The sequence below is a fragment of the Argopecten irradians genome, chromosome 14 (assembly GCF_041381155.1).
Source record: "Argopecten irradians isolate NY chromosome 14, Ai_NY, whole genome shotgun sequence".
NCBI classification, from domain to species: Eukaryota; Metazoa; Mollusca; class Bivalvia; order Pectinida; family Pectinidae; genus Argopecten; species Argopecten irradians.
The window spans coordinates 4,321,618-4,465,796 of NC_091147.1; the positions used below are offsets into that span (position 1 = coordinate 4,321,618).

The window sequence follows — 144,179 nt, forward strand, 5'->3', positions numbered from 1 at the left end:
TCGTACTTGTATAAGAATATATAACTAATAATTTCAAGCGATATACACTGTACAACTACATTTCATTTCGTTCGGGTGTTAGGAGAATATTTAATGTTTTTACCGGCGTATGCAAAACAAAATGTTTGAAAATTGTGATTCTTATTTTTTTCCATAAGTCGATTGAAATATGAAATATTGATGTCAATGTTGATAATTATCTCTTTAGAGAATTCTTGAATTTTATCAAGGGACTATTTTTCGTAATCAATACGCAATGCATGTCTCTATTACGGCACCACGATAACGTCGATTGTGCTGCATTCTCGGAGTTTGTTTATAAAAACAGAATCAGTCAACCAGAACTTCAGATTACGTACGAAAACATGGAATATTTACCAGTGTCAATAATGCCGCATTGTGATAAATAACGGAATAATACAACTGCTAAGAAGCTGAATAGTATGTTTATTATCTTTGTGAGATGGACATACATGTATGATATTTATCTCGAAATGCGAACATATACAGGTTTGTTATCAACAGGTTTATATATAAAATATAATGTAATTAATAAAATCATAAGAATGAAAATGCAGTTATCTTTCCTATACAAATGAAGAGAATGAATTATGACATAGGATATTGCACAATTATCAACGCAAGTATATATTCAATTATCAAACTACTCAATATAAGAGTCCATGAAAAAATCTAACATAATTGAAAATAAGACGAAGAATACATGATTGAAATCATAAACCGATATATAGTGGAAATTAATTAACATGTAACTATATCGATCTTTATAAATGACGAATCCTGATGGGTACTGAACTATTAACGTGATGTAATGCATATATACATAGATGAGCCCAGAGCAACAACCCCAGTATAACCTAAGAACTATTTAATATAAACTCCGTGCTCGTTAGATAGTTTTACTTGTGCCACAGAAAGACTCTGCGTATCTGTTGACACAGTACGGTGGACCGTTCATTGCGAAATAGCCATGTTGACATTCCCGTAAATGTTTGTCGCCATGACTACATAGATAGTACTTCTTACAGTCCACTTTGTCCGGTATAGCCACACCAGGAGCCTTACCCGCACACGAGTACAACTCAGCGTCTGTAAAGAACAAAACATAGTAAGAAATAGAAAAGTCACACAAGTACAATTCGGCGTCTTACAGGAACTTTTTACGGTTATAAATGGATAACTAAAGAATACAGCTCAGCGTCTGAAATGAACAACGCATGGTTAGAAATAGAGAACTAAAATTCAACAAAATACAATTCTGCGTCTTAAAGGAACCTTTTACGGCTAGAAATGGATAATTAAAGAGTACAACTCAGCGTCTGTAACGAAAAATACTTAGTAAGAAATAGAGACTAAAGTCACATAAGTACAATTTGGGGTCTTTAGGAACAATACATAGCGAAAAATGGATAACTAAAGTCACATAAGTACAAATTGGCGTCTTTAGGAACAACACATAGCGAAAAATGGATAATTAAAGTCACATAAGTACAATTCGGCATCTTTAGGAACAACACATAGCGAAAAATGGATAATTAAATGTCGCATAAGTACAATTTGGCGTCTTAAGGAACAATACATAGCGAAAAATGGATAATTAAAGTCTCATAAGTACAATTCGGCATCTTTAGGAACAATACATAGCGAAAAATGGATAATTAAGTCATATAAGTACAATATGGCGTCTTTACGAACAAACATAGCGAAAAATGGACAATTAAATGTTGCATAAGTACAATTGGGCGTCTTTACGAACAATACATAGCGCAAAATGGATAATTAAATGTCGCATTAGTACAATTTGGCGTCTTTACGAACAAACATAGCGGCGTCTTTAGGAACCAGCATAGCGAAAAATGGATAACTAAAGTCACATAAGTACAAATTGGCGTCTTTAGGAACAATACATAGCGAAAAATGGATAATTAAAGTCACATAAGTACAATTTAGCGTCTTTAGGAACAATACATAGCGAAAAATGGATAATTAAAGTCACATAAGTACAATTCGGCATCTTTAGGAACAACACATAGCGAAAATGGATAATTAAATGTCGCTTAAGTACAATTTGGCGTCTTAAGGAACAATACATAGCGAAAAATGGATAACTAAAGTCACATAAGTACAATTTGGCGTCTTTAGGAACAATACATAGCGAAAAATGGATAATTAAAGTCACATAAGTACAATTCGGCATCTTTAGGAACAACACATAGCGAAAAATGGATAATTAAATGTCGCATAAGTACAATTTGGCGTCTTAAGGAACAATACATAGCGAAAAATGGATAATTAAAGTCTCATAAGTACAATTCGGCATCTTTAGGAAAAATACATAGCGAAAAATGGATAATTAAGTCATATAAGTACAATATGGCGTCTTTACGAACAAACATAGCGAAAAATGGATAATTAAATGTTGCATAAGTACAATTTGGCGTCTTTACGAACAATACATAGCGCAAAATGGATAATTAAATGTCGCATTAGTACAATTTGGCGTCTTTACGAACAAACATCGCGGCGTCTTTAGGAACCAGCATAGCGAAAAATGGATAATTAAGTCACATAAGTACAATTTGGCGTCTTTAGGAACAATAAAAAGTCAGAAATGGAGCACACAGATGCACATAAGTATACATATATACTGTGACGAACTGTCCATTTCTATTAATGTTGCTAGGTGTGCAATTTATCTGCAGTAAAAATAGTATAAAGGTCACTGAAATCAGATTGTTTGACAAGGGGCGACGTATTGGTAAATTTCAAACATAAAATTTAGCGTTATTTGAAATAGGGATACCGCCAACATGTTAATAATATATCTTACACATTATTATACCTCACTTTGATTTAGAATATTCTGATTGGATTAAACTTGAAAACATGACCTTGAATAAGTTAGATATCTCCCCGGATTTGGAAGGCGAGGGAAATAACCCCAGGGAAATAACTTCCCAGGGAAATAACCTGGAAGCTCTGCACGTGACCGGAAGTGGACGTCGTCTGCAACGTCCACCAACAATGGCAACGCTGTCGCTTTTTTTTTTGGAGTCCGACGAATTTAGTAATGTTATTATAAAACATGATTATGTGTTCTTTAACCAGATAACAAGTTTATGAATTAATTTTCATTCTGTTCGGTATAATAAGATAATTGTGTCCCAATGTGTCGGAAGACATCTAGAATTGTCTGCCTGGAAAGAGTTATTTACACTCGGGCTTCGCCCTCGAGAAAATAGCTCTTTCCAGGGAGACACATCTAGATGTATCCCTCCACAGAGGGCCATAATTGTATATTATTCACCTTATGTCTACTTTATAACAACATATTAACACTGACCTGCTGATTGGTTCTCCAACACACATTCACTCCTTGTCTCGTCGAAATAGAGGCCATCGGGACAGTTATCGCTCATGATTCGCTCCTCTAGACAGTATATATACTTCTTACGTGTGTACGGGTGTTTGATTCTTGTATTCAACTCGGCATGATCACATATGTTCTCTACAATATCAAATCGTTTCATTAATGGTCTTAAAGATATGGTACAGGTGCCGTATATATACCTATAAATAAAAATATGTCAGCAAAGTGACAATTACATTATACTAATATTAGTATATTTAGTACTTGTCGGCTTCTAACATATCTTTATTACTCATATATACTTCGGTTCTGTATAATTAATTATAGCTTTTTAAAATTTTAGTATATGTTGCTTTTAATCTTGCTTTTTTATTGTTGCCTTTGTTGCTTTATACATTTATATAACGAATATTGTATAATCCTACGGAGATAAGCAGATATTTATCTAAGTATGTAGTTGACTTCACCCATAACTACACTTAACTCAAATATTTAAATTATTTCAGATTTTTACAAAAAACTGTATTTTAGATATTACTGACAGTGTATTTTAGATATTACTGACAGCTTTTCGATATGGTTGTCTTGTCGAGTACGAACTGATATCTACCTGGTAAAGCTTACTTACCTGAAATAAGCCAAATGTCGACCTCGGCATACTTTTTGTCTGCATGACAGCGGAGTTTGGCGCCATTCCACTTCATAGTGAAGAGAAACGTAGTGTTAACCACCTCCTGACGGACACAGTTATTGTCTGTTACCACGCTCCTGCTACTGTGGAACACGAAATCTTTGAAATTATTCTCATCCTTGAATTTAACTTTCCATCCCAGTTTTCCATAGGGATATCCTGGATTTCCAGAACATGTAAATACAGTTCGTCTTTCTCCGAAAATTTCACCATCTAACGAAAGTTTAGGTACTCCTTTGGCGGGTGCTGTGAACATACAACAAAAGACATTTCATTTAGCAATTAATATGTAATATATAATGGTAATTGATTCTGTTTTATATTATTTAGGATAAATACAGAATGTTAAACCGACAATAGGACCTCAATCTCACCTAAAATGTATTGTGATTATTAAACTGGAGAATTGTATGTCAAGACGTCAACATTACATCATGTTAATATATTGATAATACATTATATAAGTGTTAACCTACTTTTAGCCACTATTTCCGCTGTCTGCGCATATTCCCCATCCACCGCGCATGTGTATGTTCCTTCATCTTTACACTGCAGTCGGCCAAACCGGAAGAAGATGCCGGCTTTATTTCCTCTCATCATTGGCTTGGCCTTGACAAACCTATCGAAATTGGACTGCAGTTTGCCTGTGGCTGCCGTGAGCGTAATGAGGTTGGAGTTGTTCCTGGAAATGACCAGTGATTCCCAGTCTGTGAAATTTTCTATGTAGCACTTAGACGTCACTCGCCGATCTCCCAACACACCCTCATCTCCGCTGAAGAATAATGCTGTTAAACAGAGAACAACGGTCGTTATTTTGATCCAATCAAATTGTAGAAATAATTATTGTATAGTATAGTTCATGGAATGTTGAAATATGAGAAATAAAATAAATATCATGTTACGATAAATGTTTCCCTGTCATATATTTGCATTCACTTGTCACTATTACAGTGTAAGTAACCAAACAAAAGTGAAGACTAATATATGGATAACAGTGTGTGACAATGTTGGCGTCAATTATGTTGCCATGGAAATGTCCAGTTCCTTCAAAATGTCTGTTCCATATTGTGGAATGTATCGTCGTTGATAAACAGTGTTCTTGTTCTAATCTAATTAACCTCAAAGATGAGACCCCAAAATGAGTGAAGAATGTTAAGCCTTGAATTATTGTTTTACGCAATTTATGGTCTTTATAGATGTCAGTAAATCATATTTGAAGATAGTTAATCTTCAAAACAATAGTTAATGCTTAGTTATGTTATAAAATACTCCTTTGATATCGCGATGTTCATGAAATGACCGAAATCATACCTTTAGGAATAGGTGGTGGTGTGGTAGTTGTTGGACCTGTAGCATAAAAATAAGAACACTGTTAAAGGCATATGATGAATACCAGTTGTAATAAACATCAAATAAACAATATAAATGAGCAATTCGTTAAGCTGTTTTCTTATTCAAACGCTGACAACTTATATGATATTGATGCATTAAAGATAAAATTAAGGTTTATAGAAAACCTACAAATAATAGTACAATTATTTGTAGTAACGAAGTTTTAAATGCAGACCTAAAAGTCGCGTGTCAATGTTTCACTCATACTTTTCCATAGTTAAACTAATAGTAATTTACAGGTTCAATTATATATGGGTCAAACTTACGGATTTGACAGGAGTTGGTCGTGTTATCCCAGAACAGTAAAATCTCGTCCACACAAAGACACGAGAATTTGCTGGGTTCTCCCGTCTCCCGACATTTCAGATGATCACTGTACATACAGCTATCTGGGTAACCGGACTGGCAGTCGGAGCCATATGTAGGTCCTTCAAAAAGAATATCCGTAAATACTACATTTTTGAAGTACAATAAAATTCAAAAATGTGTGCGGATCGTTAAATAGGTCTATACACATATTGAGAATGAATAGAGGTCATTCCTTACATTGTTTTGCTACGCACGTTTAGTATGTAGCTAATGAGAAGTATCTATCATTGCAGAACACAAAACGAGCAAGATATGGCATAAAGCTAAGCGAAATGTGCAAGAATGTCAAAATCTTATTTTTTGCGCGTCTTGAACATTACTTTAACAGCATGTCCCTAAAGGAAAGTGATGATATGTTCTACCATCAGACTTTAATACGTACTGATTTTACATCTTGATTCTCTATGATCCCAGAACTGTGTGTCAGTGTCCTTACAGCGACACACATCACCCGACCCATCACTGACAGGAAGGCACTGCAGCTCGTTGTTATGGTTACAGCTATTGGGAAATTCTGCCTGACATGTCTCTCCAAATTCCGGTCCTGCAGCACAATTTATCAACATTTAGCAACATTCGTATTTGGATAATTTATCCTTTTTCAAACTCATGTCTCCGATTAAGATAATGCATAATGAATGAAAAAGATCTACATATTAGCTGCACCAATACTAGTTTACAGCATATCGATATCTAAATTCAGGTTCTACTATAGAATTTACAATATTTAAGGTGAGTTTTTATTGGACGTTTCCTAGACTTTAGACTCCAAAATATGTTTTAATAACACTAAACGGAATATACGAGGTTCATCATAACACCATGCGTGAAATAATTGTTTTATAAAATAAGCTTGCCTAAACAGATATATTATATGAAATATTACTTACTGATTTTACATGTGGTGGCCGCCGAGTCCCAGAAAGTGCTGTTTTCATTCTTACAGTGACACGTGTTCTCCCCTCCCGGTGTCACGGGGGAACACTCCAGCTCACTATTATGGACACAGCTGTTTTTGAATCCAGGTTGACATTTTTTACCGTATCCTGGTCCTGAAGGAAAATATTGGATACACAAAAATGAATATTGAAACAAATGAAAAACTATTACATCAATGTATTCTGTAAAGAGCACTATGGCGAAATAACAATTCAACTCCAATCAGGAGAATATATTCAACAAGATGATCCAAAAACCTTCTGTGATTAAATTAAAATCATTTTTATGTTAAACAAAATTTCATCTCTTGAACATTGCACCACTCAAGATGGAGACACGATGCGAATGGACTATCATCCTATACATTCCGTATGTTCGTATATAGTATTCCTGGATACTGGCTTACTGAGCCGCTATAAAGTATGTACCATTATAATGAGCTGTTTACTTACGCGGTTTACACTTGGACATATCCTGGTCCCAGAACAGACTTGTCTCGTCCTTACACTGACACGTAAACTGTTTACTTGTGGGCGATTTTAAACAATGTAAGTCGGAGTTATGTTGACAACTCTCGAGGAATTTAGACTCACATTTATCACCGTATGCGGGGCCTGAAAAAGACGGGCAATAAGTTCAGAATCCCTTTATTTATAGAATATGTTGTATTAATAATAAGGTAAGACGTATTGAGATATGTTGTAATGATATGCTACCAATCTCTAACTGCAATTTACTTATTCGTTTCGTAGGGTTAGTATGTACTATTAGCAGAACTCGAATTGTTAAGGTTTTTTTTACTTCATTACTTTTCCATTTATTTGGCATTACTGACACATTATTTACAAATGTGATATAGCGGTGCGTTAACGTTCATTTTTAGATGTTCCATTACTTTTTCATTATACAGGTCTTGTTGTATTTTTATGTTAATTCTGTATTCTATTACACAATCTATGTAAACATTAACATTATAGTACATTTTAATTATGTTCTAATATTATTACATACGTTTTGTGCATTTCTTGGTGTCCGTCTGCCAGAATGTCGTTGTCTCGTCCTTACACTGACACTTGTAGTCCCCGGTCGGAGTTGCTGAACATACGAGTTCGGACTTGTGTACACAACTATCAGGGAAATTCGGCTTACACGCTTCCTCATAATCTGGACCTGTGATGTACAGTTAAAAATTTAACCAACTGGTTCTGATTTCGTTACAAACCATCATTTTTGAAATTAAATTTTAACTTTTCGCGGTGTGGCTGTAGAGTAGATATGGCCCAAATATTTCTCAATGGATCAAATGTTCACATATACTTTTTCTGCAAATCGGGAATTATAATCACCGTCAATATCATCGGTTACTGGTAAAGAAACTTAGTATCACGTTCAACGTTTCAAATTATTGTCATTTGTTCTATTATGTTTGTAGGTATTTAGGCGCAATCATGAATAAAACGGATCTTAGAAAAATACTTCTGATGATATGACACTTACGTGTTTTACAGGTCTCTGTTGAACTCTCCCAGAATGTAGATGTTTCGTCACTACACTGACACTGGTAGAGCCCTGTGGTCTTAGACTGGAGACATTTCAGCTGGGAATTATGACGACAACTGTCAACTTTATTAGAGTCGCATTCGTCTCCATAAACTGGTCCTGAAACGATTACAATGTTGTTATGATTTACCTAAATAAATACAATAAAACATGGAATGTGATTGCGTCTTAGGAAACCAACCTCAATTACGTGCATCCAGGACATATTTCAGTTTCAAAACGAGTATGAAACGAATTTGATGATTGAATATTAAAAGGCAGAATAATTATTATTACTCAGTAAATCTAGTGATCAGTTCCATGATAAAAAGTTATCGAGGATCTTTTGAATACACTGTCACAGAAGGACAAGCAAAAGAACATATCTGAACATCTGTAAATTCTATGAAAACTTTGTAAAAATGTAATATTACTCAAATTGTCTTCTAACTGAACAATGTCACTTACTTGGTTTACATGTATTTGTTTGTACATCCCAGTAGGTATCGACCTCGTTTTGACACTGACACGTGGGCTGAGTAGATCCCGGGGGTACCATACATTTGAGCTGGGAGTTGTGTAGACAACTGTCCGGGAGGGCCGATGTACATGTGGCGCCATAGCCAGGTCCTGTATAAAGGAAACCTTACCGATAAATAAGAGTCCACTATTTTACATTAATCGTAGAAATATGTCAATGACTTAAATAAGTTCAATTCATCAGCTGTATATATATTTATCAAATCTATGGCTAGAAGAGGGCTAATATAAGCGTAGTCTGTTGCTCAATTCTACTGATTATTATCAATAAAATTGGTTGAATAATAATGGCAGATAATATTTTATAATGCATTAGAAGACGGAATGAATATGACCATTTAAGTTTTATGGCAATCAGACGGTCAATCTGATTAAAATACAGATCCTTATTATCACTACGTTTGATATGAGGATCTGACAACATCCCATTAGGGGTCACGTCAGGATGACCTTTGGAAATGACCAATCAAATTGGCACTGCCAGAATCTTGACTGGGGACGAACTAGTTTGAAAAAAACTGTCCGAATTATTTTCGTGTATGTAGTCATCTCGCCCAAAGTGCATAACAATGCTAAATGTATAAGCTTACTGGGACCAAATAGCTTTATCAATTGAAGTAGAAATGTGTAGAAAATGTATTTGATCTGGAGTACACGTGGTAAAAGGTCATCCGAACGTGACCCCATATGGAATATTGTCAGATCCTATATTGAACGGAGTGGTTATAAGGATATGTATTTTAATTAGATTGTCAGACGGTTTGATAAGTCATGTGACATATTGATAATATAATTGTTTTATTGGTTGGTTCAACTATTATCGGAAAATGGCAATTAAAATTGAATCTGTTTTAATATAAGATAATTGATAAATTAACTATAAAACTTTTAATGCCACCAGACTTTTGGATCACTATTTAATGTATCGGGGTTAATGTAGAATTTATTTCCCTGTTTATATGCACATATTAAGTACATGCAAAATTACATTTATTCATAAATCACTTTTGGTGTTTGATCAAATTAATCAGAGATCAACAAGAAAGTCCACATACGTTTATCACAGGAATTTTGACCAGGATTCCAGAACGTGGCAGTCTCATTTCCACACTGACAGATGAATTCACCGGTTTCGGCGGAAGGGAGACAAACCAAGTCTGATTTAAACATACAGCTGTCCTGGTAATTCTTGTCACAGGGACCTCCATATTCCGGACCTAAACGGAAAAAGATCATGCTATGTAGATTCGTGACAATTGTAATTCCCTTATTACACATAAAATGTAGGTAAATGTTTCTGATATTGTCAAAAGATGTTAATATCACTCTGTTTAAAATAAATTACAAAAACACGTATGTTAAACACAAAGAGACAAACATATCGAAGGGAAGACAAGTACACGTATACTGTTTATAGACTCGCATAAATAAATTTGGGATATACGACAATTTAAGCAAGGATGGTTAAGTTTTGTTAAATTTGACAAGGGTGGGTTAAATCAATTTCCTTTTTTTCAAATGGAATGTTTGCAAGTCATCGAAAATCTTGAACTTTAAACAAGCTAACTTATCAGGCTCCGTTACAAATCAATGCTTGAGAAAATCAATGTGCAATTTGCGCAAGCTATACAATTGTATGGAAGAAAGTTAGAACGGAGTACATTTGTTTAATTAATGTCCATTCTAACTGACAAAATCCATTTTGATTTTTTAAACACACATTTGTATAATACCTGTAATGCACGATTTACCCATACCCTACTTACGTGATTTACATGTGGTATCAACAGGATCCCAGAATGTGTTCACTTCATCTGCACATTGACAGGTGTATTGGTTTGATGATATATTCACTGTACATCTCAGCTGGTCATTATATTCACAATTTCCAGGGACGTCCTGATCACAACCAGATCCATACGTAGGTCCTGTTATAAAACAGAGAAGTGAACTAATTGTAAGCAAATTATAATAACATTTGATCCAGTTATTGGTGTAATCTTTAAATTCAATTGAGGAAACGAAAAGTTCGAGTAGATAAAAACTTGTTCCACGAATGCAAAATTTCATTAAGAAATAAAACTCAAATTCATATAAAATTTTACAGATTTTTGTTTGATTTTGTTTAATCGATTTTATTATTTTTCACAAATAATCTGTACTGGTACGGACTACCGCAGTATAAGGTAAGTAAAAGGTTTGTTTATTAATGTAATCGTTTGATATTGTAAAATTATGCCGTTTCACATACATGATAATTTACGTTCTCTTTAACATTGTATATCCTTGGTGATATCTCAATATAATTATTTCACGTACTCTAAATAGAAATACGTATTAATATACTCAACGTTTTAGTGTTATATAAATACCCTACGTACTTAATTTGTACTGCAGCGACTGGCTATTTTATTAGTATAACATACTCAAAGTTTTGGTGTTATATAAGTACCCTACGTACTTGTTTTACACTGCAGAGCCTGGCTGTCCCAGTACGTGGACGTTTCGTTGTTACACCGACAGGTCGGCACACCAGTGGCGCCTGTGTCGGTACATACCAGATCACTGTTATACAGACAACTGTCAGGGAAGGAGTTGTCACACGGGCTTCCATAGCCTGGTCCTGGGAAACGACGTTAGCAAACGTTATTAACGAAAAAACGTAGTCATTAAATCTTTAGCTCAATAAGAATATCATACAAAATCACAATTTTAATAACAAGCCTATCGCTGCCACCTAAATGATAACTTGTATAAAATGAAAATCTATACTTGTGAATAAATTCGCTAAATAAGATATATAATATTTATATAAGTTTATAGTAAAACCAGAAACGATTAGCTCCGACTTACTCATTTTACAGGTATTATCGGAAGGTTCCCAAAACGTAGTGTTTTCATCCACACACTGACATACATGTGTTCCAAATTCAAGCGAAAATGAACAGGTCAGCTGTGTGTTTGATAGACAGCTATCCCTGTATGATGCGGAACAATTGTCCCCGTATGCTGGTCCTGTGCGAACATACAACACAGTGTAAACATTACTATACATTATTGCATATTTGTACATTTATGGCTTATTAAATCAAAATTAGAAAATATTTCGTTAACTAATATTTGATGGAAATCAAAAGGAACCAGGAATATTTAAAATTCAAAATAACATATGTTACGTACTTGGTTTACATTTGGTGTTCGCAGACTCCCAGAATGTCGAGGTTTCATTTCGACACTGACAAGTACTTTTTGTTCCGTCAGGAGACAACATACATTCAAGCTCCGACGAAAAGGCGCAACTATTGATTTCCCCAGGCGAACAATCCTGGTTGTATTCAACCCCTGAAATTACCATAATCATCGTCATATAAATCATCGCTATCATCTTCCAAAGCATGTAATTTGCATTCACATCATACGTTGTGTTCCTATAACTTAAATCTCATAAAACATAAAGCAATGCCTATATTGTACCAACGTTAGTTCACGATGGATGTCTATTATTGGACTTGTCCGTAGTATAGATACCAATTGTATTGTGTGGTTGCTATGGAGGCAATAAGCTGACCACAATCATATCTAGGAAAAACTTGAAAACTGTAAACCATATCAGAAATTCAAAGCAGTCGAAAGCATAGATATACGGTACATTTGTAATAAATTCCAAAGCTAGTAGCATTATTATAAATTATATTCCAATTAGATATCTCATCCGTGTTCCCGACTTTACGTACGTGTGTCACATGTTTTGGTGTTGTTGTTCCAGTAGTCAGCAGCCTCGTTCTCACACTGACACCTACCGACGCCATCTTTATCACCAACACATACCAACTGTGAGTTGTAGGAACAGCTGTCTGTTAGGTTTGTATCACATTGTTGTCCATACGAAGGTCCTAGAAGAAACCAAGAAAATTATACGTTAATATAATAAGCAATTATTTAATACATATACCGTTTTTTATCAATTTAATTTATATTTATATAATAATCCACACTAGTTATATTAAAGTTAGAAGCGGTGTCATTATTTGTTTAATTTCATTTGGATAGGAGGAAAATAGGTGGTATTTTTGTCAAATTCAATACGAAACCATTTCAGAAATCAAAGGCTTAATGTTATACCGTATCAAATTGAAGGTATAAGGACAAGACGGAAAGTAAGTAAAAGTAACATAAGTTAAAAAATACACTTACGTTTTTCACACGCGGCATCGTCTGGACTCCAGTAAGTTGAGGTTTCGTTCATACACTGACATACTGAGTTCCCTTTGTCGTTCGGTAGACACACTAGCTGGTCGTTGTGGATGCAACTCTCAGAAAACTCGGGAAGACACTGGTCCCCATAAGATGGCCCTGTTGTTGTAGACAATATTTAAATCTGGCATGTAACGTTTTTATTAAGAATACAAAGAAACAAAATAACGCTTCCGTTGGTAATGACACGCCTGATTGATTTGAAACACACAAAGGGCGATAACTTCTTGGTTTATGATGATAATATACTTAAATTGTTGTATTAATATCTCCATAACATAAAAAAATCTACATTCAAGTAAATCCATAAACAGGATTGTTGAAACTGATTCGAAAGAGTATAAACACTGAAAACTGACTGCAAGTGTAGACAGTTTCCATTTTGTATGATAACGGGTTTTGTACACGTTAACTTAATTATGTGTTAGAGAATCTCTGTTATAAATTCGGTTTATGTTTTAAAGGGTTATCCCCGCGAATATCGGGGTAGGAATAACATGTCACACGTGACATCATCAATACACGGGGTCAACATTGTTGACGACGTCACGATATCCCTTTTTAGATTACTTACGTGTACTACAGGTTGACGTGACATTGTGCCAGAACGTTTCAGTCTCGTTTGTACACTGACACACAAATTTTCCAGATAGTTTGTCCTCATTACATGTTAACTGTTTATTGTGCTCACAACTGTCTGGGTAGGTAGGATCACATATTTCGCCGTAGGACGGTCCTATAACAAATGATTATGTAAGGGTATTTGAAATATTAAAAAACCTAGACATTCAAATTCAAATAAAAAGATTCTAGATGTGTAATTTATTTGTATTAAAAGTATTAAAACCGTACACACAAAACCTTTCTTTCCTAAATAAAAAAGAACCACATATCTGTGTTCCTAACTCGATCATATAAGAATCATGTGACGTCATGGTTCCAATGGCGAGATATAACGTATGGTACATAAAACTCAGGGGCATAGGAAGCGGGGGGGGGGGGGGGGGGGGGGGGGGGGCAGCGGGGGGGCAGGGGGGGCAACTGCCCCCCCCCCGTTCCCCAGGCGGGGGGGGGGGGGGCAAACATGTCTTTTTGCCCCCCCATTTTCGCCGACTGAAATTTTCTAAAAATGCTTATTTGAAAGAAAAAAGGGTCCTCCTGCATATTTTTCGTACTTCATTCTAGAAAATTTTCCGCTGCGCGGCGCATTTCAAGCACATAATGTCAAACCTTAAATATTAAAAATTCAATACACACAAACTAAACTAAAAATGTCCATCAAGGGATTCTATGTACTATTTAAAAAAAATGTCTCTTAAAAGATCAATTTGTTTATATGTCTTAGCGAGACAATTAATTCATTTTTTTATGTTACACAACAATGTGCCGATGGTGTGAAGCCGGTATATTCAGATCGAGTAGGGTTGCATAATGTTATGACGACACAATTATCATTTCTAAATGCAGGTAGCTTTAAATCGAAAAATTACCATGTTAAGAACGCTTTATAATCATTAAAATTTATCGTAAAACTCATCTCAGCCATTCTAAATCGTAATTTTTTTCCCGGGGGAGACCCCCGGACCCCCCTAACACCAAATTCTCGCGCCTTTGGGCGCTCGCAAATACATCAAAATGCATCGTAAAACTCATCTAAGCCATTCTAAATCGTAATTTTTTCCCAGGGGAGACCCCCGGACCCCCAAAACACCAAAATCTCGCGCTTTCGGGCGATCGCAAAATTATCAAAATACATAAAACTCATCCCGGGGGTCACCCTCAGACCCCTAATAAAACACCAAAATCTCGCACCTTCGACGCTCACACGCTAATTTGGCCAATTTGCGTATTCGTTAATTTCCTTTTAGCGACTCCATTGTCTATAAATGTGTACAAGGATTAAATTTAGTGATATATGAAAAATGTATATAAAGCATACATGGTTGGGAGTTGAATTAATCTCCTCCTGTAGGTGCGGCGGGGGGGGGGGGGGGTTACAAAATATTGAGGATCTTTGCCCCCCCATGACGTTTCATCTTCCTACGAACTATCATATCCAGTTTAACTACCAAACTGCCCTTACTGGATATGATAGTTCTTATATAATGAAGACAATTATTGTGCCCTTACGTGGTTTACAGGTAAGACTAGAATCCTCCCAGAAGTCTGCTGTGACATTTCTGCACTGGCAGGTATTGTTATCGCCGTCCTCCATAGGCAGGCACTGTAACTGACTGCTGGGCTGACAGCTATCAGGGAACGACTTGTCACAGTGGCCGTCATGTGCTGGTCCTGATCATACATCAAAGTAAGGATTTAAAGTTTACACACCATTAACATAATTATAAATCAAGATATTTACAAAAGGTTAAAGTGCATGTTATTCATCTTGAGTGGTGTCAAATAAAGTTGTATTGCTAGTTTTTGTTATTTCCGACAACATAATTTACATTTTTAAATTTAAAAAAAATTATTTCAGTTTGTTTACATCTGAGGATGAGTCAGGTTATTACGATTTTAAAAAGATCGAGAATATGAATTCAATATGTATTATAAGAACTTGGTTTTGCGGTTGTTATTCATTGCATAGTTTCTAAATATCATGTTTTGTTATATGGAATATCTACATACGTGGAGAACACTTATTCAGTTCTGTATTCCAGAAGGTTATAGACTCGTTCTGACATTGACAGATGCTACTTCCGTTTTCTGTCGTAGCACACACTAACTCGTCCTGGTACTGACAACTCGTGGTTAGCTCCTTCATGCAGTTAGACCCGTACTCTGGTCCTGTTGGTGTCAAATATTGGGGTTAGAGGTACAATTCATGCGAAAAAAAAGTCAAACTGATGTTTATTTAATAAATGGTTGCAGTTGCTAGATATAGTTCAATTATTTAATATAAAATTGAATTATTATTAGTCTGTTGCGTTTCATGACTATATACAACGTATAAGATTTTATCATTGTTATTACGAATGGATGTCTTCTAGCTTTCAGGGGTTACTAAATATGACATACAACATTTACTAAGTTTTCATTAAACCAACAAAATATATTCAAAATCAAAGTTAAAATATATGTAAATATAACAGTCTGAAGAGCTCCCTTGAATCGGGCGAAAGCGCTCACTAGTGAGTCGTTATTGTTTTTATTATATATATATTCAAATATTCATACTTTGTTGACATCTTGCTTCCGTTGGATTCCAGAAGGATGCGGTTTCGTTGTGACACTGACAGTTATATACACCCGTCTCGTCCGAGTAGCGACAACTCAGCTCAGTGTTATAGAGACAGCTATCCACTAAGTTACTGAGACATTGGTCACCATACTCTGGTCCTAGAAAAAGAGAACATAATAGGTGATCTCAGGAAAAGAGGATTTCATCAGAGGGTTGACGCAGTCAAATCGGTACGGTTGTTTGCCTTAACGGCCTATAGTTATGATCATTTCAGGACGGCGTCCCATGTATGCAATGCGTTTAAACTGAAAAAAAATTGAATTTTGATCTAAACGTTATTGCAATGTTTAAATTAACATGAACCGGAACACTGGAAATTTTTCTAACGTTCCTTGATAAATTTAATACTTACTTTGTTTACAAATCTCAGAGGACGGATGCCAGAAATTGGATGTTTCGTTACGGCACTGACAGGTATAGTTCTCTGCACTCTCTGATGGTAGACATTCCAGTTGAGACTGAGGTTGGCAACTCTCCGGGTAATCCATGTCACAGGAAGAACCGTACTGTGATCCTGTGATATATGCATTTATACCTATAGTCATATCAACCGCTGTGACCTAAGTCTAATGGAACGATCACTCAAATAAAACTTAAAACCTTTTTGAGATTCATACAGACAATATATGGAAATTTAGCGGTAAATGTTTATTTTTTTTGGTTTATTTTACGTGCTATTTATGGACATGTCAGGTCTGCATGTGGAGAAAAACCGACCAGTGGTCAGTACCTAGCAACTGCCCCACATTGGATTCGAACTCGTGACTTACAGGTAGAGGTTTTGTAGTGATGTGCCTTAAATATGTGAAACTCCACTAGAAAAAAAATAAATGATACATGTAAAAAGCGGTTAAATTAAACCATAACTTACGTGATTCACATGTAGCAGATGTTGGATCCCAAAACGTGGTTGTCTCGTCTGCACACTGACATACGTATGTGTTAGAGTGGTTGGAATAAAGACATTGGAGTTCTGACTTGTGTTCACAACTGTTGGGGTATTCTGATGAACACTCACTTCCGTACGAGGGTCCTAAAACATAGGATATGTGAAATATTTGTTTACATGTTGTCTCCGAAACAATAGAAATATCGTTTGCTTGTGTCTATTACAGATAAAACTGATACAATTTAAATAATATATAATATATATTAATAAAACAACTTACGCTTGTCACAATGCCGCTTTGAGGGGTCCCAGAATGTAGAGGATTCGTTTATACACTGACACACACGGGTACCATGCTCGTCTGATAGTAAACAATTAAGTTCCTCCTGAGGGGCACAACTTTCTGGGAATTCCGGGTCACATGCTGATCCGTATTCTGGCCCTGTACACATATTGATATAATTTTTATATTACTGTTCGAATAGAAATTCATTGTTAAAGCATAAATGCTTTTGAGTAGAACACGTGTTATTAAATGATCTCAATCAAAACAGTTTTAAAATACAAAAGAATTGGGAAGCAAAACATGCTTTCAACCATGCAGAAATTGTATGAAAGCAAAGCATTGCGATATTTAAACACGAAAGCAATATGCGGAGACATACCACTATGCGAATATCGGTTATGGTTCAAAAGGTAAAATTAAGAAAAGAAACTTAGTCGTTCATTATTGTTCTTACTTGTTTTACATTCAGATTTTGTAGATTCCCAGAATGTCGCCGATTCGTTTATACATTTACATGTGGCTTTCCCTGTAGTTTCGGACACCGTGCAGGTTAGGAAATCTTTGTGTCGACAGCTATCTCTATAGCCAGGGAGGCATTCATCTCCGTATTCAGGTCCTAAAGTCACAGATGTAATGACATATGTATACAGTAAATCACATGTGTCAAACATTTAATATCAACGGTACGGTCCGGATAACAAGGAATCCTTACAATCTAATTTCTTGGGTTTATCTTATTCAATGTTATTTTCATTTGTCTTTTTGTACATTTTTGTTCATTCTATAGTATATGGCTGTGTTTGTGTTACGTGAGTCTTGATAAACATGCGGACTGCCTTCAATTGGACAGTATATCTCATACCATTTTATTATCACTGCGCAATATGTCAATAGTTTGAAACGTTAAATTTATGTACGCAGATTGGGACGCGTATACAGATTAGAATCATTTTACACCTATAAAAAATGTTGTCAGTCACGGTATGTAATATTATAATATAATCATGGTCTGTGCTGACTTATAATTTATAATCCAAAAACATAATTGATATCATACTTACGAGTTTCACATTGACTGCTTTCTTCACGCCAGTAGGTAGAATCCTCATTGGCACACTGACAAATGTATTCTCTGCTTTCGTTTGAATATAAACACTTTTGTTCGTTATTAAACTGGCAGCTATCAGGGAAAGCTCCATCACAACCTTGTCTGTTACCTGGTCCTAAGAAGAGTTAAATGTAAAATGTAACAACATATTATGATCACAATGATCAAGGCTAAAAAGATTAAAATATCGATATGTAAACTTTGTACACGAGTAAAACATGTGAAAATAAAGTGAAAAAATGAACAAAAATAATAATCCAAATAATATCTGACTGTAATTTGCATTCATCTATAACACAAATGACAAAACACTAGTTTTGCTAGTTTATAGTTATCACATAACTGACTCGTTCTGCTAGGTCAGATGGTCATGTCATATCGTAATACACACGTGTAATAAAATCGTCGTAACCAAAATATGATGCCCCGGGTTGACTGGGTAGTCGGAAGCGTCAAATTAAAGCCTGGTTTCGCCATTCTTACATAGCAACGGAATTGAAAGTTTTGTCTATATTTCCATAGATACTAAGGTCATGTGATAATACAATAAAAATATATTATATAGTTTTTCATTAAATTTTATTATACATTTCGTATTACATATCCACTACTTTTAAGATCCTCTATTTATATAACACAAATCAAAACATGTTAATTAATTGTAAAACAGCATTTTGTTATCCTTTATCAACTTACTAGAAGCACACTCTGCAGCAGTCGACTCCCAGAAGGTTGACGTCTCGTTGACACATTGGCAGCTGTAGTTGCCCGATACCACGTCCAGAAGACATTGTAGATGTGTATTGTGTATACAGCTGTGCGGTAAGACATTGTAGATGTGTATTGTGTATACAGCTGTGCGGTAAGTCAGGGTTACACTGGTCACCATACTTAGGTCCTGGGGAATAAAATAATCGACAAGTGATAAAAATCGAATTCGCCATGAAGCTGATTTGTATCAGTAAAGTCGTATGACGTCATTAGGATCTAGCTATTTCAGTTGTATTATCTTCTACCCACAAAATATGAATATTAAGATACGCTATTTTAGTTGTATTCTCATCCACCCACAAAATATGAATACAATGTATTTAGATACGCTATTTTAGTTATATTCTCATCCACCCACAAAATATGAATACAATGTATTTAGATACGCTATTTTAGTTATATTCTCATCCACCCACAAAATATGAATACAATGTATTTAGATACGCTATTTTAGTTGTATTCTCATCCACCCACAAAATATGAATACAATGTATTTAGATACGCTATTTTAGTCCACCCACAAAATATGAATTGTATTCCCATCCACCCACAAAATATGAATATCAAGATACGTAACGTATATATAAGATATATTGAGTAGAGATTAAGCATACGATTAATGTAAGACAATACTCACGTGTTAGACACGAGGTCGTCTGTTTATTCCAGAATGTGTCGTTCTCGTTTTTACATTGGCAGGTGAAATCTCCAGAGTAAGAATTTGGTAGGCAGCTTAACTCTGAGTTGTGTATACAACTATCGGAATGATCGGAATCACACTTGTCTCCATACTTAGGTCCTATAATTGATACAAATATGTTTCAGTCGTGTTTCATATGTTTCAGTCTTGTGTCATACGTGTAAGGCTAAACTTTAGCAAAAGCCAATATCATAACTTCGTAGAACATCATGGTCACTAGTAAAGCAGGAAGAGGTTTAGTATAACTTAACAATGTTATTTTTGTTTCAATTTTACTAACAGATGTTCGACATCTGAAATTAATCATAACTACAATATATTGGATAACTGATTTCGATTAAACACAACCACGAACAGACTTCCAAAATACTCAAGCAAATAACGCACATGATAAAGCCAATTGACGTCGGATACTTAATGGATATTGTTTAAAGTTTACAACCGATTAAATGTCGTTGAAATGTTATATACATCCTGACTGTATGACCTACTAGTGGAACAGTGTAAGGAATCGTCGTCCCAGAAGGTAATGGCCTCGTCCGCACACTGGCACGTGAACCGGTTTGTGTTGCCCAATGACAGGCATTTCAGGTCAGACTTATGTTCACAGCTGTTCAGTAGATTGGGGTTACAGCCGGAACCGTAGTGAAGGCCTGTTCAGAACAAATCAGCACACGAGATAAGATTGATATTTAACAGTCTATTCGAAATGCAAACCAAGCACCCAAAATAAAAAAAGAAAGCCTGATAAGGTATTCAAGACCATTAACCTTCAACGGAATGGATTCTATCCGAGATTTATGATGAGTTAACATTCACATTAGGGTTTGAAAAGTTTCAATGTCAGAAAAGACGATAAGAATATTTAATGCTTTAATAGACCTTTGTAACACTTCGGCAAATTTTCATTCAATTCATCTACTACACGGAATATGTGCAGATTTTGAACTCAATAATTTTAGATACTTACGTGGTTTACATTCCGTATCAGTATGGTCCCAGTAAAACGCGGTCTCATTTTCACATCGACATGTCGACCTGTTTTCATTTTCAAGGGGCAAACACGCTAGTTGTTCATTGAAGAGACAGCTTTCAGGATGTTCTGCGTCACAACTAGATCCGTAATAAGGCCCTGGTAAATACATGAAGAAAAAGTAATCACAATATCACAAATCCAATCATGATTATGAGTTCATACCTGCACATTTAATACAAGCTTCTTTTAACAAGTCAAGACAAAATCCTTGTTAATGAATCTAAAATGAGCCATGATTACAAATTGTATAGATATGGAGCTTAGAACCGGAACGTATAGAATGCGACAAGGTGTAAGTTTATATCAAAATATGAAAGTCATGTGGAATGATTAGTTATAGGCAACATAATGAACCATTTGACTTGATTACAAATTTTATGCATTCGGGCTTTTTTTTAAAAAACATAGAAAAGATATATCTTGAATTAGACAGTCACGTGGAATACACATTTAATATTGGTTTTACTTTGTTTACACTGGTTGGTCTGTGGATCCCAGAATGTAACGTTTTCGTCTGCACACATACATATATGATTTCCGTCGTCTGATAGAGAACATTGAAGATCGACATTGAACGCACAACTGTCGATAAAGTTAGCATCACATGGCTCCCCGTACTGCGGTCCTGTAATGCAACACAGATTCAAAATATAAATCATATATAACCTTTCACTATGGGTTAACAGAATTCAACTTCTGAACAAAATGCTTATCAAAAAAGACTTTGATCGTAAATAGGCCTTTGTGAGCAATGCGATAATTTAAATACATTTTGCAATTGATTATCTAATCAGAACATTGAGACAAAACCTAAAACAACGCAATTATAGCTTCTACGTTACATTGAAAATCCAAAAATAGAGTTTCCTCCCATGCTTACTTGGAGTACAAGTTTGATTAGTAAAGTCCCAGTAGGTGGCGTCTTCGTCTTTACACTGACAGCTATGGTTGCCTGATTGGGTCTGGATGCAGGCTAGTTCACTATTGTACATACAGCTCTCCAACATACCGAGCTGACACTGAGCACCATACGATGGTCCTGTAATAAATCCAAGAAAAGTGCAATATTCTTCGTAAATGGACACAGGAAATAGATATATAGTGTCACGGTAAAAAATGTTTGAACAACAATGTGTCATTACGTACGTAGTATTTATGAAGTAAAAAAATGAATCTTGTAATAACATTTTTGTAACTTTTTATTTGATTTCAGATTATGATTTCATCAATCAGTAAGCTTCATTTTGAATAAAATATTTATAACAGTTTTTGGTTGTAAAGTTTTGTGTTCTATTGCTTCTTTAGAACGTTTTGCCAAACGTATGGATTACTACAACCGAAATGATTGTGACAACGATAAACAACACAACAAAAACGTAACGACACTCACGTGATTTACATTCCGATTCTCCCTCGTCCCAATAATACCGGCTCTCGTCCTTACACAGACACGAGTAGCTTCCCTTGTCACTAGATGGTATACAGACCAGGTGTGTGTTGTGTTTACAACTCTCGGCATACGTAGAGACACACTCATATCCGTATTCTGGCCCTATATAAACGTAATTGATCGTTAAATGTATTACCCACACCATTTAAGACACTCGGCAGTATCAATTTAGTACTATTCAAAATGACATCAAGATATCACATCACTTATGGCTGTACAATCAACTAGCATATCTTATGATTATTTGAAATTGTAATTATTATCAACGGCTTTAATAAAGCTACAATAAAACGTAAACCTAGCTAAGTTAATATTTATAAATGCTTCATTAATATCTAAATAATGCAATAGATCCGGATGTTTCTTGTTTGGGTATGTTTTGTCTTAATTATCCACATGAATTTGTATTCACATTGTCACTCACGTGTTTTACATTGAAGCACCGCTGGATCCCAATATGTTGTCCTTTCATCAGCACATTCACATCTATATCCAGATCCAGTACTACCGGTTACACAAAGGAGTTCGGACTTTGGCTGGCAACTTCCGGGAAAACCAGAATCACAGCCCGCTCCATACTCTGGCCCTACAATATAGGAATAACAATAGCTACTTAGTAATTACGTTTATTAAGCCAATTGGCGTACAAGACATATTTAGTGACTCATTGGTTTTAAAGCATAAACCAATACTACTTAAAACGATCAACAGATCAAAGCCGAATTTCCAAAGAATTAGAACAAATATATCACATTTGTATCAGATAAAATTGTGTTACTTCTAAAAATCAACGATTCAAATTGATAACACACTAGTATAATACAGTCACTGTGTCATTATCACTATGTATATCAATGTTCCCTTACGTTCTTTGCAGATCGCATCATACGAGTCCCAGAAGAGTACATTTTCGTCCTCACAGCGACATGAGTATTCCGCCGTAGCCCCCACCTGTAAACACTTGAGTAGCGCCTGCCTCTTACAGCTGTTGGGTAGGTCTGGGTTACATGACTGCTCGTATCCAGATCCTGGTTTCCAATCAAACAATACGTTAACAAGTCGTGTATAAGAAGTGAAACGCTCCACCAAACTAAATATAGCCTGTTAATGACGTCAATAAACAAAATTGAAAGGTCGAAAAAGTTTTAATAGATAAAAGTTGGCTACACATAATCGTAACTGTGTCAATTATTGTTCGATTCGCTTCTTTTTTGTATAATTACGATGCCTGTTATTGTATCTTATGTAATTGAAAAAAATGTTGTCAGCATTATTAAGGCGGAAACATAATTATCATACACATTTATATTTAATAAACGTGTGTATTGATAATGTTTTCCTTTACGTTATATTAACCTACTTGGTCTGCACTGGAATGTGGAGCTGTCCCAGTAGAGCTGACTCTCGTTCTGACACCGACACACAGCGTTTTTACCATCTCCGTTGTCTATACATTTCAGGTGTTTATTGTGTTTACAACTGTCGGGTAACTCTGACTGGCACTCCCCTTCGTGGTCTGGCCCTACAAATAAGAGAACCATTACCATTACACGTTACTACATCAACTGTTGGAAAGGGAACTCAATTTTACCACAGAAAACGGAATGTAACATAGTGACGTTATAGTATGTCCGATGTGGAGTAAGCATACAACCCTATTATAATGGCACGGTGAAAATGCTCCCCAACAGCTGAAATTCCATCGTTGTCTTATACGTAGGAAAGAAACAAATCAAACATCAGTCTCGTCTCGTTCTTTGTTACATACAAGTCATTTTAGAGCTTCTCGACTGACTGCTGTATAACCTTAATCTAACTCGGGAATGAAAAAAAATCGAGCCAGATACGGCTGGGAATCCATTTATTTTCATAGAAAGGCGTAGTGGTAAAGAATGCGATTATGCTGTTTGTCTTTAAAACATTTAAATCTAAATCCTCTGAATCGATGACCGCGAATGCGTTAAGGAGATTTTTTTTCAAGATTTTCTGTTTAATCGACCATCCAATGGGGTTATTTTTTATCTTGGTTTTGAGAAACGTTTCTGATGTACTTACTTGGTTTACACTGACGTTCAGCTCCGTCCCAAAACAAGTTTTCTGGTTCTGTACACCTACATATAGGCTCTCCAGTGGAACTGTCTAACAGACACTTCAACTGGGTATTACTGAGACAGCTGTCGGGGAAGTCGGACTGACACCGCGATCCAAACTCAGGTCCTACATTAGAAGACAGACCTTATAATTTGTATTCATGTTAAAATAGACGACTATTCAATAATAACGCGAGTGAAAAATCAAATAAATGCAGCTGGTCTAAATGACGTACCTGTCGGTATACCAAGAATATTCCATTTGCATGTATTGTAATGAAAAGATTTTATATGTTAAATTCCATTGGGAAGGTTAGATGAGGAAATAATGATTTAATTATATCCAATATAATAATTACATACCAGAATATTATCTTCATTTCATTTGAATAATAAAAAAATAAATTCGACTGAGAGCAAAGGGCCATCGTCATAGTACCTATATTTGATTTTTGTATTGTACATACTTGTTTTACACTCCATGGTGCTGGAATCCCAGAACAAAGCATGCTCATCCTCACACATACACGAGTAGTTGGTGTGGGACGAGGAGGGAAGGCACGCCATACCGATATAACCCCTACAGTTGTTTGGCATATTAGGATTACAAGCTTGGTTGTAGCCGGATCCTTTAAAAGAAATCAAATGATTTAATAAAAATAATACAATATTATTAAATTAATAAAACTCAGTCTATGTGGTCAATTTTTAATTTTTGTAATTGAAAAAAAAATATATGACATAACAAAAAGCAAAAACAAAAAATACAAAACAAACCCAAAATACTACAGAAACTGATAGTTTATTAACTTTTATTATTTTGGTTGTTTGTAACCTGTCATTTGATATGTTGTTTTTTAAAATTAGCAATACTTACTTGGCTTTCATACGAGTTAAGTACATTCTTAATTCGTTATTTTACATCTTTGCAGAAGACACAGTCAAAATGTATATTACACCAATGAATAGTTCCTGAAGAATATGAATGATATACATTGCCCTTGATGTTATCTTACTTTGTTTACACGTGTGGGTGGTGCTATCCCAGTAGAAGCCCTCCTCATTCTCACACCGACACGTGAACTGGTTACTACTGATATCCAGTAGACATTTCAGGTGGTCGTTATGTATACAGCTTGAAGGGAAGTCTCCGTCACAAACGCCATTGTTTTCAGGTCCTAGAATAGTACAACACAAATTTAATCATTACGAAAATTGTTCAATAATTTCAAAGTGTGTAAAATATACCAGGTGAGCATCAATATATACATGATATACTTATACTTTTTGCTTGTTTGTTTGATTGATTCAATTACTTTCCTATTAACAGCCAGGGTATACTTACAATGTAATAGCGTTCATCATAGTAGTATTACATTTATATTCATAGGATGTAGATTTTGGTGATAAACATATTGTTTGAAGATGTAAAATAACAAACTAAAATACTTAAATTAAAACAAAAGACAGAAGGAACAAAAATAAAATTGAATCTAAATAAACACGATATGGATGAGATATCACATAACTTTAAATTTGAACAAAATCTTACATTGTATGTTGTTTTTCTAAGAGGTTCGATCTTCTTACTCTGTTTAAATGTTTGATACACTGTTTACAGTGATGTTCCTTGACATACATACCTGTTTACAGTGATTGTACACTTTTACAGTTGTTTTGACATACATCTGTTTACAGTGATGTTCCTTGACATACATACACTGTTTACAGTGATGTTCTTGACTACTGTTACAGTGATGTTTCTTTACTGTTACAGTGATGTTCCTTGACATACATACCTGTTACATACATACTGATTACAGTATGATGTTCCTTGACATACATACCCTGTTTACAGTGATTCCTTGACTACTTCTGTTTACAGTGATGTTCTTGCATACTACTACTTCTCTCTGTTTACAGTGATGTTCTTGACTACTTATCTGTTTACAGTGATGTTCCTTGACATACATACACTGTTTACAGTGATGTTCTTGACTTACCTGTTTACGTGATGTTTACAGTGATGTTCTTGACCTACTTACTCTGTTTACAGTGATGTTCCTTGACATACATACACTGTTTACAGTGATGTTCTTGAACTACTGTTTACAGTGATGTTCCTTGACATACATACACGTTCAGGTTCTTTACAGTAAGTGATGTTCCTTGACATACATACACTGTTTACAGTGATGTTCCTTGACTACTCTGTTTACAGTGATGTTCCTTGACATACTACCTGTTTACAGTGATGTTCCTTGACATACATACCTGTTTACAGTGATGTTACTTCTGTTTACAGTGATGTTCCTTGACATACATACCTGTTTACAGGATGTTCTGATACCTGTTTACAGTGATGTTCCTTGACATACATAACTGTTTTACAGTGATGTTCTTGACATACTACACTGTTTACAGTGATGTTCCTTGACCATACACTGTTACCCTTTTACCTGATACAGTGATTCTTGACATACATACACTTTACAGTGATGTTCCTTGACATACATACACTGTTTACAGTGATGTTTCTTGACTATACTCTGTTTACAGTGATGTCTGACTACTACCTGTTTACAGTGATGTTCCTGACATTTACATACATACACTGTTTAACAGTTACGATGTCTTGTCTCTTTGACTACTTATGTTTACAGTGATGTTATTTGACCTACTTCGTTTACAGTGATGTCATTGACCTTAGCTGTTACAGTGATTACTTACTACTTATGAGTTTACAGTGATGTTCCTTGACATACATACGTACTTGTTTACAGTGATGTTACTTGACCTACTTTCTCTGTTTACAGTGATGTTCATTGACCTATTTACGCTGTTTACAGTGATGTACCTTGACCTACTTACTGAGTTTACAGTGATGTTCCTCTGTATCCCAGTACTCTCTAGACTCATCGTTACAGCGACACACATAATCAGAGGATGTTCCATTCCGTACACATCTTAGTTGGTCGTTGTACATACAACTTCCGGCTAATTCAGGTAGACAGTTCTCACCATACTGAGGACCTGTGTGTTCAATTATTGCTTAGATAAGTGGTTTGGTTTGGAAAATGATTTAGAAACGTTATGAACTAATACCTTTAATTAACAGAAAACATTGACTCTATCGTTAATTGTTCCAGATGATAAAACATAGTAATATGCTAGACATGTTTTTCACCGTGCAACAACAATTAAAATAGTAAATAATTCTCTGAGAATATTAGTACGGTATTCCTTATTGGCATTACTTTATAACTAAATCGTAATATATAGTATCATACCATTTATTCGTGGGTACTTTATTACGTGGTTTGGAGATTTTCGTGGATAGAAGTAGTTGGCCAATAAAATACCAATCTAGAGCAACCAGGAAAAAAAGATAAATGTCTACACAACGAAACTTTTATGTTATACAGAAGTCTCCTCTAAGCTGTGTCTACTCACGTGTTTCACATATGGTCAGTTCGGGGTCCCAGTAAAGAATATCCACGTCCTGACATCGACAGGTCGGCTGACCAGTGGTCTTCGACACCAAACACTGTAAGTGGTCATTGTGTTTACAGCTGTCAGGGAATCGGAGGTCACACTCTCCTCCAAACTCAGTTCCTACGATGTAAAGAAATATAAGATGGTCACATAATAAGGCTTAGAATGAGTTAACAGACGTTCTTATTTTACAGTTTGAATTCGAGGGATTTTATACTGTTTGATTTTCATTGTAATTTATTCTTCAGTTTGCTCACTAGGGATTGTATAAGGGAGGGGTTTTCAGACTTTCTTTTTCTTCTCTCGAAACTCGAATGATTTCATCAAAAATGAGTTTTCAGACAAACGTATTCTACAGAGTGAATTAGAAGGATTTTATAAGGTTGGTTTTCAGACTTACGTATTCTACAGTCGGTACTGGAGGGATCCCAAAAGGTCGTGTTTTCATTCCTACACTGACAGAGGTGAGTCTCAGTATACGGATCATACAGACAGGCTAGTTCATCGTTGAATGTACAGCTCTTAACAAGTTTACTGTCACAAGGCTCACCATACTTCGGTCCTGTCAGAAAGCAAAGAAATATAAAGTATAAAGTATGAGAACAATGTTCTATACTATGTTAAAGCATTGGGTCGTATGTAGAGACAGTTCTTATACGTTTTGTTCACAAAAATGAGGCAATCATATACACTATTAAAATACATTTTTAATATTTGACATTTCGGAGAATATTCGTCTTTAATTGAAAGTGGAGACCCATTAAAATATGTTTCTGATATCTTTGAAAGTTTGAAATCAAATAAATAACGTCACATATTATTACAAAATCGATACATTTCTAATATTTTCCACAGAACATCTCCAGTCTTGTCTTGATGAATTTGTTAATAACTGTTGCATGGATTATATCCCCTTAATTGGTGATTGATTGGTTACTTGTATGGGTTAGGCTGTTTCCTCTCATGGCTCTGATAATTTTAGGTTCTTTCTGTATTATTCTAATTGAGGATTGGATCATGTATGGCTACGTAACGTGATCACGTTCTAAATTATAAACCATTTGTTATACTTGACATACAGGGTAAACAATTACATATCCACAGTGGTGTTACTATATAATAACAAATTTTATCTAACGTTACTTACTCATTATACACCGCGTTACGTCTGGATTCCAGTAAGACCGACTTTCATTGAAGCACTGACAAACAGACTGATTTGTTGCTGCCGAAAATAAGCACTCAAGCTGGTCTTTGTGTTCACAGCTGTCCGGGAAATCACTATCGCAAGGTCCGCCATATCTAGGCCCTATGGATAATGGCAAATAGACACAAAATGTATGTATGACATAAAACATATTTGGCATAAAAATAATTAGGAGTGTATAATCGGCAAAGTGTTTGAGATTATTACTTAGAATTAAACACATAATTAAAATAGTGTCTTCTCTATATGAGTCAATATATATTTTTCATTATACTTTTTAATTGAATAAATAAATCCAAGGTGATGTGGCGTAATGTTAGGAAAACATTTGTCTGTGAAATTTCCATTTTCTAACCTGAACGTCAAAAATACAATTAGTTTCATGAACACTTATGACAATATAAAAGCAATGACAAATATATGATAATTTATTATCACATATTTATATGTGCTCACACATTTTAATGTATGTTTTGTATTTTTGAAAGCCTTCCTATATGTAGAATGTCAGTCCCTGCTGATTTAGAGATGATTTATTTTCATCCCTCGGACAAATATATACCCACTTAATTAATTACAAAATGTTAATTAAGACAATGATCAATATCCGGATGTGTCAGGGGATCGTTAGTTAATGATTTAATACAGTCACACCTACACATTCTGATGATTTGAATACCGATATGATTGATATAGTATGTATGTATATTCATATCATTCAATTAAGTTTCATAATAGTCCCGTTCAATGTACAAGTTATATGTTTTGTAACATCTCAACCATTTCAAAAGTTCTTTTGGAATAACCAAAACACGTATCGGTTCGCCTCGACAATACTAAAGACTAATGTACAAACGGACCAAAATTACATATCATTATAGATTCAATTCAATTCAGAAATACAAACACTATTAGAGGGGACTGGACAAACGCATGGTAAAGTCATTAAAAAACGAAGTTCGAAAAATCTATTAATTTTCAATGTGCAATTCCGTATGACGACATACAATAAGTAATGGCCAGAGGTAAACATTGAAATGGCGCTATCATGCAATGATACTTACTCCGTCTGCATTCCTTTGCTGTACCAAACCAGAAGGATTGGTATTCGTCCATACATTGACAGGTCGATGTATTTGTCCCCACCACATTACGGCACGTTAAATAAGAATTGTGATTACAACTTTCCGGATTGTTACTATCACATCTCTCACCGTATTCCGGTCCTGTAATTAAGCAGATACATTTCACTAGTCTAGGTGTTGTTTTATACATCAATAAACAGTGTGCAAGGTTACATTAGCGCGTGCATAACATAAGTGTAAGCATTGTGGAGTGCGCAAGAGCAACATCACGTGACATGTGTATATCGAAGTCGTCCCTCTGATGATCTGGTGTTAGGGTTATCATTTATTTAAGTATCCGGTTCCGTCCTGTAAAATAAGATTAGGAACTACAATAACTCTATGGCCGGGTGTACTGTGAGATGTTTGTTCAGCGTGTAAGATAACGTTTTAGGTGATAGCTATAACCAATGTACCAAACCATGCAACATGTACCCATAAGCATTGTATAATGGATACAAACTCAAACATCTAACCATATGGAAGTACGTATTTATATATACTATGACTATATTTGTTATGTTAGGATGTATTTATATAAGATTTGTTTTCTTTTTTACAAAAATCACTATAATCGTTAATGAAAGTGACACGATGTAGAATATGATTCTTTTTTATTTCAAATAAAGTTTTAAAATTGTTTCTTAATTCTTCTTTCAAGAATCTCCAACTTAGACTTTGATTGAAATATTTATAGATGACATGCAAAAAAGGTTATGAAATATGGTGATTACGGTGCGTGTTGAGACATCATAAAGCAACATGCATTGCTACCTTACACGCTGTTTACACAGAACTCAATACAAAAACACTATCAACATTGATTACAGAAACATAACAATACATTATACAAACGAATGATGATTCAACACGGGAGTTTCGAGATCCCAAAACAACGTGGGTAAGTATGATTTATCGTTGATTAGTCCCACTCTCCTGTGATTATGACATCCCAAAAAAAGTGTCAAATGATGACGTCATAAACATAGGATGGTGGAACAAACCGACGGTAAGTTGTTCTTTACCCGCGTCGTTTTGGGATCTCGAAACCCCCGCATTGGTTAATTGAACAAAGTGCTTATGGGAAGTTAAATGATTCGTTAAAATGTTTAAAGTTAAGACGATTAGTTAAAACAATTTTTATGTTAAGATGATAAGTTAATTAGACATGACTTTGACAGTTTGAGACAAGTTAAGTTGACAAAATAATTGACAGGTTAAATTGACACGACGATGGAATAAAAGCTTGAAGCATTAATGTTTTCTGTGTTAGTTAATCAATGGACATTTACTTCAACATCAAATATGTTAAATTATTCATTAAATATTTTAAATATGCCACATTGATTATTCGGATCACTTACTGTCTATACACCGAGTCTGTTCTGCATCCCAGTAGGTGGCGTTCTCACTCTCACACTGGCAGCTATGGTTACCAGAGGACCCGGATGGTAAACATTTGAGTTGGTCGTCATATTCACAGCTCTCGGTATAATTTGAGAGACAGCTTTGTCCATAGCTCGGTCCTAATAAAACATAACAATATAAATATAAAAATGTAAATGGTATATTTTGCATACTATTAAAACATTTTATTGTTCAGGAATTGTTTTAGTTCATGTAGATTTTATATGTTGCTTTATTTATATCTGGAATTAACTTTACTCAGTTTATTAATCAGTTAATATTTAAAGTCTGTGATTCACTAGAAAATATATAACACATCGATTCCTACTGTGTTCACATGTCGTAGTTGCTGCATTCCAAAATGTTTTGGTTTCATTCTGGCACTGACAGATAGAGCGGTTTTGTAATAAAACACACTTTAACTGTGTTTTATATTTGCAGCTATCTGGTAATCCGAGGTCACATGACCCACCATATTCGGGCCCTGAAATAAACATGCCGTGATCAGAACATAATCATTGTGTAATTATTCACAAGTCTTAGATTTTAAAAGATTTACGGTCATGAAACATCGTAAACATAATAGAGAAATTCTTAACGATTATCAATATCACAATGATAGTTTTTTTTATAAATATAATAACTTATGCTAGAAAGTAAACAATAAGTGTTTAAAAAATAAGGATTATTCTGAAATGTCAACAGTAAATAGTGTTTAAATTCAATACTCCATCCTTTAATTCTGTTTGGTCTGAATGAAATAAACATTCTCTGTCTATCTTACGTAATTTGCACTGCTGCTGGTCATTGTCCCAGTACATCCGCTCGGTATCAGGACAGCGACAGGTAAAGTTCCCTGCTGTCTCCGATGGTAAACACTGGAGGTGATCGTTAAACTGACAGCTGTCAACATGGTCCTTATCACACTGGTCTCCGTACCATGGTCCTTGAAATAACGAAAATATATTCCATGATATATCTCACAAAACAATACTTTGCTGCATTTCAATGATGTAATGAATGTCATTATACGATTTGATTGTCACTTCGCAATTAACCTGATGCTAAGCAGCCTTTAATGAATTTAAGATAATTTGGTTTATCAAGAGGTTGTTTTTGCCATTAACACCAAACGTTATTGTTTTTAATGTCGTGCTGAGATTATGCATATTATATTGCATTATATTGTAATTGCTACCTGCATTCAGCACTTCAACAAGACAAAAAGTAATACAAATGGCACCTGTTATATCGTCCGTCTAGGATATCGGTACTTACTTGTTTTACAGGTTAAGTCGACAGTGTCCCAGTATGTCGCCTTCTCACTGTCACACTGACAACTGGAGTTACCAGTAGTGTTATCTAATTTACAAGTCAAGAATTTCTTGTACATACAACTTCTAGGAAAATCCGGATTGCACGGGGATCCGTAGTCTGGACCTGTATGTCAAAAATCACAGTAACATTTGAATAAAAAGTATTTGTTCACTCAAATTAAGATAATGAGGAGTCAATTTTTTCCAGATACGATTTAGGCTTATATTACTTAGGTTGTTAAAGACATAGTTCCGGGTATGCTTAGTTTTTTTCGGCATGACATTACTTACGTTTAATACATCTGGTTGTTTCTAAATCCCAGTATGTTTCCGATTCATCTTTACACTGGCACACTGACGTGTTGTCATTGCTGGGTGACGTTAAGCAGGCAAGGTCGGAGTTATGTACACAGCCTTCCGGGAACTGAGCATCACAGTCTGATCCGTAGGTCGGTCCTGTATCACACAGCATAGTAATAAGGATTGATTATTTATTATGTTATTTTCTAAATTAATAACATCTTTGCGTATTTACAGATGTTTTAAAGAGCTACTTAGGCTATCGATAATATATCGGTGTACCTATATCACACGTTACCCATAGACTGCCTTCATTATCATCTTTAAACGAAGGTCCTTGTTGCAATGATCAATGTCAAAACCACTTATTATTTGTGAAACCAATACGTGGAAATTTACAATTTTGTTTCATGCTTTTAAATCTAAGTATTTTTTTTTATTAAATTGACAGTATCATTTCTTTCTTGTCCTTGTATAGTATCCCCCTTGAACTGTCTAATACCCACCTTGAACTGTCTAGTCTCCCCCTTGAACTGTCTAGTACTTACTTGGTGTACATTGTGAGGTTGTGTTATCCCAGTAAGTCGTGTTCTCATTCTCACACTGACAGCTGTAGTTACCGAGTGGACTGGACGACAGACATTTCTGTTGGGAATTAAATTGACAACTATTTGGATACTCTCCCGAACAGGAATCACCATACCCTGGTCCTAGTGAGGAATACAAAAAACATTTGTCATCTATGAGGACTAAACCGTATAATTACAGTCAAATATAATTTGTTCACAATCGATATAATGAAATGGGAAAAATAAAATTGTTCTTTTAATATAGTTTTAGAATAATCATTGAAATTTTCAAATTTTATTTGAAAAAAAATGATGTTGATCGAATTCTTGACCTTTCATTTTTTATCAGAGTACATTACCTCCATATCGACATTTAATTATTAATTATTCATTTATATATCAGACAAAGAATTTCTTATATGAAAAAAACCTTTATATAGTGATATATTATTAGTTTATTCATTTTTTTACAAACATTCCCATTGTTTAATTACGTTATCATCTGAAGGCGAAACGTGAAGTCACCGTTTGAAACATCGCAACATTGTAGTGTTATCCTGAATTATTTTGATTTTGAATTATAATTGCTATAAGAGCCTTACTGGTATGACATTGAGTCACGGCCGGGTCCCAGTACTGTTCTCGTTCGTCCGCACACCGACATAGTGATGTGTTTGTGCCGTTTATTGTAGTACACTTTAGATGGGATTTGTGGATACAACTTTCCGGCAGTTTGGGGTCACATGATCCAGCATAGTCGGGCCCTGTGACACATGGCATAAAATTTATATTAACAATTGAAAACGATCAGAACCGCAACTCGAAGAAAAAAGTTCTAAAAAGTCATAAAAAAGTTTTCACGTACAAAATGAACCATATTCCAAAATGTGAGAAGGTGTCAATAAATTCAATTCATGTATTGTTTAATGCTTTTCAACATGTTATTTCAAAAGAACCGTTGGAAAGCAAGTAAACGTTTCGGTTTCAGGTTGAACTATTTATTTGTGTACAATTTATATATACACTGTTACTTACGTTGCCTACACTGACTGACGGCTCCGTCCCAGTAGGTCGTGTTTTCGTCCCGACACTGACAAACTGTTCTGTTACTATTCTGACTCCTCAAACAAGTCAGCTGGTGATTGTAGGAGCAGCTGCCAGGGAAGGTAGAGTCACAGTCCTTTCCGTACTGTGGTCCTGTAACCATGGTAACTCGCGTGTAAATATGTACACTTTTATGCTGATAAGCATTGTTTATATACTTGCAATGTATTATCATATCATAATGTATTTCGAATGCTTCAACGCCGACAAATGGTAATCAACAACAGTATCACATGAATTAGTATCTTTCTTCAATAGTTAAATTGAAAAGTTTAAACGAATTGTTTTACTTAAGAATGCAATTATTTAAGATAATAAAAGTACAATTAAGGAATATATTGTTCTGTATGTAAGTAAACGGGAAGCAACCTTTTTAAAGAAATCATTTCGTTTCTTTTCTTTCTTTCGATAGCAAAGCAAAATGTCCACGATAGCAAAGCAAAATGTCCACGTACTCTTTGTACATGTTGCAGTTTGGTTGTTCCAGAAAGATTGTGTTTCATCCGGGCACATACAGGCTGACGTATTTCCGGAACGTAGACACACTAACTCGTCGTTAAACACACAGCTATCATTAAACATTACGTCACATCTGTCTCCATACCCCGGACCTAACGAAGAATATAGAATAGTACATTAACTACCCGGGTACAATGCAAATAGTGCTTGAAACCATAGCCAATCTTGATCAAATGATAAATCTGTAATGAATTATGCGTTTAAGAACAGAATACACATTTTGTCCTGAACGATTAAAGAATGACCAAATTAAATCACCAGCTTTAACCAACTTCAATGTGTTATTACTTAAATACACCAGAGTAAGCAAAATATGATGTAGATTTAAATTCTGATGTAAATCAATGTGTCATAATTGTGATGAAAATACCTACGTTGTTTACAAGTATACTCCGATAGGTCCCAGTATAGCTCCGCCTCGTCCCTACACTGGCAGACGGTGGTACCATTCCCTCCAGACGAAGATAGGCATGAGAGTTGGGAGTTATGTATACAGCTTTCGGGATATTCCGGGTCACACCCGTATCCGTACTCTGGCCCTAATATCACGACCGATGATATAAACATTACACTTTATACTCGATTGTTGGTGTATGCATGCTTTGTATGCAATACAAAAGACTAATGTACAAGTCAAGGGCAACTAACGGACAAATGGATATATATAATACATAATGTTTTTTACTAAATAAGAGCGTATTTCTAAATAATTCTTCTGGAAAGTATAGTTTATGAAATAGTATTTATTTACAACGCTTGATAGGTATTACAGTTCTAATTATAAGTATCAAACAAGCATTAGACAAATAGGAATAGATTGAACCTCTCAAACCTACATTGTTTTATAGAAAGGATTGGACAAACACGGCGGTTATAAGACATTAGTCATGAAGTTTTACTTCCCTCGGGTCAGTGTGTGTGAACATTTATTACAATGCACTTTTGACACATTTATCATGCGAAACTTACTTTCTGGCTTAAAATATGAAAATATTTGTGTATTTGAATACCAAATTATGATTTTATGATTTACCACAACTGTGTATCATTATGCGGTATGACTGTCGCCGACTTTAGGTAAGTATGATTGACACCTAATGCTCCTTATATAATCCCTAGTCGTATCTGACACAAAAGAACAAAGTGCCTACGACATAGTTCAACTTCCAGAGTTACATATACTTTCCATTATACATAACTTGCAGCTTGTTCAGGCATTAAGGCACCATTAAACTCACATTAAGGTCTGGCTGCCGGCTTAACTGAAGCAATTCAGGCTATTAAGCTTTCCAGATTTGAATTTTTAATCAATATGTGAAGTAAATAAATTAAAAGATTATTCAAAATTTCAGGTCTCGTGTTGTGGATGTTGAAGGCAATGGATTTCTGGGTTCGTTATGCTAAAACCACTGACAATAATTTTAACACGTATTTCAACATACTCAACGCATGCCAATATAATACAAAATGATACTTATAATACTTTGGATATTTTGGAAATTTTGTTATCCTGATTACCAAGTTGGTCATATTATGTTTTAGAGGTCAATGAAGTTGTATTTGAATATCCTTGAATCATATTGCATCTGCTTACGTGATCGACAAACGGCTTCCTCCGGATTCCAGAAAGTTGACGTTTCATTTTTACACAGACAGGTGCTGTTTCCGGTAAAGCTCGATGACACACATTGTAACTCGGTATTGTGAACACAGCTATCAGTGAAGGCAGCATCACACTGTTCGCCATATAGGGAACCTGTATTATGTAACATAGACATTGACATGAAATTTTAAGGAAATGACATTGACATGAAATTTTAAGGAAATGGATTTTTAAAAAAAATCTAATTTCTAATTATGACGACGAAAGTAGACTTTCTAGTAAGATGATCATTATCGCAGGGTAAACTTTGCCGAAACCAGAACAGAGTGGTGTTTGTATTGGCCAAGTTTCGCCACCGTTCAGCACTAATGTGAATTACAAAACTTTTTATCTTTACGTTAGTGTAAATTTCAATTGGTAGTACGACTATATAAAGTGTTCTGTTTGGTACATACGTGTGTCACACTTTGTCTGATCAGGGTCCCAGTATGTACTGTTTTCGTACTGACATTGACACGTAAAATTCCCTGATTGGGACGGCAGACATTTTAGTTCCTGGTCAAATTGACAGCTCTCTGAGAAGTCGGGATCACATACTCCGCCATACACAAGACCTAGATAGTTAAAAAGCGACGCCAAAACAGTTTAATACACCAGATCGCTCACTCAAAGAGAGTATGTCACACAATAGTAACATCTATGACCAACAGGTGTATATGCGTGGTAATTAATTATTTTTGGTTAAGTCATTCTAAACCAAAAAGAGTCAGAAAATATCACAATGCTGTCAAAGTAAAAATAAAAGTTTAGTATCTAATTTGAAAATAAACAATTATAATGCACTATTTTGAAATTCGATTTGGAATTTAACAATATTTTGATTTTCAAACAAAATCACTGGAGATAGCACGTGGTGGTAAATTGATAAGTAAGAATGGCATATTTTTTTATTTAAATAAACTAATATCTATATTTATTTAATCAAACGCTCCTCCGTCAACTCAATGTTGAAATATAGGTGTATTCGTTAAACATTATTATACCTTGACTGAATTAATTAAAGCAATAATTCATAGAACTGTATCAATTAGTGATTGTCAAAAATCACTAATCCATTTATCACAAATCGTAAGAGACATATAGACATTAAAGAAGTGTGATAAATGTATGACATCCATTGTCTGATTAAAGGATTCATGTGCCACATGTGAGTTCTTAATTGCATAAAATGTTAAAAAGTATATTAACAGATACCCAATATAGACATAATATATATAAATACTTACGTGGTGTACATTTCTTTACTTTAGAGTCCCAATACGTCTCCTGAACCTTCGGACACTGACAGACGAACCTCGAACCATTGTTGTCGTTTGTTGTAGCGTTGTGACTGGTCTGAACACACTCCAGTTCAGACTGGTACATACAACTACCAGGTGTGTCTGCGTCACATTCATTTCCGTACTCAGGTCCTAAACAAACATATTCGATAACTGATAACTTAAAGGTTGAGGCGTGTAAGAGTACAGTACAATGTATAGTATTGTTAACACATCATAAGGCGTGGTGTAATTACGTTCATCACTAAAGCCATTAATGACTATCATTATCTACCAGCGTCCGGTGTCAGTCACAGATTATAATACACCATAACATCAACTACTGTGTCTATAACACAATATGCAAACACACAATTTATTTCACCACGGAAAAGTGAATGTATTCTAGTCTTGAGGCAATATATTAATATCATGTGTCCTCATTATCAATTTTTATAGTGAAATATTTCAGAGCTAGTTTTTATTTTTCATATCCAGGATAAAGTTTTAAAATATGCATGTCAATAATAATTAAATCAATGGTTTCCAATACGGAAACTGCCATTTTAATGCTCAAAATCATTGATTGATGTAAGTTGTCTGTCTGCTAACTTTATCTGTGGCATGAGTAATAGGGACGTAATTAGTCCACGTGTGAGAGACGTGACACTGATCAATGAGGTGTCAATCCCACACTTACTTGACTTGCATTCAGATACAGTCCCGTCCCAGTACAGTAGCGACTCATCTTCACACCGACATGTCGGCTGTACGGAATCTTCAGGCCGAACACACTTCAGATGTACATTGTGTATACAACTTCCGTTCAGATTGCAGGTCTCCCCATACCTAGGTCCTGCAAACAAATGTAGAATGCCAATAGTTACGTATATTGTCTTTAGTTAATAATAGCCTCTGAAAAGAAATATGAATGTCAATAAATAAATGAATGTCTCATTAAAAATCATATAAAAGAATAACGATAATAAAATAAAATAAACAAAAAATGAATAAAAACAATAATGAAAAATAAAAATACCTGGTATGCATTTAAAATGATTTGAAACACCATTATTTGCTTATTTGATCACAATTTTAATAAAATATGTTTGATAGTTTCGTACTTGTCTGGCATTTATTGTTTTTGGGATTCCAGAACGTTTCTGTTTCGTTAGCACATTGGCATGTAGATTTCCCCGTTCCTCCCATTTTTACACATCGAAGCTGGGAACTGAACAGACAACTCGACGGAAACTCCGATTGACATGGTGAGCCATACTCGGGTCCTGGAAATACGACAAAATCAACACGTGTGAAATTATACCAGTAATTAGATAAATGATACGTCTGATTTTGACATGTATTATTACTCTTGAATGAATGTTGAGAAAATGATATCAAATAATCAGAACAATTTAATTTAGTAATTCAATTACTTTATAATTTCAAATAATTTTAGCAAATACAAAGATTAACAAACTTACTTGATTCACATAACTTTGAATACGGATTCCAAAACACCCTTTCTTCCTCTTCACAGCGACATGTATAGTTTCCACTATCTCCTACTGCTAAACATTTCAGTTGGTCCTCGTAATGACAGCTTCCCTCTACTCCACGGAGACAGGGAGCACCGTAATCCTGTCCTGTAACGTAGAAACGGATCTTAATATTGTTTTCTGTTTCATTATTGTTCCGAATTACTAAATTCTATCTTATCAAAAATCTATAACATGAGAATACATTATCGAGTTATAAATTGATAAATACAGCTTTAAAATGTGATATTTTTTATTGTGTCTCAAAATACACACTATGATATCAACTCAATCATACAGTGTCTCGGTTTCTCACTATAATCAATTATTTACACCAGGCCTAGAAAATGATTCTATTTCGTAACTCTTTTGTGGAAGAGACGAAATCCATGTTTAATTAATATATGTTAATTTATTGTGAATACGAACATACCTAATTTATATTTAATCCAAGGCATCTAACTTTCAGAATAAATCTCAATATTCTATCTTACTTGTTTTACAGGTTGCAGTGTGGGAATCCCAAAACATGTTTTCCTCATCTGGACATCGACATGTGAAATTGTTCCCAGCAGAACCGGATGGTAGACATTGTAGTTCATCTTTGTATTTACAACTATCAACAAAACCAGCTTCACAGGAATCTCCATAATCAGGTCCTAAAACAGACCATAAAAATGATATTAAGATAAAAAATAACGATAGGAAATAATCAGCATCTTTGCCAAATGGAGACATAATCAAACAAACGTGAAGGTATTTTCATTTTACAATGAACAACATGAACAATTTAAACCGTTTCTAATAATATTGTGAAATTCAGGAAAAAAACAGAAAAAATCTCCATTGATTCATCATCTGAATGTTTATACATACTACAATCTGTGTCCTGTTTGTGGATGACTTACGTGATTTACACGCGGACTCCACCGAATCCCAGTAAGAATTGTCCTCGTCTTTACACAGACAGGTGTATCCACCGGATGCTCCATCTTGTATACAGGTGAGGTATAGGTTGTGTATACAACTATCGGGGATATCAGGTCTACAGTCCCCTCCATAGACTGGCCCTACAACAGGCAATCACACGGATATAAAGGATTCCAGCAGAGTTCTTTGCAAGGACTTAAATATTATGTTCATGCCAATCTAGAAACATCTAATTTACTATTAAAGTCACACTATATGTAATTATGAACATTTGTGAGGTTAATATGGTGTTATACCAATCCGGTAGAGTATACATGTATAGTAGTCCAGGTTTTTATTTTTTATTTTAGATTATACCATGGTAGTATATTACCAAATCTTTGATGTCCATGTTATTAACAAGACGAACGATGGCATCAAGTCGATAAGGGCATACATACTATTTATACATATTGCGATTTTTAAAATGAATATGTTGTGAGCTTTGAAGTTTAAAATATTTTTTGAGATTTAAAGGTAAAAATATTGTTAGATTAAAATTTCCTTAAAGCAGTTTAATAACTTACTGTCGGGACATGTCGAATTTTCCAGGCTCCAAAACGTCGTTGACTCGTTCTTGCACTGACAGATAGACATGTTACGGTAATCGTCCCACTTACAGTCGAGATGTGAATTATAGCGGCAACTATCGATGTAAGTGGCATCACAGCGAATGCCATATCCGCGACCTTAACAAACAGAGACAAGCATAAATGTACAAATATTTTTTTACGATTCAAATATGTAAAGCACGACAATCAAATTTGTGAATAATTGAGCAAATGACCTGAAAAGAACTGCATTTATCAGCTCCGATTTCTCGAAACAAAAGTGCAGACTTAATTCAAAACTTAAGTTTTTCTCCTTATGTAACTTATATGAGAACTCGAGGCCAAATCGATTTTACATGCAACCCTTTCTATTTCACCTTTGCAGTACCGGATTGATATAGGTATGTGTAAATCCTTAAAATAAAACTTACGTTCCCGACAAAACGTGTTCGTAAATGAGTAAAATAAAACTTACGTTCCTGACACAAAGTGATTGGTAAATCATGAAATAAAACTTACGTTCCTGACACAAAGTGATTGGTAAATCATGAAATTAAACTTACGTTCCTGACACAAAGTGATTGGTAAATCATGAAACAAAACTTACGTTCCTGACACAAAGTGACTGGTAAATCATGAAACAAAACTAACGTTCCATACACAAAGTAATTGGTAAATCATGAAATAAAACTTACGTTCCTGACACAAAGTGATTGGTAAATCATGAAATAAAACTTACGTTCCTGACACAAAGCGATTGGTAAATCATGAAATAAAACTTACGTTCCTGACACAAAGTGATTGGTAAATCATGAAATAAAACTTACGTTCCTGACACAAAGTGATTGGTAAATCATGAAATAAAACTTACGTTCCTGACACAAAGTGATTGGTAAATCATGAAATAAAACTTACGTTCCTGACACAAAGTGATCGGTAAATCATGAAATAAAACTTACGTTCCATACACACAGTGATTGGTAAATCATGAAATAAAACTTACGTTCCATACACAAAGTGATTGGTAAATCATGAAATAAAACTTACGTTCCTGACACAAAGTGATTGGTATATCATGAAATAAAACTTACGTTCCTGACACAAAGTGATTGGTAAATCATGAAATAAAACTTACGTTCCTGACACAAAGTGATTGGTAAATCATGAAATAAAACTTACGTTCCTGACACAAAGTGATTTGGTAAATCATGAAATAAAACTTACGTTCCTGACACAAAGTGATTGGTAAATCATGAAATAAAACTTACGTTCCTGACACAAAGTGATTGGTAAATCATGAAATAAAACTTACGTTCCTGACACAAAGTGATTGGTAAATCATGAAATAAAACTTACGTTCCTGACACAAAGTGATTGGTAAATCATGAAACAAAACTTACGTTCCTGACACAAAGTGATTGGTAAATCATGAAACAAAACTTACGTTCCTGACACAAAGTGATTGGTAAATCATGAAATAAAACTTACGTTCCTGACACAAAGTGATTGGTAAATCATGAAATAAAACTTACGTTCCTGACACAAAGTGATTGGTAAATCATGAAATAAAACTTACGTTCCTGACACAAAGTGATTGGTAAATCATGAAATAAAACTTACGTTCCTGACACAAAGTGATTGGTAAATCATGAAATAAAACTTACGTTCCTGACACAAAGTGATTGGTAAATCATGAAATAAAACTTACGTTCCTGACACAAAGTGATTGGTAAATCATGAAATAAAACTTACGTTCCTGACACAAAGTGATTGGTAAATCATGAAATAAAACTTACGTTCCTGACACAAAGTGATTGGTAAATCATGAAATAAAACTTACGTTCCTGACACAAAGTGATTGGTAAATCATGAAATAAAACTTACGTTCCTGACACAAAGTGATTGGTAAATCATGAAATAAAACTTACGTTCCTGACACAAAGTGATTGGTAAATCATGAAATAAAACTTACGTTCCTGACACAAAGTGATTGGTAAATCATGAAATAAAACTTACGTTCCTGACACAAAGTGATTGGTAAATCATGAAATAAAACTTACGTTCCTGACACAAAGTGATTGGTAAATCATGAAATAAAACTTACGTTCCTGACACAAAGTGATTGGTAAATCATGAAATAAAACTTACGTTCCTGACACAAAGTGATTGGTAAATCATGAAATAAAACTTACGTTCCTGACACAAAGTGATTGGTAAATCATGAAATAAAACTTACGTTCCTGACACAAAGTGATTGGTAAATCATGAAATAAAACTTACGTTCCTGACACACAGTGATTGGTAAATCATAAAATAAAACTTACGTTCCATACACACAGTGATTGGTAAATCATGAAATAAAACTTACGTTCCTGACACAAAGTAATTGGTAAATCATGAAACAAAACTTACGTTCCTGACACAAAGTAATTGGTAAATCATGAAACAAAACTTACGTTCCTGTCACAAAGTGATTGGTAAATCATGAAACAAAACTTACGTTCCATACACAAAGTTTCATTTGTGTCCCAGTAAAGTTCCGACTCATCTGTACACTGACAGGTGTAGGACGCGTTGTCCTTGGCAACCAGACATCTCAGTTGATCAGAATATTTACAGCTATCGGAAAGGTCAGGGTCACAAGTCTCTCCATATTGTATCCCTGAAAAAACGAAAGTGTCACCAGTTAAAGAGTTTATCATGTAAGCAATAAAAAACCAAAAACATAAAATCCCCCCCCCCCCCAAAAAAAAAAAAAAACAACTTTGAAAACCGTATAGCGTGAAATTGCAATTTCAATTTGCTAAAACTTGAGTCTTAGAATGTTAAGAAATTTTATATTCGAATACATTCTTGTATAACTGAATTTAATCACAACTATCGATATATATATATATATTGTAGTTCATCATAAGAAAGAAACTGACTGACGAAGGGAATTCATTTTGGCGTGTGACTAATTAAAATAAACATATTTTAACAATATTATTGTATTATTGTTTATCACATCTATCAGTATATTATGTCAACCTAGCAACGCCATCTTTTAATTTTGTTTTAAATGTCTAATTACTTTTCCTGCATATGTTGGTTGTGTGATCCCAGTAGTGGTTGTCAGTATTTGGACACTGACACTCGTACAGGCCCGTGTTATTGGACCTGACACAATGTAGGTGATGGTTGAACAGACAACTGTCTCGGTAGGACGAGTCACAGCTGTTACCGAAACCGGGTCCTGGAATACAAAAAGAAGCTATTGTCACACAACATCATATCTTAAACTATTGTTACCGAAACCGGGTCCTGGAATACAAAGAAAAACTCTTGTCACACAACATCATATCTTAAAATATTGTGATACCTTCACACACAAATAAGGAGGAGATAACTGGGTTTGAAATTATATTTTATACCTTTGTCGGGGTTCACCGTTATGGAAAACAATTATTTTCATAATGCAAGGTTAGTGTTCAATCATATCACCTGATAGAATATCTAACTACTACTTACAGTCTTCAAGTTATGTGTAATAATGTAATAATTTACATTTTTAAATAATTCATATTGAGTATTTGATTGCAATCCTTGATATGGGTCAATCCTACTCTAGGTCAGTATGTTTTTGTTTTATTAAACAGCCTATTCGACAAAAAACAATGGACACCTTGTCAATAACTTGTCAATTTTTAAGGAAATATAAATAGACACAATTTTATTCACCGGGTAGTTTTAGGAGAATTGCCAGGGTTGGGAGCCCTAGTGTCAGTCCAATCTCAACATATAGCCGTTCATCACTTTCAAGTTACTCAGCTATCGATTTACCCATGCTACAGTCCCTTTCAAACATTATAATCAACATTTATTATGGTGCTTATCTATACATTCATTATTGAACTTACAAGCTTTTTTTAAAAATAGAAACTAAAGAAAAGAATACAAAATATATATCAGAACAAACACCAAAATCAGGAGAAGACTAAGATAGGATATCCCTGACGTCTTTTCCTTTTGACATTTAACATCTTTTTATCAATTAAATATTTGGATATTGAACTTGAATTAATAACAAACATATAATGAAGAACTTACTAATGAGACACTCATTGATCTCGGGGTTCCAATAAACATGTGATCCATTTTCACATTGGCACGTATTATTACCAGAGACAGACGGTAAACATTTAAGGTGCCCATGGAAACTGCAGCTGTCAGTGAAGTTGTCATCACAAGGACCGTTAAATGCTGATTCTAAAACAAAAACCATTTCTTATAAATACACCACGACGTAATTCACCCACCAACACGTGATCAATCATCACTGCAATGAACGTTAACAGATGAAATACTTTACCTTGATTTAACTGTGATTAATGAGCATCATCATTGCAAAAAGCAAAGTGCACCTACGAAAGGCCAATAGATTTCATTGTTTGTAGCTTTAAAGGTCAGCCTGAACATCTATTTTGTAGAAAAGACGTGTTAAATGACATTTAAAATTGTCAGTTCTATTTGATATATGTACCGTTAAGCCATCCTAATGACGATATTTTTCATCGACACAATTGCGATAATAAACCGCGAAGGCCATTAACAGACAATTTATTGCCTAATAAAATCGATAGAATACGGAAAATTCTCTGCATTAACTTACTTTTATATTATTTCAATATCTAAACAAAGCATGTCTTAATCAACCATCTTTAAAGGCGGCGTTTAAACGCGCCAACACGTATCCTAGTGTATATATCATCCATCTCCATTTTTCTTGTTTATATATCAAGGTATGTTGTCTGTTGTTTATTTTTTAATATTTGCAAAGTTAATTACGATTTCGATTAATATCTATGGCAATAAGAAGAGAATGTTTGTTAAAAATTTTCATCTAAATTTTTAAATGGCGAAAGAAAGAAAATCGAATCTGAAAGCATATACATTGTCATTGATATTACGTTTGTTTTAGTGATAGTTCATAGCCCCATTGTTTGAATGTTTGAATTATTTCTCTATTTTTTTTCATTATGTAACGTACTTGTTTACATATCAGATAGTATGATTTATACAGTGATATAGTTCCACATCCAGTGAAAAGTATACGTTTGACATTTCGATGACTAAAACGACTGTACCCTACCTTATTCACCAGACAAGTACTGATACAGCTTATGTTCATAAACGGTGTAAAACTATACATGTTTTCGTCTAAGATTGATACTTGATTCTTGATTTCAGCACTTCTCCTGCAAATGCAACTCTATGTCATATGCACCGATCTACGACTTATATTTAGATTGCACTGTGTAACAATATGTTTATACTAGACGAACTTACTGGGTTTACATGTGTGTACATTGGAGTCCCAGTACATGGTAGCGTCTCCCGGACACTGACAAGAGAACGTTCCAGTGTTATCTGTGGGCAGACATTGTAGTTCTGTGTCGTACAGACAACTCCGTTCTGTACCGGGTAGACAGTCTCCTCCGTGGTCAGCACCTGTCAATCATATCAATATAAGGTAATCTGGTAAAACATACTCATATTAACGTGTCTTTGTATACGACATTCTAATGACTCAAAAGGTAAGAGAATGTCAAAGAGATAAAGCATTTATTAAAACAATGCTTTTTTTGAAGGCAAGATCTAACAATGTTTTCCAATTTACTGTCAATCCAAACAAAATCAAAAAGTATGCCAAAGCCAAAGATTGTTCAATGTAAACTAAATTCATTTTTTTTCAAATATTTTCACCATTATGTTGAATTAATTTAATATCGGCCTAACTTAATCACGAACAAAACATCGGTTAAAACTTCCAAAATGTGAAGTTTGGTTTTATAGGAAAACGCACTTTGCTACAAAATTGCATATCAATTAATTTGATTATCAGGCTTACGTTTGGAGCAGACAGAATCATCGCTATCCCAGAAATATACAGTCGGGTTCTCACACTGACAGGTTTTAACATCATCGTGTGGTGAGTGCAGACATTTTAGTTGAGACTTATATTTACAACTTTCTGACAGATCGCAAACATCTCCAAATTCAGGACCTTAAAATAAACAAATATATTGATAAATGAAGGATGGTGTTTAAATATTTTAAAACAATCGCTGTGCACATATATAATATATTACCATAAAGAAAAACAAGACGTACCAAAGGCAATGAAATATAATAATGAGCCCCAACAACAAACCGAAAACAATAGAAAAATTACTGCTGATAGTTAGCACACTAACATATGCATGAGGTGCATCAATAGGAGCTGAGAAAATGTTAAACAACCAACAGAATGATTACAGATAAAGAGAAAGAAAAAGTGCAAGAAATGCAAACGTCTCAACTTCGTTTGATGTATCCGTTTGCGGCAGTGAATGACGTCATCACTTCTGTATTACTTACGTGTTTTACACACAAGGTCCACGGGGTCCCAGAACGTTAGAAATTCATCATTACACTGACAGTAACTCTCTCCGAATCCGTTCGATGGTTGGCATGACAGCTCAGGTGAGTAGAGACAGCTGTCTGGAAATTCTTCATCGCACATTTCACCATACTCTGGTCCTAAACATGAACATAACGAGTAAGAATTAAAGATTTAAAAAAGCTAATATATGGGATAGGACATTATAGGTAAGATTCAAAACCAAACAGACTTGTGTTTGTAAGATAAATATATATGTAATAGAGGAGTAAACATGTGAAAGTAAATGGAACATAATCCCAGTGAGTCGCTGCAAATAATTTTAAGATCATCATAAAGTCATAACGTCATTTATGTAATAAATGGAACATATTCGTTAAAATGAAATAAACCAAAAGTTAATGCTGTGTTACATGCACAAATTCAGAATAAATACTTCACATGTCATTGTGTGATATGTACCAGGTAGACTAAGGTCTACTTACTAGTGGTACAGACTTCAAACAGGCCATTCCAGTACAGCTGATCTTCGTCTGAACATCTACAGGTAAAATTATCAGATCCTTCCACCTTCTTACATTTTAACTCCGATGGAAACATGCAACTTTCTACGAAACTAGGCTTGCAGTCATCTCCGAAAGATGGTCCTGCAATAAAGGGGGTAACTTCAACAAGCGTTTTGCGATTGAATGAGCTATATATGATATAATGATGGAAATAGCATAAGAAATCATGTTTCTCATATGCTCTCTACGAATGACATATAATTGTTATTGATTAATATAAGTTTCGATAATTTAAAAAAATCTAAAATATTAGATTAGATATTACACTATTCTGTGTCTAGACTATGTGTATGTTTGAATGTAAATTATACATCAATATAAGTCAAAACTGTATATTTTGTAACTTACTCATAACACAGCGGTTCTGGGCAGAGTCCCAGAACTTCTTCTCCTCATCATCACACTGACATGTGTACTCCCCACTGGACTCTGACAGTAGACACATCAGTTCCTGGTTATGTTTACAGCTGTCGATGTAGTCTTTATGACAGCTGCCTCCATGTTCAGGTCCTTTGAAAGGTAACACAGTATTAACATTATCATATATAGTTTACCTGGCGCACAAATTGCGAGCACACAGAAGGACAATGCACCGATGACAGTAACGTTACATAACGTTCAAAAATAATTTTGATGGTTTATATTATAAGTGCCTGACCCCTGACCCCGGGATAGTATTTGTAAGTACATTTTAGTTGTCTCTGTGATGAATATGTAATCCTTCTTAAGATTGAAACGTGGATCACATGTTAATATATATTGTATCACATGAATGCGCCTGTATTATCTCAAAAATAAATGAAAATTCAACTTTACACAAAGTGAAGTTAGGATATCAATGTGAATCATCACGCCGGGATCTATATAAGAATTCGAACTGCAATGAGTAACTTAACATGATTTTGATTAATAAAAATACATACGCAATTTACATTCTGTTGTGTTTGGATTCCAGAAATGCGTCGTTTCATTCGCACACCTACATATATGTAGACCGGATACTTGAGATTCAAGACACTGAAGATGTGCAGTGTGTAAACAACTGTTGGTGACGTTGTTATTACAGCTGATGCCGTATTGGAATCCTATAAGGAAATCATTAAAGCTTACACCATTAACATCCCAACACAAGTTGAAAGGCTTGTACTTTACAGTGGCTACTGCTTCACTGCAGCAAATATTATTAACACCCGGTTTCATTGATAAAATGTTAAAAAAACCACATCATTGATTAGAAAATAATTGCCATAATGTGCAGGTATTAATATAGATTCACCATAAATATTACTTGTTATACTTTATTACTTATCATAATGATCACGTAGCAAAAATCGAAATATGATTATAGGTATCAGTGATAACATGCGACCTATATGCATCAGAAAAAAGTAAAACGTACAGTCTTCTATACGTGTAAATGACAATTTCCACGTGGTGATGCAGTACTTACGTTGACGACACATGCTGTGTTTGGGGTCCCAGTAGGTTTCATTGGAGTTTTCACACTGACACGTGTGGTAAGGGGAGGTAACTGATGGTAAACACTTCAACTCGTGATGGGGACGGCAGTTATCCGGGAGGTCGGGCTGGCATTGTTCATCATAGCCAGGTCCTAAACAAAAAGCAGTGTGACAAACACATAAAACGGGATACATGTATTTTATACTGGGATTTTATTTTTAGTTTTAATTCAAATAAGTCTTCATAGGAAACAAGTAACACTTCATGTTGGAAAGTATGTTAAATATTATGAACTTGTTACACAACTATTGAAACGTTTATGCGTGATGTTTCCATGTACAAACTGCCACCTTCATCAGACATAAAAATCAAGGAATAAAAAAAACATAAACGTTTTCCAACGATTAACAAATCGCTACATCTCCAAATGGCTTCGTGACACAACAATATTTACATTAAAAATACATGGAAAAAATAACCATTGTAGCAATAGGTGCATTGTGGGGCGCCTCTAATGTTATCTATACCTAATAACCACAATTAATAGATGATATAATGTGAATTGATGGATGGTTGTATATAAATAAAAATGTTTATGGTATAAGTAAGTGTCATATATCTAGTCACAGACATACCGAGTCGGCCTTACATAACTGATCATAATGTATCGTCATATCGTGATACACGTTAGTGTAATAAAATGTGATGGCCTACCTGTCTAGAATGTTTATGATAGATTTATCCAACAAACAAATAATAATCAGACAAAAACGATCGTTTCCCATTTTATGTGTATCGATGTGCATGTACAATTATATGAAATGCATCACATAATCTCAAAGAACCGAATTAAAGCAAGGCTAATTATACTAAACTGCATCCAATAATATGTACATTGCTTTCGTCCAATCAATACATTACGACGATTCATGGATATAAACATGTATTTCCGTGGCGATGTTCAATAATTAGATTCTGTGACTGTGCATTCAAATTAAAAGCCAATGATTTGTAGGAAACGTCATGCAGAAATCGTATCTACGTAGTTTCAAAGTATCCTTATAAAGTATAAGAACTTGAAACATGTCTAATTGCATTTCGTAATTAGATGAGTCCCGCCATATAAAGTGTTGCTTAAAATCATTAAAAGTATATCATTTTACAGTCTTTCCTTTGACCTCAAGAAATTTGTTATGTTATTTGTCATCTACTTGGAAATGGGATAATTTTGGGCGTTACTCACATATGCTTGAAATCCGTTATATGCTTGCACATGTTAGAATCATCAAGACTGATGATTTCATTTTAACAAATGAATTTCATTTGCTGGTTTAAGCCACCATCGCCTACCAAGCGATACCGACATACATCGATGATCCATTGGCCTCTTGACCCGCTTTTCCGGTGCCTGGGAAACCCGCGCGTCGATTGGCTGCGGTGAAAATCAACAGCACAATGAGAGCGCCCGTTACAAATCAACAGCATGGCTGTCTGAAAGCGAAAAAAGCGCTAAAATAAGCTGACTTACTGGGTTTACACTCTGCAGATACTGTGTCCCAGTACACACTGTCCTCCTCGCCACACCGACAGGTGTACGTCTCACCAGATAGGATACATTTGAGGTCAGGTTTGTACCGACAACTCTCGTAAAAATCCGGCTGGCAGTCCTCGTTATACCCGGCACCTATAGTATGATAAATATCAAGGAATGGAAGGCATAGCTATAGAGGTGTAGTTGAACTGTCGAATAAATAATCTGAGTGATACAATTAAAATTCGTTGCATCATCGATATATATCTCGTTTAAACAATCATGTGACATGAACTAAAATCGCAAAATAAAACAATGATAATAATAAAATTCAGACCATATTATGAACATTATATTCGTGAAGCATACTTGTGTGCTCTTTAAATTGTTGACGTTGTGGAGATTATTCGAAGACGTACTGATATTTTGGCACGCAAAAATAACCGACTATTCGGAATCATAACTACTGAATATTTATTGAACAACTGAATCTGACTTATTACAGGCAGCATATCAGCATGACATCATAATTACTCACGTGGTATACATCTTTTTTTATCCCAGAATTCCATTTCGTCACACTGGCATCTGTAATCTTCTGTAAGCTTTGTCTTAAGACACTTCAAGTTAGCCTCGATTGCACAGGATTCTGGGTCATCCGGCGTGCACCTGTTATTATGGCCTAGAGCTGAAAAGAAATTATATCAGAAATTACAATTCACACAAACAATATATTACAGCGTTAATGTGAACACGGGATTAAAGGCACGTACCAAAACATTAACCTGTCACAGAGATTATAAGGCTACATACAGACAAGATGTATGTTAGATACAGATGTGACTACTAGATTAAACACTTTACAGTACAAACGTCCATAATTATCAAACACGTTTACTTGTAAGACAGAAACATTACCATTACAGTTATTTTGACATGATTTAGTTAACGCTATAATCTACTGGTTTAGTAATACGTTAAATAGCATGCATGTGGTGTATCTACAACACAAACTATATAAGTCCGAGTAACATAATTTGTAATAGCAATCGTATGCAGGCACATCTGCAGAGCTACACAGCTTCACAAACACAACATTACAAATATATAGACATTTTGAAAAGAACAATACAATAACTCATATTGCATTATTTAGTTACATTATCAAATAAGATGATTGATTTTAGAAATCGTTCCACAATAATAATAATTTTGAGTCCTACTTCGTACGCAAATAAGTTCCCCAAGCTATACGTTACGTCGCGAAAATGGCACCGTGAAAAGATTTCTTCTTTTGAACTGTTATTTCGTTGGGAGATATCCCCTTTCTCTGGCAAGTATTACAGGTTTTTTTCCATCAAAGTAATTACCAAGACAAATGAAGACAGTAAAGTACAACGATTAAAATAAACAAAAATCTGAAATAGATACATTAAAATACAAAAAGGGTCGTGGAGATAAAACAACAATGAAAACAACAAAGACACACAAAACAATGCATATGTGTGTATGACCATCCTGACAGGCGAATACCACCAAGCCGTATCAGCACGCACAACCTTAGCGTGACCCAAGCCGTATCAGCACGCACAACCTTAGCGTGACCCGGTACCTCCGAGGTCGGCCAACTTTCCTCCGATTATGATCGTAAGCCAATATAAAGTTTGGTATGATCCATTAAAAACAACCATACACAATAATATTCTGTAATAGAAAGCTCTGATTGGTGAATTGTATCCAAAGCAAAATGTGGAAGTGGATGAAATCTAAACTAAGCTTACCTTCAGGTGAGTATCGTGTATATCTAGCAGAAGTATTGGTTGTGTGGATTTTTTAATAATTTGTTTTTGTGTGTGTTGTGTAATATCTGATTTATCAAAGAGGTTCATGATTAAGGTAAAATTAGATTATACAGAATGTATTTAAAAATCCAACCGACGGACGTGAAAGCTTCTCAGTGTAATATAATATTGTGTATTTTTGTGTCCTGTTGGAATAAATACATGTATACCCAACCATCCTAAAGATAGGAAACGTCACATATAATTTGTCCTACTTAAAATTTCATTTTCTTTAAAGTTTGATAAGATCTTAGTTGAATTATTTAAGATGCATCAAACGTATGAATATCTTTCAATTAATAATGTGCTTAATCATAGGCGGAACAAAGTTTGATGATATGTACATCCGTTGTATATTTCTTCCCAGTTATAAACAAAATAAAGACACAAACCGTATTGTCACCGTTATCTTTGTTTACCCATACACAACGAGAAAAATCCCATGCCATATTAAGCATATAAAAAACGGTAGCGGATATCCAGATTTTTGATGCTGGATGGAAGTGTTATTAGCTGTATGTATGATTTATAAAATTATGTTATGTGTTTATTATGTTCTGATATCATTCTCTCAATAAACATATTCATTAGTAAGAGGTAAGTCATCAGGTGTAGACGGTATGCATCTTTGCAAACGTGTAAAGCATAGAGTAAGCCATGTCTAATTGTGATGTAGCCGAAGTACTTACAATTGATGACATTTGAACCGGAAGTAATCGTATATGATGGAGTCGTGTTCAGCGTATCCGAAGATGCAGTGAATGTTTCCTGGTTGTTAACCATTGTCGCGTTTGTATCATTATCATTGACAGTCACAATAGTAGTCTGTATATCAACGGTAGTAGTCATGTTATCGTGAATCCCACTCCCAGTACGATATTTGACAGAATCCTTACTAGGAACATCCGATTCAACAACATAGATGCTAATCATAGTATGATTTAATGGTGACGCTTTTATATTTGATCTTCCTGAATGAGTTCCATTCGCTGACATAGACATAGACGTGTTCACATTTTGTACATCGGAAAAAATGGTAGTTCCATTTGTTGAAGTGTTCAGATTTGACACTCCTGAATGACTATCAGCTGCATTTGATGACGTATTGATTGAAATGTTCAGTTTCGACACGCTTGAATGACTATCAGTTCCATTTGTTGGTGTATCAATTGAATTGTTCACATTTGACACGCTTGAATGACTTTGAGTCCCGTTTGTTGACAAATAAATTGAATTGTTCAGATTTGCCACACTTGAATAACTATCAGTTCCATTTATTTGCGTATCAATTGAAGTGTTGAAATTTGACACGCTTGAATAACTATCAACTCCATTTGTTGATGTATCAATTGAAGTGTTTAAATTTGACACGCTTGAATAACTATCATTTCCATTTATTTGCGTATCAATTGAAGTGTTCTGATTTGACACGCTTGAATAACTAGTATTTCCATTAATTTGCGTATCAATTGAAGTGTTCAGATAATACACGCCTGGATGACTATCAGTTTCATTTGTTGACATATCAATTGAAGTGTTCAGATTTGATACGCTTGGATACTTATCAGTGTCATTTGATTTTGTATCATTTGAAGTGTTAAGATTTGACACGCTTGAATGCCTATCAGTTTCATTTGTTGACATATCAATTGAAGTGTTCAGATTTGATACGCTTGGATACTTATCAGTGTCATTTGATTTTGTATCAATTGAAGTGTTCAGATTTGACACGATTGAATAACTATCAGTTCCATTTGCTTGCGTATCAATTGAAATATTCAGATTTGATACGATTAAATAATTATCAGATCCATTTGTTGTTGTATCATTTGACGTGTCTAGATTTGACACGCTTGAATGCCTATCAGTTTCATTTGGTGACGTATCAATTAAAGAGTTCAAATTTGATGCGCTTGGATAACTATCAGTTTCATTTGATGTCGTATCAATTGAAGTGTTCAGATTTGACACGCTTGCATGACTATCAGTTGATGTACTATTTGATGAGTTCAGATTTGACATGCTTGAATAACTATCAGATCCTTTTGTGGACGTATTAATGGAAATGTTCAGATTTGACACGCTTGAAAGCCTATCATTTCCATTTAATTTTGTATCAATTGAAGTGTTCAGATTTGACACGCTTGAATAACTATCAATCCCTTTGGTGGGCGTATTAATTGCGATGCTCAGATTCGACACGCCTGATTGACTATCAGTTCCATTTATTGGCGTATCAATTGAAGTGCTCAGATTTGATACGACTGAATGACTATCAGTTGTATTTGTTGATGCATCAATTGAAGAGTTCAGATTCAACAGACTTGAATAACTATCAGTTCCATTTGATGACGTATTAATTGAAATGTTAAGATTTGACACGACTGGATGTCTATCAGTTCCATTTGGTGACGTTTTATGCCATGAGTTCAGATTTGACATGCTTGAATAATTCGATGAGTTCAGTTTTGACACGCTTGAATGACTCTCAGTTCCATTTGTTGGCGTATCAATTGAAGTGTTCAGATTTGACACGTTTCCATGACTATCAGATCTATTTGTTGGCGTATCAATTGAAGTGTTCAGATTTGACACGTTTCCATGACTATCAGATCTATTTGTTAACGTATCAATTGAAGTGTTCACATTTGACACACTTGAATAACTATCAGATCTATTTGGTGACTTTTCAATTGAAGTGTTAAGATTCGACACGCCTGGATTTCTTTCAGTTCCTTTTGTAGACGTATTTTTTGAAATGTTCAAATATGATACACCGGAATGACTAACATTTCCACTTGATGACGTGTCCGAAAAAGCCTTACCATCAGATACACTTGGATAACCAGTAGATTTATTGATTGTGGCATTCGTAGACGCCCAGAATTCATACTGAGAGTTTTCAGAAGTAATACTATCATTAGTATCTGTACTCATTAATATTTCATTGTCAGATATACGATCATTGTGTTCATGGACGGTCTGTGATAACAGTGATCCCTCTGTACTTATATCACGTGGTATGTAAGGTGTTCCTGTAGTGTTTGTGTGTTCTATGTAAGCGTTAGTGGCCTCAGCTGTCTGATTATAACTCTTGTTATTATACCTTTTACCATTGTTATAACTTGAAGCATTATCAGTAATCATTGGACCGTACTCACTTCTACCAGGCGTTGTGTTTAATTGATCACTGACGTTTGGTCTATAAGAGTTTTGATTATTTTGGTATCCGCCATTTTCTGTATCGATATTCCTGTGGTCGGCATTTGATTTTTGTATTCCATCACCTTTGCTAGTGTCACTGTTATTTCGACTTGTGTCTTTACTGATATCTAAATTGATAGCATCGCCTTGTCGATCAAATTTGTATCTATATTTATCTATGGATGTTTTATTATTACTACCCGTGAGTAACCAATCATCAAAGACATCATTGTCTGTTGAAATATTCATAAGTGAACCATCAGTTGAATAATTTCCTGGAAATGTGGAACCTTGAATTGACACATCAATGGAAAGCGAAAAAACATTCGATGATCCATTATTGTAATCTACGGAACCTTCAGTTGTTTTATAACTTGAAAATGTAGAATCATCAGTTGATCTATTTCCAGAGTGTGTAGAACTATCAGTTGATCCATTACCAGAATGTGTAGAATCATCAATTGATCCATTACAATTGATCCATTACCGGAATGTGTAGAATCATCCGTTGATCCATTACCGGAATGTGTAGAACCATCCGTTGATCCATTACCGGAATGTGTAGAATCATCAGTTGATCCATTACCGGAATGTGTAGAACCATCAGTTGATCCATTACCGGAATGTGTAGAACCATCAGTTGATCCATTACCAGAATGTGCAGAACCATCAGTTGATCCATTACCAGAATGTGTAGAACCATCAGTTGATCCATTACCAGAATGTGTAGAACCATCAGTTGATCCATTACCGGAATGTGTAGAACCATCAGTTGATCCATTACCGGAATGTGTAGAACCATCAGTTGATCCATTACCGGAATGTGTAGAACCATCAGTTGATCCATTACCGGAATGTGTAGAACCATCAGTTGATCCATTACCAGAATGTGTAGAACCATCAGTTGATCCATTACCAGAATGTGTAGAATCATCAGTTGATCCATTACCAGAATGTGTAGAACCATCAGTTGATCCATTACCAGAATGTGTAGAACCATCAGTTGATCCATTACCGGAATGTGTAGAACCATCAGTTGATCCATTACCAGAATGTGTAGAACCATCAGTTGATCCATTACCAGAATGTGTAGAACCATCAGTTGATCCATTACCAGAATGTGTAGAACCATCAGTTGATCCATTACCAGAATGTGTAGAACCATCAGTTGATCCATTACCAGAATGTGTAGAACCATCAGTTGATCCATTACCAGAATGTGTAGAACCATCAGTTGATCCATTACCAGAATGTGTAGAATCATCAGTTGATCCATTACCAGAATGTGTAGAACCATCAGTTGATCCATTACCAGAATGTGTAGAACCATCAGTTGATCCATTACCGGAATGTGTAGAACCATCAGTTGATCCATTACCAGAATGTGTAGAACCATCAGTTGATCCATTACCGGAATGTGTAGAACCATCAGTTGATCCATTACCGGAATGTGTAGAACCATCAGTTGATCCATTACCAGAATGTGTAGAACCATCAGTTGATCCATTACCAGAATGTGTAGAACCATCAGTTGATCCATTACCAGAATGTGTAGAACCATCAGTTGATCCATTACCAGAATGTGTAGAACCATCAGTTGATCCATTACCAGAATGTGTAGAACCATCAGTTGATCCATTACCAGAATGTGTAGAACCATCAGTTGATCCATTACCAGAATGTGTAGAACCATCAGTTGATCCATTACCAGAATGTGTAGAATCATCAGTTGATCCATTACCAGAATGTGTAGAACCATCAGTTGATCCATTACCAGAATGTGTAGAACCATCAGTTGATCCATTACCAGAATGTGTAGAACCATCAGTTGATCCATTACCAGAATGTGTAGAACCATCAGTTGATCCATTACCAGAATGTGTAGAACCATCAGTTGATCCATTACCAGAATGTGTAGAACCATCAGTTGATCCATTACCAGAATGTGTAGAACCATCAGTTGATCCATTACCAGAATGTGAGAACCATCAGTTGATCCATTACCAGAATGTGTAGAACCATCAGTTGATCCATTACCAGAATGTGTAGAACCATCAGTTGATCCATTACCAGAATGTGTAGAACCATCAGTTGATCCATTACCAGAATGTGTAGAACCATCAGTTGATCCATTACCAGAATGTGTAGAACCATCAGTTGATCCATTACCAGAATGTGTAGAACCATCAGTTGATCCATTACCAGAATGTGTAGAACCATCAGTTGATCCATTACCAGAATGTGTAGAACCATCAGTTGATCCATTACCAGAATGTGTAGAACCATCAGTTGATCCATTACCAGAATGTGTAGAACCATCAGTTGATCCATTACCAGAATGTGTAGAACCATCAGTTGATCCATTACCAGAATGTGTAGAACCATCAGTTGATCCATTACCAGAATGTGTAGAACCATCAGTTGATCCATTACCGGAATGTGTAGAACCATCAGTTGATCCATTACCAGATGTGATGTGTAGAACCATCAGTTGATCCATTACCAGAATGTGTAGAACCATCGTTGATCCATTACCAGAATGTGTAGAACCATCAGTTGATCCATTACCAGAATGTGTAGAACCATCAGTTGATCCATTACCAGAATGTGTAGAACCATCAGTTGATCCATTACCAGAATGTGTAGAACCATCAGTTGATCCATTACCAGAATGTGTAGAACCATCAGTTGATCCATTACCAGAATTGTGTAGAACCATCAGTTGATCCATTACCAGAATGTGTAGAACCATCAGTTGATCCATTACCAGAATGTGTAGAACCATCAGTTGATCCATTACCAGAATGTGTAGAACCATCAGTTGATCCATTACCAGAATGTGTAGAACCATCAGTTGATCCATTACCAGAATGTGTGTAGAATTCAGAACCATCGTTGATCCATTACCAGAATGTGTAGAACATCAGTTGATCCATTACCAGAATGTGTAGATCATCAGTTGATCCATTACCGGAATGTATAGAACCATCAGTTGATCCATTACCAGAATGTGTAGAACCATCAGTTGATCCATTACCAGAATGTGTAGAACCATCAGTTGATCCATTACCGGAATGTGTAGAACCATCAGTTGATCCATTACCAGAATGTGTAGAACCATCAGTTGATCCATTACCGGAATGTGTAGAACCATCAGTTGATCCATTACCAGAATGTGTAGAACCATCAGTTGATCCATTACCAGAATGTGTAGAACCATCAGTTGATCCATTACCAGAATGTGTAGAATCATCAGTTGATCCATTACCAGAATGTGTAGAACCATCACTTGATCCATTACCGGAATGTATAGAGCCATCAGTTGATCCATTACCGGCATCTGTAGAACCATCACTTGATCCATTACCAGAATGTGTAGAACCATCAGTTGATCCATTACCAGAATGTGTAGAACCATCAGTTGATCCATTACCAGAATGTGTAGAACCATCAGTTGATCCATTACCAGTATGTGTAGAACCATCAGTTGATCCATTACCAGTATGTGTAGAACCATCAGTTGATCCATTACCGAAATGTGTAGAACCATCAGTTGATCCATTACCAGAATGTGTAGAACCATCAGTTGATCCATTACCAGAATGTGTAGAACCATCAGTTGATCCATTACCAGAATGTGTAGAACCATCAGTTGATCCATTACCAGAATGTGTAGAACCATCAGTTGATCCATTACCGGAATGTGTAGAACCATCAGTTGATGTATTACCAGAATGTGTAGAACCATCAGTTGATCCATTACCAGAATGTGTAGAACCATTCAGTTGATCCATTACCAGAATGTGTAGAACCATCAGTTGATCCATTACCAGAATGTGTAGAACCATCAGTTGATCCATTACCGGAATGTGTAGAACCATCAGTTGATCCATTACCAGAATGTGTAGAACCATCAGTTGATCCATTACCAGAATGTGTAGAACCATCAGTTGATCCATTACCAGAATGTGTAGAACCATCAGTTGATCCATTACCGGAATGTGTAGAACCATCCGTTGATCCATTACCGGAATGTGTAGAACCATCAGTTGATCCATTACCAGAATGTGTAGAACCATCAGTTGATCCATTACCAGAATGTGTAGAACCATCAGTTGATCCATTACCAGAATGTGTAGAACCATCAGTTGATCCATTACCAGAATGTGTAGAACCATCAGTTGATCCATTACCGAATGTGTAGAACCATCAGTTGATCCATTACCAGAATGTGTAGAACCATCAGTTGATCCATTACCGGAATGTGTAGAACCATCAGTTGATCCATTACCATGAATGTGTAGAACCATCAGTTGATCCATTACCAGAATGTGTAGAACCATCAGTTGATCCATTACCAGAATGTGTAGAACCATCAGTTGATCCATTACCAGAATGTGTAGAACCATCAGTTGATCCATTACAGAATGTGTAGAACCATCAGTTGATCCATTACCAGAATGTGTAGAACCATCATATTGAATGTAAACATGAGTGATCATTACCAGAATGTGTAGAAGAGTTGATCCATGTTTATGTAGAACCATCAGTTGATCCATTACCAGAATGTGTAGAAACCATCAGTTGATCCATTACCAGAATGTGTAGAACCATCAGTTGATCCATTACCAGAATGTGTAGAACCATCAGTTGATCCATTACCAGAATGTGTAGAACCATCAGTTGATCCATTAACCAGAATGTGTAGAACCATCAGTTGATCCATTACCCAGAATGTGTAGAACCATCAGTTGATCATTCCAGAATGTGTAGAACCATCAGTTGATCATTACCAGAATGTGAACCATCAGTTTTGTTTACCAGAATGTGTAGAACCATCATTTGATCTATTACCAGAAATGTGTTCATGTTGATCTATTCCGAATGTGTAGAACCATCAGTTGATCCATTTCCAGAATGTGTAGAACCATCAGTTGATCCATACCAGAATGTGTAGAACCATCAGTTGATCCATATGTGTAGAACCATGTTCAGTTGATTCATGTCCCAGAATGTGTAGAACCATCAGAATGTTGATCAGTCATTTCCAGAATGTGTAGAACCATCAGTTGATCCATTCCGGAATGGTGTAGAACCATCAGTTGATCCATTACCATGAATGTGTAGAAATCATTGTTTGAACCAAGAATCAGTGGTATTACCATCAGAATGTTGATAGAAACATATCAGTAGGGTATTACCATCAGAATGTGTAGAACCATCAGTTGGTCTACCATCAGAATGTGTAGAACCATCAGTTGGTCTACCATCAGAATGTTTGAAACCATCTGATATCCATCAGAATGTGTAAGAACCATCAGTTGGTCGACCATCAGAATGTGTAGAACCATCAGTTGGTCTACATGTCAGAATGTTGTTGAATATCAGTTGGTCTACCATCAGAATGTGTAGAATTGTCAGTTGGTCTATCCATCAGAATGTTTAGAATCATCAGTTGGTCTTTCCATTCAGAATGTGTAGAACCATCAGTTTTGGTCTACCATCAGAATGTGTAGAACCATCAGTTGGTCTACCATCAGAATGTGTAGAACTATCGTTGGTCTACCATCAGAAATGTGAAGAAACCACCAGTTGGATCTCCATCAGAATGTTTGTAGAACCAATCTGTCAGTTGGTCTACCATCAGAATGTGTAGTAAATGTGTAGAACCATCAGTTGGTCTACCATCAGAATGTGTAGAACCATCGGTTGGTTTACCATCAGAATGTGTAGAACCATCAGTTGGTCTACCATCAGAATGTTTAGAACCATCAGCTGGTCTACTATCAGAATGTGTAGAACCATCAGTTGGTCTACCATCAGAATGTTTAGAACCTATCAGTTGGTCTTCCATCAGAATGTGTAGAACCATCAGTTGGTCTACATCAGAATGTGTAGAACCATCAGTTGGTCTACCATCAGAATGTGTAGAACCATCAGTTGGTCTACCATCAGAATGTGTAGAACCATCAGTTGGTCTCCCATCAGAATGTGTATTAACCATCAGTTGGTCTACTACCATCAGAATGTGGTAGAACCATCAGTTGGTCTACCATCAGAATGTGTAGAATCATCAGTACGAAGAGATGGTCCTTACCATCAGAATGTGCTTAGAACCATCAGTTGGTCTTAACATCAGAATGTGTAGAACCATCAGTTGGTCTTACCATCAGAATGTGTAGACCATCAGTTGGGTCTACCATCAGAATGTGTAGAACTATCATTGGTCATCAGTTATGTGTTGTGGTCTACCATCAGAATGTGTAGAACCTCTCAGTTGGTCTACCATCAGAATGTGTAGAACCATCATCAGTAGGTCTACTATCAGAATGTGTAGAACCATCAGTTGGTCTAGCATCAGAATGTGTAGAACCATCAGTTGGTCTACCATCAGAATGTGTAGAACCATCAGTTGGTCTACCATCAGAATGTGTAGATTCCATCAGTTGGTCTATACCATCAGAATGTTGTAGTAATGGCATCAGTTGGTCTTACCATCAGAATGTTTTAGAACCATCAGTTGGTCTAGCTTCAGAATGTGTAGAACCATCAGTTGGTCTACCATCAGAATGTGTAGAATCATTGGTTGGTCTACCATCAGAATGTGTAGAACCATCAGTTGGTCTTACCATGTAGAATGTGTAGAACAAAATCAGTTGGTCCATCTACCATCAGAAATGTGTAGAACCATCAGATTGGTCTACCATCAGAATGTGTTTTGAACCTATCAGTTGGTCTACCATCAGAATGTGTAGAAACCATCAGTTGGTCTACTACCATCAGAATGTGTTTAGAACCATGTTTGTCTTCCATGAATGTGTAGAATCATCAGTTGGTCTACCATCAGAATGTGTAGAACCATCAGTTGGTCTACCATCAGAATGTCTACCATGAATGTTTAGAACCATCAGTTGGTCTACCATCAGAATTGGTGGTCTACCATCAGAATGTGTAGAACCATCAGTTGGTCTACCATCAGAATGTGTAGAACCATCAGTTTGGTCTACCATCAGAATGTGTTGATTATCAGTTGGTTTCCATCAGAATGTGTAGAACCATCAGTTGGTCTTCCATCAGAATGTTGTAGAACCATCAGTTGGTCTACCATCAGAATGTGTAGAATTGTCAGTTGGTCTACCATCAGAATGTTGTAGAACCATCAGTTGGTCTTCCATCAGAATGTGTAGAACCATCAGTTGGTCTACCATCAGAATGTGTAGAACCATCAGTTGGTCTACCATCAGAATGTGTAGAACCATCAGTTGGTCTACCATCAGAATGTGTAGAACCATCAGTTGGTCTTCCATCAGAATGTGTAGAATTGTCAGTTGGTCTACCATCAGAATGTGTAGAACCATCAGTTGGTCTACCATCAGAATGTGTAGACCTATCAGTTGGTCTACCATCAGAATGTGTAGAACCATCAGTTGGTCTACCATCAGAATGTTTTAGAACTATCAGTTGGTCTTCCATCAGAATGTGAAGAACCATCAGTTGGATTCCCATCAGAATGTGTAGAATCACCAGTTGGTCTACTGTCAGAATGGTGTAGAACCTATCATTTGTGGTCTTCCATCAGAATGTGTAGAACCATCAGTTTGTCTACCATCAGAATGTTTAGAACCATCAGTTGGTCTACCATCAGAATGTGTAAGAACCATCGTTTGGTCTTAACCATCAGAATGTGTAGAATCACCAGTTGGTCTACTGTCAGAATGTGTAGAATCATCAGTTGGTATACCATCAGAATGTGTAGAACCATCAGTTGGTCTACCATCAGAATGTGTAGAACCATCAGTTGGTCTACCATCAGAATGTGTAGAACCATCAGTTGGTCTACCATCAGAATGTGTAGAATCATCAGTTGGTCTACCATCAGAATGTGTAGAACCATCAGTTGGTCTTCCATCAGAATGTGTAGAACCATCAGTTGGTCTACCATCAGAATGTGTAGAACCATCAGTTGGTCTACCATCAGAATGTTTTGACCTATCAGTTGGTCTTCCATCAGAATGTGTAGAATTGTCAGTTGGTCTACCATCAGAATGTGTAGAACCATCAGTTGGTCTTCCATCAGAATGTGTAGAACCATCAGCAGGTCTACCATCAGAATGTGTAGAATTGTCGGTTGGTCTACCATCAGAATGTGTAGAATCATCAGTTGGTCTACCATCAGAATGTGTAGAACCATCAGTTGGTCTACCATCAGAATGTGTAGAACCATCAGTTGGTCTACCATCAGAATGTGTAGAACCATCAGTTGGTCTACCATCAGAATGTGTAGAACCATCAGTTGGTCAGAGTTAGACATGTCTACCATCAGAATGTGTAGAACATCAGTAGTCTACCATCAGAATGTGTAGAAACCATCAGTTGGTCTACCATCAGAATGTGTAGAACCATTGTTGGTCTACTATCAGAATGTGTAGAACAATCAGTTGGTCTACCATCAGAATGTGTTGAACATCAGTTGGTCTACCATCAGAATGTGTAGAATTGTCAGTTGGTCTACCATCAGAATGTGTAGAACCATCAGTTGGTCTACCATCAGAATGTGTAGAACCATCAGTTGGTCTACCATCAGAATGTGTAAATCAGTGGTCTACCATCAGAATGTTTTGATCTATCAGTTGGTCTTCCATCAGAATGTGTAGAACCATCAGTTGGTCATTACCATCAGAATGTGTAGAACCATCAGTTGGTCTACCATCAGAATGTGTAGAATTGTCGGTTTGTCTTCCATCAGAATGTGTAGAAAGTGGTTCCATCAGTTGGTCTACCATCAGAATGTGTAGAACCATCAGTTGGTCTTCCTTCAGAATGTGTAGAAACCATCAGTTGGTCTACCATCAGAATGTGTAGAACCATCAGTTGGTCTACCATCAGAATATTTTGACCTATCAGTTGGTCTTCCATCAGAATGTGTAGAATTGTCAGTTGGTCTACCATCAGAATGTGTAGAACCATCAGTTAGTCTTACCATCAGAATGTGTAGAACCATCAGCAGTTGGTCTACCATCAGAATGTGTAGAATTGTCGGTTGGGTCTACCATCAGAATGTTTTGATTCATCAGTTGGTCTTCCATCAGAATGTGTAGAACCATCAGTAGGTCTACCATCAGAATGTGTAGAACCATCAGTTGGTCTACCATCAGAATGTGTAGAACCATCAGTTGGTCTACCATCAGAATGTGTAGAAACATCAGTTGGTCTACCATCAGAATGTGTAGAACCATCAGTTGATCTACCATCAGAATGTGTAGAACCATCAGTTGGTCTACTGTCAGAATGTGTAAAATTGTCGGTTTGTCTTACATCAGAATGTGTAGAATCATCAGTTGGTATACCATCAGAATGTGTAGAACCATCAGTTGGTCTACCATCAGAATGTGTAGAACCATCAGTTGGTCTACCATCAGAATGTGTAGAACCATCAGTTGGTCTACCATCAGAATGTGTAGAATTGTCGGTTGGTCTACCATCAGAATGTGTAGAACCATCAGTTGGTCTACCATCAGAATGTGTAGAACCATCAGTTGGTCTACCATCAGAATGTGTAGAACCATCAGTTGGTCTACCATCAGAATGTGTAGAACCATCAGTTGGTCTACCATCAGAATGTGTAGAACCATCAGTTGGTCTACTATCAGAATGTGTAGAACCATCGGTTGGTCTACCATCAGAATGTGTAGAACCATCAGTTGGTCTACCATCAGAATGTGTAGAACCATCAGTTGGTCTACCATCAGAATGTGTAGAACCATCAGTTGGTCTACCATCAGAATGTGTAGAACCATCAGTTGGTCTACCATCAGAATGTGTAGAACCATCAGTTGGTCTTACATCAGAATGTGTAGAACCATCAGTTGGTATACCATCAGAATGTGTAGAACCATCAGTTGGTCTACCATCAGAATGTGTAGAACATCAGTTAGGTCTACCATCAGAATGTGTAGAACCATCAGTTGTTTTACCATCAGAATGTGTAGAACCATCAGTTAGGTCTACCATCAGAATGTGTAGAACCATCCAGTTGTTTCTACTATCAGAATGTGTAGAACCATCAGTTGGTCTACCATCAGAATGTGTAGAACCATCAGTTGGTCTACCATCAGAATGTGTAGAACCATCAGTTGGTTTACCATCAGAATGTGTAGAACCATCAGTTGGTCTACCATCAGAATGTGTAGAACCATCAGTTGGTCTACCATCAGAATGTGTAGAACCATCAGTTGGTCTACCATCAGAATGTGTAGAACCATCGGTTGGTCTACCATCAGAATGTGTAGAACCATCAGTTGGTCTACCATCAGAATGTGTAGAACCATCAGTAGGTCTACCATCAGAATGTGTAGAACCATCAGTTGGTCTACCATCAGAATGTGTAGAACCATCAGTTGGTCTACCATCAGAATGTGTAGAACCATCAGTTGGTCTACCATCAGAATGTGTAGAACCATCAGTTGGTCTTACCATCAGAATGTGTAGAACCATCAGTTGGTCTACCATCAGAATGTGTAGAACCATCAGTTGGTCTACCATCAGAATGTGTAGAACCATCAGTTGGTCTACCATCAGAATGTGTAGAACCATCAGTTGGTCTACCATCAGAATGTGTAGAACCATCAGTTGGTATACCATCAGAATGTGTAGAACCATCAGTTGGTCTACCATCAGAATGTGTAGAACCATCAGTTGGTCTACCATCAGAATGTGTAGAACCATCAGTTGGTCTACCATCAGAATGTTTTGACCTATCAGTTGGTCTTCCATCAGAATGTGTAGAACCATCAGTTGGTCTACCATCAGAATGTGTAGAACCATCAGTAGGTCTACCATCAGAATGTGTAGAACCATCAGTAGGTCTACCATCAGAATGTGTAGAACCATCAGTTGGTCTACCATCAGAATGTGTAGAACCATCGGTTGGTCTACCATCAGAATGTGTAGAACCATCAGTAGGTCTACCATCAGAATGTGTAGAACCAGCAGTTAGTATACCATCAGAATGTGTAGAACCATCGGTTGGTCTACCACCAGAATGTGTAGAACCACCAGTTGATCTATCATCAGAATGTGTAGAACCATCGGGTTGTTTACCATCAGAATATGTAGAACCATTAGTAGGTCTACCATCAGAATGTGTAGAACCATTTGTTGGTCTGCCATCAGAATGTGTTGAACCATCAGTTGTATTTGAGGAATTATTTTTTGTGTTTATGTTTCCCGCTTTTACATTTAAACTCTTCAGTGAACTAACTGATTCCCTTGAATTATTTGAGGTGTCAACCGTTTCATTTGGACTATTTGCAATATTGACCACACCATTTAAACTATTTAGTTTGAAGGCTTGATCATATGAACTAGTTAAATTATCAAATCTTTCATTATCTGAACTCACTCCTATTTTATCAATAGTCGTCTTTGAATTATGTCTGGTACTGTCTGAATACTTAGAAATACGTGAACTATCATTTAGGCCTTCTGGTTGCTGAACTATATAATTTTCCGTTATACCTAACAATGGATCGGAATCTTTGGATGTGATGTACGAGGTAGAGATTCCATCAGAATCCTTGGGATTGACGGATTTTGCCATGCTGTTTGGGTCAATAGGTACGACTTTTGCCATGCTGTTTGGGTCAATAGGTACGACTGGTGTACTGCGAGTTTCCCAGGGATTATTAGGATCGCTCACTTCCGTGTTTGTCTCAATATTATCAATGCGAGTGTTTATTCTGCCATTGCTTCCATGTTTTGACACCTGATCTGATTCGGTCATATCACCATCATAATGGTGTGTACCAGGTTTATCTCTACCATTGTTTATAACATTGTGTTTATCTTTGGGAATGTTTAGTTGCTTCACATTGATTCGCTGAAGAGAGCTGTCAATCGGTCGTCCAGTTACAAACTTTGAGGGGAAAACATCAAAAGTATGAACCGGTTCAATGCGAAGAGAAGCTACATTCTTGCGTTTATTAGAACTGGAAGGAAGAGGTTCAGTTTTTGTCGGATGAATCGAGAATGAGAGTGGCGCGTCAGTTATATGTGTTGAAGGCTGAATACCGAAATGATTTAATTTGTGTGCCAGCAGGTATCCCTTTGTAACAGTGACACTAGACGATGTGTCTAGGAGGACAGACATCACATCGTTATCACCACCGGACAATGTTGTCAGTGTTTGGGACTGGATAACATTGCGTTTTGGCGCGTTTTGTGTCAGCATGGTGTACGATATTGCGGTTGGTAGTGAGGGCGCTTCAAGTTGATTATAGGTCAAACGACTCCTGTCCGGCACGAACGATTTCTGGTGAGATATAAGGACTCTACTAAGAGTAGGCGAAATATCATCCTTTACATTTTTCAGTACCTCAGAATTACCAAAATCATCGGCGCTTTCATAATTAAAATCCAGATCACTTTTGTGTTTGTTAGTAGGCCTTGGTGTCCTTACCTGATTGATGTTCTCATCTGTGAACAGGGGTATTATACAATAATCTAGATCGCCATATTAACCTCAGTGATACATGTACTAATGATACCATATACACTGTAATAATAATTGTTCGTATTATCCAAGCTAATTAACAGTTAATTTACAGGTTAATTTACAGGAAAACAAACATTTGATTGCGTACTTATCATTTACCGATTTCTACGTTTGCGTTTTGATGAAGTCTGAATTAAGAATAATTGATTAATGGATTATTTTTTTCCATGTTCAAATTCATCTTAATAATTATGGTCAGTTGTTCGTTTAGTATGTGACATGTTAGATTAGTTAAGGAATACCTACCTGTGTTGAGGTTAATATCGGTTTGTGAGGACATACTATCTCGTGTGTACGTAGACATGTGACCTGACACACGTGTGTGGTCATTATAGTTTGTGTTATACAGAGGTGAGAGTTCAATGTTAGTGTCATAAAAAGTGGAGGTTGGGTTTATGTTTGATTGTATCCATGGTGAATCTGTGGAAAAGAAAAATTAGTCCGATGGTCAACGTTGTATAGCTTCAGGTCACAGTGACTGATTAGAACATTGGTTAGAATTTCAATAAATTGTAAATATTTGATATGTTAACCGTATATATCACTGGAGGATATTATGATTAGAATCTTTATTTGGTTCAAAATTTTACTTTTCGTAGTTGTCTTAATCAGTCACCTTGAATTTAAAATCAAACGACAGGATGTTATTTTCTTCACAAAACACACATAACGAATTAAGATATGGATGCAAACATGCTCTAGAACATGCATTTTCAAACACTATACTGTTGCTACATCGTGCTCTGTGACTAAAATCTCATTTCTAATTCATTCTAATTGACTACTACTTCAGCATTGCATCTACGTGCAAGACCAACAAGTCGAGTGGACACTAACATGAGCTCTATATTTAATTCCTGAACACATCTAATTGGTCAAGAGACAGCATACCTAGAGAAGGTTCATCTTCCACTGTCTTTTCGATAAAGTTTTTGTTATGTTTTGTTTCCAGTTTTTTCAGAAGCCAAGCCCAGTCATCGAAAAACGGCTTGGGGGAGACCTTTATCACAGGTGACGTGATGGGCCTTTGGTAAGGTACGATAGTGGTACTGGGCTCCCGCTGGTCAGACATTCCACCATGTGTGGACTGCATTAGTGGTTCGGCGGTAGTCGGGGCTACACCAAAGTCTTGAGACGTCGGGAAGCCTACAAACGCAGCCGTAGTTGTAATCAGGAACATTGTGGAGCTTGAAGGCGTGATGTGCACACCGCTGTCCAAACGTGTGGTGCTAACAGTAAGCTCTGCGAGCGGAGCCGATACACTGTGAACCACAGTAGACGACGAATGACGTAGAACATCACGTGAACGAACTGACGAATCAAACATAGACATAGACGGGTACAGTTCCGATCGTTTATTGTTAGCACTTTCCACCACACTAGCCCTCTCCACTGAAGAGGAAGTCACGACGCCAATGGATGAATTAGATTAACAAAACAAAATTTAGTAAACAAAGACAAGAAGGGATAAAAAACATCAATTCTAGAAGCAGAAGCGCAACCATAGATTTCCATGAAACAAATTATTTGGTGAAACAGATACACATCAACATTTTGCAAATTGTGCGGAACAAAAGGCTATGTGCTTGCACAAGTATAGCAAGGAATTTATTTAAAACTATAGACAAATAAGCCAATTGATGTGTTTGAGTCATGGAAAAGGTATTTCTAAAGAAAATATCAATTAATTATTGGGAACATGTACCGTATTCGCCATAATTAGCGCCCAGGGTGCTTAAATAATTGTAACAAACAATTATTGATGCACCAAAATGTAAGTTATGAACGAAAAAAAGTCAGACGTATCTAAAATCTTTCTGTACTCATGGTACATAAATCTTTTACAGTATTCATATTCCTTTTATTCTGGGAGACGCGTTATTGGTCGTGATTCGTATGTAAAAGACTCACAAGCTCAAATATTATTGAATGCAATGCTGATGTTAGAGGCATCACATGTTGTAAAACATTATTTATCAATGAAATGGAATTGTTCATATTTTTCTTCTGAAAAAGGGAGCGGTATTATAGGGGGAGGGGGGGCGCTAATTACGGCGAATACGGTCATTGTATATGTAAATATTATTCAATGTCATCCAATTACCTGTCATACGTGTGATTTTAAAAGGTCATTTATTGTCAATAAAAATACTAACGTTATTGTTATAGATGCTCTACCACCGACGAATGGTATGTTTTGCTCTATCAAAAACAGGAGCAGACGAATTAGTATTTTTCTTCAGTTCCAAATGCTTCTTACTTTACACAATAACTACCATTTTAAAGTTTGAGCTTCTTGTTTAAAGATGTTCCACCGCCGACAGAGCATAAACGATACTCATCATTTTAACAATAGTTGGTGTTTAATCGTGTATATATATGTTTGATTAACACAAAAATAGAATAAGGTAGTTTATTTTGTTTTGGGTGCAAGCACAATCAGTACTTCATTTCATAGAGGATATAGTGCCAGGGAATTTTTTTTCGAGATGTAATTAATTATTTTTATCTTGAAGTAAAATTAAAAGCTCAAACTTTTCAATGGTGGCAATGGTGTAAATTAAGTAACTCTTGTAACTGAAGATAGATGCATATTCCTCTGTTCGTGTTTTTGATGGAGAAAAAAATACCATTTGTCAGCGCTGGAGCTTCTTTAATGATAAACATATTTTAAAAAAAATTTAATTGCGCCTAGAACAAGGGACTATGCCCTATATGGAATTAAGTACATAATGAGATAAAAACGGTATAAAGCTAGTATTAAAAAGGCAAAAATTAATTTAAAGTAAAATGAAAAATCCTTTCTATGGAATGTATATTCAGCAACTAGATAGGCAAAAATAACAATAACACAACGTGTTCGCCTTCATGTTTGTTTAACATCTATTGTGCGCAAGTGCGAACATTAAGTACTGATTGTCCATGTACAAAAAGCAAAATAAATCATCTTATATGCATTTTTGTGTTAATTATACATACTTATAGAGACAATTATACATCAGTTATTGTTATGTATCGTTTATGCCCTGTCGGCGATGGAGCATCTTTAACGAGAATGAAAGTATATAGCAGTGGGAGAAGAGAATATGTACGCGAGGTTTAACAAATCCCTAATATTCAGATTGGCTTAATATCTAGAAGTACATATAACACTCAACGTATTTCACATATAGCAGTGCAGAATAACGCATAACTTATATAGAACCTACCTTTAGGCCTCTTTGGATGCTTTATGTCGCCAGTGACAGGAATATTCTCCACCCAGATGTCCATACTTTTCACATACACTAGGAAATCACGGATTACAAGGAAAAGTTTGGACTCCAAAACTAGACGGTCGGCCTTCCGGAGGATGAGGTTCTCGATCTGTTTAGGGTCACGTGTTTGCGTGTTGTCCACGAAATCCAGCGTGAAGTATAATCCAACCTTCCCAGTATCATTGCTAAATAGAAAGCAAAGGTAGTCTATAACATCTCTCAATGGAGTGTTAATTTCTTATGAGAGTTCAGTATACGAGACGAATTATATAGTTTAATTACATAACTAAAACAATCTACATTTCGAAGAAATTCAATACCTAAATGTGTTGCGATCATCGGCTATCTTGTCACGTCGTTCATGCATACTGACGTCACATCATTATTTACTGACGACAAGTCATGACCTCACAATGAATTTCCAGCCAAGTTTAAGGATATGTTACACTATAGCTAGTGGCATATGGAAAGATAGTACATGGGTGAAGTCGTTGGCTATCAGGCAGGATATGCGATATATTTTTGTTACATTCTTAAGGAATCAAACCAAAAGTTTCAACCACATCTAATTATGTTTCTACAGTACACACGTTGATATAAACGTAAACTAATCAACCACAATAAATGTATAGTTGCTTTATTATATAATTAACAAAATGTATTCCAAATGACTGAATTAGCATTGAATCGTGATCTATTGAATTTTACATAAAAATAGTCCAATGAATAAAATTTTCCAAACTAAGATATTATAATTATCAATGTAATGTGTACACATGTACAGAAGTCCATCATTTAATTCTGAGAAGAACGATATAATCGATAGTTTATGTTAATTCAGAGATAAATCACAGCCAATGAATAACTCACCTCATTTTTATGATGTTGCATGTCAGGTAGAAATGGGAAAATTCGCTGTATAGAAAATAGTTCTCCATCTGAAATCGTAAATAGTAATTATTGATGAGATATTAAAGATGCTCCACTGCTGACAGAGCATAAATGTTATTCATCATTTGAACGTTAATTGGTGTTTAATCGTGTACATATATCACTAATTAACACACAAAAAATAGTATAAAATAATTCTTTTGCCTTTGGTGCATGAACAATCAGTACTTAATTCCATATAGGATAAAGTGCCACGGAATATTTTCGGGATGCAATTAATTATTTTTCATATTCTTAACTTGAAGTAAAATTAGAAGCTCAAACTTTTCAATAATGTAAAGTAATTAACTTTTGTAACTGAAGAAAAATACTAAATCGCCTGCTCCTGATCTTCATAGTGAAAAAATACCATTTGTCAGCGGTGGAGCATATTTAAATATAGTTTAATCTAATTTTGATTACAATAAAAATGCCATATTAGATAATCTTAATTCTAGCTACCAGCACTCACATTTTTAATAATCAAGATTATGAACATATAACCTTTGTACTCAGAAGTTTAAATAAAGAATCCTTTTGTACTAACTACCACCATCAGATACCTAGACCTTATATTAATGACTCTAATACAAACTAACATTACCTTACCTATTTAATATTAAAACAAAGTTTAACTTTGAAATAGCTTTGTTTTACATTTACACCATTGACACAAATCATTAATTAAATTGTATTCCAATGATACAATAGAGACTGACTTAGGACATAAACATAATAAGGGTATAGATATATCATTACTCTAATGATTATCATAATCCGATCTGCATTAGGAATGAATATATTCAGCATCGACTTGCGGAAAAACGAACCATTTCAGTTATGAAATTTTATAAACAATACTTTAAATGTCTAGATTTTAAATGGTAAAAATAAAGTTATTGAAAAAGTTGAAGTTTTGTAGTATTTTCAAATTACTTATAGAGATTATTGTTATCACATTAATAGCTTTGTCTGTTCAGGTTAAATGTCCACCCGATTTAAGATAAGTTTACTGTGAAATAGAAACAAAATGTAAATGTAACACTTAAAGGATGGTTAGATTGCATATATTGGATATATAAATGCAAAGTGAAAGGTAGATACATATTCATAGAGAGCTAATGGGCGCTATTCCATTTATCTATCATCAAGATTGCATTTAACTCCCAAATAATTGCAACATTACAATCTCTTAATTGTTAAACAATTGTTCTCATTTTAATTAATTCCATTACCCACTTTATCGATATTTTATTTTCAATGTGAATGTTAATGACATTTGGAATTTGTGATGTTTAACTACACATTGAATTTAACAACATTAAATGATAAAAGTGATGTACCTGTCATCGTACATTATTTACAAAACCTTCTACACTGACGTGAATATACTCTTTTCGGGAATATTAACACACGACGTTTCAAATAATTTGACGTCCACAAATATCTGTCTATATACAAATGATACTAGTAACACTACCATATATGTCTATATACACATGATACCAGTAACACTACCATATCTGTCTATATACACATGATACCAGTAACACTACCATATCTGTCTATATACACATGATACCAGTAACACTACCATATCTGTCTATATACACATGATACCAGTAACACTACCATATCTGTCTATATACACATGATACCAGTAACACTACCATATCTGTCTATATACACATACCTAACACTACCATATCTGTCTATATACACATGATACCAGTAACACTACCATATCTGTCTATATACACATGATACCAGTAACACTACCATATCTGTCTATTACACATGATACCAGTAACACTACCATATCCGTCTATATACACATGATACCAGTAACACTACCATATCTGTCTATATACACTTGATACCAGTAACACTACCATATCTATCTATATACACATGATACCAGTATCACTACCATATCTGTCTATATACACATGTTACCAGTAACACTACCATATCTGTCTATATACACATGATACCAGTAACACTACCATATCTGTCTATATACACATGATACCAGTAACACTACCATATCTGTCTATATACACATGATACCAGTAACACTACCATATCTGTCTATATACACATGATACCAGTAACACTATAATATCTGTCTATATATACATGGTACCAGTAACACTACCATATCTGTCTATATACACATGGTACCAGTAACACTACCATATCTGTCTATACACATGATAACAGAAACACTACCATATCTGTCTAGATACACATGATACCAGTAACACTACCATATCTGTCTATATACACATGGTACCAGTAACACTACCATATCTGTCTATATACACATGATACCAGTAACACTACCATATCTGTCTATATACACATGATACCAGTAACACTACCATATCTGTCTATATACACATGATACCAGTAACACTACCATATATCCGTCTATATACACATGATACCAGTAACACTACCTTATATGTCTATATACACATGGTACCAGTAACACTACCATATCTGTCTATATACACATGATACCAGTAACACTACCATATCTGTCTATATACACATGATACCAGTAACACTACCATATCTGTCTATATACACATGATACCAGTAACACTACCATATCTGTCTATATACACATGATACCAGTAACACTACCATATCTGTCTATATACACATGATACCAGTAACACTACCATATCTGTCTATATACACATGATACCAGTAACACTACCATATCTGTCTATATACACATGATACCAGTAACACTACCATATCTACCAGTAACACTACCATATCTATCTATATACACATGATACCAGTATCACTACCATATCTGTCTATATACACATGATACCAGTATCACTATCATATCTGTCTATATACATATGGTACCAGTAACACTACCATATCTGTCTATATACACATGATACCAGTAACACTACCTTATATGTCTATATACACATGGTACCAGTAACACTACCATATCTGTCTATATACACATGACACCAGTATCACTATCATATCTGTCTATATACACATGTTACCAGTAACACTACCATATCTGTCTATATACACATGATACCAGTAACACTACCATATCTGTCTATATACACATGATACCAGTAACACTACCATATCTGTCTATATACACATGATACCAGTAACACTACCATATCTGTCTATATACACATGATACCAGTAACACTATAATATCTGTCTATATATACATGGTACCAGTAACACTACCATATCTGTCTATATACACATGGTACCAGTAACACTACCATATCTGTCTATACACATGATAACAGAAACACTACCATATCTGTCAAGATACACATGATACCAGTAACACTACCATATCTGTCTATATACACATGGTACCAGTAACACTACCATATCTGTCTATAAACACATGATACCAGTAACACTATCATATCTGTCTATATACACATGGTACCAGTAACACTACCATATCTGTCTATACACATGATACCAGTAACACTACCATATCTGTCTATATACACATGATACCAGTAACACTACCATATCTGTTTATATATACATGATACCAGTAACACTATAATATCTGTCTATATACACATGATACCAGTAACACTACCATATCTGTCTATATACACATGATACCAGTAACACTACCATATCTGTCTATATACATATGATAACAGTAACACTACCATATCTGTCTATATACATATGATAACAGTAACACTACCATATCTGTCTATATACATATGATAACAGTAACACTACCATATCTGTCTATATACATCTGATAACAGTAACACTACCATATATGTCTATATACACATGATACCAGTAACACTACCATATATGTCTATATACACATGGTACCAGTAACACTACCATATCTGTCTATATACATCTGATACCAGTAACACTACCATATTTTAATACTGCTGAGTAAAGAGATTAACATTTAGCAGTGTCAATATAGCATTGTTCTAATGTCCCCATTGTTCATAAGATAACAATCATAACCTTTTTATCCATAACCATTAAACAATAGAAACAAATTACAAATAAATAACCCGTACTGACGCTAAATATGACCAGATTATTCGTTATCAATCAAAACGAGGCTGATATAAATGTTGAATGAGTGACCTGCCAATGTGATCCATGACCTTTACCATAATATGTCGTATACATTAGAATTTAAAATCGAGCATTCATATGTTAATTATTTGTGGTTACTGATAGGGGCCGACGGCAATTACATAGTAATTAGTTGTGCTGAGGTGGTCCTACGCCTGTTCATATAATATATTTTATTTAATAAGCACATCCTCTTGTGATAGAAACTCCGTTGTGTGAGGTGGTTCTACGAGCTGGGCGGATTCTGGCTTTGTTTCAGATTTTATTTAGATATATATAAAGATATCGCTTAAAAGATTGCTTGGGAATTTTATAATCAACCACACATTCAACGTACGATGTCTTAATTGTTTTTAGGCTTTTCTGTTGATTTTGCCCACAATTTATATAAAAGCTCTGGACAGTTTTCGTCATCAATGCTTTAATATACAAGTCTGAGATCGAAAGTAGGTAATGTCATAACTTAAATGTTTGTTATTTACAGTGTACAGTATGCATTAAATTGAGATCATCCAAACATTCATATAAAAATAATGAATTGTCCAAATATAATTCTAAATGGAAATAAATCAATCAGAAGTGACATGATTCTGAAGGGGGCAAAACTTAAAGTATCAGTTCTGTGTAAAAGTAATTTACGACAATGTTGTCAACATGATGACCTAATTCCCGAACTATGTATGGGGCTTGTCAGATATCCAACACCTTGCATCTGTCAAGTTCTTATTAAATACTAAATTACATGTTGTTCTTCATTAAAACAGAACATATGTATAGCTGTTTTATCATGAAGTAATATTACTCCTTCTATCCTAAACTTAACCATTTCAGTCACACCATACAATTGGCAAAATGTAAATGTATTAAAATACTTTAAATAATCTTACTGTAATACATACAATATACGTGCATAAATGTGAATCGGATTCCAAGAATTTCATGGAAAAACATAGATCAATAATATTTTTAATATTGCAACTATAAAATGAAATTTTCCTATCTTTCATCACACCCTGAATTTCAGTACTCCACTGTGTGTAAGTTTTATGGAACAGTATTATATAAGTCGATATCAGTAATATCGTAATTCTTTGACGACCAGCCGACTATACCAAGAACTACTCACTACTACAATGTATAACCTGTCTATTACTGTGTATACATCTCAAACAACCAGGACATTGTCGCGTCTACATCCCATAAAGATAAATACCTATTAAAGTCATCGCCAGTACCACTCACATCTATCGTATTTATCAAAGGTACCTATACTATGAGGATAAATATGTACATTAATAAGACACTTATTATAACAATACACAGCCTGGTTTTCTCTGGTAGTGTGTTAATGATTGCTATTTTATTGACTCTTTAGGTCATCTGACCGAAGGTTAGGATGACCTATTGTCATCGTGTTTTGTCCGTCGTCGTGCGCCGTGCGTCGTGCGTAAGACTATTTATATAAAAGCCTACTCCTCCTTCACCCTTCGATGGATTTCATCCATATTTGATTGAAACATCATTAGGGAAGGACAATCATATTTTATATAAATTAGCCTGATCCGACCCCGAGGGGCTGAAGGGTGGGGCCCCAAAAGGGCAAATTTTCTTATTTTAAGCTTTCAAATCCTACTCCTCCTTCATCCTTGGGTTGATTTAATACATATTGAAACATCATTGAGGAAGGACAATCATATTTTGTATAAATGAGCCTGATCCGACCCCTAGGGGCTGAGGGGTGGGCCCCAAAAGGTAAAAAAATATTTTAGCTTTAAAATGCTACTCCTCCTTCATCCTTGGATCGATTTTATCCATATTTAGTGTAAAACATCATTGGGGAAGGACAATCATACTTTATATAAATGAGCCTGGTCCGACCCCTAGGGGCTGAGGGGTTGGGCCCCAAAAAGGTCAAAAAAAATATTTTAGCTTTAAAATGCTACTCCTCCTTCATCCTTGGATCGATTTTATCCATATTTAGTGTAAAACATCATTGGGGAAGGACAATCATACTTTATATAAATGAGCCTGGTCCGACCCCTAGGGGCTGAGGGGTTGGGCCCCAAAAAGGTCAAAAAAAATATTTTAGCTTTAAAATGCTACTCCTCCTTCATCCTTGGATGGATTTAATCCATATTTAGTGTTAAAGCTTCATTGGGGAAGGACAGTTATTTTTTAGATAAATGATATAGCTCCAACCCCTAGGGGCAGAGGGTGGGGCCCCAAATGGGCAAATTGTCTTAATTCAAGCTTTCAAATCCTACTCCTCCTTCATCCTTGGATGGTTTCCATCCATATTTGATTTGAAACATCTTTGGGAAGGACAATCATATCTTACATAAATGATATAGCTCCAACCCCTAGGGGCAGAGGGTGGGGCCCCAAATGGGCAAATTGTCTTAATTCAAGCTTTAAAATCATACTCCTCCTTCATCCTTGGATGGATTTCATCCATATTTGGTATGATACATCATTGGGAAAGACAATAATTTTTTGTGTAAATGAGCCTGGTCCGACCCCTAGGGGCTGAGGAGTGGGGTCCCAAAAGGGCAAATTTTCTAAATTTTAGCTTTAAAATCCTTCTCCTCTTTCATCCTTGGATGGATTTCATCCATATATGGCATGAAACATTATTTTGGAAAGACAATAAATTTCTATATAAATGAGCCTTGTCCAACCTCTACGGGCTGAGGGTTGGGGTCCCAAAAGGGCTTTTTTAAAATTTTAGCTTTAAAATCCTACTCCTCCTTTATCCTTGGATGGATTGGAACTAAATTTGGTTTGAAACATTGTTTGGAAAAGGCAATCATATTTTATATAAATGAGCCTGCTCCGACCCCTAGGGGCTGAGGGATGGGGCCCCAAAAGCAGATGGGGCCCCAAAAGCAGAAAATTGTCTAATTTTAGTTCTACTCCTCCTTTACCCTTGAGTGGATTTCATCCATATTTGGTGTAAAATATTATTGTCAAAAGGCAATTATATTTCATATAAATGAGCTTGCTCAAACCCCTAGGGACTGAGGAGTGTGGTCCCAAAAGGGGTAATTTTCTTAATTGTAGCTTTAAAATCCTACTCCTCCTCAACTCATGAGCGGATTTCATCCATTTTTGGTGTGAAACATCATTAGGGAAGGACAATCATATTTTATATTTTAGTATTCCAAGATGGCCGCTGGCCCACTTGCTGTTTTCAGGTTTCGGTCCCCGATCTCAAATGAAAATTAGTCTAAAGGGGTTTTTAGGGATGGCGAACAACATGCAAATATTTTCATAAAGATGTTGGTATTCCAAGATGGCTTCGAGCCCACGTCCTGTTTTCAGGTTTCGGTCCTCGATCTCATATGAAAATTGGTCTATAGGGGTTTTAAGGGATGGCGAACAACATGCAAACATTTTCATAAAGATTTGGGTATTTCAAGATGGCTGCGAGCCACATTCCTGTTTTCAGGTTTTGGTCCTCGATCTCAAATGAAAAGTGGTCTATAGGGGTTTTAAGGAATGGCAAACAACATACAAACATTTTTGAAAATATTTTGGTATGCCAAGATGGCTGCGAGCGCAAGTCCTGTTTTCAGGTTTCGATCTCTGATCTCAACAAACATATTCTGTAGGGGTTTTAAGGGATGGCGAATAACATGCAAACATATTGGTAATGATTTTGGTATTCCAAGATGCCAACTTCCTGTTTTTATATTTCGGTCTCTGATTTCAATGAAATTTAGTATAAAGGGTTATTAGGATGCTGATCAGTATGATAAAAAAATTGAAAGATTCTTTTGCTGGGCCAACTTCCTGTTTTCAAATTTTCGTCTGCAATTCATTGAATGTAAAAGTACTTCAAAATTTCTTTCAAGATGATCATACACTGTGCATCTTCATTCTTGATTTGTTGAAGGTGGAGATGGGAGGGGGAGGGGAGGGAGAGGGTCGTTTGGGGGATTATGTATTAGTGTCCATTACAATGAGTATATGTACTTGTTTTAGCTTTAAAATCCTACTCCGCCTTAACCCTTGAGTGGATTTCATTCATATTTTGTGTGAAACATCGTAGAGGAAGTACTGTCATATTTTATTTAAACAAATTAGGTCTGACCCCTGGGTACAGAGGGGCGGGGCTCATAAGCGGAAACTTTAGGTGAGGACAAACATATTTTATAAAGGAAGAGGTAAGACCCATGGGGATAGAACGGCAGAAGTCCAAAATGGGAGCTTTGCTGAAATTTGACTTTAAAATCTGACTCCCCCTTCATCCATGAATGGGTTACAACCATATATGAATGAAGGGCTGCCAAGTTTGTTCAACAAATAACCTTTACCTATTTCAGAAACTTACATATTCTAAAAAGGAGTTCCTTGTATTGCTTATTTTAATTGTTAACCACTTCTTTATACTGTGACTTTGTTATTTTGTGCCATGAGTCAGATGACCGTTAAGGTCCATGACCTCTTGTGTAATACAGAGTGGCGGCTTCAAAGATATCTATCTTATATAATTCATTATACGTAGCATGTTGTGTACGTCAAAAACAATCACAACAATTCGTCACAAAACTAATTCAGAACAGTCATTAACAACTTTCTAAAACAGATCGCCTCTATCGATTTCTTAATCAATAGTTTTGTTGATGTATCGATAATTATATTTCATAATCATTTTGTCATAATCACGTTGAATGGTAGTAACAAAATGAGTACAAATAGTCTAATATCGTTTCAATTAGGAATTTCGTGTGAATTTGAAATAAACACATTTGGTATTGAAAAGGTACTAATCAAACACTTTGTACATTTAATGGTTTTACGTAAAGTACCTGTCTTAAGGTCCCTAAACATATTTGTGAGGAGTCCGTTAAGATACTTTTGTCAGGTATGGTCGTCTTACCAAATATATTTAATATTCAATGTGAAGCTGTCCAACGTAAGGTTTTGGAATATGTATGTCAAACTCAGGTTGATTATAGCTTTTTATGACTTACGCTGTCATTTATATGCTTTTTAATCTCCCTAGTCTGGGAAGTAGGCGAACAGTTTTAGATAGTGTCTATCTTTTTTAACTATGTCAACAACACTTTCGATTGTTCTTACCGTATCAACCAAATATTTTAGTCACAAATCGAATATAAAATGTATATGTGTTATTGGTTCAGATTTTGTGTAAGTATGTGTTATTGTTCAGATGGTAATGTTTCAATTTGTAATAAGTTTGTATAGATAATTAATGTATAATGAGTTTGTATGATGTAAAAAGTATGTACACAGTGAAATGTGGATATAACTTACAGTATTACAAGTGAATACAGCGTTAACTATTATGAGTATGAATGTACAGCGATGTAAAAGAGTATGTACGTAACATTAGATGTAAAAAATGTACACAGTGAAATGTATAGCGTTAACAGAATCATAAAAACCATATTTGACTTATCTACAAGCCCGTATACTGCAGCTTTGCGGTGTACACTGTAAGACTATACATGTTCACTGTTTAGTGATAGCAAACCTGAACCTACCTCATCACACATAGGCTCGGCGATAGAGGCGAAGTCCTCCGTAGTCCTATCTGTCATCTGATTGGTGAAATTCCAGTTGTCTATTGTTAGGGTGATATGAGCTCGTAGGATCGCTAAAATGAACGAAAACTATTATTTTTTTCATTTCTTTTCTCCGGAAAATAAGCAGTACAAAAAACATAAAAAACACAAGATATATACGCTTTGTTTTAGTCAGAATATGGTTTCATGCTTACATTGTTTTAGAATACATAGTAATCATTGAATGTAAAAGCCACTTATATCACTTGAATTACAATGGGCGTAAATAAATTGTATATAAATTATTCCTGTCAAATGATGAAAATATTATTACAAAATTCGCATCATTTGGTCAAATCTGTCACAAACATTCGAATTAACAAATTACGTCACTATTTACACCGCTGAATATACAGGCAAAAACACAAATTTCGGAATCATGTATGATGTTATTAAGTATGTCGTTATTTTCATGGTATCCTTGTATGAAACAATTTTTTGTTTTAATACGATTATGATGGAAGTTAAATAATCATAATTATCACAATTGTAATTCAAAATGAAATACATTGATATTAGTAGCTAATGTTCCATGATGATAATAATAAAGATTATTCAAACATATTTTAATTGGCTAAGTCATAATTGCTGTTAGGGGGTATTTTTCATATACGGTGGCATTCATGGCTTTATTTTTTGTCATTTATGTAGAATAAACAAAACATTTTTCATCACAAGTGACACTACGCAATTATGTAGATTTTGGGTTTTTAATCTTCAAAGATATGATATAAACAAAATTAACGATATCCGCATCAGTTAAAAGTCCTTAACTAATGATGCAATCTGGTGAACCTGACACAGACTAGATATGTCCATGGCAGACTTGTGCCAGTGAGGTAATCCTCATACCTAGACACTTTAATGTACACTTTTATTGCATGTTTAACGTCACGGACATTCTGTATATGTATGTCTGTGGAAAGGCTGATTAATGTTCCAACTAATACCGTTTTTAATAGATATCAATATTTTCGGTTATTCACATGTTTTCATTTTCAGGCATGCTTAAACGTTGACCTACATGCACGACACAAAAACGATGAATGTTGGTAGTGGTGACATTTTATTGGTCTTCGTGACACCAATGTCTTGTAAGTCATCAGCTGAGCATTTTATATATGTGAATGCCGCTAAGGTTTAAGTGGCAAAATTTTGATTATCATTTATCGTTCGCGTGTTTGAAGAATAAAATGGACACTTAGGTATTAGTAATTATTGAATGTATACTGCATTCATTCCAACAATTCTACAACGAATCATTTCTCTTCCTTGAATAGCATACCTAAATATAAAAACTACACTACATTTGTTTTAACATCCATGATATCTTCATCATTTCAAATCTTAAAACATATACATTATTTCCAAATACAGTCCGACGCGTGAGTCCGTGAGATACATGGGCCGAAAACTGTCTAGAACAGGTGTGAAGTTAATTTATAACTTCAATACGAACAGCTTTCTACAGAGCATGGAAACTCTATAAAACCAACGGCGATGAGGTTTGCATATTATAAGGAATAAAATCATTGCTAGAGCTGATTATTGTTATGGGTTTGCTTGACAAGCTAATGCGTTATTTCGGGGGTCAGTGAGTAAGAAGATGAGCAAATTAGACGTATGTATCAACGCAGACACGGCTCAACCGCACATTAACATACGACCGTCAGATAGGGCCACACATCACAGAAACAATAGAAAAAAGGGACTTATTTTTAAAACTCTGGATGAAAGAAGATTGAAAAAATAAGTAATAGTTTCCAGTACATCAGTCCCCGATAAAAAAGAAAACACAACGGAAATCCTAACATAAGTAATTGACTACAGATGCATTTTAATATTGTTACATTTAAAATTTCTTTTGGAAAGAAACACATCGCAAATATTTCATACACGCCATGAAGCTCTGAGTCATTCAGATTTATAGCGACTCTCTCTAAATTCACAGTTCATGTCTGAAATAAAAACGTTTTGTTTCCAGAAATGTATTTATGGCCTTGATGACACCTGCAGGGATGAGTAAAGCCGTTAATAGTTTGCCATAACATATGTGAACTAAAGCAATGTCTGCTGCAGACACCTGGAGAGGAGAGAATTACACCTGACATAGCACTGTTATTTACTGTTACACCACACACGGACCAAGTAGTAAACCGTTCAAAATAGGTGGCGTTTTATAATGAGGCATACATAAATACAAACACTTTCTGCCAGGTGGTCGGTATATTATAATTATTGTTGATTACCGATGATATATATTTATATTCCGAGTTCGTGTATCGCTGCTGACATATGTAATGTATCATACAATAATACCATTTGTAGCTGATAATGAAATGACGAATATAAATACTAGAAATGCCTGTAATTTGTAGCTGATAATGAAATGACGAATATAAATACTAGAAATGCCTGTAAGCATCCATGTCTTTACGCGGCACGCGACAAAGGCTGAATTTGGGGACAATACCAGAAATGCCTGTAAGCGTCCATGTCTTTACGCAGTACGCGACAAAGGCTGAATTTGGGGACAATACCAGAAATGCCTGTAATCATCCATGTTTTTACGCAGCACGCGACAAAGGCTGAATTTGGGGACAATACCAGAAATGCCTGTAAGCATCCATGTTTTTACGCAGTACGCGACAAAGGCTGAATTTGGGGACAATGCCAGAAATGCCTGTAAGCATCCATGTTTTTACGCAGTACGCGACAAAGGCTGAATTTGGGGACAATGCCAGAAATGCCTGTAAGCATCCATGTCTTTACGCAGTACGCGACAAAGGCTGAATTTGGGGACAATGCCAGAAATGCCTGTAAGCATCCATGTCTTTACGCAGCACGCGACAAAGGCTGAATTTGGGGACAATACCAGAAATGCCTGTAAACATCCATGTCTTTAAGCAGTGCGCGACAAAGGCTGAATTTGGGGACAATACCAGAAATGCCTGTAAGCATCCATGTCTTTACGCGGTACGCGACAAAGGCTGAATTTGGGGACAATGTCAGAAATGCCTGTAAGCATCCATGTTTTTACGCAGTACGCGACAAAGGCTGAATTTGGGGACAATACCAGAAATGCCTGTAAGCATCCATGTTTTTACGCAGTACGCGACAAAGGCTGAATTTGGGGACAATACCAGAAATGCCTGTAAGCATCCATGTTTTTACGCAGTACGCGACAAAGGCTGAATTTGGGGACAATACCAGAAATGCCTGTAAGCATCCATGTCTTTACGCAGTACGCGACAAAGGCTGAATTTGGGGACAATACCAGAAATGCCTGTAAGCATCCATGTCTTTACGCAGTACGCGACAAAGGCTGAATTTGGGGACAATACCAGAAATGCCTGTAAGCATCCATGTTTTTACGCAGTACGCGACAAAGGCTGAATTTGGGGACAATACCAGAAATGCCTGTAAGCATCCATGTTTTTACGCGTACGCGACAAAGGCTGAATTTGGGGACAATGCCAGAAATGCCTGTAAGCATCCATGTTTTTACGCAGTACGCGACAAAGGCTGAATTTGGGGACAATGCCAGAAATGCCTGTAAGCATCCATGTTTTTACGCAGTACGCGACAAAGCCTGAATTTTGGGGACAATGCCAGAAATGCCTGTAAGCATCCATGTTTTTACGCAGTACGCGACAAAGGCTGAATTTGGGGACAATCCAGAAATGCCTGTAAGCATCCATGTCTTTACGCAGTACGCGACAAAGGCTGAATTTGGGGACAATGCCAGAAATGCCTGTAAGCATCCATGTTTTTACGCAGTACGCGACAAAGGCTGAATTTGGGGACAATGCCAGAAATGCCTGTAAGCATCCATGTCTTTACGCAGTACGCGACAAAGCCTGAATTCGGGGACAATGCCAGAAATGCCTGTAAGCATCCATGTTTTTACGCAGTACGCGACAAAGGCTGAATTTGGGGACAATACCAGAAATGCCTGTAAGCATCCATGTCTTTACGCAGTACGCGACAAAGGCTGAATTTGGGGACAATACCAGAAATGCCTGTAAGCATCCATGTCTTTACGCAGTACGCGACAAAGGCTGAATTTGGGGACAATACCAGAAATGCCTGTAAGCATCCATGTTTTTACACAGTACGCGACAAAGGCCGAATTTGGGGACGCTTTTAACACCCCTTTATGTTCAGTACTTACAAACACAGATATAAACATAACAGAAATATTTTTTTTCTTGAATGATTATACAAAACAAACGAAGACATCCTATGAAGAGCAAAGCCGAATGTAATTTATCGTCGAATTAAAACCATTATTTATCTCCCTGTATCACTCACGCAAATTCAATTTCGTGTATTAAACATGGGCATGAAAAGGAAAAATGTTATAATAATAATTGTAGATTATAGGACTAGATAACCCATACTGTCTTTAATATCGATGCATGAAATAACGTGCTTGTTAAGTGTAGCTGCTTGCTATATAAATCTTCTGATTATGATTTTCACAGCGGCCTTGGTTTCTGATTACACGAAATATTCCATTAACATCTCCATTCATTTAACTATGGTTAACCATTAATACATTGTGACTCGAGTTTTTTTGTTGTGTCTCCTTGTGATAGTGGGACTCTTGTCTCATTTGTAGTGCTGTCTAACTGGAGCATGCAGCCAAAGACACCGACCAGCCTACCCCGCCAGGTTATAATGAGTGCTACATAAATATAAAAATGATGATCTTACCTTTATGGAAAGTGAAGTAGAGAGCGATGCCCACGACTACAGAGAGCGCTGCCAGCACGGCTATCCCCATTAATATCACGACAATGGTGTTACGTTTTCTGAGGTTTTTGTCCACCGACTTGGTGGACGCTGTCGATCCAAAGGACGAACGTTTGTCATAACTACCACTAGAATCCCAGTCTGTTTTATCCCGGTCAGAGGACTTGGACAGATCCTCCTCGAATACCCCCATAAGACCCATTCCGTACCCCTTTCCCCATGTTGGTATGTAAGTGTTCCTTAAAGCGGGCTGAAATATAAATAAAGCATTAAGGTTAAAGCAAATGTTTTCTACTGAAATGTGATTTTCATTGATCTTTGATAAATTGTTTTACATTCACTTGTTTTAATAAATTGAAAACAGAAAGCATTAATCGATATTTTCTCACGTTAGTTATTATATAATGTATGTTCTAAGCATTTGGGATTCTAGGAGATATGGGAAACATTCTTTCAATAACCTGCGTTATTTTTGTATTGAAATCTGTTCGCATCAAACGTTTCACTATTTACTTATTTTTATTTCGATTTCTAATGTGAACGATTTTTTTATATTTTTTTTTATTCAATGCAAAAATATTCTTTTAATGTGTTGTAATGATAAAACAACTACTTTGTTGTTTGTGTGGTAACCATGGTCATTATGTCAACATATACTCTACATTAACGTTACAATATATTCAAATTATTTTATTACTTTAGGCTTTTCAGACCATCAGTACAAAATACAATATTATTTCAAAGCAGACACTGCACTAAAACAGTGTAAAGAGGTCAGTTTACATGTACACATGTATAATAAATACATAGAATGGACAATAATGATTTCATGGCAAGAAATTTCTCCTTATTTGGTTAGCCTCGTAAATGTATATACTTAACATATACAAATCTTTCAAATTAGTTGTGATTAAGAATTGTATCATTTTCAACACTGATGGTTTTTTTGCAATAATATAGTTTAATTCGTTTTGAACGAATATCATGGAAGATTGGACACATAAATGGTGTTCCTATTAAACATCATCAGAGTTACAGATTCTGCAAAAACGCTCATTTCTAACAATATAACAGTGTTTATAACGTCATCATACCTATGCTTTTTAATACTTTAAATGTACTTTTGGTTATCACGCCTTGACATTCACATGCTAAGCTGTGGCAGATACAGATATGCCCATGGCCTTTTACGTCAATAAATCATGGCCGTGCAAGGCATGGAGCTTGTTTAAATGGACATAAATTTCACAGGCACACCATTTGACAAATAAATGTCAGGAATACGATAATGCAATGATAACTATGACAGGTATAAACAAAATATTTATTTGTAAATTACGTCAACTTCCAAACCACTGACAAGAGGAATGATAAATGTTAACGAAAGATATTATACCACAACACATTAAGAATAACAAAAAAAAAGAATAGTAAGTGTTATAATAAATCATAGAAATATTGTCCGAGCCATATACGTTAGTAAGCGTTGATGGTAAATGTCAATTGAATAGTCGTTTTATCGATAAATTTATTCCTGTAAAATGGTATCTGCTTTAACAACGAGAAATTGTGAAACGTCCAAAGTGGACACATTATCGCAACTCTATATTCAGTTGTAATTTCCGATTTGTATAGGAGATAAGTCTGTTGTCTTAATGTCTCTGGTTCGGTCGGCTACTGCATATTCTTGTTGTGTTTCCTTATAAAAGTGGAACTGTCGTCCATTTGACGAGTGTCACTGTCGCAATGAGACACACCACATAATACAGATATAAATAGTGATGTAAGTAGAACTAGAAGTACATACATAATTTTCAACATTTACGCTGTGGGCGGGCCTTTGACACATATCATTGCATCAGGCAACTCAAACATAAATCGAGGGGTCTTTTGCCTTTTGTGCTGATTAAAAAAATGCCTAATCCATGCATTTATTAATTCGATATGTTAATGTATGAATTTAAGCCTTTTTATTTTCATATTCTTCTTATGTGTTCAAGAATGGCTATCTATAATCGTTTTAAAGTAAGATCAATATACGTGTATATACTTGTTCGGTGTGAAGATGTCTGGGCTATAGATAGAACGTCCACATGATGTCGTTATGTAGGTGATACATAAATGATAGATTATATACAGAACGTGCTGAGCATATCGTGTTTAACACCGATATCCTATGTATACGTTCAAATGAAGATAGGTAAACTAAACTGAAGCAATGAAGTGAAAAATAGATGATATCTCTGAGATATTTGCTGTCCCTGTCGTAAATGGGAATGAATTTGCAAATACAGGAATAACTTTGGTCGCAAGATATGATAAAGACATCTGTCCGGACCGTAATTCCGGAATTCTGAAGACTCCCATTGAAGACTCGATTAGCAAATTAGCATGGAAGGTATATTTCAAGCTCATATTCAAAAGGTAGTTAAAGAACACCCATTTATCTTTACATATTTGAAATCTACATGTAAAATGCAATTCAATAAGACCTATTGGAAAAAAATGATATGTGTTTTCCCAAATTATGGAGCTACTTTAATTTAATCTGGCTTACAAATTAGTATTAATTGAATTTACTGATGATGCATCAATAAAATATGCTTTCACTAGAAAGCTCTGATAAGTTTGTGAACATTTGATAATATCACGACAATGTCCATCAAGAGTGACATAACAAATAGACTCTGAATGAGAGATGTAGTTAATATTAATATGTTTCTATTTTATGAGTTTCTTTTTCATAAAAGCAACACACGGGAGCAAAATCAAGATTAAGCTATAGGTGACTATTCGTCGATGAGTTATATTTCCTGTATATACATGTAAGTTATTCTAACGTGCTATGGCTATTGAACGCCCGCCCACATCATTTCATATAAATAGTTTTTGAAGAGGTGTTACGAATGTCCTATTGACAGTTCAAGGAGAGTGAAGGATACATTCTCTTATGATTAGTAAAATCTGACTAATGACATTCATTGTTTTCCTAAGATGGCATTCTACGTTGACGAAGAGTTTTTAACGCAACATACCATATCATCAGTATTATCGACAGATTGCTCTCTATTATGTGTCATAATCACGCTCAATGTTAGAAAACATGCTTTATACTGCACTGTCCGAAACATCTGGAATACTTCATTTGACTGAGCATGTTAACGTATCAAATACGATGTTTTGCCAGAAAACCATTCAAATATTGTCTTTGCCATAACATGCCAGAAAACCATTCAAATATTCTCTTTGCCATAACATGCCAGAAAACCATTCAAATATTGTCTTTGCCATAACATGCCAGAAAACCATTCAAATATTGTCTTTGCCATAACATGCCAGAAAACCATTCAAATATTGTCTTTGCCATAACATGCCAGAAAACCATTCAAATATTGTCTTTGCCATAACATGCCAGAAAACCATTCAAATATTGTCTTTGCCATAACATGCCAGAAAACCATTCAAATATTGTCATTGCCATAACATGCCAGAAAACCATTCAAATATTGTCTTTGCCATAACATGCCAGAAAACCATTCAAATATTGTCTTTGCCATAACATGCCAGAAAACCATTCAAATTTGTCTTTGCCATAACATGCCAGAAAACCATTCAAATATTGTCTTTGCCATAACATGCCAGAAAACCATTCAAATATTGTCTTTGCCATAACATGCCAGAAAACCATTCAAATATTGTCTTTGCCATAACATGCCAGAAAACCATTCAAATATTGTCTTTGCCATAACATGCCAGAAAACCATTCAAATATTGTCTTTGCCATAACATGCCAGAAAACCATTCAAATATTGTCTTTGCCATAACATGCCAGAAAACCATTCAAATATTGTCTTTGCCATAACATGCCAGAAAACCATTCAAATATTGTCTTTGCCATAACATGCCAGAAAACCATTCAAATATTGTCATTGGAGTATAATCATCTGTATGTGTATTATGCCACAACATGCCAGAAAACCATTCAAATATTGTCATTGGAGTATAATCATCTGTATGTGTATTATGCCACAACATGCCAGAAAACCATTCAAATATTGTCATTGGAGTATAATCATCTGTATGTGTATTATGCCACAACATGCCAGAAAACCATTCAAATATTGTCATTGGAGTATAATCATCTGTATGTGTATTATGCCACAACATGCCAGAAAACCCTTCAAATATTGTCATTGGAGTATAATCATCTGTATGTGTATTATGCCACAACATGCATTATTATAGCTTTTCGTTTTGTTTTATGGAGATAATGTGCAAACCAATAACCGAGTTCATTGAATACATAAACGCTAGTTCACATCCTCATAAAGTTATGAACTCACTAACAGTAGATCTACAAAGTAGTTCAAGATAATGTTGATGGTGTTATGTGACTTTTACAATTATGGTGACAAGGTCAACTTAAGTTAACATCAGACAGTCTCATTGACATTTATTTCGGTACTGAATACATGAATTATCTTAATTGATAACGTACCTTCTAAACAAAAACTAAAACTAGACTTGTATGCCATACCTTTATGGTCATATGAGAACTGAACGGGACGGTATGTGAGGACTACTCGGACCAGTAGGAATGCTTTTACTGAAACCTGTATTGTGTATGGAAAAATGAATTTGTTTGAGTTTAGTTTCATTTTGTTCTTGATTTGATTTTAATCTTATTTCAAAGAGCTTGTTGTATGGTCTTTATAATCGTTTGTTTAACAATAAATTTGAAATGTAGGCGTTATCTATCATCGATGTGTCTTAGAAATAGCAGTTATTAATAATTAACCAAATCAACTGATTCTAGTATCAATGAACGGTGCCAAAATGTCAAGGTAATCATAATCTGATACAGATCCTTATTGCCTCCATTCAATAGAGGAACTACACCTTGTTCCATTTCATAGGGGCCGGACTGAGTATATAGATATAAGGATATTATTTTAATCATACTAATTTGTACAGGTTAAGACCACTGACGAGTTAAGGAGGTAATGATATATCGCCATTTTTTGTATCTGTCATATTTCCTAAACGCACAATGGATTGCAAAAGCTGGAAATGATAACTGTGCGTAATCGCAATTTGATGAAGATTTTTTAACATAGAATAATACAGAAGTAAGTTTCTATCATATTTTGTATTCAAATTTAACTTCCACGTAAGCTACCACAGTTGCAATTAAAAAAGAAAGCTTTTTTGTTTTAAGCGTTCGTTTTTTCAGGTATTTTGTTTCGAAATGCATTTATTGTGAGCCCATCAGGGTGCTAGCCTGAGCACGACCTTAAGTTCAAGTTCATACGGATATGAATATATTAACATTTCAGATGAGGCTCGTTGATGCTAAACACATTCTTTTTTACCGAGCAGACATATTGTTTTGATGATTAACATTTTTAATTTATTCCTAATTTATTAAGAGGTATTCAAAATTATGCCATTCATGAAACGATATAACATGTTAATGAAGTTTCGAGTTGGTGATCCATGATTTTTACATCACACTTTGTATCCCTAACGCGCTTGGTATTCTATGCATGCACATCTATGTTCATCGCAGTAACATGTGAACATACATGTTACGAATAGTTCATTGTTGCAAGTAGGCATTGTGTTTTTATTTACATTTATATTATACAGATGCATGCATAACATGTCATTTTATTTGCAGCTAGAGATCACATAACGTCGGCGACTAGCGTGTAAATAGGAACACTTTGACGATAGTTCACGACGCCTTGGCTTGCACTTGACACAATATCCATATAAGGTGGATAAGGAAATTTACCATGTATTCACTGTATGAATGTACTGTATGTATATTATTTAAAAATAGGAACTTTATCTAAAACAGCTAATTTATTTATCGTAATGGATAGTTAGGACTATTGTTTGTCATGTGTGGCGGCATACACTGTATGCAATGTTTATTTCAGAATATTTTATTTTGTCAGATGATCAAGACAATTGAACAAAATGTCTATACACGTCATACAAATCAAAACACTAATATATATATAAATTTATATAAATAAATGTCGATTACTCTTTCATCAAATGATGATGATATCATAAAAACATTCAGCTAGACGTCGACAAACATCATACCACCTAAAACGTTTCCTAGTTTATCATTACATATATATCAAAATTATTTTCCAGGATATTAAAAAAATGCACGGCAATCTATTGGCATCCCTGACAAAGCACTGAACATTATCAAATATAACTTTATTCATATTAATAATATGTATTTCAGAGACATGTAAAATGTTTGTATTGTCAGTGTTATATCATTATCAAGTTCCAATTAAAATTAAACAGGAGGATTGACGCGTGTTGGAACGTACGTTAATATTCTCCAGTTTAGAATTTCAGTTTTAAAAAAATCTTTTCAGAAATGTATGTTAAACAGAATGAAAGTGAAGAAGAAAGGTGTGATTGTCTCAAAATAGTTTTCAGACTGCAAGAAATCTATTTCTATTTTCCAATAACAAAATAAAATGGGATGCTATTTTTTCTACACACATGTTATCGACATTAATTCTTGAAGTGTTAAAAAATAATATGCGGGAGAGGTTCCAGCTGATAACATTAAATTCGATTAGGTTACAATGTATTACTGGCATTTATACAAATTTACCTTCCGTCATTTCCAGGTATTTCTACATTTCTAGAGACACAAAGGGTTTATGTATAAATAGACAAAACCACAGTGTAAATGACTCTTTGAAATAGAAATATATTAGAAAAGCTAAAGACCACATGTTTCATTAAGTCAGGCGCGTGATTGTAAATGTATATAATAAAACAATTATATTGTATAATTAACCCATATCATAACAATAATAACGACACTTATGAACCTTTAGATTCCTAGAGGTTATCTAGTAAAGAAACATAAAAACGAATTCACTGTTCAGTGCTTTTATACTGATGAAAATTGCCACTCCAACGTGTTTGCAGATGTCTGCAATTATGTTCTCCTGAGCATATTGGTGGATAGCTTTGTGGAATAAACGGATCACAATAGTTATAAATATATATACTAAAGCTTGTGACTTCTTCACTTTTAAATAATTAGCATACATTACATTAACAGCTGATTATTCGCTGTGTAACATCTTGATCATTCGTTGATTCGCTATAATACTTATAGTATAGTTATTTAATTTCATAGGGAGAACATTTTACGATATCATCTTTAATACTTAACTTTATTCGTACAAGAAAAAGTTCACCACGAGTGTATCAATGTATAACAGTAAAACTAATACTGACACGGGTATCTAATTGTCATTATGTCCATTTTATGTAGGGGTATCTAAATTCGCAGAAAATAGTTTGATCGTGTGTATAGTGGAATTCAATTTTCCACATTATATGTTTTTTAAAGTATGCAGCAAGTGTTTAATTTGGCAACAATAAACCATTTGAGGATTGCGCCATTTCGGGAGAAAAAATGATACACTTATGTTAATATTTACTACCATAAAAATCCGATAAGATATATAACATATCCGCTATATCACACACATGTATTATTTGATTTTATAAGTAATCGTATTCATTTATATCATAAGTCCTGATGTGAATACTTACATCAATCGGATCTATCAAATTGATGTATGCATGGTATCAGTTAAAAAACGTTATTAATATGCAGTGTCGTGACATCCGCGACTTTATATTGGATAATGACATGGCTCATTGTTATGCAAAATTTAATATGCTTCAAACAATATAATGAAACTTAAAAATTATGGCACCGGAGAAGTTATTCCTCTATTACTAGTATTATACGTCAAGGATGTTTCATACAGTATAATCAAACATAAAATCTGTATTTCCTGTATGACAACATATTAGATATACGTAAAGGATGCTTCATACAGTATAATCAAACATAAAATCTGTATTTCCTGTATGACAACATATTAGATATACGTAAAGGATGCTTCATACAGTATAGTCAAACATAAAATCTGTATTTCCTGTATGACAACATATTAGATATACGTCAAGGATACTTCATACAGTATAATCAAACATAAAATCTATATTTCCTGTATGACAACATATTAGATATACGTCAAGGATACTTCATACAGTGTAATCAAACATAAAATCTATATTTCCTGTATGACAACATATTAGATATACGTCAAGGATACTTCATACAGTATAATCAAACATAAAATCTATATTTCCTGTATGACAACATATTAGATATACGCAAAGGATGTTTCATACAGTATAATCAAACATAAAATCTATATTTCCTGTATGACAACATATTAGATATACGCAAAGGATGTTTCATACAGTATAATCAAACATTAAAACTGTATTTCCTATATGACCACCTACTAGATATATGTCAAAGATGTATCATACAATACAGGACACACACATTTTATTGTGGATATTTAATCTCTTTTTGTTGAAATGCGTCAACATATTCCTAATTTATTTTCTTTTTATATATGTAGCGATAGTAGTTTGATAACCCGTTCAACGACAAGAGTATTGCGCTAAAGTAACTAATAATTAAATGTAAGCATTGAAAAAGTTCTTATAATTCATTATCATGATAATGATACCATCACATCTGTTTTGGTTTATAATCATATTAATTCGAGCACTAATGTTGTCTAAAAGCAAGCGACAAAAGCTAGGTCTTATTATTATATGTATGGTCACACAGAGGGCATTAAAAACGCATAACTTTGACACAATATATAATTTATCGCTCGTTTTATGCACGAGTCTTACTCCATCTTTGACATAATTTTGTTTATTACAAACACCTAATAGAATTATACCATCTGATTCAGATGTTTAACGTCAATTATTTCAGAAGACAAACATATGCAGCAAAGATTAATTATTATTTTATTTGAATGTGTCTTGATGTTTTTGATTTAATTACGAAGTTTTGGGGAATTCATTATGAAAATTAGGAAACCGAACAGTTCTCTGACGTTTAGGCATGACTACCTGTTCGTATTTTTATACCTTAATTTGCAACACGAAGGCACTGAAATGAAGCTTAAAAACAATTTGGTTTATAGACCGAAATATCAAAAAGAATATAGCATAAACAAACTCTATTTGTATCTACATATGTACGGTAAATTATACACACCATTTTAATGTTATGCTATAATTATCGAAAGAGAATTTGTCAACGATGCAATACTTTATAATCGCAAATGGGACCACTATCATGCTTTCTGGGATGAGGAAGTTTTATCAATCACGCAGGCTATAAAGTGGAAATGTTTAAGCATGCCGGATACAATATTACCGTTTAAGAAGATTCTGTTTATTGAACGTTGTTAAAATTGTGTCAAAAAATTGATAAGAACTTTTTTATGAACACCAGAAATTTCTTTCTTTCCCTTATAGGCTATTTTCCCTATTCTTATTGCTGTAATTAAATAATGTACAAACCTTGAAAAAGTCCTTATTAAAGGAATCATTTTGGTTTCCGTAGGGTGGATATTCTTTTCCGTCATCGAAATCAAAATCCTTATCTTGTGCTAAGGCTGCTACCACATCCTTCAGTTCCAATTGTTTTGTCCAGTTTTGTTTATCGGGTGTTAACCGTTCCTCCGTGGATTTCCTATCATCACCATCGTAGTTCTCCAACATCCGGAGATCAAGCACCTGAGTCCACTTATGTTTCTCGGGATCAGCATTTTCCTCGAAATTTTGTTCACTCCAGGAGGATCTCCTGCTGTCACCAAAATTATCTCCCAGGGGGTTGCCTTCGATAAGCGACCCGGGTATAGAGTTATTTATGGATTTCACGTCCTCATCGTCCGGCACAAAGCCATCGTTATCAAAGACATTAGGTCCTTTGTTTGGGCTCGGATGTTTAGGAGGGTAAGGGTAATAAAGATTAAAGTAGTCATTATCCATGGGATCTGACGTTTCCCCTGTGTCGGGTAGCTCCGGCCCCGGGGGCTGGTCGGTGTTGTGATGGATCTCGGCTACAACAGGTTCTTCCTCTTTTGTATCTAGAAAGTTTGAGGCACTTATCTCCTCGTGTTTTTGGAATTCTTGATCAACTTCTGGTTCTTCCTCTAACACACCTTTCTTCCGCTTCCTTTCATTCTCATTGTGTGACATTAACATTTTAATCCATTTTGGTTTCGTTGTGTCACTTTTTTCCGACGAAATTTTCCTGCCGATCCAATTTCTCCAATTCTCCTTAAACTCTTTCTCCTGACCAGTGCCGAAAACTCGGAAGGGTTGTTTCTTTTGGTCCCCCATATCTACAACGAAAACTTCACAACACGGAACTGGTTATCTAAACTGCATTGCGTTTCCTACGGTTCGCTCGTATGTCCGTATAACGTTTTATGATGAGGTTTTAGCTGCCGCTACGCTTGGTTGAATTTCACTGTGCTAAAGCCGACACGCATCAGAAACTCTCCACAGGTGAAAAGATCCACAGAACTTTGTTTCGCTGTGTATGTGTTCTATAATGAAGATTCATAAATTAACTGACTGCATCCCATGAATACATAATCTTGAATTAAACTTAAGCATATACTTTGAACTGTTTCAGATGTTTAAAATACTTCTTGTACTGATCAACCGAAATTACATGACTATGAATGGCTATGGTATTTCATCATTTACAAATGTCAGCACGCGCCTGTATTTGTTTGTAACACGTAAATGATCTCACGAGGTCGTTGATACAGGATAGTTTGATTGACGTAAATCAACACGTGGATTTGAATAATTACATGAACATGGTAATGTAAACGTCTTGAAGTATGTCCTATTTAAATATGTCCATAAAAAGTGTACTTGGTGACTAGATATTACGTCGGGTAAATAAGAAATACATATATCGGGACAGGATGAGATAAAAAGCGTACTTCGTGACTAAATATTATATCGGGTAAATAAACAATACATATATCGGGACAGGATGAGATAAAAAGCGTACTTAATTACTAGATATGAAATCGGGTAAATAAACAATACATATATCGGGACAGGATGAGATAAAAGTGTACTTCGTGACTAAATATTATATCGGGTAAATAAACAATACATATATCGGGACAGGATAGAAAGGATGATATAAAAGTGTACTTCGTGACTAAATATTATATCGGGTAAATAAACAATACATATATCGGGACAGGATGAGATAAAAGTGTACTTCGTGACTAAATATTATATCGGGTAAATAAACAATACATATATCGGGACAGGATCAGATAAAAGTGTACTTCGTGACTAAATATTATATCGGGTAAATAAACAATACATATATCGGGACAGGATGAGATAAAAGTGTACTTCGTGACTAAATATTATATCGGGTAAATAAACAATACATATATCGGGACAGGATCAGATAAAAGTGTACTTCGTGACTAAATATTATATCGGGTAAATAAACAATACATATATCGGGACAGGATGAGATAAAAGTGTACTTCGTGACTAAATATTATATCGGGTAAATAAACAATACATATATCGGGACAGGATGAGATAAAAGTGTACTTCGTGACTAAATATTATATCGGGTAAATAAACAATACATATATCGGGACAGGATGAGATAAAAGTGTACTTCGTGACTAAATATTATATCGGGTAAATAAACAATACATATATCGGGACAGGATGAGATAAAAGTGTACTTCGTGACTAAATATTATATCGGGTAAATAAACAATACATATATCGGGACAGGATCAGATAAAAGTGTACTTCGTGACTAAATATTATATCGGGTAAATAAACAATACATATATCGGGACAGGATGAGATAAAAGTGTACTTCGTGACTAAATATTATATCGGGTAAATAAGCAATACATATATCGGGACAGGACGAGATAAAAGTGTACTTCGTGACTAAATATTATATCGGGTAAATAAACAATACATATATCGGGACAGGATGAGATAAAAGTGTACTTCGTGACTAAATATTATATCGGGTAAATAAACAATACATATATCGGGACAGGATGAGATAAAAGTGTACTTCGTGACTAAATATTATATCGGGTAAATAAACAATACATATATCGGGACAGGATGAGATAAAAGTGTACTTCGTGACTAAATATTATATCGGGTAAATAAACAATACATATATCGGGACAGGATCAGATAAAAGTGTACTTCGTGACTAAATATTATATCGGGTAAATAAACAATACATATATCGGGACAGGATCAGATAAAAGTGTATCTTCGTGACTAAATATTATATCGGGTAAATAAACAATACATATATCGGGACAGGATGAGATAAAAGTGTACTTCGTGACTAAATATTATATCGGGTAAATAAACAATACATATATCGGGACAGGACGAGATAAAAGTGTACTTCGTGACTAAAGATTATATCGGGTAAATAAACAATACATATATCGGGACAGGATGAGATAAAAGTGTACTTCGTGACTAAATATTATATCGGGTAAATAAACAATACATATATCGGGACAGGATGAGATAAAAGTGTACTTCGTGACTAAATATTATATCGGGTAAATAAACAATACATATATCGGGACAGGATGAGATAAAAGTGTGTGACTTCGGAATGACATAATATACGGACAGATAGATAAATTACTTCGTGACTAAATATTATATCGGGTAAATAAGCAATACATATATCGGGACAGGATCAGATAAAAGTGTACTTCGTGACTAAATATTATATCGGGTAAATAAACAATACATATATCGGGACAGGATCAGATAAAAGTGTACTCGTGACTAAATATTATATCAGGTAAATAAACAATACATATATCGGGACAGGATGAGATAAAAGTGTACTTCGTGACTAAATATTATATCGGGTAAATAAACAATACATATATCGGGACAGGACGAGATAAAAGTGTACTTCGTGACTAAATATTATATCGGGTAAATAAACAATACATATATCGGGACAGGATGAGATAAAAGTGTACTTCGTGACTAAATATTATATCGGGTAAATAAGCAATACATATATCGGGACAGGATCAGATAAAAGTGTACTTCGTGACTAAATATTATATCGGGTAAATAAACAATACATATATCGGGACAGGACGAGATAAAAGTGTACTTCGTGATCTAAAATATATATCGGGACAGGACGGGTAAATATTAATCGGGTAAATAAACAATACATATATCGGGACAGGATGAGATAAAAGTGTACTTCGTGACTAAATATTATATCGGGTAAATAAACAATACATATATCGGGACAGGACGAGATAAAAGTGTACTTCGTGACTAAATATTATATCGGGTAAATAAACAATACATATATCGGGACAGGACGAGATAAAAGTGTACTTCGTGACTAAATATTATATCGGGTAAATAAACAATACATATATCGGGACAGGATCAGATAAAAGTGTACTTCGTGACTAAATATTATATCGGGTAAATAAACAATACATATATCGGGACAGGATGAGATAAAAGTGTACTTCGTGACTAAATATTATATCGGGTAAATAAACAATACATATATCGGGACAGGACGAGATAAAAGTGTACTTCGTGACTAAATATTATATCGGGTAAATAAACAATACATATATCGGGACAGGACGAGATAAAAGTGTACTTCGTGACTAAATATTATATCGGGTAAATAAACAATACATATATCGGGACAGGACGAGATAAAAGTGTACTTCGTGACTAAATATTATATCGGGTAAATAAACAATACATATATCGGGACAGGACGAGATAAAAGTGTACTTCGTGACTAAATATTATATCGGGTAAATAAACAATACATATATCGGGACAGGATCAGATAAAAGTGTACTTCGTGACTAAATATTATATCGGGTAAATAAACAATACATATATCGGGACAGGATCAGATAAAAGTGTACTTCGTGACTAAATATTATATCGGGTAAATAAACAATACATATATCGAGACAGGATCAGATAAAAGTGTACTTCGTGACTAAAGATTATATCGGGTAAATAAACAATACATATATCGGGACAGGATGAGATAAAAGTGTACTTCGTGACTAAATATTATATCGGGTAAATAAACAATACATATATCGGGACAGGATGAGATAAAAGTGTACTTCGTGACTAAATATTATATCGGGTAAATAAACAATACATATATCGGGACAGGACGAGATAAAAGTGTACTTCGTGACTAAATATTATATCGGGTAAATAAACAATACATATATCGGGACAGGATCAGATAAAAGTGTACTTCGTGACTAAATATTATATCGGGTAAATTAGCAATACATATATCGGGACAGGACGAGATAAAAGTGTACTTCGTGACTAAATATTATATCGGGTAAATAAACAATACATATATCGGGACAGGATGAGATAAAAGTGTACTTCGTGACTAAATATTATATCGGGTAAATAAGCAATACATATATCGGGACAGGATCAGATAAAAGTGTACTTCGTGACTAAATATTATATCGGGTAAATAAGCAATACATATATCGGGACAGGACGAGATAAAAGTGTACTTCGTGACTAAATATTATATCGGGTAAATAAACAATACATATATCGGGACAGGATGAGATAAAAGTGTACTTCGTGACTAAATATTATATCGGGTAAATAAACAATACATATATCGGGATAGGATGAGATAAAAGTGTACTTCGTGACTAAATATTATATCGGGTAAATAAACAATACATATATCGGGACAGGATCAGATAAAAGTGTACTTCGTGACTAAATATTATATCGGGTAAATAAACAATACATATATCGGGACAGGATCAGATAAAAGTGTACTTCGTGACTAAATATTATATCGGGTAAATAAACAATACATATATCGGGACAGGATGAGATAAAAGTGTACTTCGTGACTAAATATTATATCGGGTAAATAAACAATACATATATCGGGACAGGATGAGATAAAAGTGTACTTCGTGACTAAATATTATATCGGGTAAATAAACAATACATATATCGGGACAGGACGAGATAAAAGTGTACTTCGTGACTAAATATTATATCGGGTAAATAAACAATACATATATCGGGACAGGATGAGAATTGAAACACACAGAAGTTTAGGATAATGTGTGATTTGGTGGATACAAAACGGAAACACCACATAGCAAGTGCTTACTGTGTGACAGCAATGTGTTAGGTATCATTTAATGAAGGAACTGCTAATGACAACTGTTTTTAATGTCGTCATACATGCATATCCTCACATAATTCGACCGAAACTTGACTGATATCTGAATCTGACACGGGACGGGATGAGACGGAAACACTATCTATTCTTCCCAATTTCATGATGGTGTATCAGTGTAATATTTAGCTATTTTTTTGTTTATTTACATTTACGAGGACCTGAATGGTTAAACGCTCAAAATAGTCAAATATTTCGTAGACTTTGTTTTACAAAGTTACCGGCATTTTCAACATTAGTGTTAATAAATTGAGTTTTCAGTTACCGACATCTACATCAAACCAAAACAGTCGTATACTTTAATATCAATATTCTCATCACACCTGAGTAGATCTACAGACGGTGGTGTCCTGGTCCTCCTACACAATGATTGATTAAACTACTGATAGTAAAATATCTATCAGTTCTAGGTTATGTTATAATACTGATCAAACTACGATAGTAAAATCAACTACGATAGTAAAACAACAGTTCTAGGTTATGTTTCACACTGATCAAACTACTGATAGTAAAACAACAGTTCTAGTTATGTTTCACATGTCAAACTACTGATAGTAAAACATTCACAGTTCTAGATTATGTTTACACTGATCACTACTGATCAAAGTTCTAGATTTTACTGATACTGTAAGTAAAACATCTAACAGTTCTAGATTATGTTTCACACTGATCAAACTACTGATAGTAAAACATCTAACAGTTCTAGGTTATGTTTCACACTGATCAAACTACTGATAGTAAAACATCTAACAGTTCTAGGTTATGTTTTACACTGGTCAAACTACTGATAGTAAAACATCTAACAGTTCTAGGTTATGTTTCACACTGATCAAACTACTGATAGTAAAACATCTAACAGTTCTAGGTTATGTTTTACACTGATCAAACTACTGATAGTAAAACATCTAACAGTTCTAGGTAATGTTTCACACTGATCAAACTACTGATAGTAAAACATCTAACAGTTCTAGGTTATGTTTCATACTGATCAAACTACTGATAGTAAAATATCTAACAGTTCTAGGTAATGTTTTACACTGATAAACTACTGATAGTAAAATATCTAACAGTTCTAGGTTAATGTTTTACACTGATCAAACTACTGATAGTAAAATATCTAACAGTTCTAGTTATGTTTCACACTGATCAAACTACTGATAGTAAAACATCTAACAGTTCTAGGTTATGTTTCACACTGATCAAACTACCGATAGTAAAACATCTAACAGTTCTAGGTTATGTTTCACACTGATCAAACTACTGATAGTAAAACATCTAACAGTTCTAGATTCATGTAGTTCACAGTTCTTATCAAACTACCGATAGTAAAACATCTTACAGTTCTAGGTTAAGTTTCATACTGATCAAACTACTGATAGTAAAATATCTAACAGTTCTAGGTAATATTTTACACTGGTCAAACTACTGATAGTAAAATATCTAACAGTTCTAGGTAATATTTTACACTAACATATAACAGTTCTAGGTTATGTTTCACACTGATCAAACTACTGACAGTAAAACATCTAACAGTTCTAGGTAATGTTTTACACTGGTCAAACTACTGACAGTAAAACATCTAACAGTTCTAGGTAATGTTTTACACTGATCAAACTACTGATAGTAAAATATCTAACAGTTCTAGGTTATGTTTCACACTGATCAAACTACCGATAGTAAAACATCTAACAGTTCTAGATTATGTTTCACACTGATCAAACTACTGATAGTAAAACATCTAACAGTTCTAGGTTATGTTTCACACTGATCAAACTACTGATAGTAAAACATCTAACAGTTCTAGATTGTTTTACACTGGTCAAACTACTGACAGTAAAACATCTAACAGTTCTAGGTTATGTTTCACACTGATCAAACTACTGATAGTAAAACATCTAACAGTTCTAGGTTATGTTTTACACTGGTCAAACTACTGATAGTAAAACATCTAACAGTTCTAGGTTATGTTTCACACTGATCAAACTACTGATAGTAAAACATCTAACAGTTCTAGGTTATGTTTCACACTGATCAAACTACTGATAGTAAAACATCTAACAGTTCTAGGTTATGTTTTACACTGATCAAACTACTGATAGTAAAACATCTAACAGTTCTAGATTGTTTTACACTGGTCAAACTACTGATAGTAAAACATCTCACAGTTCTAGATTATGTTTCACACTGATCAAACTACTGATAGTAAAACATCTAACAGTTCTAGATTGTTTTACACTGGTCAAACTACTGATAGTAAAACATCTAACAGTTCTAGGTAATGTTTTACACTGATCAAACTACTGATAGTAAAACATCTAACAGTTCTAGGTTATGTTTTACACTGATCAAACTACTGATAGTAAAACATCTAACAGTTCTAGATTATGTTTCACACTGATCAAACTACTGATAGTAATACATCTAACAGTTCTAGATTATGTTTCACACTGATCAAACTACTGATAGTAAAATATCTCACAGTTCTAGGTTATGTTTCACACTGATCAAACTACTGATAGTAAAACATCTCACAGTTCTAGATTATGTTTCACACTGATCAAACTACCGATAGTAATACATCTAACAGTTCTAGGTTATGTTTCACACTGATCAAACTACTGATAGTAAAACATCTAACAGTTCTAGATTGTTTTACACTGGTCAAACTACTGACAGTAAAACATCTAACAGTTCTAGGTAATGTTTTACACTTATCAAACTACCGATAGTGAAACATCTTACAGTTCCAGGTTAAGTTTCATACTGATCAAACTACTGATAGTAAAATATCCAACAGTTCTAGGTAATATTTTACACTGGTCAAACTACTGATAGTAAAATATCTAACAGTTCTAGGTAATGTTTCACACTGATCAAACTACTGATAGTAAAACATCTAACAGTTCTAGGTAATGCTTTACACTGGTCAAACTACTGATAGTAAAACATCTAACAGTTTTAGATTATGTTTCACACTGGTCAAACTACCGATAGTAAAATATCTAACAGTATTAGGTTATGTTTCGCACTGATCAAACTACTGATAGTAAAATATCTAACAGTTCTAGGTAATGTTTTACACTGATCAGACTTCCGATAGTTCTACGTTAGGCCAAAACAAATGCCTGTGTAGGTTACAAAAAATAGGGTCGGTATGTCGGGAGGATATTTTTTTCTTTCACTCAAAAAAATGGCCGGAACCGGAGTTCGAAATCGGAATCCCGACTTTTAATATTTTCTGTCGAAGAAAAATGGGGAAAAAAGTAAGGGTCGGGGTGAAAAAATTAGGATCGGTCGGGTAACCCTAAACAGATATTATTATTTTTTTTGGCTTTATGTTTCACACTTACCAAAATACCGAGAGTAAGTTCTAGGTTATGTTCCACACGTTCCATAAGCCTACACAGGCAAACCAACATTTTAGCCCTAATACAAAATGACGCCCTGTAACATATAACAAAGATAAACGTAAACTTTGGGGAGGCTAAAAAACATAGTATCAAACATTAGATCTGTCTAACATGAACATACACATCTAACATCTATCCCATAATCATGCATAAAATGATTTAATGTTACAAACCTAATAAACGAGTTTGAAGCTAGTCAAATCATATGCAGCAGCATAAGGATATTGCATAACTATCCACGTGTATGATACTGAATGTAGTCGCCTTTTAAAATCATACATTAGGGCAAGCAGGTAAAATTCTGACGACTGTGAATTTAAAAAAAATATCTACAGCAGGAATTTACTTAACATAGTTGTCGCATTGGCGATTTCAGCGAAAAAAATGAAATTACTATAAAGCGAAAGAAGCTTTGGTTTTCGAAATGGCCGTCAATTTGGTAAGTGTGTAGTTTGGTTGATAATCTTTGTAACGTTATATAACAGCCAGGGTCATCTGTGGACGATCTCCTATGGTGTGCGCATGACTCAAATGCCTGGAGGCTGCCGTATATTCGTGTTATGTATCTTTGTAGTACTAAAATTATTTGCCATTTTACATGGCTATCACACCGTACCATGTCGCCGAAGACATCGAATAAGTATACATTACCCAATTACATTATAATGACAACGGGCAAACCAGTCATCCCACTTCCTTTATGCCGAGCGTTACGCTGGAGGAATTTCGTAGATTCCGTGTGTAAACAATAGGCACAGAGGACGTTTGTGGTCGCATTTCTTTACAATACATGCAAACCTTTGTGAGTACTGGCGATATAAAAATTTCTAGAAAATTAAGTTATTCAAAATAATCTCAAATCACAAATAAGGCATTTGGAAAAGGTGAAATAACACCCAGATGTGGTAACTACAAACAGATGACAAGAGCGTGCAACCGTTTTGTGAAATTATTACATCCTAATCTGACTGTAAATGATTAATCAAGTATTAAACATAAAAATATTGTTTACGCCGTTTTTGTAAAGTGTATTTTCATCCTCCCTTCAATCTATCAAAATTGTATCATATTAACCGACCACTTATTGTATCAAGTAAATAGATCGATCATTAAATAATATCCCTATATCTGTCACCTTATACTGACATACTGACGACTAAACAGTGTTGTTTTTGCAGATATATAGTAAACAAGGTATTTACGCGATTACAATAAGACCTTTATAACAATAGCGTAGGGTTCACGGGTCTTACGGTGGAGAAATGGAAAGACAAATAACCAAGTTCACCCTACGTTTGTTGTTCAGACAGTACATCTTTAATGTCTGCATAACAAATGATACAAAAAACGTTTGTTTGGTTTGTTTGATTAGATCAACGTTCTATTAACAGCCAGGGTCATATAAGGATGACCTCTTATGTATGCGACGTGTTGTTTGTATCTAGTGCCGGTGTGTGTTTTGGGAGACTGCGGTATGTTCGCGTATTGTGTCTTCTTGTATAGTGGTTGGAACGAACTCTTGCCTTTTTTATAGTGCTATATCACGAAAAAACGATAAACAGAAAAAACGCGCGCGCACGTACGGTATCACACAAATTAGCCATGCTCAAACAACGAGTATACTGTTAGATATTTACATTCGCTCGTTATAAATGCTAAATAACTCGCCAAGCAGAGGTAAAAAATATGGTGATAAACTTTACATCCAAAACATGATCATTATGACGTCACTGATGATCAAGTGGAGACAAAATGGTTGTTCCATCTTATGGATTCAATAATCCGTGATAAACGGTCTAATTGACAGATACCCAAAACAATTAGTTTATATTTTGAATATAATCTGATTAAACTTAATTAATCTTTTTAGATGACATATATATGCCAGAAACTTTCAGACAATCCATTTTTATTATGAAGCTACTACTGGAAAATAAGCACTTTATCTAATGTCGAGCCAAATTCACACAACTATATTTAGTTGTATTATATCCATTCTTTCCTGGTAATGGCAGATTTCCTGACGCAAGGTATTGCAAGATAACAATCTGATTACAATACAGTGATAAGAATCTGTAATTTAATCATGTTGGTAAGATAAACACATCCGTTCAAATCTCGATAGGATTACAGTTTACACTTTGTTATAGATTTGGATTGTAAATAGACGAGTTTCTATTACTCCATGTAACAATATGAAGCTTAAATTTATATTCCAGTCACGAGTAGATCTGCTTAAGATGCAAACTATAATTTGAAATGTTTAGAATATAAAAAGAAATTTGTTTTAATATGATATCAATCATATAAAAAATAAATGTCAGGTATGCTTAAAATGTATAAAGGTAGTGTGTGCGCTGTTGAAATGACGGATACTGGGAAGGTATTTGCATGTGTCAAGCAAGACGAAATATATGAAAAAAATATTAACTTCAACTTTTCCAGCAAATGCTTGCATGTATTAATGCCGACGGTCATTAGCTATGCTGGAAGTATATTGATTAGCATATGTTCCGTTTATTTAAATTTTACCAAATATTTCCAGGTGTATAAAGTTAAGACATGTTCCACTAAATTACATTGTATTTATGCAAAGGCAAAGCGCTTATGTTAGGAAATGTTGCTTATAAGTCACCGAAAATACCAAAGTGTGCAAACTAAAATACATAAATACATTAGGTATGAACTGGAACACAGTGTTAAGACAATGTGGTACACTAAAAATCCAGTTTTTTATAGAGATTTTGAAATAATCCCCAACATGTAGTAATCATGGTCATCGATATAGGTTTTAATGGTTGCGTCGGTAACGTATTGAGCCTTTAAGGAGAGTCATTGTAAGTAATATGATGCTGAGTCCTTACGCAGTAGTATGGTAAGATTATGTCTGCTTATTTAGTCCAATTGTTACAATTATTACATATGTATGTCCTGTTCTATAGACACTACCTTTCAATAGACTACTGTGTTTGTCAAGAGAGTGAACGCTTCTACAGAGGATAGCATTACCAATCTCTACAGAGGATATCATTGCCAGCCTCTAGAGAAGATGACATTGCCAACCTCTACAGAAGACAACATTGCCAACCTCTACAGAAGATAACATTGCCAATTTCCAAAGAAAACATTATTGTCAGCCTCTACATAATATAACATTGCCAGTTTCTGCAGAAGATAACATTGTCAGTTTCTACAGAAGATAACATTGCCAGTTTCTACAGAAGATAACATTGTCAGTTTCTACAGAAGATAACATTGCCAGTTTCTACAGCAGATAACATTGCCAGTTTCTACAGAAGATAACATTGCCGGTTTCTACAGAAGATAACATTGCCAGTTTCTACAGAAGATAACATTGCCGGTTTCTACAGAAGATAACATTGCCAGTTTCTACAGAAGATAACATTGCCAGTTTCTACAGAAGATAACATTGCCGGGCTCTACAGATGATAACATTGCCCGCTTCTACAACATTATTTCAAACCTAACGATTTGATTTTCATGGAATCGATAGAGGAAGCAAATATAATTATCAGTATTAGATTTACAGACACGAAGTGTTGCTGTATATTCTTTTTAATTAGAGTGTACCAACGTAATTCCAGCATTAGCTAAACCAAATAGTTTAATACTGATGCGGTTTATGGTTTATGGTTTTGTACCTACCTGCTTCAGTGTATTGTATACATTATGTACCTTTTATTTATGTGTTCTGACAGAATGTGGTTAAGTTTGACATCGTTATGATAATTAGTACACATCATTGGAGGTGTGAACCGCCATCAATTTCACCTCTACATTTAGTCAAACAGAAATAAAGGTCTGTTTCAATTTCAAGGGGTTGTTTTAATTTCATTACACGTGTAAAATTCCGGTCTGATTCATAAATGCATTCTCTAAATATATGCAAGTAAAAAGAGAATATTGCGTAATATTAGGCAATTAAAACAACATCAATCAACGGACGACCCGTTGTAAAATATGACGATTATATACAGTACATATGTATTTTAACAAAATCCTTTCTAATTACAGAATCTGTATTCCCTTCCAAATCGTAGTACTTGTGAGGCAGTTGTGATTCTATTTAAATACTATAACCGTTACTGAAAATATCTTATTTTTTTCCTTAACAGGTCATAACACCTATCGTTTAATACTTTTGTTCCATGTACATAAAGATAATATATACAATGGCTGCAAGGACATTGATCAAATCACAAATCAATATGAAAATTATTTTATTAGACATTGCACCATTAGTCGCCATGTCGTAAGATAAATGTTATGAATTTACCCTTAGAATGAAAAGCATACTACTGTGCAAATCACAAGTTTAAGACCCAATACCAGTTTCATTAGCGTATGCACTATCATGCTTGTCTGTTTATTCAATTCACAGCCTCTTTAACTGCCTCAGGTACATGGAAACAAAACTCTACAAAACTTTTTGAAGATGCTCCACCGCTGACAAATGTTTTTTTTCTATTAAAAAGGCGCAGACGATTTATTAATTTTCTTCAGTTACAAAAGTTACGTACTTTACACCATTACAACCACTGAAAATTTCGAGCTTCGAATTTTACTTCAAGATAAAAATATTAAAAATAATTAATGCATCCCGAAACAAGAATTCCACGGAGGTGGATGTGTCGCCTGCACAGCATCACAAAAAATATTTACAGTTGAAAATATTGTTAATTATTAGATGAAGTTATCAGGTTATCAATAAATATTTAAGTTATTGAGCGGAAACCTTGGATTTATTTGTTTTGATAATTCTAAAGTCCCGTAAATTTTAAAAATATTAACGGATTTTGACCATTATCAAACTCATCCGAGATTTCATTGATATAAAACAATATAATTTAAGATTTGGTGGACAGCAGACAATAAATAGTTAAGTTATCGAGTAGAAACCATGGATTTATATGTTTTAACGATTTTTAAGTCTCGTAACTCTTGCAAATATTGACGGATTTTGACCATTATCGAACTCATCCGAGACCACATTGATATAAAACAATACATAACATTTGGTAAATCTTGTAAATATCGACGGATTTTGATAAGTTATCATATTCATGCGAGATCTTATTGATATAAAGCAATATACCAAATTTAATTAAAATCGGACAATAAATATCTAAGTTATCGCACGGAAATAATTTCCCCGACGCCGACATAGTGATACCTGAGTGTCGCCCATGCGTTGCAGGCGACACGAAAAATCCGCGGCGCTATATCCTGTATGGAATAAAGTACTCATTGCGCATGCACAAAACGCAAAAAAAAAATTATATTAATTTTTTGTGATAATTAATCATATATACATAATTTTGTCTCTTCTTGTATTGTGGAACTATTTAAATAGTCATATGCACGTGCCAGGTTTGTTGGTGGAGGAAAGCCGGAGCTACTGGAGAACAAGAGGCCAATGGGCCTTAACGGTTAGCCGATATTTGATACAAATTAGTTAGTTATGTAATTTACAAGGCAACTATGTCTTATTTTTTCACGAAATTGGAACATAATCTAACAAAGTTTAGCTTGGAGCATATTTACTCACATTACCGTTTTCACTAGGTTCAATACTTCTTATTACAAAGGGCTATAACTGCGTAAATAAGTTAGAGTCGAATCAAGCTGAATTTCAAACTTGTTCGAGATATTTCCAATGTTAGTCTATATACAAAGTTTCATTAAAGATGCTCCACCGCCGACAGAGCATAAACGATACCCATCATTTGAACAATAATTGGAGTTTAATCGTGTATATATAGGTCTAGTTAACACAAAAACTAAAATAAGATCATTTAATTTGCTTTTAGTGCATACGCAATCAGTATTTCATTTTCCACATTTTTATCTCGAAGTAAAAGTAGCTCAAACTTTTCAATGCTGTGAAGTAAGAAACTTTTGAAACTGAAGGAAAATACTAAATCGTCTGGTCCTGTTTTTGATAGAAAAAAGTACCATTTGTCAGCGGTGGAGCATCTTTAAGCTCCGATCATATTTACTCAAGTTATCATGTTCACAAGATTCAATTATGTTAATTGCAAAGGGCAATAACTCTATAAATTACAATTGAATAAAGCTGATTATCAAAGTCTTTTCAATGTTAGTGTACATTCACAGTTTCATTAAAGATGCTCAATCGCCGACAGAGCATAAATGATTTTATCATTTGAATAATAATTAGCGTTTAATCGTGTATATATACGTTTAATCAACACCAAAATAATATAAAATAATTTATTATGCCTTTGGTGCATGAGCAATTAGTACTTCATTAAATATAGGATATAGGGCCAAAGATTTTTTTCGGGATGCAATTATTCATTTTTATTGTTTTAAAGTTGTATTTCTGGTAATTTTCACTATAACGATATATTGCTTAAACATTTGATATTTGAACATGCACATGTAACTTATTGATTAAGCTCCCCAAAAGAATATGTCGGCCTATAAGAGCGCCGAATTCTAGGGATTATATATTCCTGATTTTGAATACAGCGCCTTCAATCAGGTAACTAGCGTAAGCGCACATGTGTTTGTTTACGTTTTCCTTCTGGCTAGTATGAGCAAATCGTGCTGGTATATGTCCAGAGAGCGAGTATTTGAAATATCTAATTCACACATTGCCGTAATTCAATATTGTGTGTACTAAATATTGTAATGTGCAGCATTATTTTCTTTGTAGATCCAGTCTGCTGAGGTCGACCCGCATGTTTTGTTTATGAAAAAACATTTGGTTTCACAACTCTCGTGTTACTTCGAGATTGTCGCGACGATGTTCGGAAGAGTTCGGAATGATTCGGCATCTTTCGAGCTTATTTTTGACGTGTACACGTTAAAAAGATTTTTTACTTCTATAATTAAAAATACTTCCAGTGCTGCAACTTTATAAAAAGTGGTAAAAGTAGAAAGTTTAAACCTCGGACAGACGGGGAAAAATGTGTATAACACTTAAACAGTTTTTAAACAAAAAGAGCGAAAGTGATAGACCATACAACTTTAACTAAAAGTAAAATTAGAGGCTCAAACTTTTTAATGGTGGTAAGTGTGTAAAGTAAGAACTTGTGTAACTGAAGGAAAATATTAAATGGTCTGCTATTGTTTTTGATAGTGAAAAAAATATCAGCGGTGGAGCATCTTTAAGTTCGGTGCATATTTACTCAATTTATCATGTTCACAAGATTCAATATTTATAACTGCAAAGGGCAATAACTTCGTAAGTGAAGATCTGATCAGGTCTGTTTTCGACAATTCCGAGATCCTTCCATTGTTAGTCTAAATACAAAGTTTCATGAAGGTGAGTGCATATTTATTCAAGTTATTGTATGCACAAGATCGAGTAACAAGTATTAGTGCAAAGGGCAATAACTCCGTAAATAATCGTCGAATCAAGCTGATTTTCGAATTTGTTCGAGATATTTCTAATGTTACTTTACATGTAAAATTTTATTAAGCTCGGTTTATATTGACTCAAGTTATCGAGTTCACAAGGTTCAATACTTATTATTGCAAAGGGCAGTGATTCAGTGATTTACGAATCAGGTCATTTTCGAACTCGTCCAAGATCTTTCCAATGTAAGTCACAATACAAAGGTTCATTGATCTCGGTTTAAGTTTTCGTGTTCACAATGTCCAAAAATATTTTAGTGGAAAAGTCAATAACTCCATAATTTTCGCACACGTCCGAGATTGTCCTAATATTAGTTTACACACAAAGTGTCATGAAGGTTGGTTTATATTTACTAAAGTTATCGCGTTCATATGGTCCAATAATAATTATTAGTGCAAAGGGCAATAACTCCATAAATTACAGTCGAATCAAACTGATTTTCGAAGGGATTGTGGTAATATGTTTGCTTTCGTTTGCTTGATTAATTAACGTTCTATTAACAGCTATGGTCATGTAAGGACGGCCTCCCATGTATGCGGTGTGATGCGTGTATGTTGTGCGAGGTGCATGTTTTGGGAGACTGCAGTATATTCATGTTGTGTCTTCTTGTATAGTGGTACTATTGCCCTTTTTAGAGTGCTATATCACTGAAGCATGCCGCCGAAGACACCAAGCAACACACCCACCCGGTCACATTATACTGACAATGGGTAAACCAGTCGTCCCACTCCCTGTATGCCAAGCGCTAAGCAGGAGCAGACACTAACACTTATAGACTTTGGTATGTCTCGGCCAGGGGACAGAACCCAGAGCCTTCCTCACAGGGGCGAACGCTCAACTCAAAGCCAAAAGTGAGGCGGTGCCAAGGGAGGCATTAGGAATGATAAAGTCAGTAAGGAAGAAGAGAAAAGATAATGGGAACATCTTAAACACTCGGCCTACGCGGCCAAGCAACACACCCCATCCGGTCATATTATACCGACAACGGACGAACCAGTCGTCCGTCTGATTGACGGATGTAATATTAAACTCACTATCATAATAACAGTTTGATTTGAAAACATAATATGATTTTGATTTGATTGAAATGACATCTCGATAAGAAATAAAACACGTAGAAAACTAAAAATAAATTTTATATCCTATTGACCTAGGTTACAATACTGCACCCCTTTCTTAACAATACTTGACTATTGCGGTAAGAACATTATTTTATAATTAAAGCAATTACATGAGTGAACGTTACGAACATTAACCATGGTGATCGTACACATGAACATTCTAGCTGTCTATTTAAATGCAAAGTACACTACATATCTATATATCATACACGACATTCCAACGCGTCATCGGACGGTGCATACGTCACGTCAGTTTGACAATGACATATCACTACTGACTCAGCAGAGTAGTTGTAACCACGGGTGCATTCTGTTCCAGTCTGTGGCATTAATTTTTTCGATGCTAGGCATTTGGACTAGTATACCCCTAAAATTCTACCAGTCCGACTATTGAATCACTAGTCCTAATTAAATATACAGCCGTTTAAGCGTTTTGCTTCAGCACTTTACAGTCATGATCAGTTTAGGATCTTTGACCCATATTACAGTCTGGATGTGTTTGTGAATGCAAATTCTCACAAAATGATGAATCCGCACTAAATAAATCGAATACAGAATGCACCCAAAATATATTGCAATTGACCACCGCTATTGTAATTAATCGGGAAGGGAGCTACTAGTCCAATCGGACTAGTTCATTCCAATTGGCACTAGTCGTGGGCATTGGACTAGTGCTTAAAGTGCAGACTGCTGTTATGAGACACAATAATATCTGTATCAACTGGTATATACAATTAGTTTATATATACCTGGGCCGGATGATTATAATTCCGATAGAATGTTAACGCCATTTGATGATATTTTTTGACGCTGTGCGTGTTAAAGGTAAAGCCACGAAATATTTATTACCGCTCGCAGCATCATCTTAATTTCCAATTTATTCCTATTAATTCTTCCACACTTTACATAAACGCTAAATAAGAATTCTATTTCGTTTATTGTTTACATTAGCAAACCAATCAATAATTTCGATTTGTTGATTTTTTTCTGTATGACAACGTGGTACAAATAATGCTATTATTTTTCAAATCACGAAAATTCTTTGATTGATGTTGAAACGGGACTCCATCGTTACAGATACATTATCAAGGCAGATTGTTTGATTAAATGGAAATTCCCATAACGGGCATGTGAGGACGGCTTCTCATGTATGGGATACGTTGTGTATGAAGTGTGGGTGTGTGTTTTGGAAGATTGCATTATATTCATGTTGTGTCTTTTTGTATAGTGGGACACTTGTACTTTTTATAGTGCATTGTAGCATGCCGACTAAGACAGCAAGCAACCCATCCCCGTCCGGTCACATCATACTGACAACGGGCGAACTACTTCGTTAATGCTGAGTGCTCAGCAGAAGTGAAAACTCTCACTTTTACAGATTTTGGTGTGTCTCGGTTAGAGGGGAAGAACCCAGAGCCTACTTTATAAAGATTGTATTATTAGAAATGTTGATTCTGTGACATACATATGTTTGGTTGTCCTACTGTATCATTAAGACAAATTATTGATAACAAAACATTCTAAAAGATTAAAACGAAACGTTCAAGGCAGACCCGAAAAGGAGGCATAATGTTGATTAATATATTTGTGTCACACCATATCAAGACGAGGTTACATTCATTACGACCATGTGTTATTTAGGAAATTAGGTAAAACAACAGACACATTGAGGCCTACGCCTTTAAGCAGTTTGTCGACAGAACATAACCTCCCGTCACTTTCGGCGAGACAGTACCACGCCTCTTTATTGTCTTTTTTTATGAAACCACTCTTATGTCATAATGGTGTTAAACATAGGTAGATATGTTTTGGTTTTATTCCCAATACTGTCTCATAAAAGTAGAAGTAATATACAAAGGCTCATAAATGTAGCAGTAATCTACAGAGACCTATAAAGTAGTAGTAATCTACAGAGGCCCATACAAGTAGTAGTAATCTACAGAGGCCTATAAAGTAGTAGTAATCTACAGAGGCCTATACAAGTAGTAGTAATATACAGAGGCCTATAAAGTAGTAGTAATCTACAGAGGCCTATAAAGTAGTAGTAATCTACAGAGGCCTATACAAGTAGTAGTAATCTACAGAGGCCTATACAAGTAGTAGTAATCTACAGAGGCCTATACAAGTAGTAGTAATCTACAGAGGCCTATACAAGTAGTAGTAATCTACAGAGGCCTATACAAGTAGTAGTAATCTACAGAGGTCCATACAAGTAGTAGTAATCTACAGAGGCCCATAAAGTAGTAGTAATCTACAGAGGCCTATACAAGTAGTAGTAATCTACAGAGGTCCTATACAAGTAGTAGTAATCTACAGAGGCCCATACAAGTAGTAGTAATCTACAGAGGCCTATAAAGTAGTAGTAATCTACAGAGGCCTATACAAGTAGTAGTAATCTACAGAGGCCTATACAAGTAGTAGTAATCTACAGAGGCCCATACAAGTAGTAGTAATCTACAAGGCCATACAAGTAGTAGTAATCTACAGAGGCCATAAAGTAATAGTAATCTACAGAGGCCTACATAATGTATACAAGTAGTAGTAATCTACAGAGGCCCATACAAGTAGTAGTAATCTACAGAGGCCCATACAAGTAGTAGTAATCTACAGAGGTCCATACAAGTAGTAATCGACAGAGGTCCATACAAGTAGTAGTAATCTACAGAGGCCCATACAAGTAGTAGTAATCTACAGAGGCCTATACAAGTAGTAGTAATCTACAGAGGCCCATACAAGTAGTAGTAATCTACAGAGGCCCATACAAGTAGTAGTAATCTACAGAGGCCCATACAAGTAGTAGTAATCTACAGAGGCTCATACAAGTAGTAATCGACAGAGGTCCATACAAGTAGTAGTAATCTACAGAGGCCCATACAAGTAGAAGTAATCTACAGAGGCCCATACAAGTAGTAGTAATCTACAGAGGCCCATACAAGTAGTAGTAATCTACAGAGGCCCATACAAGTAGTAGTAATCTACAGAGGCCATACAAGTAGTAGTAATCTACAGAGGCCCATACAAGTAGTAGTAATCTACAGAGGTCCATACAAGTAGTGAAATCGACAGAGGTCCATAAAGTAATAGTAATCTACAGAGGCCCATACAAGTAGTAGTAATCTACAGAGGTCCATACAAGTAGTAGTAATCTACAGAGGCCCATACAAGTAGAAGTAATCTACAGAGGCCATAAAGTATAGATCTACAGAGGCCATAAAGTAGTAGTAATCTACAGAGGCCCATAAAGTAGTAGTAATCTACAGAGGCCATACAAGTAGTAGTAATCGACAGAGGTCCATAAGTATAGTAATCTACAGAGGCCATACAAGTAGTAGTAATCTACAAAGGTCCATACAAGTAGTAGTAATCTACAGAGGCCATACAAGTAGTAGTAATCTACAGAGGCCCATACAAGTAGTAGTAATCTACAGAGGCCCATAAAGTAGTAGTAATCACAGAGGCCCATACAAGTAGTAGTAATCTACAGAGGCCTATACAAGTAGCAGTAATCTACAGAGGTCCATACAAGTAGTAGTAATCTACAGAGGCCTATACAAGTAGTAGTAATCTACAGAGAGGCCATACAAGTAATAGTAATCTACAGAGGTCCATACAAGTAGTAGTAATCTACAGAGGCCTATACAAGTAGTAGTAATCTACAGAGGCCCATACAAGTAGTAGTAATCTACAGAGTCCATACAAGTAGTGAATCGACAGAGGTCCATAAAGTAAGTAATCTACAGAGGCCCACAAGTAGTAGTAATCTACAGAGGCCTATACAAGTAGTAGTAATCTACAGAGGCCCATACAAGTAGTAGTAATCTACAGAGGCCCATACAAGTAGTAGTAATCTACAGAGGTCCATACAAGTAGTAGTAATCTACAGAGGCCCATACAAGTAGTAGTAATCTACAGAGGCCCATACAAGTAGTAGTAATCTACAGAGGCCCATACAAGTAGTAGTAATCTACAGAGGTCCATACAAGTAGTGGAAATCGACAGAGGTCCATAAAGTAATCGTAATCTACAGAGGCCCATACAAGTAGTAGTAATCTACAGAGGTCCATACAAGTAGTAATCGACAGAGGCCCATACAAGTAGTAGTAATCTACAGAGGCCCATAAAGTAAGTTATCTACAGAGGCCCATAAAGTAGTAGTAATCTACAGAGGCCATATACAAGTAGCAGTAATCTACAGAGGTCCATACAAGTAGTAGAAATCTACAGAGGCCTATACAAGTAGTAGTAATCTACAAAGGTCCATACAAGTAGTTGAAATCGACAGAGGTCCATAAAGTAATAGTAATCTACAAAGGCCTATACAAGTAGCAGTAATCTACAGAGGTCCATACAAGTAGTAGTAATCTACAGAGGTCCATACAAGTAGTAGTAATCTACAGAGGCCCATAAAGTAGTAGTAATCTACAAAGGCCTATACAAGTAGTAGTAATCTACAGAGGCCCATACAAGTAGAAGTAATCTACAGAGGTCCATAAGTATAGTAATTTACAGAGGCCTAAAGTAGTAGTAATCTACAGAGGTCCTTACAAGTAGTAATCTACAGAGGTCCATACAAGTAGTAGAAATCTACAGAGGCCCATACAAGTAGTAGTAATCTACAGAGGCCCATACAAGTAATCTAGTAATCTACAAGAGGTCCATACAAGTAGTAGTAATCTACAGAGGCCCATACAAGTAGTAGTAATCTACAGAGCTATACAAGTAGTAGTAATCTTCAAAGGTCCATACAAGTTGTAGTAATCTACAGAGGCCTATACAAGTAGTAGTAATCTTCAAAGTCCATACAAGTAGTTGAAATCGACAGAGGTCCATAAAGTTATAGTAATCTACAGAGGCCGATACAAGTAGTAGTAATCTACAGAGGTCCATAAAGTAAGAGTAATCTACAAAGGCCAATAAAGTAGTAGTAATCTACAGAGGTCTATACAAGTAGCAGTAATCTACAGAGGTCCATACAAGTACTAGTAATCTACAGAGGTCCATACAAGTAGTAATAATCTACAGAGGCCCATACAAGTAGTAGTAATCTACAGAGGTCCATACAAGTAGAAGTAATCTACAGAGGTCCATACTAGTAGTAGTAATCTACACAGGCCCATACGTAATCTACAGAGGCTCAAACTAGTAGTAGTAATCTACAGAGGTCCATACGTAATCTACAGAGGCCCATACTAGTAAGAGTAATCTACACAGGCCCATACGTAATCTACAGAGGCCCATACAAGTAGTATTAATCTACAGAGGCCCATACAAGTAGTATCAATCAACAGAGGCCCATACATGTAGCAGTTTGTTTGATTAATTAACGTCCTATTAACAGCCAGGGTCAGGTAAGGAAGGCCTCCAATGTATGCGATGTGTTGCGTGTATGTGTGAGAGATGCGTGTTTTTGGAAGACTGCAGTATATTCGTTATTGTCTTCTTGTATAGTGGAACTGTTGCTCTTTTTATAGTGCTATATCACTGATGCATGCCATCAAAGACACTAAGAAACACACCCCACCCGGTCACATTATGCTGACAATGGGCGAACCAGTCGTCCCACTCCCGTTATGCTGAGCGCTAAACAGGAGCAGAAACTATCACTTTTATAGACTAAGTGTGTCTCGGCCATGGAAAAAAACTAGTGCCTACTTCACAGAAGCGAGCGCTTAACAGAAGGCCAAATGTCAAAGGAGACGTTAGGAAGAAAACAAAGTTAGTAAGGAAGAAAAGAAAACCTAGAACTGCAAGCCGATGGCTGACTACACATGGTTCAAAACAATACTGCCAAATTTCATTGAAAATGACTCAATAAGAGAAATTGTCCAGACATAATTAATCTGTATATAGTGACCTAGTTACCTTTGTTTGTTTGTTTGTTTGAATAACAAAAATGAGAAACCAGCAGCTAAATTCAAAACACAATTTAATTATATATACAATATTATACAGAGATGGTTTACAATATCTAAAGTAATTGGTGGTGGTACAAGAGTAATACGATGATTTAAAGTGTTACTTATCTGTATGCGAATGTCCTGGTATAATCCTTGATCCTTCCAGGTTTCAAATTAACAATAATCACAAATCCAGGAGGAAAATGAATGTCCACAGATGATTTGTAAAGTTCCGGGCAATATGAATAAATCCACACAAAGTGTTGTAATAATCCACAGATAAAGTCACAATAGCTCTCCCAATAGAATCTAATATGGCACTGTACAATTCTTGATATGTCTCATTACAGGTCTCATTACAGTTCTCATTACAGTTCTGATTAGCTTGGACAGTTGGAGTATATATAGCTAAACCCTAATTCAAGAATATTGGAGAACCTTCTACTTCTAGAAATATCTAACTAAAAACAGTAAACAAATAAACACACAGAACTTTCTGGAAATAGATCATTCTAGATCTCTACTTATAATCAACATGTTTACAAACATATTTGTTTATACATGATAATATTCTAGAAAGTTCTATAACCTAAATCAATGATATGAACTTTATAGGATGTATTGATAATAAAGCTATAGGAGTTATCTCCCTTATCTCATAACTACATGTATTTAGTGTCATACATAACGTTTGTTTGTGTGATTTATTAACGTCCTATTAACAGCTATGGTCATGTAAGGACGGCTCCCATGTATGCGGTGTGTTGCGTGTATGTTGTGCAAGGTGCGTATTTTGGGAGGCTGTGGTATATTCATGTAGTGTCTTCTTGTATATTGGAACTGTTGCCCTTTTTATAGCCTTACAAACTACAATATAGATAGATACACAATAACAGCACATCGTGGAAATAATGACACTCACATTTTAACAATGTGTTATTAATGGAAAACTACCAAAGAGCCTAGTCTATGGGGCTGAACATTTCAAAGTACCATTGCCAGATTTAATAATACTCACTTCTGTCCCTAGTTGTCGATCCAGTGAAACGCAACTTGGGAGCCCAGGGATACATTGAAATTACAAATCGTATAGCAATACGATTACATGTAAGCATGTTCAATATGGACATTGTATACATACCCGAACCGATGTAATATAAGTTAAACAAATGCAATACATACAAAACCACTAAAGAGTTTGTTTTCTTCAGACAAGATCATGAACCTAATAAAGTAAAAACACTATTGTAAGAGCGATTTGAGTAATGACGTTCGTGTTTGCTTCAGTATACAAGACGTTCGACCGCAATGTGTAATGGCGGATAGCGATCGAGTTTGAACGTTTCACCACAGTGGACTTTTCTGGCATATTACAATAACACCATTTACTCTTACTTCCATTAGAACATGTTTCCGATATATGTGAAAATTTTAATGCACCCTAAGACTGACTTGTTCATTTAAAATAGGAACCAAACGCCCTTTAAATTTATTATGAATTCTGGTACATTTATTGTAAACAACAAGAATATCAGTATATATTGATATATATATTTATGGAATAATTACTGCGATCTGCATACTAAATTATCGCTGCTCCATTCAATACGACCATACGATACTATTTCCCCAAGTGACCATAAACTATTGTAGGCTAATGACTTGTGTTGCTAATTTCTGTAGAGGTTGCTTCCCTTTAAATGTATTGTAATCATATTGTTTCGATTATGCAACTTGATCGTCAGCCTTTGGGAGTATCCCATTATGCATCACGATACGCTTATGGCGTCAGGTAAACAACGTTACCAAATGACGTTCCCTAAGCTTAAAGGTGCTCCACCACTGGCAAATGGTAATTTTTCACTATCAAAAAACAGGAGCAGACGATTTAGTATTTTTCTTCAGTTACAAAAGTTACTTTCTGTACACGATTACCACCACTGAAAAGTTTGAATTTCTAATTTTACTTCGAGTTAAAAATTAAAAAAAATATTTATTGCATCATGAAAAAATCCATGACACTATATCCTATATGGAATGAAGTACCTATTTCGCATGCACCAAAGGCAAGATAAATTATTTGATATTATTTTTGTGTTAATTTATATACACGATAAAACATCAATTATTGTTCAAATGATGAATATCATTTATGTTCTGTCGGCGGTGGAGCATCTTTAAATAAATATACTAATCTTAATCAATCTTCTTTATTCAGTAATAAAAACCCGCAGTTCATGCAGCTCATATTTGTTTCCAAAATGCATTTATGGAATAAGTATTACAAAGTGCATAAAACATTTTGTGATAATGTACACTAAAATATAATTATTTATCAAGATTGTATGTTTATAAAGTGAATCAATATTGTCACTACTGGGAAGTACATTTAAATAACATTCCCTGGCTCTCAATGAACTCCTAAACTCTTGTAGTGCTTCAGATTACCAAAAAGCATAAAGAAGATCTCAGATCTCCTGATACAACACAAAGGATCAGGTGCACAGGACGCTTGGATCGGCCCACGCTAATTTTCAACAACGATTGCTTTTTTTTATCAAGTGTATTTTATTCTGTTCCAGGTACAGAAACTCATCTTCTAATTTTGTCTATATCTCCGTGTTTTTATAGCATCAATTTAAGGTATGTTTTTAACCGGAAGTCAAATTTAAATAACCACCAACAACAATTTTACTACTTATTATTCTCAAAAACATATATTTTAATGTAACAATCTATCGAATCTTCTAACATTCACCATGAACGTTTCCCTTCAAGGACAGGTAAAACTGGTTAAATATTGGGGTACTATCAATATTTGTGCTTCAAAATATCTTTAAGCATTTATTAATTTCACGGTATAAATATTGTCCCGCTGAATTACTGCACGTGCCACAAGAATTGGGGTCATTTCATTTAAAACATGGCTGTGATGTTATAACAGTTCCACTATACAAGAAGACACAACACGAACATACCGCAGTCTCCCAAAACACGCACCTCGCACAGCATACACGCAACACACCGCATACATGGGAGGCCGTCCTTACACGACCATAGCTGTTAATAGGACGTTAATAAATCAAACAAACAAACAAACAAGTTATCTATTGTTATAGCTTGAGGTATACCTTGTTATAGCTTTAGTCGAAAATACATCCTCGTTCATTAAATCCTCGGAGAGATGAATTAAAGATTAACCCATGTACTTATCAACGTTGTTGTGATGTATTTGTAAAGTTATTTTCATAATACCAATATACATACATGTATACAATTTCCATCACTCTATTTGAAAACAATTTACATCAGTTCTTCCACAGCCCCTGTATCCATAACCCAGAAAGCATTTCACTAGAACAAATCCAGAAGAGAGAAGATTAAATGAGACAAATGTTGAATTTTCTGCCAACATGAAATTACAGATGCTTGACATATTTTTTGCATATTTTGTATATCCAAATCACTTCATATTCCATAAAAATGGCATCAATCAAAGAAATTGACATCCCATCACAAGAAGATAATAATTCCCAAGGAATACTTACAAAAAAACACTCCTTTGCGACATAATTTCACTATTTTGTGCATATATCCAAAACATTAGGGAATATTTTGGTTTTTTCCCTTTCTAAATTTTGCTAAATTAGCTCCCTCTAAGGCCTGTGCTGCAAGGAAAATAATTTTTGCCCAAATCACCTGATATTTATATCCAAAAATCATCACTACTGCATATACAGAGCTACAAATTTATGGTTTATGGTCTTCCATGTTGAACAGTGAAAACTAAACTGAGCTAATGTTTCAGTGCAAGTACCATATAGTACCTGTGCATGGATCTTTAAAACAAATCATGCAAATCATGTTTCTTGTTCTCCAAGTGAGGTAAATAAATGAATCACGAATAGGTCTCAAGATTTAAATAGGTAGTAAGGGCTTACTTGGAACTGTGGAATAGTTAAACAATACCAAGTATAATAGTGGATAGTATCAGTGCCATTCGGCGTCATGTTTTAAGTATGAGAAACACCTCAAACTGTGGAATAGTCAAGGTAACAAATCATTATCTTGACTATTCCACAGTTTGAGTGGTTTCTCCTATACATATCCTATATATTAGTCTAAGACCAAAGTGCTGCAGGTACTGAATTTCCTTAAAATGAAATATAAGTGATACATCAGAAAAGAATTTCCGAATAAAAAAAATGTAAGATCTTAAAAGCATCCTATGTTATGATTTAGGTTATATTTGGTAAGGTTTTTTTGTGTTTTTTTTTTACAAACAGGTACCTTTTTCAATTCGATTTACATCATGAGCTTCATGAAATTACGTTTTTGAGAAAGTTTTATATTTTGCATATTGTCCGATTATAAATATAATAGTACGCAAGCTGTGAGGGCACACATTCCGACCATTAGTTCGCCAGTTTGACAGGTGCAATAATAACCAGTGATAGGCTTGTCATTGTCTGTAGGAGAATATTAAATCCAGAGGCTATATCTTGTTTGGGAGTTATGTCTCGATTGTATTTTGCATAAAATTCGGCAGAATGTTGATAGACTTGTACCTTGAAATCACCATAGGATGTCAAAAGTTTTTATATATCATGTTGCCATTTTAACTGATAAGTTACAGTTTTCAAATAACTCGTGTCTAGTGTCGGGAAATCTGATATTTCTGCTTATCTATTTTGGTTCCGTTCTATTTTTGTTCTTTTACGACGCTCGTACACTCACCATTACGTCAGCGTATAGTATGAAACTTCAGATTCCGTACGTGAGTAGGTATGTAATTGTTGAATTTCAATTCTATCGTTCTCAAACTATTTCAAACCTTTTCAATGCTAGATGCCTCACGACAATATCGAAGATACATTTCCACCTCGTTGCCATGTGAACAGAAGGGAATCCCGCGTCTAAATGAACCCAACGATTTGTTGATTGATTTGGCCAATCATTATCATTAGTGTTAGGATCTTGATCAAAATGGCGGCCCTGACCTGTCGTTATGAACGCAGCCTAGTGGAGAGAATTGTTACTAACACAGGTAATCCAGTCTGACGTTGACGTTTTCGGAGGGCCTTTTATGCTCGCCGCCGAAACCCTACTGACGAATCAGAGGATATCTGATATGATGTGACGCCACAATCTAGATTCCACCAAACTATAATCAAACACGGCTCTCAGGCAGAACAATGGCCTTTACAATGGTATGAATGCATACAACAATTATATGTAATATCAGATAAGACATTTAATGCGGCATGCTTCAGTGATATAGCACTATAAAAAGCGAAAGAATTCCACTATACCAGAAGACACCATACGAATATACCGCAGTCTCCAAAAACAAACAACACACACTTCATACACTTTACACACCGCATACACGAGTGGCCGTCCTTAAATGACCCTGGCAGTTAATAGGACGTTATTTAAATTAAACATGCATTGAATGTGCGTTGAATACATAAAAATACACATACAATTTAGATATATAGTAAGGTTGATTTTTTTAAGTAAATCAGATGGAAAAAGGTTATATAACTAGTGACATGTAGGGGAATGTCCATTAGACGGATAGACATTATAACTAGGTTTATTATTTTTCTGTTTTTTTTTGTCACTTCTCATCCGATAAAAAACTATATTGCACGATTTTTCCGGAAGTAGTTTATAGAAAAAGTATATTGCACGGTTATTTTTAGATAACGTTATCGTCTACGTTATCAAAACGCTTCGTGTCCTTGGCGCTTTGAAACAAACGCTTTGATGACCTGAGTTTGAAGCGTAACCACAAAATGTGACAGACGACGTTGACTGTTTCGGTTTCTAACAAAGATGATGATGACTTACAGCTGATTATTACAGTTTAAGCTTTTGAATTTTCAACTTAAACACGGTAGGAGAGTAGGAAATAATCATATAACATTCATTGAGCGTCTGGAGCCATTGAATAGTGAATGCGTTTGATGTTTATTTTTTATTTTTTTTAAAGCCTAATAGGCCGGGATCTAGGGGGTCTCCGTGCACCCCCACAACTTAACGAACCAATGTTTACGAAATCGAGATGTAACAATGTATAAACTGGGATGAATTGGTTCGTTAAGTTGTGTGTGTGTGGGGGGGGGGAGGGGGGGAGGGGGTGGTTGGGGGGTGCACGTGAACCCCCTAGATCCCGGCCTATGATAATTATTGGCAGGTTTAGCGGACTAGTACCTAATGGCAAATGAAAATAAAATAATGGTAGAAGCAAGTATAAAACCTACAGGGCCAAGTATATTGTGACCGAGCGGGATGTGGTGCTTGGCGTCTTCGGCAGCATGCTTCAGTGATACAGCTCTTAAAAAATGACTAGGGTTAGGGTTAGGGATACGATAACCCAAGTTTTCCACTATGTAAGAAGACACACCACGAATATACCGCACTTCATACACGCAACACAGCGCATACATTGGACCCTGGCTATCAAACAAACAAACAAAATAAACAATACCCTTACCGTTTTCTAATCACATTCGGACATGTTAATGACAAGGTTACATCTACTTCCCGCCAAATAATCTACAAGGCATTGTATCTGAATTCGGCCTAAGTGCATAAATTCTACCCAAATGGGTCCCCGTATAAAATTTGTGTCAAGAGTTTACGAATGGAAAAACATGAAAAATTCCGACGCTGCCACAAGTCCATTTTCATCAGCGGTTTGTTCTGCAAGCAATGATCGGCGTACAGCAACATAACGTAATTCGATAATTTATTATGTCAACAATTGGTAACGTGAAAATGAGAAATAGGTACAATATGTAGTTCAGGTCAAAGTTTAAAATTTCGACCAATCAAACTAGTGGAATATAAATATAATTTATCCAACACCCATCACATTTATACAACGGGTAGAGAGTGGAATAACACGACGAATTGTGGTAGAAATATACCAGACTGTTACAATCTGACGTGACTAGATACCACATAACAATGACTAGAACGAATATACGTAACCAGAGTATTATTCCTTTCGGCCGGGTACAAAATTGTGGCTATATGTCGTAGTGGAGCGGTGCCTCAAAAAAATTACCGGGGCACAATTTTCTATACTTTGTTGCAGGTTTCCAATTATTTTAAGCATATACACATATTTAAAATTAAATAAATTTTGTCTAAAAGAAACATAATGATCATTCTTATTATCTACTTTACCATTCATAAGGCTTCAAATGCATATTTTGTTGCCTTGATGTATAATTTACCTACGAAAATACCATCATATTTATATGTGAAAAACCTATCTCTGTGAATTTGATATTTAATACGGTTTAGTTATAGCGAACGCACCGGAAGAAAAAGAGTCCGTCACTGGAGCCGGGTGAATCCATAGATACAAAGGTAAGTCGCCAAGTTTTAGAATAAAACGTGTCACTGTGACTATGCATGCATATTATTTAGAATTTACCCGTAAGTTAACGCTACATTAAAGGTAGATTGCGGTTATTAGCACGGCTGTAAACGTGTGACATCTGCGTTTAACATCAGATGGGTACGGTCACATGGGTGCGCGGTGTATGGTCTCCTCCTGAGTTCACGGATTTGTATATATGTTCCGGTTTAGGTGAACCAGGATTTAACTGTCAAATTGGGGGCGTGTGTGTGGTGGTGGTGTGTGTGTGTGTGTGTGTGTAATGGTCAGTCTAATGGTCAGTCTTATTGAATATATTGAAATGTTAAAACCCATAAGGGTATTAAACATAAGTTACAGCTAACACCTTTGAAATTGGTAATATTAAGGGGCGACAATACCATTAGATTACATAATGTCTAGTTTGGAGTTTGCTATTTATACCTGTCAAGTATAATTGTTTAATTAATCAACGTCCTATTAACAGCTATGTATAATTGATGGAAGGGTGGAGGGCTGAAGGCTCTTTCATTGTATTACATACAATTCATCTCGGGTAAGCCAATTAAAAGATGCTCCACCGCTGACAAATGGTATTTTCTCACTATCAAAAACAGGAGCAGACGATTTAACCATTGGAAAGTTTGAGCTTCCAATTTTACTTCAAGTTGAAATTACAAAAAATAATTAATTGCATCCCGAAAATATTCTTTGGCACTATATCCTACATGGAATAAAATACTGCTGCTTGCGCTTGCACCAAAGGCAAAATGAATTATTTTATATTTTTTTGTGTTAATTAGACATACATATACACGATTAAACACAAATTATTGTTCAAGTGATGGATACCATTTATGCTCTGTCGGCGGTGGAGCATCTTTAGCTAATTGTACTGATTAATTGTAACATAAGGGCTAATAAGTTTATTCAAAGTATGTATTTTATGTTATAATAATGAAACATACCATTTTGTGAATATTTTCTGTTATTGAGACATATTAATGGTGTTTCAGGGTCATTCAAGTTTCTTGGACCTATGTGTTGGTTGCAGATTCTAGTCATGGACGAAGGCATGCATCGTTTGTTTAATTTGTTTATTTTAAACAGACAGGCATTGACAATAGGTTTGGAATAACTGGTTTTCTTCTAAAATCTTGACATTTTCTATGTTATAGGGGTACTTGATTATTTAATAGATTATCTCCCCTTGGCTGGGGACTTATTTTTTCATTATGTTCAAAAAGTTTAATGATATAAACAATAATTAACTTAAACAGCATTAATGCTAATTCAAAATTTAATACATAATTTGCAAATAATCAATACAGTGTGTAATTTCAACATTACATGTTTTCAGAATTACTCCGCGGGTGACTGTCCGAAGATAAAGCCCTTTCCTGGACAAACCACTTGACCGATCAAGTTCATATTACAGAATTGACATACAGCCGAAATACACTTTATTTCATATGTGAGTATTGGAATTTTATTTTCTGCTATAGGGAACAACCAACTAAATGAAAAAGACCTTCGAAATGGCCCCTGTGTATACAAGATTGTGTCCAGGGTAGAATTTTAACCTGGCCGCTAATTGGCTGGCTAAATATGAAATTCAAAAGTAAAGCTGTTTTCTGACAGGTATTTCAGGTTCAAAATATCAATTTTGATAATGAATTTGTAAAAACATTAGAATTTCAGGATTTCTTAGTGCAAAATGCGCCTGATTTAAATATAGCTACCCTGGTTTGAGTTTGAGCTGAAGGACCCAAACTTGTTTTTCTATCGAGTGTTATACTAGAACCTAGACTTTTATTATAGAACACAATAGTTAACTAATATTCCTTTGTTTTAATAATACATTACAAAACTTAAACTTAACACTGTGGTCTATGTAAAATTATTTAGTTGGCTGTTCTCATAATAGCCTAGTAGGTAAGTGATATAAAAGAAGTAAGATAAAATGCGTACAGACGTTTTAATAATGGTTTGGACAATCATTTCGTTGCTCCATTAGCAGTAATAGGCACAAATTGTAGCTCTAAAGATGACACAATTACATGTACAAGTCTTTTGAGCTACAATATTTCAGCTTAACACTGACAAACACTGACAACTGACTTACATGCACATATGCCTGGGAACGTACAAGTCTATATGCATTTAAGCAATATTTCCCCGGACAACAACTGACCGTTGAAAATCGAATCATTATATCACAACTGAAGCGAGATATCACAAAGGGATCTTGGCGCCCAGCAAATAATTATCTGTCTAACCATGGCAAGATGGCTGTCTGTACGCCCAAAATGGTCATATCCACATCTAATACTTATGTGGAGCTTATACATGAAATATGAGACATTCAGTACATTCTGAGAAACTTACACTATCAATTTCAAGATTGCTGCCAGGCGACAATACAGTATCAACAATATTTACAACTAGAGCCGTAGAGGAGCCAATTTGAGACAGATCCAATGGGTACTTTCTGGGAATTAGCGTTAACAAACTTCTACAATTAAAATCCAAGATTGTGGCCTGTCGGCCATATTGTTAAGTGATCCGTCCCAAAATGCCATATGCACAGCTAAAACCATATGAAAACCTACATGTGAAATCTGAGGAAAATCTCTTCAGTACTTTCTTCACAATTGCCATAACAAGAAGTGTAAACGAACTGACGGAACACATACGAAAATCGATTTGAATAGATTGAAAATAGATTTTTAGTCCTAAAATAGCGATGATCAGTGTCTCCGGCTACTTCCCAAACTACTTATCAATCAAAGCATTACATCCACGTTCACCGTTAAAAGAGGATCTGATAACACCCCACAAGGGGTCAAGTTCGGGTGACCTTTATACTACATGTACTTCAGATCAAATGCATTTTTCTACACCGTACTACATGAACTGAAAACGCCATTTTTCACTATCAAAAACACGAGCAGACGATTTAGTATTTCTCTTCAGTTACAAAAGATACTTACTTTACACCATTACCACCATTGAACAGTTTGAGCTTCTAATTTCACTTCAAGTTAAAGTTACAAAAAATAATTCATTGCATCCCGAAAACAAGAGGCCCATGGGCCTTAACGGTCACCTGAGATAGAATATATAATGAAACAAATAATGAAACAAATTAAAGACATATAAACACTATATGCTGGGCCTTGAGGTTGGTCAGTGATTTATAAATTTGACTTTTAGACTATAAAGAGTATTTGCTTCCATCAAACCTGTGAACTTAGAGGTATTTTTTGAAATTTTAATCATTTTGACCCTGTTTGGTCCTGCCCCTCTGGTCCCCTAAGGGGTCATCGAGGACGGATATGGATGTTAAGATGCTATATCTTAGGCTAATAATTCTAATCAAGTTTGACTAATTTCCTTTGAAAATTGGGCAAATAATGTTCACAAATATGTTTTTCCTATATAAACTAAAGTAAACTTGACCCCCTCCCCAGCGGGTAACGTGAGACCCCAAGGTCATATAATTCACATTTTTTATAAAACACCTGAAGACCTTTCCATCTATAATTATTTGTTTTTGTTTCTACTATTTCCAGAATTTTAGAAGATTTTTGAAGTTTTAGCCTATTTGACCCTTTCTTAGCCCCGCCCCTCTGCCCCCAGGGGGTTGGCCAGGACCAATGTGGATGTGATATTAAAATGCTATCTCAGGCTAATAATTCTAACCAAGTTTGACTCATTTCCTATGAAAATTGAGCAAAAAAATGCTCATTAATGTGTTTTTCCTATATAAACTATAGTAAACTTGACCCCCTCCCCAGGGGGTAACGTGAGACCCCAAGGTCATATAATTCACAATTTTTATAAAACACCTGAAGACCTTTCCATCTATAATTATTTGTTTTTGTTTCTACTATTTCCAGAATTTTAGAAGATTTTTGAAGTTTTAGCCTATTTGACCCTTTCTTAGCCCCGCCCCTCTGCCCCCAGGGGGTTGGCCAGGACCAATGTGGATGTGATATTAAAATGCTATCTCAGGCTAATAATTCTAACCAAGTTTGACTCATTTCCTATGAAAATTGAGCAAAAAATGCTCATTAATGTGTTTTTTCTATATAAACTATAGTAAACTTGACCCCCTCCCCAAGGGAAAACATGAGACCCCAGGGTCATATAATTAACAATTTTTATAAAACAAACTTTAAGACCTTTTCATTTGTTAAGTGTAATTGATTCTACCATATCCAGAATTTTAGAAGAATATTTTTGAAGTTTTAGCCTGTTTGACCTTTTTTGGCCCCGCCCCTCTGCCCCAGGGGGTCAGCCTGGACCAATATGGATATGATGTTAAAATGCTATCTCAGGCTAATAATTCTAACCAAGTTTGACTCGTTTCCAATGAAAATTGAGCAAAAAATGCTCATAAATGTGTTTTCCCTATATAACCTATAGTAAATTTGACCCCCTCCCCAGGGGGAAACGTGAGACCCCAGTGTCATATAATTCACAATTTTTGTAAAGGACCTCAAGACCTTACTATTTATGAAAAGTATTTGATTCTACCATTTCCAGAATTTCAGAAGAAGATTTTTGAAGTTTTAGCCTATTTGACCCCTTTTGACCCTGCCCCTAAGGCCCCTGGGGGTCAGTTATAGAAAATTTGTTAATAGGATTAAATGGCCATCTCATACTGATAATTCTGACAACATTTGACTCATTTCCTATTACAAATGACCAAATAATGCTCAAAAATGTGTTTTCCCAATATAAACTATAGTAAACTTAACTCCTCCCCAAGGGGAAACTAGAGACCCCAGGGTCATATAATTCACAATTTTTGTAAAGGACATTTAGACCTTTCTATCTATGAAGAGTATTTGATTCTACCACATCTGTGAGTAGAGAAGAAGATTTTTGAAATTTTACTCAATTTTACCCCTTTTGGCCCCTCCCACAGCCCCCTGGGGGGGTGGGGACCATGTAATTCACAATTTTGATTGGCCTCATGCCTTAGAAGGTTTGTGCAAAATTTCATTGAAATTGCTTCTGTAGTTTTGGAGAAGAAGTCGAAAACGTAAATTGTTTACGGACATACGACGCACGACGGACGACGCACGACGGACGACGCACGACGCCACGACGGACGACGGACGACGACGGACAAAAAGGCGATTAGAATAGGTCACTTGAGACTTTGTCTCAGGTGACCTAAAAATCCGTGGCACTATATCCTATATGGAATTAAGTACTGATTGCGCATGCACCAAAGGCAAAAGAAATTATTTTATAATATGTTTTGTGTTAATTAGACATATATATACACGATTAAACACCAATTATTGTTCAAGTGATTAATATCATTTATGCTCTGTCTGCGGTGGAGCATCTTTAACTTTACGGCCGCCGTCATTTGTATGTTGTAATGGGGTCCATGTAGATACGCTTCCATCCAATTTTTAGTCCATTGCGCTATTGTTATGAGCCTGTTGCTAAGGTACATATCTCCAAAATATTATGTCCATTCCGTTTAATATGTATATTCTTATACTCACTACTTTCGTAGATTAATGAGACAGAGTGATAATAAGAAAGGCTTGTTTTTTTTTAAAAAATATGATTGCAACCTATGGCAGCATTTTGAATGGCCTTTCACATGCAACAAATGGATATCCATTATTTTCACAGCTGAGGTCCTCCCAGACGACACCAATACTTGTGAACTTTAGTGCAACACAGTCTTCCTCGTTAACGTTGTTTGGTTCCCCGTCTTTCCACACGGCGTCCTCGACTACGTCATCCGGTCCCCATACCCAATCGCCCTCCACATCCCGATCATTTGCCGCAATCCACAATAAAGATATTCCTATAAAAATGATTTAAATATCAATTGTGCCAAAACGCCCATTATATCAGATTAGCTCGCCACTGTATACAGAGTATTTCTACACATTGCCTTTTAAATCCTTTCAGTAGTTATTTAATCGTTTTGTTTACGAATAGCCATAATTATAAAAAAATGTGGATGTATCTTGTGCCGTTAATGTCTTGCATAAAAGTTTCGTTAAAGGTAGGTTTCGCCCAATGAAATATAAAGTTTACGAATTTGAAATTTATCCTGTTAATATAATACAGCGTACAATATGGGTGGTATGAACAAATAAAAAGATAAGGCAATCATTTAGATGTTGTGTCTTTAGCAATTAATAATTTGGCATAACATTGTACACGTGTCTTTCAGAATAAAGATTAAACAGAAATGTAGCAATCTAACGCTGTCCTCAGATCATGATGTTCGACTAAAACAAAATTATGATGAAAAATCTGTCATTAGTTTCACATCGATATTGCTGATTATTACTTGAATACGTGATAGTAAACTCAGAAAAAACTATAGAGATCGAATTATCCAAAGGAATCTGCTTCATTTAAGTATCCAGATAAAAAGTTGCATGATTTGCAATTGCATACACTATAAATAATAGTCTTTTTCTTTATTTAGTTTGATTTCGCTACAATGGTCAAAAGTATAGAAGATACTTAGTTTACATGTAGTCTCTATTCTCCGATTAAATCAGATACCTGCGATATTGGATTCTGATACTGGCGGAGATTTTTAATATATATGTAACAGAAGACGATTTCGTTGATATTTTCGCTATACACAATTGTTGATGTTGGCGTTGTTAGTGTCCTTCTCGAGTACTGCCCGCGCAGGGCTGACACGCCTCGAACGGAAAACAATATTGAGCGGTATTTCAACACAAGCAAATAAAGACTTAACAAGAGATCCCAGAGGGATCTTGGGGCCCACCAAAGAATGATCTGGGTCTGACAATGGAAAGAGGGATCTTTTCCCTGCTTTTCAAACTTTTTCAAACACACTATATATAAAATTTGAGACAGATCGCTATAGTACTTTCTAAGAAATAGCGATAACAAACTTTAAGTATCAAAATCCAAGATGGCCACCTGTCGGCCACCTTGTTCAACGATCGGTCCCAAAATGCAATATGCACAACAAGGGTCCTAGGGGAACCTGTATATGAAATTTGAGAAAGATCCCTTCAGTACTTTTTGAGAAATAGCGATAACAAACTTTAAGTATCAAAATCCAAGATGGCCGCCTGTCGGCCATCTTGTTGACCGATTGGTCCCAAAATGCAATATGCACAACAAGGGTCCTAGGGGAACCTGTATATGAAATTTGAGAAAGATCCCTTCAGCACTTTTTGAGAAATAGCGGTAACAAACTTCAACGATCAAAATCCAAGATGGCCGCCTGTCGGCCATCTTGTTGACCGATTGGTCCCAAAATGCAATATGCACAACAAGGGTCCTAGGGGAACCTGTATATGAAATTTGAGAAAGATCCCTTCAGCACTTTTTGAGAAATAGCGGTAACAAACTTCAACTATCAAAATCCAAGATGGCCGCCTGTCGACCATCTTGTTCACCGATTGGTCCCAAAATGCAATATGCACAACTAGGGTCCTAGGGGAACCTACATATGAAATTTGAGAAAGATCCCTTCAGCACTTTTTGAGAAATAGCGGTAAAAAACTTCAACTATCAAAATCCAAGATGGCCGACTCTCGGCCATCTTGTTGACCGATCGGTCCCAAAATGCAATATGCACAACTAGGGTCCTAGGGGAACCTACATATGAAATTTGAGAAAGATCCTTTCAGCACTTTCTGAGGAATAGCGGTAACAAGAATTGTTAACGGACGGACGGACGACGGACCACGGACAAAAGGCGATTTGAATAGCCCACCATCTGATGATGGTGGGCTAATAAATATCAATATTAAACAGTTAAGTTTAATTACATCACACATTATCGTATGTGTTTTTCGCTCGATGGCAATACACGTTATACAGAAACAGTTTATGGCTTTGCCATATACTTTACATGTATAAAAAATACTTCACTTTGCCGGGAACCTCAGAAATCTTTGAAGAAAATTACTGGACTGTACGTTTACTTTTAAAATATAATCAAAGTACTGAAAGTACTGAAACACAATGGCTATCTGATCAAGTTGGTTCTAATAGCAATACCATTACCATTGTTATGAAAGGAGTAAATTGGCCGATTACAATTTTTTCATGAATGTATGTACTTTTCCGAGAATGGCACGAAATTATTGCATTCTAGATAGAGACAATTTTTATACATATGCTAATAGTTATTGAGAAAGAGAGAAAAAGCATTTAAGTAGGTATAACAAGTTGAAAATAAGAATTAAATGGATAGTTTCTATAAAAAGACAAAGTCCAATAACAATTATTTTTGCAAAGGGCAATAGCTCAGTAAGTTACAGTCGAATCAAGCTGATTTTCGAACTCGTCCGAGATCTTTCTAATGTTAGTCTCCTTTAAAGTTTCATTAAGATCGGTGCATATTTACTCAATTAAAAGTGTTACCTATGTTCATTAATTTTTATTGCAAAGGACAATAACTCTGTAAGTTAATGTCAAATCACGCTGATTTTCGAACTTGTCAAAGATCTCTCCAATGTTGGTCTACATGTATTACTCAAGTTATCATGTTCACAAGATTCAAAAATAATTATTAGTGCAAAGGGCAATAACTCTGTAACTTAGAGTAAGCTGATTTTCACACTCCTATGAGATCTTTCCAATGTTAGTCTACATACAAAGTTTCATTACACTAGGTGCATATTTAGTCAAGTTATAGTGTTCACAATGTTAGCTGATTTTCATACTCGTCCAAGGATTTCTCCTGTGTTATTTTACACACAAAGTTTCATTAAGCTCCGTGCATAGTTACTCAAGTTATCGTATAAGCAAAGTCCAGTGATAATTATTAGTGCAAAGGGCAATAACTCCGTAACTTACAGTCAAATCAAGCTGATTTTCAAACTCATTTATTCATTAAGTTGGTTCAAATTTACTCAAGTTACTGTGTTCACAAGAATGGACAAATGACTATCACAGGTCATCATGACCTATGGTCAGGTGACCTAAAAATGTAAAATGTATGCTGCATACGTAATTACGGTAATTTAAGTGGATTTGAAGTGGGAATTTTAAGCATTTAAAATATTAAAATTATTTACCAGTGTTTCTGCTAGGGGGATTTGCAGTGGTCCATTTAAGGGGTTATCCAGTGGTTTCGATAAGGGGATTTGAATTGGCCCCACTAAGGGGGTTTGCAGTGGTCCAGCTAAGGGGATTTAAAGCGGTCACACAAAGGGGATTTTTTTAAAAACGTCTACAATATGTTAATGAGGACACCAGTGGATTTGAAGTGGTATCCTTAGGGGGATTTGATGGGGTCTCACTTAGGGGATTTAAAGTGTCTAAAAATCAAGTGGTGCTTAACAAGAGTTATTTCATTAAAATCATCGTTGGTACCTCTGGCTTAAAAGAAATAAACTGCTGTAACAGGTGTCGTTTGAATATCTAAGCAAATCTTTAAAATACATTCATAAATAAAATATTGAATGGTAGTACACATGAAAATTAGAAATAAATACCATAATTACAGGACAACATGCATGTCAATCTACATATAATCCCCTAAATGCTCAATTTAAAATATATATTTTGTAATATAACAGCACAGTCATTACTTTATAGTATAGATATTGACTAATGATATTCTGTATTTGCATAATTTAGAGTTATCTGCCCTAGCAGGTATGTATTGATTGTGATGTCATGTGTTTGCAGGCATAATATCATACTTTTAAGAGAAATCTACCAGAATTTCACACACAAAATAATGACATCATAATGGTACCTACCCGCAAGGGAGGTAATTCTGTAATATCCAAAGATGGAATAGGTTTTATATGAGGAGACACAATAATATTTTATAATTGATGAGTTTGGTCAAAATCCATAAGTTTTCATTTTCTTCATTTGGTTTCTTTCTTCTTTGTTAACATTAACTTTAAAATAATTCACATGTTGTTTTTAGTGTCTTTTTGTGAACAGCATATGTCTTTCTGTCATCGCAGTCTACTTCAGTGTCTGAAATGCATGTTATAAAAAACAAAACATTAATAGTTTCTTGCATGTGTGAAGAATGATGTATTTTTGTATACCGGTACAAGATGTATTCATCACTATTTTTTTTTTTTTCAATTGAGATTTCTTATTAACAATCCTAATAATATTTGATATTCAAAGGACTGTAAATTCATACAACTTTGATCTTAAAATGAATATCTCAAATATGGTCCTCGGCATTCCTCTGACAAAAGGGGTGTAGAGAGACAGTATGGGAAAGGTATTTATTTTTTATTCATTTTCGGACCTTCCAGGTCAAGGAGGTGGAAGAGAGGTGAAGGAAAGTCAAGAGTATTCAGAAAAAAACATTGACCTACTATATATAAATACCTGCAGGCAACTGCCCAATGCAGGTTTTGAACTTTTAACACAGGTGGTGGTAATTTGACGACTCTATTTATATAGCCATATATAAGGCCACTATTTCCCAAGTAGGGGTTTTAATCAATTACAAAATGGAAGGCCTTATAGCTATAATATACTGACCATTTTTTTATTAATTAAAAACATCTTCATAACAGCTAAGTATATACCCAGTATAAATTAAGGAGTTGATTAGACTACATATTTGTACCCGCAGTCTCCATTTTAGGCCGGCGATACAGATTTCATTTCTTGTACATTTCTTCAAAAACAATAAAACATACATTAAGGAAGCTCTTCATTTCTTCGAGAATAAAACCTTTAGGAATATTATGATCAATGACTAGAAGATTACATGGTACAAAAAATATTTAGATTCTAAATACAAGGCAAATTAAATTTTGAAATGCAAATCTCTGAACTTCAAATTGCACAGAATAATTTCCAGATAAAAATATCAAATGTCACTTGATAAAAGTTAGCTTTTTTAAACAAAATTTAGATAACATTTTTTGTCATCATATACATATATCATGACTTTTTTGTAATTTTCACATGGATCAATTGAGAATCACACTACAATCATATCTGTTTGAATGACTTCGTAATAGAGGACATGTAGCTCTGTTATATTCATGATTAATCAGACAAATTTGGAATGAATGTATTCTCATTCTGCATGATGACATACTTATGTAGTTTAATAATTAGATATACACTACATAATCAAATTGGATATATCTCACTCAGATTGTATGGCAATAAAACTAAATTAATCTAATTAATACATGTATACAAATATTTCAAAATAACAAGAGGCCCAGAGGGCCTGTATCGCTCACCTGGTTTGTAATGCCAAGTAATGTTCTGAATACAGGTTCATTGTTTCTTTTCTGAAGGAATTTTAATATTAACCTCTAAATCCCCTATTAGGCCCCACCCCTCCTGCCCCCAGGGGGTCAGAGCCAAAATTTATACAAGTTCTGTTCCCCTTCCCCCAAGGATGTTTGTGGCCAAATTTGGTCACAATCCAAGCAAAACTCTAGGACAAGTAGCAATTTATAGGATTTACCTCTATTTCCCCTATTGGGCCCCACCCGTCCTGCCCATTGGGGGCCAGAGCCAAAACTTATACAAGTTCTGTTCCCCTTCCCCAAGGATGTTTGTGCCAAATTTGGTTACATTCCATGCGGAACTCTGTGACTAATAGCGATTTAAAGGATTTACCTCTATTTCCCCTATTAGGCTCTGCCCCTCCAGCCCCCGGGGGACCAGAGCCAAAATTTATACAAGTTCTGTTCCCCTTCTCCCAAGGATGTTTGTGGCCAAATTTGGTTCCAATCCCTGCAGAACTCTATGACTAGTAGCAATTTAAAGGATTTACCTCTATTTCCCCTATTGGGCCCCGCCCCTCCTGCCCCAGGGGGATCAGAGCCAAAATTTATACAAGTTCTGTTCCCCTTCCCCCAAGGATGTTTGTGGCCAAATTTGGTTACATTCCATTCAGAACTCTATGACTAGTAGCGATTTAAAGGATTTACCTCTATTTCCCCTATTGGGCCCCGCCCCTCCTGCCCCGGGGGGGGGGGGGGGGGGGGGCCAGAGCGAAAATTTATACAAGTTCTGTTCCCCTTCCCCCAAGGATGTTTGTGGCCAAATTTGGGTACATTCCATTCACAACTCTATGACTAGTAGCGATTTAAAGGATTTACCTCTATTTCCCCTATTGGGCCCCGCCCCTCCTGCCCCTGGGTGATCAGAGCCAAAATTTATACAAGTACTGTTCCCCTTCCCCCAAGGATGTTTGTGGCTGATTTTGGTTACATTCCATGCCAAACTCTAGGACAAGTAGCGATTTAAAGGATTTACCTCTATTTCCCCTATTGGGCCCCGCCCCTCCTGCCCCCGGGGGATCAGAGCCAAAATTTATACAAGTTCTGTTGTTCTTCCCCCAAGGATGTTTGTGGCCAAATTTGGTTCCAATCCATGCAGAACTCTATGACTAGTAGCGATTTAAAGGATTTACCTCTATTTCCCCTATTGGGCCCCGCCCCTCCTGCCCCTGGGGGATCAGAGCCAAAATTTATACAAGTTCTGTTCCCCTTCCCCCAAGGATGTTTGTGGCTGATTTTGGTTACAATCCATGCCAAACTCTAGGACAAGTAGCGATTTAAAGGATTTACCTCTATTTCCCCTATTGGGCCCCGCCCCTCCTGCCCCTGGGGGGTCAGAGCCAAAAATTTATACAAGTTCTGTTCCCCCTCCCCCAAGGATGTTTGTGGCCAAATTTGGTTACAATCCATGCAGAACTCTAGGACAAGTAGCGATTTATAGGAAATGTTGACGGACGGACGGACGGACGGACGGACGACGGACGACGGACGACGGACGCCGCGCCATGGCATAAGCTCACCGGCCCTTCGGGCCAGGTGAGCTAAAAATGAATTTGATATAGTCTATTTCAGCAGGAGGCCTCATTGTTTTTTATCTCTACATTTTCCCAGTTTTAATTTTAATTTGCTGGTTGAAAAATTAAAAAAATATGCTATAATGTCTTTTAAATACATTTAAATACCAGGTACTAAACTTTCAATTACAGATTTAATTTAACGTTACATTTTTTCTTTTGGAAATTGACACAATCATAAACACAAATATCTAAGCTAAGGTCAATAATTACAAATTAATCAGCCGTGGTTAATAACTCCATCTCTCAAAATATTATTGTGAAATTTGCCGTATATGCATGTCATACCTAGGCCTACCGGTCGTAATTTAAAACAGCCATTTATACTGTAAACATCGATGTATTGAAGAACTATTCTGCTGTCCTCATGAAGTCTATGTTCTCAAGTGTATCAAAATATAAGCATGGTCAACATCGGTTGTAAGCCAAGCAGTCTGTGTCCGTATTTGTTTACATTCAGCAATCAGACATTACGTAAACAAACACACATGCCTGTGTTTCCCGCACTGAATAATCACGTGCCTAACACATATGTGTCACAAAAGAATGCCGTAGACACACTCTCTAAACAAAGAACTGTCGCTTCCGACAAGTTTTGTTGTTAATACTCTGTTTAGTGAACAGTTAACAGGCATTATGTTATTTTATTTGGATAATGCTTCACGTAATATAAATAATATTAGATCGACATCACAGACCTGTACGACAATTTTGTCTATTGTATAAAGAACATTTTCCGGCATGTCGTGAAAACTAACGATCGAGATTCTAAAAGATAACAGTCTGATGAGGATTGTCATTTTATCATTGCTTAAATAATATCGGTACAACATAGGCCTACTGTACGGTATTTATCGTGGTAGGCCCTACGAGTAGCCTATGTATTGAGTATGGAATACTGCGTCAGATCCAAGCTATCAACCGATTTCACTTCATAAGTTTCCTAGTTTTTTTACACACGTGTTACAAAGACCTCGCTCATGGCCGTTCATGATTGTTTTGGTTATATCAATTGCTTTATATATAATTGCTGGACATTATTTCATATTCACGTAATAATATCGGCAAAATCTTGTCTTTAGTGTGACCTTCTTTCAACCGGAAGTTGCGCAGATACGTACACATATGCAAATGACGGGCAGAAATAAGGTCACCGGTCAATTTATGCAAATTGTATTGACCATTTTACGTAAAATAGCGACTTTATCGTACTTTTTTATGAGTCATTGGTATCTTATTCCCAAATTAAATCATCATTATAGATATTTGTTAATTCAAAGATGTGTTATGGAAGTTAATTATGAATAAGAGGAAGATAAAGAAAAAATCGCATTTAAATGAGAGGTCAACCGCATTTAAAATGAGTACAAATGTAGGTCAGCCATACGTGCTTGTATAAACACAGGCATATACATGGCCATTGTGTTAAAAAAAGGGTGGATAAGGTTGTCCTTTTCAAAACTGCTCACGGTCTAGATAATGTAATGTAGCGGCTTATAAATAATTTGTATTTTACGTGAAATATATGTTGTGCCATTGTCCTGTTTGAACTGAAAGTACCTGTCTTTTTATGTTATAAGGCCCTATAAATATATAGAGGTGTGTTGTACATGTATTAAGCGGGAAGGGGGACGCGTGTGTACAAGGTAAAACTATGATGTCCTTTTTTTACGCGGATATGATGGGATAGGTGGGGTAAATTTGTAAATGAATAATAAATTGAATATATTATATGTAGTCTTCTTATTATTTTGGCTCATTTTCTTGTAAACCTATATTTACTCTTGTCGATATATCATATCAAAAGTCTGTGTTCAGAGTTTTAATTTACCAACAAATGTCAAAGCAACAAAATCGAACCTAGTTTGACGCACTAAGCTGATGTGTCGACTTGCATGCAAACGTGACACGTATCGCTACTGTTACAACTATTTTTTTACTAAAAGTAATTGTAGTAATGCAACAACAAGTTGTATTTGTGAAATATAGTTCATGAATACGTGCGATACATTGTAGATACAGACAAATCAAATAGATCTAAATGATTTACTAAAAGTATGACTTACTGAACATAACAATTTTACAGCGCAGAATATGACGATTAGAATGAGTAAACGAACTTTTTCATTATATCAGGGTATGTCATATATTGTATATTATATACAGATACATTTCCACTTATCAATTTAACAAAACGGCACATAGCGCGACGGTTGAAAGTATTCATAATTGTCAATACCGCAACACTGCCCCCCCCCCTAAAATTTCCCGCTGCCGCTTTATTGAGCGCTAACCAAATGAGTTCAGTATTAGGAATTTATTGGTTCATAGTTTTAATTTTACAGTTCACTACCAGAGTAACATTTCAAAATAATTACCTACCTCTACTCTGCATCTGTGACTCCAGGAAATTATGGATGCTGGCGTTATATATCCTCACAAGTGTGGAATCCATATTTCTGCAAAAAACCTTAAAAATGGTATAAAATATGTGTATTGATAATTTTATCGCACTGTACTAAACTGCAATAAAGACACATTTGTAGTTTTATCAATTCTAGGAAACAAATCGGAAGAAGATAAATATTAATGTGTGTCGTTAACCGACATGTCAACTTCACTAAACAATGGTATTTACAGTCCAGCAGATTAGCATAAGAATTGTGCACTTTGTGGTAAAAGCAGCAAATTTGACACAGTTATTCTATAAGATATATCGATTAATTTGAGCGATGGGGCATTCTGCATATGTCACGTGACCAAGATGGTGGCCATTTTGAATAATGGTCGCCTCCCCACGTCTATTTCATCAACATCTGTTATTCTCGTTCACATTTTTGATGTTTTTGTTGCTGTTAAATACTTACAAATGATTGATATAGTTATT

The 144,179-nt window shown here is 35.3% G+C and overlaps 1 protein-coding gene across 1 annotated transcript; it reads right to left on the bottom strand.

Annotated features, from left to right (window-relative positions):
- Nucleotides 1-427: 427 nt before the first annotated feature.
- On the bottom strand, nt 428-62,756 carry LOC138308119 (uncharacterized). Its single transcript, XM_069249064.1, has 81 exons — nt 62,324-62,756; nt 59,970-60,074; nt 54,220-56,967; nt 52,228-52,377; nt 51,687-51,842; nt 50,148-50,309; nt 49,621-49,782; nt 49,046-49,207; nt 48,617-48,778; nt 48,110-48,271; nt 47,601-47,756; nt 47,039-47,200; nt 45,800-45,958; nt 44,784-44,945; nt 44,211-44,372; nt 41,687-41,848; nt 41,099-41,260; nt 40,685-40,849; nt 40,137-40,298; nt 39,777-39,938; nt 39,353-39,508; nt 38,620-38,805; nt 37,789-37,947; nt 37,325-37,486; nt 36,105-36,269; nt 35,667-35,822; nt 35,143-35,304; nt 34,710-34,871; nt 34,087-34,248; nt 33,530-33,694; nt 33,201-33,362; nt 32,707-32,868; nt 32,251-32,406; nt 31,880-32,041; nt 30,456-30,617; nt 29,332-29,493; nt 28,585-28,746; nt 28,143-28,304; nt 27,561-27,722; nt 25,706-25,867; nt 25,157-25,318; nt 24,655-24,816; nt 23,960-24,121; nt 23,466-23,627; nt 23,024-23,185; nt 22,540-22,701; nt 22,030-22,188; nt 21,616-21,774; nt 21,084-21,245; nt 20,605-20,766; nt 20,051-20,212; nt 19,481-19,540; nt 19,339-19,440; nt 18,596-18,757; nt 17,989-18,150; nt 17,529-17,690; nt 17,231-17,392; nt 16,712-16,873; nt 16,296-16,457; nt 15,747-15,905; nt 15,246-15,407; nt 13,690-13,851; nt 13,056-13,214; nt 12,596-12,754; nt 12,042-12,203; nt 11,715-11,876; nt 11,323-11,484; nt 10,628-10,789; nt 9,917-10,078; nt 8,790-8,951; nt 8,280-8,441; nt 7,794-7,952; nt 7,235-7,396; nt 6,734-6,895; nt 6,226-6,387; nt 5,741-5,902; nt 5,394-5,429; nt 4,559-4,867; nt 4,020-4,328; nt 3,365-3,529; nt 428-1,110 (listed from the first exon to the last, which is right to left on the bottom strand). Exons 1-81 carry the CDS (start codon nt 62,754-62,756, stop codon nt 911-913), a joined length of 15,936 nt encoding a protein of 5,311 aa, XP_069105165.1. The 3' UTR covers nt 428-910.
- Between the last annotated feature and the right edge of the window lie 81,423 nt (nt 62,757-144,179).

Excerpts from the sequence above, each read along its gene's own strand:
- LOC138308119 (XM_069249064.1), bottom strand. The coding sequence starts at position 62,756 with ATGGTAGTAGACCAACTGATGGTTAATACACATTCTGATGGGAGACCA. Across the intron at positions 39,509-39,776 it reads AAACAATAAATGCCAGACAA|GACCTAGGTATGGGGAGACC; the intron begins GTACGAAACTAT and ends ATTTGTTTGCAG. Across the intron at positions 5,903-6,225 it reads AGAATCAAGATGTAAAATCA|GACCTACATATGGCTCCGAC; the intron begins GTACGTATTAAA and ends TTCTTTTTGAAG.